Here is a 125,160-nt window from a genome sequence, read left to right as displayed (position 1 = left end):
GTTTTGGGAAAAGCTCTCTCGCAAGGTTTTGTTTTGATGTTTAGTTTTGTCTTTAAAGGATGTGAAAGACAAAAGTAGTGCAAATAAAGAAAACATTCATGAGATGTTCCACTCCAAGAATGAATTCATGAGAACAGATGGAAAAACTGAAGCAAAAAGCAGTGCCTGAAACCAGTTCAGCTGAGTATTGCCCAACAGCATGAGAGATCAAGTGGGGTAACTTCCATGCTTTGTTGCATTTGATTTTCGAGCATGCACACTTCAGATCTCATGGGGAGGGCAGGGTTGTGACACGAGAGGAAATATAGAACATCATCATTGTGCTAAGTGTGATTGTGGGAGGCAAAGTGAGCAGCTGTGAAAACTGATACAAACGGGTGGGTTTCATGGCTTGCAATGTAACGCTTTGACACCACTGGCTATCAGAGGGACTTCTGTATTTGCTTGCTCACAGTTTTGCTCTAGTTCTTAATTTTGCTAACAACAGTAATAATATAAGGCGTCTGTGGAGGCCATACAGCAGAGTCAAGCTGTAAGATCTGTCATGTTATCTTTTTCTCAGGGCAAAACCCAAAGCTGCCTGAGTTCTGGTTTACATTGTCAGCTTGCTGTGGAACACCAAGAGCAGGACTAACTCCAGCCAGGGCACTGTGTGCTTTGGGCTTGCAGAAGATATTCATGCTGCTGTGTTCTTATTAATTACAGCTCTCTGCAAACATAAGGCATGGGATGGAGGAAAATGAAACAAACAGGCTTATTTAGGTCAATTACAGAAGTACAGGCTAATTGCAAACAAAGTGGCAAAACAGGAGCAGTGGAAGCTCACAGGAAAACAATATGAACAGTGACCTACATACTCTTGGGGAGTGGGGGGAGGTTAGACAGCAGGCCACTGGGAGCACCAGCTCAGCAGAGAGGGGGTTGCAAGCAGCTCTCCTTTCAGGTCCCTGGGCCAGGGCCAGCCTCTGTGCTGAGTGCCATCCGTGCAGTCTGTGCAGAGCTGGCTAAACACATAAGAACATTCATGGAGACATCAGCCAAGTGATGCAGTGGCATTGTTCCTGTCTGATGTTTAGCCCCATGGAAAGCTGCAAGGCCTCTTCTGTGAGGAGAGAACCTGGGAAAAAACAGCTCCCTGCTTTCCACAGAGAACAGTCTGGCAGTGAAAATAGTTAGTTTGTATGCTCTCACTTATGTTGCCAGAGGGAGGACAAGTGAAGGACAATCATGCTTGTTTAGACACATGCTGTAAAACCTATCTTGTGATCCCTTTCTGTGACTGTAACAGTAAGGAGCTCTCTCTAACCTAACCTGGCCCAAACAACACAGTCCAACCCAACCTTTCTGCAGTGACCTGGCTTCTGGGTGATCTTAGAGCAGTCAAGCAGCAGCTTTCAGCCTCTGCTCAGTGAGCCCTTGCAAGTACTCTTAAGACATTTGTGGAAAGTAGCTCTTCTTGACTACCTTTCACAAACACCTTAAGCCCACTGCCAGCAAGATGAACTGTGTACATGTCTTCGCTCTCTCCAAAAGGTTTATGGGCCCAAACTGGGATAGGTATAAAGTGATTGCTCTAAGGGAGGCCTTTATCATTCCTCACAGAGTTCAACGGTAATTTCATCCTGTGGCACACATTTCCAGAGAGCAGTAATTAGGGAGAACAATGGAACACAAATAACTCCTACAAAAGGGAACAAGGATTTGACATCCCTTATTTAAATACCAGCTCAGTCAAATGCTTTCCTATCATGTGGTTTTCAGCTCTGGACTCCCCTTGCAAGTAGGAGTATCCAACATGCGATCTCTGTGTGCCTGCCAGCCCTGGCACCTGTCCAGTCAATGGGAGACAGCCTTTTCCTATCTGCATGGCACTGCTCTTGTCTCTACTCACATCTAAGGTCCCAGATAACTACGCTCTAAAAGTGACAGAGCTCATGCAACACTGCAGTCCCACCGAGGACTTTTGAGACTGTCAGACCATTTGGTCCTGTGTGTAAATGGGGCCAGACTCTGTTAGATCTAAGCTTGATCTTAGCCTGGGTACCATGTCTGACCAGCCAAAGCTATGATGGTGGCGAGTTCACCAGCCCCAGGCAGTGTCCAGGCTGAGTTTTGCCTCAGTACTTGATGTTTATCCTCCCTCATAACTCCATGCAGCCAGTAGGAAGCACAACACGTTTACATTCAGCAGCTATCGCACAGCATTCTCCTCCCCTGCCACTGAAAAATGGACAACAAAGACAGGTTCTGCTTCTGGTGGAAATGTAATAGGGTTGTAACATCATTTATCTCCCTCCACAAGCTGGCTAATGCACAGATATGTGGGCCAGGCCACAGCTAGTGGGGATAGCTGTTCACACTAGTGAACAGTTCCAGTGGAGAGGCTAGAACAGAAGTAGAGGGGGCTGTGGCCTCGCTCTTAGGGAGCCACTGGCCCCTGCAGCACTCAGGTGCTGGGGAGTCTCTCCCGAGGACCCTTCACCACACGTGCTGCCCAAGGTGGCTGTGGGAAGTCCAGCAGCCATTCCTCCAGGCTTCAGTCAGCTGTCACAGATATGTTTTTATCAATCACATCTGCCACACCACAGCAGGCTTGGAAGAACACCTCACTGCACACCGGATGCACATGTGCCTCAGGCACCAGATGAGTCAGAACAAGGCCTTGCCTGACAGCTGAATGGACACTTGTGTGCACTTTGCTAATTATGTTAAAAATAGTTTTAATTGAATGGGGTTTAATAATGGGTTTTGTTGATCCCTTGAAATATAGGAGTGAGACATAATAGCAGAGTCAAAATTGAAACGGATTCGTAATTTTTTCCTTTAGTTTAGGGGATATACTTTCAATTTAGAAAAAAATGAGTGTAGCTGTGCCTGGGATTTCCAAGTGCATCTCTGCACATTTTGTCTTATTACAGAAACTATCAGTCCTCAATGGATATAAGCCTTTTCTATGCAGTAACTTTTTATCTTCAGCTGGATTTTCTATGCTACACATTTTGTTTGTACTCCCCATGGTTTCTCTTTATCAGCACAATTTCCTGGCAACCAGCTAAATGGCATTCATGCATGTATATTTTTCTGTTTTTTTAAAGCACAGCTGGGATCTACGATATAAGCATATTCTCCCTGGATGCATTATGAACCGTAGATGTCTACATGACTTTTCTATGGGAACACATGAAGAAAAGATCCTGTGTAACTGCTGGCTGGATTCAAGTCAGGTATCAGGAGCCTGGTAAAAAGACCTAAGCCATGGCTGGAAACAATTTCTGAAAACTCATTCTGCTTATCCCTTGTAGCTGTGGCAATAAATGAGAAAGACGAAGGGACAAAGCTCAATGCCAGAAAACAAGTCAACAAAAGCAACTAACTCTGGGTTTCATCACCTGACATACTGTACATGGAGCTTTGGAGGCCTCTGTGTGTCCAGAAAAGAATTCTTAGTACCTTTTGCCAGGACAAATTCATATCTAATTAAGAGGTTAATAATGAAATTATTATTAAGTTCGCGGTCATTTTCATAGTTGGAGAAAAGTTAAACATTAAATGCCCTCTGTATACTGCCTGGTAGCTGCTTTTCTACTCTTACCCTCTACCTGCCTAGTTTCTCATACAGTTGTTTTTATTCTGGACTATCTGTTTATCTTTCCTCCTCCACCCTCTCTTCACATCTGAGTGCCTGCTGTTCACCGCTCTAACAAGAAGTCAACAGAAGGAAAAAGGCATAATGACCCTGCTGAATCAACATCCTGTGAGGTTGAAATGACGGTCATTATCCTAACTGGAAAGCAGCACTATGGTTCTTTGGAGGTTGGAGGGTTGGCAGCTCTTACAGAAGAGGACCAAATGCTCTTCTTACACTGAGTTTAAAGCCTGTGGGAAAAAGCTCTTCACTTGGCCTGAAAGCTGCTCAGGAACATAGCAGTGGGGGTGTTGAGCAAAATGTCCCCACTTTTTCTGCAGGCACATGTGAAGGTGGCCAACCCACCCTCTAAGCTGTGTGGGAGCTATGAATCCACATGAGTGTGACACTGGTCCCTGACTAACTCACCTGGTCGCTGAGCTGGCTTCAATTGCTCATGCTGTCTGCCACAGCTTCCAGTGTGGAACTCCCTCTAGTACCAGAGGGCAGGTCAGCTCCAGCACATCGGTGTCTGAAAAAATGAAATCCTTTCTCAGATCTGTTTCTCTGACTAAGAAAACAAATTTAAAATGGCAAAACCCCAAGTTGATCAAGCTACCACCCAGGGGCTTGGCTGCAAAATGATATCAGCACATAAGGGTTTCAGAGGCACAGAGCACCTTGCAGCCCCATCACACAGAGAGTTTGGAAAGCACTTAGTGTATCCAGTCATGGGACTACACCTGCCTTCAGCATGTCAGCATGGCTGTCTGGGGACTCATCCCATGCTCCATCCCTGGCCACAGGTAGTGAGAAGAGCTTTGTAAGGAGAACAAGTTCAAGGAAAGGTTTAATGTCACACTGAGAGGGCTCATGTAACACTTCTGCTCTGTTGCTTTGTGTCTTCTTTTATGTGCTCTTTTTTTCATCACCGTATTCTTAACTAGGAAAATAACTTTTTGTTTTAAATCACTTTCAAAATGTTCCTTTTGCTTAGAGCCCTACAGGATTACAGAACTATCGCAAAGTGCTACTTCTTAGCAAAGCACAGAGGATTTCTGCAACAGAGAAAAACATCTTCAGATGCTTCATTACCTAGTGCTTAAAAAGATGGCATTTAATTTGTTGAGGCATCTGTTCTTTCATTATTTAAGGCATCCCTCAGAAGACTTCCTTAAGAACACATAATTCAAGACCAAATGCTGGAAACGTTAAAGATAAATGACATAATTTATTCATGGCACATTATCCTTTCTGTCAAGGAAGAATTCATGACTCTAGAGTGAAGCTGAAAGTCCTGTTGCTTTCGGTTATCATTAACTGATCTCAGTTAAGGCCTGACAGAACATACGGTAAAAATACAAGCCTTGTTCAGAAATAAAGGTAAACTCGGCAATAGTGAAGAGGCAATAAGGGCACAACAAAATAAACAGCAGCATGTGCTGGGGTGAGGGAGCACAGAGGGAAGCACTTGCCACACACGCCCCTTTAATGACCTTTGACACAATGACTGGCCAGCAGATTACCAGGCTGACTGCTGCCATGGGAGAGCTTATTTTGGACACCACGAGCAAGAGCAACATCAGGAAGCTTGTCATGGAGCAGCAGGTTTACCAATTGCTTGTAGTCATGGCACTGGATGAAAAGCAGTTTCTCCATTTCCAGCAATTTGTTTTTTCTTGGAGGATAGGGCTGGGAGAACAGAAGCCATGCAGGACAGCATCATCTGCTGTGGTTTCACTCCAGCTAAAGCTCAAGTGGTTGTAGAATCAGTGCAAGGGTTTTACACTAACCTTTCATAAATTAGATATTACAACTGGAAAATTGTGCACCTCTAACAATGAAACAGGTGTGTGGTAAGACTTGTATTGCAATACCTAGAGGAAACTGGTGTTTCCTGCCTGTTTCCCTTTTGTATTATCGAGATCAAAGGAAAAAAGAGCAAGTGTTTTCATTAATGAAACTATAGAGAAAGTTTCTTTGAAAACCACTGGCAAGATCTTCCTCTTTAGGACAAACTGAAGAAACTGTGACATTTCATGCTGCTTCAAAAGTAACTACAAAGGTAGTATGCTTTAGTATAAAAATCAGAATCCATTACATTCCATTCCCTGTCCCAGTTCCTTTTCAGTGAATTTAGAAGTCCAGTGATATTTCAGAGTTAGCCTATCTCTTCAGTCGCTTCACAGACACAAAGAATTGTAATCACAAATCACATTATGCTGTGCTCAGCTTCCAACAAAAGAGGAACAGCATCTCCCAAGCATACAGCTCAGCTGTCCCTTGTTTTCAAAGACATCCCTCAGTTCTTTCCCAAATGTATGCATGTTTCTCTCAAATGTGATGACTCTGATGTTTTAGTGTTGAACAATAGAAATTTAAGAACCATTGACTGCACTTTTTTTAACTGTGCAGTGACAGGTCCCAGTCCTGTATAGAGACCTGCACATTTCAAACTCCATATCCACTGTGAGTAATTCCACTCACTAGAATTGATAGCCTGGATAAAACTAAGCATATGTATAAATCTTCACAGAAAGGGATTTTATTTTTGCAGCAGCAGCAGGTCTGGTTTCCTTCATGAGTTTCTCCTCACCCTTAGCATAAAGACACTATTACTGAGCAATAGGACAAGAGGTTTGATAGGAATGCACAAAATTTTCTAAAAGAATCCTTTTCTAATGTGCCACATCTTGGGTCACAGACCACGTCTGGGGCTGAGAGCTAAGACACTCATATGCTTCCATGATTCTATAGATTCACTCTTAGCTCCATGGACTTCAATTACTTCTATTTTAAGAATAATTGCAATGTTCCCAACTCTTGCAATTTTATTGTAAATCCCACAAAATTTGATATTTTTCAAAAAGCCATAGTTCCCAGAACCTTATCACATTTTGATGCAGCAACAAGCCTGGATTTGTCTCTGGCAAGTGAATCAAAACAAAAGCTATCAAAGGTTAGACACTGACATTTTAAATTCACTTCCTGCAAGTTACTGATAGAGATTAGAAGCATATCCTATTATGCCTCTGGGTGTTTTCATCAATTTATGCAGGTTTCTGACCAGATAAACTTTAAGATCCTAGTCCTGCAAGCCTTTGTGCCTGCTCAGAATCCCACCTGGAATGCAAACAAACTTTTCCTGAAATTCCGGTGGTGCAGGTTCACACAGTCATGAGCTGTGATGGTGGCAGTTGCTGGCCTCTGTGGGGAAGACCATAATCCATGTGGATCATTTGTCATGATAAATCTCCATCTGAACTTCAGCAAATTTACATGGCTTGTATTCTTGGAAGGATCATCTCCCATTGTTATGAATACTTTGGGTTTGAATTAGTCACTGAAGACAGGAAAGGGAGCAGGTCACCCACAGGGAGCCAGAAAAATACTCCAAGGACATAGAACAAATTGCAATCAATGGCAGGGCATGTTAAGGAAGAGGGAGCTAGCAGGACTTTTCTGGGCTATGAAAGGCTGGTTTCCTTTCCTGCTTTTTGGGTGTGGTGTGACCAGTGTTCATACACACAATCTCTTTGGGCTGAGACAGAGAGCTACATCCTAAATGTATGCCCTCTGACAGCGATTCAGGTTTGCTGGCTTGTGAAATCTGCCTCCCCACCTCCTCTCATGTGGTTAGTAGCTGCCATGGCATGGTAGGGAAGCTGTCTCTCTTCCCACTTGGGAAGCATGGGAATTAGCATAGTGGCTTCTGAACTGTTCACGGGTAACAGGTATCAGAGAGCACCAGGACAAAACCCTCTTGCTGGCCTGGTGTATCTTTTCTTCTAGGCTCTCACCTGCTAGGAGCCGGCCCACAAGTGGCCGAATTTCTGATTCCATGGGCGTCTCGATGTGCTAGTGGGCTGCCAGACTCCTAACAAAAACTTCGAGGAGCTGAGGGGAGAAGGAGCTCCAGGACTTCATCATAGGTGGGAACCTATGCAGTGGGGCCCTACCATGCCATTGTGTGGTTGTGGACTCCCTTGGTCATCCAGGAATTTCCAGCTCAGCTGCTTACGGTTTTGTCTTTGCCGGCAGCCTCCACACGACCTCTGTGAACATTGTAGTCCCAGTAAAAGATCCACACACCAGATGTGAAGTGTCAGCTGTCCCAAACTGTGGCGGCACAAGGTTACATCCTTCATTTGTAAATGACACCCAAGATTTGTAAATGACACCCAAGATTTGTAAATGACTAAAGTCAGAGGTCCACAAACAGTGTACTTGAATTGTAGACACACTAATTTGCACTAACAATGCCACCCTTTTGAGAGACCAAGATGGTTGAATGACATCTCCAGTTGTCCTACCTCTTGTATTATGTATGGGCATTTTTCCAGATTTCTGGTGTCACTGTCCAAGGGATGCTCCATATTTGCTTAGCTGTTGGTGGTGGCGCCAGGGCAAATGTAGTTTCATAATTTTTGGGAACTACTATACAAAGTCTGGATGTTAAGCCAACCTGCATTCCATCTCTCCAGAGACCCTACAGTAGCAGGTTCAACCGGGGAGAAGACGGACAGGGTGACAGGGCTCGGTGGAGGCGGGGGGACCCAACCGTGGGTCCTGAGGGGCGGCGGGTACGGCAGAACGGGCCGCAACGTGCCTTTGACCTTCCCTGGGTCCCACTTGGCCTACACAGCCGGGCACGGGCCCCACGCACAGCCCGGTACGGGCCTCACGCACAGCCGGGCACGGACCCACACAGCCGGGCACGGGCTCTACACGGCCGGGCACGGGCCCCACGCACAGCCGGGCACGGGCCCCACACGGCCGGGCACGGGCCCCACGCACAGCCCGGCACGGGCCCCACGCACAGCCCGGTACGGGCCGAACGCACAGCCAGGCACGGCCGCCGTGCCGCGATCCCTCCGCCAGCGCCGCGCGTCTCCCTCCGCCGCCCCCGGCGGTTTGGCCCGCGCGGGCCGCCGTAGCGCTGCCGGGCGGCCGGGCTGAGCCCGGGGCCGGAGCGCGGCGGGACGGGCGGGCGCGTCCCTGCGCTCCCGGGCTCGGCGGGCGGGTCCCGGCCTGGCCCCAGCGCCTGGCCCGCACCTGGCACTGCGGAGCCGCCCCCTCGCTGCCGCCCCCTCCTTGCCGCCGCCGCCGCCCAGGGTACGGCCCCCGCCCCGCCCGCGGGGGCGGCCCGCGCCGCGGCCCCTCCTCGGGGCAGGCCGGCTGCATGGGCAGGCGCTGCGGGGCACCGTGGGCGCCGGGATCGCCGCTCCTGGGCGCCAGGTAGGAGAGGTTCAACGCGGCGGGGCGGGCTGGGGAGGGGGCAGGAGGCGCGGCCCCTCACCCGCAGTGCTGCCGCCGCAGGGAGGAGGCTGCCGGCTGGGCTGGCTTGGACGTTTCTCTCCTCTCTTCTCTCTCCCCTTCTCTCTGTCTCTCTCTTTCTTCCTCCCGCCCCCATTTTGCACAGAAGCCGGGAGGATAATTCACTGCAGGCTCTGACTGCATCCCTCTTCCTCCCGGCCACCCCCGGCTCTTCGGGAAAGGTGAAGGTGTTGGCCGGGGTCTGTAATCCTTGGCAGCAGCTGTAGTGCCTCCTTGATTCACTTTATAAATAGGGCTGGGGGGACGCGGAACCATCAAATGCCTTTTTTATCTGGTATTGCACACTATGTAATTGTGTGGACTTAAAACAGAGATAGATTTGTGAGAGTTAAAAACTCCCTCGTGTGTATTCTCGGGGTTTTTCAGCGACTCTGTTTAATAGTCAAGTACAGCATTGTGCTTTCCAGGCTCTGAAGTGTAAGATGAAATGGATGTGTACGGAGCTAAAGCAAGGGGTGGGAATTTTTGTCTTTGTCATAAGATGATACTGAAGTGCAAACTCTAAATTTTGGATTTGGGAATTGGTGTGGATGTGTTAATTGATATTTGCATTTATATTTCTTGCAAAGAATGAGGCTGAAATTGAATTTATTGTGAACGTTGTATTGACTCATGGTACATCTTTCAGTTTAGATTGCTGCTGATTTGATCCTCTAGAATCTGCAAAAGGAAAGTCTGCCAGCCTCTGTGAATAGCTTTGCAGTGTAACAGGAGTGGAGTTCCCGAGCAGAATCGCTGAGAGATATGTGAATGTGTGGGAGCAAAGCTCAGCCCATTGGTGTTTCTGCCTCAAACCTGGGCTTGTTCCCCAGGCACAGTCTGTGTGTGGGGTGAATACCTCTGTGCACCTGGAGATGATGTCAGTCGAAGGGTCTACGATAACAAGTCGGATCAAAAATCTACTTCGCTCCCCTTCCATTAAGCTGAGGAGAAGCAAGCCTGGGAACAAGAGAGAAGATATAGGCAGCAAGGTGAGTGCTGTGTGGTGCAGCCAGCATGCTTTAACTTTGTTGTCTAAGTTTCCATCTGTGCTGATAATGGTCTTTGGGAGACCTGGTGTAACTGCAGAGTGATGCGGAGGAACTGATCCATGGCTGGTCTGTCTTTTAGTTGGGATCTTTGCTCTGCTGCAGATCCTTCTTGAAGCTTGTGTTCCTTTTTTGAAGCATTATTTTTGTGTGATATAAACCCAGTCTGTATCAGAAAGCTTTTGGGATTTCCCACACTGTGATGTGTGGAGTTGTTACAGATGACTGACAGGAGAAATGCAGTGCTGCCTCTTCCTCCATGTTACCAGCTGCTAACCTGCATTACTGGGACCTGAGGATACAGAAACACCTGTTGTGTGTGAGCAAGTGCTCTCGCCCTCCAAAGGAAAGTTCTGTGAAGGGAAGGATGATCTAAAAGATGTGAAACGTGTCTTGGAGGTGTCTGTTCATATAGCTCTGTCTTCCACAGGTTGGGGTGTGCTTTCCTCTGTGTGCCTCAGACCACCTTTCCTTGGGGTTATCTTCTGTTGGTATAACTGGTTCTTAAAATCCATAATTTTTCTTGGTGTTTTGGAGAATTCGTGACAAACACTCACTCACTGGGAATTGATGGGTGTCATGAGGAGAGGATGACTTAAGCCTGGCTTCAGGGCCACAAGAACTGGGTGGCATTGCCTTGTGCTGACAGCAGGTGCCTCTGAGTCAGGGCACCTTGTTCTGTCCCTACCACTGATTCACCTGTAACCCTGGGCAAATCACTCAGCCTTTGTGTAACTCTGTCTCCATAAATAGAAAACTTAATCCCTTCCCTTTTGTAAAGACTTGCTAATAAATAAGAAATGCTTGTAATACATGTCTGAAAAGTGTATTCATTGGTCTCTTCAAAATCTCTCTCTTGAAGTCAAGAGTGTACATAAAACTTCAGGGGAAGTAAATGGCACTGTACCTTTCCGCAGCATGACATCTTGTTCTCAGAACTCTGATTCAGGTCAGAGTTTCCCTTAGATGGCTCTTTAATACCAAGGAACACAGTATTCTTCTCTTGCCAAGCAAGAGAAAAACATGCATGGCTTCCTCAAAGTTGTCTAGGGGAAAGTCCTTGGTGCTTGTGCTTGACCTCAATGTGTGCATGTGCATGTAAGTGCATTTCATGCAGCCTGTGGACTGCCAGTGAAGCGTGCTGTTTGGTGTTGCTGAGGAGCAGTTTGTTGGTCTGTATTCTGCAGAGACTTCTGCTGGAAGAGACAAAAGCCACTTGTACTCCCACGTGGTGGGCACTTGATTTTGGCTCTGTAGTCTGTGCACTCCTTTTTGGGGCTGGGACCTGCTGCTACATACCCCGGGTATTCTGTGGCACACGTTTCATTTTGCTTTCCTTACACGTGCCTTTTGGGAGAGCTGCATTTTATCCTTTTTGCTGTCTCCCAGTGTGCAGCCAGCGCTGTCTGAGCCCTGGGGAGTGGTATCATGGATTCATTCTGCACCATCAAACTAGGGTTTCAGGGTTGGATTTTGTCCATCTTATTAGTAAGAGCTGTTAATCAGTGAGGTGCAAAGGAACTAGTAGAGAGTTGGCTGGCAGAATCAGTTTGGCATTATGAGGAGTTAGGTGCAGGTGTTGGTTTCCTGAAGTGATCTGCTCTGAATTAGCTCAAATGAGTTAGGGTCTGCCATCGAGTGGGCCAGCTGGAGGGATCAAAATGGAAAGGGTGGGCCCTTTATCAAAGATCTGACAGATGTTTGGTATGTGTGGAGACATGCTCTCTGCTGCATGTGTGCTCCTCTGATTTCCAAGGTGAGAAGCAGCTCTGTTTTTCTAAAATAGCAGAAACAGGTTTCAGTCTGCTATTTGGTGTGTGCATAAAAACCTCTGGGACTAACACTGGCCACCATACACATCACTCCTCAAGGATCTTTTCTGACCTGCAGGAAGGAATCTTTGAGGCATCTTTGTCTCTTGGACTTTTTGAGAAATAACTGTTCCAAGAGCTCTATGAAACTGGTGAGGTGGAAGCATGGAAGGACCAGTGAAGTTAGTCATCTTAGACATCAGATGTGCAGATGTAGGTGAAGACCCAGCCTTCAACAGCCCTCTGAGTCCCTCAACTTTTTATTGCAACCAGGTGCTCTATTTAAGCACAAACACCCTCAGTGGCAATTGCTTAAACTTCCATGAACTGTGGTGGTTTGTTTTTTTTCCCCCTCCAGTGGGAAGTGTCCTGGCTGTTTCCTAAGGAACCCTTTGGGCTTGTGAGGCTTGCCAGGCTGTCTCAGTGGTTAGGGACACACTCCTTGGACAGTTTGCCTTGCTGAAGAGAAGGCCTGTGAAATTGCCTCCTTTCAGTGAAGCAGCCATGTAATGCTGGGCTGGCCGTGGGCAGTCTGTGGGAGGCTGGCTCTGCAGAGACCTGTTTGTGCATTGCTGTGGAAGGGGGAGTGTGGGTAAATAGAGGTATTTTGCATGATGGCAGTGCAGGACATGCAGTGTGCTGGGATCTGTACAAGAGAGAACTTGTTTTGTGACTTCCACTAGGACTTACTTCTTGCTGTAATTAATGTATGGTTTTACTGTAGAGCTCCAGAGATCTCTACAGAAGTAAAACTAAAGAGTCAATAGGTAATCACGGACATTTAAGAAAAGGAAAAGGGGGGTGGGGAAGAAATGGGATCTCTAAGTAAATCTTGTTGACAAATTAGATGTAGTGTTTGGTTTTGTTACTGCGTTTTGAAAACAGCTTTTGACTAGTTCTGTGTTTAGACTTCTCTTTTTTTTGTGTGTCTTCTGATGTCCATGGCTTGAATCCACTTTTGCTGTGCTCTCCAGATCTCCGTTCTTTTGTGTTGAACCAATATAGACCTAGAGTACCGTGGCTTAAGTCTAAGGCTTGTTGACGGTTGGAATTTGTAATGTATTGGTGTGGCGGTTGGAAGCTAAAATTTCCTCAGATAAGTTGATTGGCCTGCATTCAATTTCTAGAGGATTACCAGCCCTGCCAGAAATCCAGCCGTGCATCTGGTCACCGTACTTGTGATTCCAGTAGGGACACAGGGTTAAAAACTGGGCACTAAGTGCCTTTGAATCACCCTGCAGAGCAGCACTATCAGGACAGAGGGGAAGCTGAGGCCTGACCCATCTCCTGTCCTTAAAATGTCCTGGCTGCTGTAGTACCCTGCTCACAGAAGTAATGTACCTAAGCAAGAACAGTTCCTGAAGGGTTTGTTTGTATTGTTGAGCTCTATATTTGTAAATATAAACCTCTTTTTAACTGGCGTAGCTGTATCTGTTTTGTGGGGGGATGGTGTGTGCGGGTATCCTTAGTCAAATCAGATTGTGAATGTCAATGTGGAAACAAATTGCTACAAAACCTGCTACAGGCTTTCCCTGAAACAGGAAGCCAGCGAATCAAAGAAACAATTTGGAATTTGATGCTGGTTTCTTTGATCTCTCCTGTTTTTTCTAAGCCAGAAATATTTCAAGTTGCCTGTTTAAAAGAGTGCTTTGACTAAAACTTGAATTCCTCAGCAGGAAGTCATTCAGCAGGGAGCTGTTGTGTTGTGGTCTCTCCCCTCTCCGAGTGGCATGCAAACATATGCAACTGGAGTGCCTGTTCCCTGCCCCACGATGCTGGGTTGGACTAGGTGGCTCTGCAAAACCTTCTTGAGAGCTTTTGTTCTGAAAATGAGCCCTGACTAAGTTGCTCCTAGTGGGACAGGGTTTCCTGTCCTCCTTTGGTGATGCATGGTCTGTTCTTGCTGCCAGCCAGTAGAAACAAGTGTACCTCTGTGCCAGTGAGCCTGCACAGATTTAAGAGGAAAGCAGATCCATGGAAGCTTCAGACCCCTCATGTCTTGTCATTCCTAACGAAGTTCTCCAGCTTCTTAATCCCCTGAGAAGCTGGAGGGCTCAGCTAGGACCACAGGCTGACCTGGACACAGGAGAATGGAGTAATGTTTCTGGCCTGACCTGTAGCTTCCTGCCTTCAGCACAGAGTCGTTTTTGTTTGAAAATATTGTAGCTTCCAACATGAATCGGTGTCAGACCACTGCCAGTCTTAACTGAATCAGCTGAAAATTGCTGAACTTGAACTGGAACAGAACCAAAAACCACACAAGTTTGTTTCACTGATAAAAATGCATTGAAAATCATCACCTCTTATTAAACTTCAGATGCAGCCAAGGCTTGTTGTAGAGTGGGATTCTTTGTAAGTCTTTGGAAACAACTTGGTCCTGCAGCAGCAGAACCTGATGGGCTCCCAGGGGAGCTGGATGTGGGGCTGAGCTACCTGACTGTGTGGGTGAGTTAGGGAGCAGCCTGACTGATGCTGACATGAGCTTTTCTTTGGGCAGGATTTGGAAGGGTCTTCTACAAAATGATGGTGCTTTTGAGAAGCTATTCAGTGCAGTATTGCCCCATTCACCCTTTTCGTTCCACTGTAGTCCTACTTAGCAGTGCTCAGCCTACCATTGCTGGGACCGGTGCAGCCAGGGCGTGGATGAGGGAATGCCTCTAACCCTGGTCTGGATGTCTGCTACTGTGCCTGTTCTGCTTCAGCATCCACGAATATTGCTTGACCCCCGTTGATAGCTAGGAATCTCTCTCACAGCTCTGCACTGCTCAGTCTAAACACCCCCAATTGCTTCTACAGCTTAGGGCCTGCTGTCCAGAGATAGAAGGGATTTCATGTCTGTCTCTGGTCAGGCTTATAACAGTGTCTGTTAAAGCACAAGACAAGGGCTGGTTGAGTTCTCCATAGCCAGATCTGCATTTCAGTGGTGTGTCTGTATCTGTAGATACAGAGTCAGTGGAACAACTGAGAGTGTCATAGCTCAGGGGTTGAATGCTTCCCTGCTTGGGTTGCTCTGGTCCCCCTCTATTCCTTCCTTGGCTATGTGGTGCTCAGGATGATTCTTTGTGTGTTAATAGTTTCATACACAGCATTTTCTTATTCCATTCTTCACTCTGTGAATGATATGCCTTGTCATGAAAATACAGGGTGATCTGGCTAGCTCCCTTGGTCTAAACATCGGTGTTAAATGTGACTGACATTCACAGAGCATATCAAAGCCAGAGTTTTTCTACTGGTGAGCTGCAGTGCCAGTTGACTTTGGTTCTTGGAGTATAGTGGATATAAAAGAATATAACAATTCAACGTATTTAGTCTTGTAGCCTGCAGTTATAGCCATAAAACACTGTGATACTTCTTGCCAACCTTGAGGCAAGGTTCCTGGTAAGATCCATCCTTCTAGCAACCCCTAAATCATGTGCTGTCTTTACTGTGAAAGACAGCAGGAAGGCATCACCGTGGCAGGGGGAACATGATGGATGTTGTGCTGGGGTGAAGTCAGCATAAATAACACAAACTAGGTCATTTGCCTTGTAGGTTTTAGTGGTTCTTGCTTCCTGTGGATGGTCATACACTGCTTACGTGGATAGCCTTTCAGAGCTGCTGTGGTCCTGCCTTGAATGTTGTTCTTCAGATGAGCTGGCACCCTCTGAGAGGGCTTGTGGGACTTGGCTAACCTGGCTGGAGAGGTTCATAAGCAGGTTTTACACTGCTGTCCCTGCTGTGCTGGGTGAGCTGTGCACAGAATCCCCCCTTTTGTCCATGGCCTGTGAAGCGTGTAGTGTTTGCCAAGGACCTGGCTGGGATAGTAAGATAGCAGGTCAGAACTGCTCAGAGGTGTTGCAGGTGGTACATTTGCTGCTTGCTAGTCAGAGCTGTTGTTCACTGTGGTGAGGGGGCTGGTGGAGAAAGGCATCCTCAGACACAGTGGAAAGAGACCTCCTTCAGAGTGTACCATCTGTTTCACTAGCTGCATGCTTGGCCCTTCCTGTGGTGTATCACCTCATGTGTTTCAGAAGGGCAGAACAATTGAAGTGTTGGTTGGGAGTCAGGCCAGGCTGGCCCAATATCTGATTTTCCATCATCAGGGATCTATAAGTACCTGTAAAATGACTTGTATATTATTTTACTGTCCTCTGTGTGTAGTGGAAAGTAACTTCAGGGCACCACCTCAATTTCTGGCTGAGAAAGTGGTGGTCAGCATTTTGATGGCCTAGAAAATGGAAGTAGATATTTTGTTTCCTGTTGATCAGGTCATGGCTTGATTAGCCGTGGTACAATTTTTTACTGTGAGTGTGAAAGCAAACATACACTAGCTACTCTTTGGCTTTTTTCAAAGGTTTTGGTGTTTGGTGCCAGGAGTGGTGCTTACATGGCACTCAAACAGTGCTTAGCCCTGACATTAATGCTGAGTGATCCCAGCTAAGGACTGAATAATTAACTATCACCAAGCGCAGTTTCAGTTACTTCAGGCTTGTGTTTGTGCCTGCTGTACCTGCCTCCGCATAGCTGGAAGTTTCTGAGGGCTCTGGTATGTGCGCAGCAGGGTTGCGGCACGCTCACTGCTCTGGTTCCCAGCTCCAGATGTGGGCTGGTCCCTGTGCCTGAAACCCTGCAGGCTTTGCTGAGGCTATACCCACCAAAGGGTGGCTACTGCAATTCAAAAAACCCTCCTACTATTTCCTTTCACCACAGGGCTGCTTATCCTTGCCCTGAGCATGTTCATGTGTTGTGAAAGGAAAATGCAACTGAGGCCTGCAGCTGTTGTAATCAGCTGTGCTGTGTGATCTGTATTCAAAAACATCAATGCAAAGATGACTTGTTGCTAGTATTTGTATGACCATAGACTGCAGGAGCATCCCATTTCTCTATCTTGCTTTTGTGAGCATTGGACAGATGGGATAAAGTAGACCCAACCCAGAGGAGCTTCAGGCTTAAAAAGCTAAAGGGATGGAGGGAATGGAACATGCTTTTTCTGTACAGACATGGTTCCAAACTCTCACGGGAAGTCTGAGACTAGAAATTGAATCTTGATCCTCTAAGGCCAAGTCCTAGCCTTAGTCACAAAGCCCAACCTCTTGTAGATTACCAGGGATGTTTCTCACCTCTGCCATGTGGTGACTTCTGTTCATTTGTTTGCTTGAAAGTCTGCAAGCGGTGCTGTTGTAAATGCTGATTTGGTCCCATTGTCACTAATGATTTCAGTAGCTCTGGTGATGATGACTTTCCAACAAGCTCAAGCAGATTAAGCACCATAAGAATTAGAGCTGTGGAAACCCCAGTAAGCCTTGTAAATTTGCTAGTGTCCCAGGAGACCAGTACTGTTGTTAGTTACTGTGAGGAAACTGATTGAAAATAGTACTGTAGAAGACTATGAACTGCTGGTGTATTCAGAGTTTCCGAGTCAATAGCAATAAAATTCAGGCCTGTTTGTTCTCCCAAATACAGTATTGAAATTCACAGCTGGTCAAGATAGCTAATCTGATATAACAATTAATATGAGATTTCTTTTCCGATAAAATTTTAGGAATGGTACTCCTTCCTTACAGTGATGCTCCTTTAATATCTGCATCTCCCTGACACTTTGCACAGTTAGCCTGAAATTTCCCCCATCGATCCAGGGAGACTCTTTTCTCTGAAACAAGGTAGGTTATCAAAAGTTGCATCATAGCAGAGTGTCATAACATCAACAAATGTCTTGAGAGCAGGCAGATGGAGGAGTTTCTGAAAGGAGAAGGCAATTTTATGGCAGTGCCCACGGATTCAAGGATCTAGAGTTGTAAAGCTTTCCTCCCAAGTAGGCACTGTGAAAAACAGTGCTGCCTCTTCAGAAACCCTTCCATATTGATAGACAGGCTCAGCACAGGATAGCTGTTTGAAGTGCCAGTATTGAAGTGTTAGCTACCTCTCCTGTGCTCAACAGTGGTAGCCTTTGAGGTCTCCCAAGGACTTTGAAATTGGCTGCTAACCTTTGAGTAGCACATAAGGGGCTGCTTGCCTTTGAAGTCTTGTTTGTACTAGGGATGGTTTCATTAGCAATAAAAAAAGCACCATTGCTCAGGCCAAGCTTTGCACCAAAGGAGTTTGAGTTCATTGCACAGTCTCTAATACAATCTAGGTGCTGGAGATGCTGAAACATTGAATAAGACTGAGGGTGAAAGGAGTGTCTGCAAGACCTGCCTCCTTATTTGGTGGCACCTCCTTATTTGGTGGCAGGTCTTGGTGTTCAGAACTCTCTCTGTGCTTTGGCCGTGGCCATGGTTTGACTGGAACCATGAGGGGATAGGGATGGTGTCAGAGGTACCCTGAGAAGACATCAGTGTCAGGTGTACTTGCCTAAGCACTTGTCTGTGCTAGAAAGAATTAGCAAACTGAGATCCAAAAACGAGCTATCTTAATGGTAACACAGTATCATAAGAGTCTATTGAATGATCCTGTCCCTGAGAGAAACGGGCTATACCAGGGAAAGGACTTCTTTCTGCCAGTTCTATTTCATCAATATTAGTCTTTTCTGCAAGAGCTTTGTGAGGGTTAAGAGTGATGTTTTTCATGCTCTTAAGCAGTGCTTCTATGCTGCTGAACTGTATAAAGGTAGAGTAAACCTTGAAATAGAGCTGTGTAATTTTCTGTTAAAATGTAGTTAAAGTTTTTAGGTTATGTACTGTGCTTTTCAGACTGTCTCTGAGCCTCTTTTTTTTCCCCTCAGTGTAAAACAGACAGGATACTTTTCCACTTTCTACAAAGCGTCCCAGCATCCAGGGCTTTAAAACAGCTGCATAATTCTTTGTGTTTGGCTTATCTCCCAGTTTTGAACTAGATATAGTGATTCTGAGCACAGTTGTTTCAAACCTGCTTTGGGGGTGTCATCCTTCTTGAGCAGCTGGGTCCAAAAGCATTTCTGACTGTGAAATGGTACTGACAAATTTGGGATCTGCTTTTTTTGCTTAAGCCCATCTTGTGCCAACTCATCTAGTTTTCCTGGACTGAACTGTGGCCAGATAGGCTTTAGATATGGTTCTGTGTACCTTTCCAAACTGTGAGGGCTGTGTTTGCCCAGTGTGTACCCCAAACCCTGCTATGGGAGTGGTGGTTGGGTGGAATGGATACAAGATGACATAAAGTACTCTCAGGGAAATGCATGAACAAATATTTCTGATGAGTTTCTGGTAGGCATGAATGTAGCTGTTTCTAGAAGCCTGAGCAGCTTTTGAGGCTGGAATTGGAATTCTACTGTCCTCTGCACTGGGAGGATAATCTTCCTCCCTGATAATCCGTGGTTTGTGCTGCCTGTCTCTGCAGGCTTCCCAAGCTAAGCTGTTGAGATGTATTAGCACGCAATCAGCAGCGTGAATAACTGCTGCTGGGGGAGGATGAGGGTGAGGTGCTCTGGGAGAGAGGCAGCTTTCTTCAGCTTCCTTGCCACTGCCTGCTTTGGCTGTAACTTCTGAAAGAGCAGGTCTCCTGCATCACTGTCGTGCTGAGTGGCCTATGGACACTTGCTTTGTGAAGTTCTTGGCCCACTTTCTGTAGCAGGGCTGTAAATAAGCTTTTTGATGTCCAAGACCTGCAAAAAATGCTTTTTTGATGGAACCATCAGTTCCACCAAAATGAATATGGTGCTGGGGGAGAAGATGTGGTGCCTGGACTATCTCTGCTGTGTGTCGAAGCTTCTCCAGGCCCTTGGAATGAATGTCTCTGCCCAGGAGTGTCAGTGTGTAAACATGGCTGTTAATAAAATGGTCAGGGGGCTGATTAATGACTTTCTACATGGCCAGGGTGAGAGCCAATGAGCCACACAGCATCCAGGCCACAATTGCATGGCCTGGCCTGCCTGCTTGCTGGCAACTTCATGGCTTCTGCCCTGGCTTCTTCCAGAAGCTGCAGCCTCCTGTGGCCATGGACATGCTGTGGTGTGCTTGGGAAGGAGCGCTGTGATCGTGCCTCTGGCTCTGTGGGTATCCAGTGGCTGGGGATGGCCCTCCACTGCCTGTGGCCCTTGGTAACCCTGAGAAGCTTAGTTTAAACACACATTTGGGAAAAGGAGACAATCAAGCTCCCAGTCTATAATACAATATCCCTCTATAATATGCTCAGAGCCTGTCTTGTTCCAGACAATGCTTGGACCTTCGTGGTAGATCTCTGGTGGCCAAAGTTCCTGGCTGACCAGCTAGGCTGGGAAAGACCACCAGGTTGCCTTGAGTAGTAATGTTGCCCTCCATGTTAGGAGATATGATGCACTGGGCAGCTTCTGGCTTTGCATTTCTGCCAAGGAAACTGAATTGTCTCATTAGTTTGGAAAAATCTGCCTCTTCAGTGAAAGAGAAGTGTTTTACGGGGCACCTGGGGATCTCTGAGGTTACCAGGGGTTGAGAAATACTGCTTGCTGTGGACAGTCATGTGATGTTCCCCTGAGAAGAGTGCTTGTTGCAATAAGGCATTTAGTTTTGCTGTCAGTATTTTCCAGGGGTTTAAAACAATTGGGAACACTCATCACCTACTGCCTAAAGGTTTGCTGGCAAGCAAAGTAATCTCTTTATTTCTGCTCCTAGTTTTTTCTGTCACTTAGGGCCTGTTGTACCGGGAAGAGCAACCTGGCCCTCCTTAGCTGCCGGCCCTGGCTGAGGAGGAGGCTGTGTAAAAAGTACTATAACTGTCCAGACAGAAACGAGCTGGTGTTCCTGCCCTGGGTTGTGGGGAAGGGAGTTGGGGGCCTGAAACATATTTATGTAGCATTTGGGATTAGTTGAGTTGAGGATCTCTCATGCTGAGGAGATGGCAGAACTATAAATCATTACTGATCTCTGTAGCTGCAGAAGCAGTTAGAACAGAAAGAAGGTCTTAGAAACAAAACCCATAATAAAATGTCAAAGTGGGTGGTTTCCCTTGCTGGGGAGAGAGTCTTGTCTCTGGGCAGCAGAGGGAATGCTGCCTATGCATTGCAGCCATCTCTCTGGAAGAGAAATTTGCTTCTAAGTCTGCTGCCTGTGTTTTGTCCTATGTCCTGCTCTCCCACTCTCTACTGTGATTTCATTTGGATGCTTTTCTCAGATCCCCAGAAAGGAAAGTACTGTAAAGAGCTGCCAAGCAGCGTTTTGCCTTGTAGAGCGTACTTAAATGCTGAGGCTTGGTTGGATGATTGCATGATTATGTTTCTATTTTTCTGTGTGTGTGTTTAATACGAAGCACATACTCTGGTTTGGTTGAGTGTGACTTTTCTTAGTGTGCCTGTTAGTACAGTAACTTACAGCCTGCTCTTTTCCCATGCTCACAAATTGACAGTGGTATTATGTTACAGCTGTAATGTACACAATCTTATGCAACTCTTTGTAGCATTTTTAGAGTCGTGATGACCTTGAAAGGTTTAAAGGAAAACTGAATGCAAACTCTGGCACCATTCCTGTGGGTGCTTCAGCATGTGCTTAATTTTATGTGGTGAGGTAGTATGAGTGTGAGTGGTTCATTTCACCCAAAGGATGTAAAGATAAGTGTCTCTGTGGCTGATTGCAGGATCAGAGTCTGTGTGTGATTCATTTAATGCACATAACTGTATCTGTTTGAATGCCTTATATGTATATCATGTGGTTGTCTTTGTCATGTTGTTTTGACCAGCTCAACTGCACTTTGTCCAATAATCTATATTTCCTGCACATGTTGCTAACCAGTCCTGTGAAACCTGGAACAGAGGCTGTTTCTCTTTCCCTGTTTCACATCCCCCAAATAAGCAGTTGATCAGAGAAATTTCCATTTTTGTTTTGTACCACTGTCATCACCCCTGAAATTGTTTTCCCCTTTTCTCCCCATCTAGAAGCTCTCTGACAGAGTGACAGAGCCTCCTCTGATCCAAGCAAGATGCTGGCCTGGCATGTTCAGGAAGGGCAGTTCCATCCCTGAAGCTACAAACAGGTTTATGCAGGAAAAAGCTGGGTTATTTATACCCCAGGAGAAGAGACGCCTGTCTCTTCTGAGGCCTGAGATGGTGGTTATTAACTTTTCCACTTCCCATAACCAAAGGTGCCGTGCCTTTTTAGATACTTCTGAAGTGTTGATTATGCTTTCCTCCTCTTTAAAGTTCAATCCCATTGGGTTAAGGCAAAAGAAAGGCAAGCTTTTTTAAAAAACGTGTTAATCACATCTCTGTGCCCCCCCATCCACCCTCCTGGTATTTAGCTATTGCAGAGAAAAATGTGATGAAAGGTTGTTTTTATGTGTATTGGGAAGACTGTCAGGGCTGTGTTTGAAGTCTGTGAGAGGGACAGTCTGGTGAAAGGCATGGTAATTATCACCTCTTGCTTTTCTACATGTGGGCTGCTGTTTGCAGCTTGGCTCACCTGAGGTTATGTTAAAGCCTAGGCTCAGCCCTGGCATCAGTAACCTGTGAGGTTTCTAGCAAGTGTCTTCCCCATCTACGTGTCACTGTGGCCCCTGCAACCAGTGCTGAGGTACAAACTCTCTGTGTGCTGGGCCAGGACTCCTGCCCCTTGGCATTCCTGTTTCTTTTCAGTGTGTGAGCTTATGGGTACTGGGTTCAAGTCAGACTCATTATAATATGGTAACAATGCTGATATTTTCAGTACAGGGTTTGCAAATAGAGCTGTGCACGTCTATCTTCTGCTTGTCCACGCTTAAGTTTACGAAATGCAAGTGGATACTGGCAGATGCTCTGTGTATTGCATGCCTGCCCTTATGCTGGCCCACACCCTGGTCACCTCCATGTGGTGTCTTGGCAGTCAGACACTGTATCTTGATGTGACAAGAGCTGGCTGTTAACTTACAGCTATAAATCTGTTGGGGCTGCAGTGGAAGTCTGTCAGTGCTGTGCAGGTGGCAACTGGCTTATTTAGCTTCTGAGTGGATAACTTTTTTTTTCCTATCATGGCTTGTGTTTCTGCAGTTGTAGAGCCTGTTCTGGTTACAGTGGAGCAGCAGTTAACAGAGTTTATGGGACATTGTTTCCAATTGCTGTGGTTTAAACATATGTACACCAGCATTGAGTTACTTCTGCCTGGAAATAAGCCACAGAGCTATATATAAAATATGTTTGAACTGGTGCAGTAATGTTGTTGGTATAAATAGAAGAAAGTGGTAGACCCAGGGCTTCCCTTCTTTACAGCTGATTCAAGAAGACTTCCCAGATACTCTATCTTCAGTGGAAAAGGCTGTGGAAGGTGGCTGAAAGCAACAGCAAAATGCCATATGGCATGCTTTCAGAGAAGAGTGTAAGTGTTGGGGTCTGGAGCACTGGCTTCCTGCTTGAAGATTGCTCAGCTCTTTTCTCTAATGGTGAAACATCTGTCAGAAATCCCATGGGATTCAGTTTGCAGCAACCTGGTGGCCCAACACCACAGAGTTTGGTCTGTGACAATCTTAGTTTTTTGTGACTTGCTGAGTTTGCTTGAACCGTCAGCTGTTTTCCTCCTCAAACTGTTAGACAGGTAGTCTGGGTACTTGTGGAGCTGCCTTGATCATCATGGTGTCACATTGTAGGGAGAAGTGATGTGGCATCATCTGTGGTTTCACACATTATCGAGATGCTGCTATCATCTTTTGAACCATGGGGAGTGTGCATAGGGCTTCTCCCAAGCAGTGCTTGTGACCATAACTCTTGCAATTTAGAATTAGTTTTCTGGTTCTTTGTTGAGATTGTTTAGTGCAAGTATTTGCTTGGTCAACTTGGCTGCCGTAGCAGATTGTGCCAATTTCTGTGTTCCTTTCTGTCACTAACAGATTTGTATCTCACCTAGAGGAAATGTAGGAAATTACCTCCATAGAAATAGCAGAAAGTACTGATAAGCACTGAGCAGCCTATTTTAGTATTTGCTCATGGATGATGTTAACTCCGTCTTTCAGCTCTAAGTACTTCTTTTTTCTTTGGCTAATTTTTAAACAGATCCTTCCACAGTATTGTCTAAGTGCTCTCTTGCAGGTATTAACCTGGAAGTATTGTCTTTCCTTAGACTGATGCAATTAGGAGAAGAGAGACAAGACTGTGTACATGTGGGACTGTGTACATTTTTGGGTTTCAGTGCTGCACAAACAATTCTACAGTCATTTCTTTCTGCATTTTTGTTTAAGAGTCCAAATCATCAGCTGTGTTCATTCAACTCTGGCAGCCCATCAGCTCTGTTTCATCCAACACCTCTTCTCCGGTCAGTGATGGGAATTGCAGCCTGGCTTCATGCAGGAGCTAGTTTTAGTGCAGGGGTGACAGTAAAACTTGTATCCAACAGTTGCCCACTCCCTCTCTGCCAGTGTACTGCAGCAGGGAGTGGACATGAGCTGCATAGAAGCTTTACAGTTCTCTTTTTAATGGAGAAAAATACAGTTTGACCAGGGTTAGCATGATGGCTCTGCACAAATGTCAGTCAACAGGGATGTTCTGTCGTGTGTTGCTTTGCTCTTTAAGTATTTGCCTGGTTATTATCTCCCTTGTTTGAACTGCAGAAACATACTTAATTCAGGTATTTCTGAGCTACATGTGTCACTCAAAGTTATTTCTTATCCAGACAGATTCTGCTAAATGCTTCTAAGTAGGTGAATGTGTCTAAAGCTGTTTACCAGGAAATTGGAAGGGTTGCCTCTCTGCTGAATACTGGAGTTCCATAATCTACTTTTGCATTCTGCTTTTTACAGCAATTTTTGCTAAGAACTAAAAATGTAAAGGCAGCAGTGCTTTGTGAAATGTCAAAGCAACAACAGTTGTATGCCTGGTTCTGGGACTTTCTGAATTTCTGAACAAGAGCAGTGAAAAAATAGTGGTTATTGCAAAGGTTTGCTTTCTTGAAATATGAGAGAAACCGCATGGTAACAAAACCAATGGTTTTAACAGTCTGTGGATAAAAATTGTTTCCTCTGAGTATGCTTTTACTTCCTCAGTTCTCACATTTGGTAATTCTACCAGTTACCCATACTCCTGAACCTAAATGCAAGCTAGAGAAGTCTTCTTTTACCAGAGCTACTCCCTCTTTTAGGGTTTTAAGGGACTTAGATGGCAGCATACTCCCTTTTTTTTTTCTGTTAAGTCACTTTAACAGCTACACAAATATGTCATCTTATGTTGGACTTCTATGCCCCTCGTTTACAGACTTTGTTTCCTTCAAAAAAATAAACTGAAAAGATGCTTGGGAAAAATCACAGGAAGAAGTGATTTAACAACAGAGTAAGTGAAGAATGAAAGCAAGTTGAATGAATGACTTAATGAATTTGTTAGGATTGCTTTATAGTTACCTTTATAACCTTTTGTCTCTGTGGTTTATTGTCTGATGGTGGTTTCCTCTGTGTTTGTGTGTGTGTGTGCACAGAAATGAGAGGATTGATGGTGTTTCTTGCTGCTGACTTACAGGAAGAGTATTCAGGTCTTTGGGATGCTGGGCCTAAACTGAATTTGGCATCTGCTGTGACTGTTGAATGATGATTGCTTCTCCCGGAACACCATTTAGCATCTTTGCAGCAGAAAGATGGCTCAATGGTGTGTACCTGAGTGAGCACACGTGGGTTTGCTGGAATTGTCTGTGCTGGTGGCTGAGCAGCAGGGGCAGTGATGGGGACACTGTGTTACAGGTGAAAAGCTTTCCCCTGTGCTGGAACAGGAGAGGAAGAGGCAGCAGGGTTGTTGAGAAGATTATGGAAGTCAGTGCTTGTGCTGTTCTCCAGTTTGCTTTCTCAGTCTTTGGCCCATGTTGCTATGTATCATTCCCCTGGGAGATGTGGTCTCCCTTCTGGCGGACAGGACAAATCTCTTGGGTCTCAATATGCATGTTCATAGACAGATGTGAAGAGCTTCTTAATTCCAAGATGCTGATAAAGACTATTCTGTAAGAAGCTTATTCTTTGGAGTAGAGGGCAGGGAAGAGTGCAGGAAGGGATTGCCTAGAGCTGGGCAGTGAGTGTTGGCAGGGGGCAGGCAGGAAGCTTGAATGTCTCCTTCTGTATATACTGGTTGGCTTGGGCAAAACAAAGAAATCTCTCATGCTTTCTTTTGATTAGTTTTCAACCATTCTTTAAAAATACTGTCCTTGGCCTCAAGTAGGAGTGAGGTATGGCAGTGGTGCAGCATGGTTTATGCAGTAGATAGCTGCTGAAATTTGGGAAGAAGTAAGATTATTCCCTGTTCTGTTGCTAATTTGTTGCATGTTCGAGACATTTAACCTCAGTGTTTGTGTGGTATTGCCACCTAGTCCTCTTGGTTGTAGATTGTATATTGCCAGCTGTGTGAGAGTTCATGTTGCTGCCTGCTGTAAGTACAGCAGGGCTTCGTGTTTGTTGGGACTTCTTGCAAGTATTGTGAAATAAATAATAAATAGTCAGACAATGTTTATGGAGAGATGGAACACTAATCTCTTTACCTCTTGCCTCTTCCATAGGGATAGTGTCTGTGTGATTAATGCTTTGCACTTGCTCCATCCTTCCTGTTGTATTTATTCCCATCTTAGCATCTTTTAAATCACTGATATGTAATTTTTAAACGTCATTTAAATCAGCTTACAACAAAACCATTTCCTCATTCCTGAGGATGCAAGTGTATACTTCCCCCCATAACATCACTGAAGTCTTAGGGACATGCATACATGGGAGGCCAAGGTGTCTTGTCCTGTTCATTCATTCAGGTGTTACAGTCAAGATCCTTCAGGTGACAGGAGGGGTGAACTCTCAGACCTCCTATGGCAGGACAGATACCTGCTCTGTGTAAGCAATCTGGGCATGAAAAGGTGGGGCTTTTACACAGAGAGAATCTCTTTAAGACACTACTTACAGTCTCTTTAAGACTTCCAACAACTGTGCCCTTCTCTAGAAGGAGTAGTTGCCTTCATGGCAATGTGAGGTGGGTAGGTAGGGATGAGATCTGGCAGTCAAAGACTTTTAGGGCAGAATGGCTGTGTAAATCACTGGTGAAGGATAAGAATTAATTGATTTGGCATGGGGTCATGGGTGAATAAAGAAATCACAAATGAATTATGTGCATTGCCTCAGGCAGGCTGATCAAAAGGCTTTTCTTCGTCCTGCATAGCTCTGTATGTTTCTACTCTTGGACTCAAGATGAACCACTAAGTTCCCCTCCAAGCCTTGTCAAACAGTTCACAGATCCGTTTATACCAAAAATAAGCCCCAGAGAAGAAATTAAGGGGAAGGAGATTGTAACATGATGCTTTTCTTGAAGTGCTGAGATGTGGCTTTCCTTCTGTGGTTCCCCTCAGCAGGGTTGCCTGTGGGGAAGGCTTTCTGCTCCCTCTCTTTCAGTCTGTCTTCCCTGTGTCCAAGTTTAGTTTGAGTGTATGCGTTGTTTATAGAGTTCAGCAGGAGGTGATTTAGGAGAGAACTCCTTGCCATGACGGTATCAGTGTTAGAAGTGCTGTGTTATGGCCCCTGTGTTTGCTTCAGAGTCAAAAATTATGTGGTGCTGCCACAGTTTCCTTGGAGTGTATTCCTGAGAAGCTGTGGACTTTTAACTATTGCCTGTTTGTATTTAGGAGCAGGCTCAGCTCAGGGTTGGGACCAAGAGGAGGGACTTCAGCAGAGCCACAGAGGGAGCAACCTTGCCAGCCATGCCCACATTCCTGTTTGGCTCTTTTCCTTTTTCTTGTCTCTTGCCTTTCGTGAGTGCTAAAGCCTGGGCAAAACAGAGGGGAAGGAGCCTTTCCTATCTGGGAAGTGATGATTAATGATGATGAACACTGACCCTTATGCTGAGAGAACCGTTTGTTCCTGCTTGATTTCAAACCCTTATATGAGTAACTGAAACTCTGCCCAAGGGAGCTATATTAGCCTTTTAATTTTTTTTTTCTTTTTTTGCTATTTCTTCTCACTGAAGCACTCTCTTTGCCTATATTCAGGCCCCTGTGCATGGATTTGGAGGAGACCAATATGTAAGACTGCCAGAAAGCCAGAAGTTGTGTCCACTGATCTCCACGGTTGGGACAGATTAGGGAAATGTTGCAAATTTGCATTTGTACCTAGAACTTGTATAGGTAGTTCTTGATGCAGGGAAAGGTGAATTGGCCTAATTTTCTACTACAAAGGAAAAAATCACTGGACACATTGCCTATGTGGGAGGGCAAAAGCATACCATGCTCACTTTCCTTATGAAAAAGTAATGCATACTTGCAAGTGGAAAAATCTGGTTCTTGTGAAGAAGTGATCCTGCAGAATCCCAGGTCCCAAGAGCTCAAGGAAGGACTTCTTTGAAGCCTGCCCACAGAGAGGTGTCTCTATTGTGTTCCATGGAGCTTAACTGCCTGTGAAGCTGGTCCAATAGACTCCATGTGCAGATGCTTAGTCTGGAGCAAGTCAGGATTGACTCTTTATGTACAGGAATACCTGTAACCTGTTTGATGTAATTTTTTCTTTTTACATTCATTTCATGCATTCATCACACAGTCTTCACAAACTTTGCTTACATTAACAAAAAGGAATTTCCCACATCAAAGTCAAAATGGCATCATGACAGCACTGACAACAGTGGACAATTTACACACACTTTTCCCCTGTCCCTTCACCATGATTTTTATCTCTGAAGCTCACATTTTCTGAATGTTTTGTGAAATCTCATGACAGTCTGAGTGGGTGTTGCTTTTACCGTGAGAATGGTGACTGAATGGTAGAAGGAGAAACTGCTATTTGTCATGGCTTTAGCCAGAGTTGGTAAGGGTACATGGACGTCTTCTCATCCCTGCAGTATTTAGGAAGAAATTGAACTTAGTGTGAGGGTGGGGAAGAGAAAACTGGTGATCCAGGCTGGTGTTAAATGAAGAAACAGAAGGTTATTGAATGATAGCTAGGTTGTGCTGTAGGAACTGGTAGGGAATTAACTTTCCACGTGTCCTGTTTGCAGGCTGCAAGAACACTTGCAGGTGTGTTCTGCTGCCAGTTCTAAGTTCCCTCACTATGGTTGCTGGTAGAGGCACTTTTAATAGCCTCCCACCCACTCCCTGGGGCTGTGCAATGGTATTTATGGCCTGCCTGGGACTGCCTTTCTTCAGGTGCATGAAGAAGAAGGCAGAGTGCAGATTCAGCACGTAGCCCCTGACAGCTGGGGCTGATGGGTCAGGAATGCAGCCCTGACAGCTGGAATTGGACTGGAAGCAGCCAGCACGGTGGGGAGGCCAGGAGGGGAGAGCAGGCAAGAGAGGCTCTGTGCAGAGATGGACAAATGCACGCACAGTGTGGGGGGACCTGGGTTGCTTGTGTTCTGTTTCTCCCACCTTCATCCCCGATTTGTTCTGTTTTTCCAACTCTCTGAATTATTTTTAATAAATGTGTGCATACCCCTGTTGCAACCCCTGTGCAACATGCCTGGCGGAGCCATTAGAGCTCAGGATCAACACTTCCATTGGAATACCTCCCCATCCCACCTCTGCATTTATGCAGTTTTACAAATATAATGGAATGCTTCCCATAACTCAGTGATTCAAAACCTTCCAACAAGTCAGTTTCTGCTCTTGCCACTCTTGTGCCAAGGAGTGCCATTCATAACTTATGTTGTGGGAGATTGTTTCCTGATGTTCTTAAAGTGGTTATCTTGAAATCAAATTGCATAGAGTTGGCAACTGCTTGTGTCATTCTATGATGTTCTGGTCAAGTATTTTTCTGTTTTGTTTTGCTTTGTGGGTTTTTTTTTTTCTCTTCCACTTTATTTATTTTAATTGGTTAATTGTGAGGGCTTGCTTCATTTTTCCAATGAATACTGCTTTAAAGTGGGCATTGGCTGGAAACGCCTTCAATGTCAGAGCACATCTGTGTAGTGGATTGCATGAGACCAGTTTCATGGTCTTGCAGTAGTTCCTGGAGGTTCAGTTGGGCAGTGGGTGTGAGTGTGCAATGGTAGCTGTGGGCAGGGCTTAGGAGGCTTACAGTGAAGAGAAATGGAGACTGCTCTGTCAGCCAGAGACCTCCTGAATGGGTCATGTGTTGGAGTTGGCTTGATCCTGTTGCCTTTTGCAGGTGGAATATTTTCGGTCTCCAGGCTTGTCAAGACATTACTCTTTCCTACGGCTGGTTGCTAAGGGAAGGAAGACTGGCTGGAGAAGATGGAGAGGATAGGAAAAACTCTTTAAAAACATATAAAATACATATATGTAAAAGAAATTTGAAAGTGCATATTCTATATGCATATACAAAAGTAAGGGAACACATTGGGTAGGTGAGGGGCAGAAACCAACTATGGACCTAAGTGGTTTTGTTGTTTGTGTGCTTTTGTAAGGCAAACACCTCCTGCAGTTAATTCCACTCACCCATCTTCAGCCCTTCCCCTGCCAGACCAACAATAAAAACCTGAACTGCCCCCCTCCCCCCGAAAAAAAAAATCAGACGGGGAACCTGGTCCAAAGCCAGACCTTTGCATGTTAAGCTGAAGTGCAAAATGAATATTTCACAGCTGTGTTATAAAGCCCTGAAATGAAGGCTTTGCAGTGGAAATGCTGACAGCCCCTTAAGTAGAACAGTATACTGTAATTAGTGCTCTGTGTTTTATGTGCCAAACAAAGCTCAGCAGAACTAAATGTAAAACTTCAAGCCTTTGTTTTTCTGCAGCAGTAACAGGACATCAGACAGTGTGTTCAGACGATGGATTAGTGCCTACAACGTGTGCACTGCTCCCAGGAGGTTGGACGTGCTTTTTCGTGGTGGGGCTCGGGGGCAGCAGCAGAGACGTACAAACAGGGCCAGCTGTGAGATTTGGCGCTCTGTATCAAATTTCACTTATGTAAGATAGACAGCTATTTCTTAAATGCTGACGCTGACAATGTACAGCAACATTTTCAGCATTTTCACGTATCGGATGCCAGAGTGCATTGATATGACTTTGCTGTATGCAGCATGGAAAACATGTTGGAGTGCATGCAGAGGTGCTGAAAACTCTGGGAGGAGTGTAGAGAGACAGACGTGCAAACCATGGTGCTGTTCTGGAGCTCAGGCCTGATGCTGGAGCTTCCTGTGTCAGTGTATTGGACCTAAGAGCGTCAGGGTCTCAAGTCTACCAGTAAAGGCTTTTTTTTTTTTTTTTTTTTTTTTTTTAAGGCAAAAGAATAGATGATTATACAGCCACTTCCCCTTGCAAGATTGTTACTTAGTTACAAATGATTACTTGATGTGCTAGGGAAGGCGTTTCAAAGTAACCCACATGGGTTCTGTATCTCAGGGATTTCTGCCTCCTTTGCTTTTTCAGGATCACGTGCCTTTGCACATACATTATTAATATGCCTACTTACAAGCAGGAGAGAGGGATGAGGGCAGGCACATTGTGCAGCGGACGGTAGATGAACTCTGATGGATGTCATGCTGACTCGATGCTGCTACTTAATTAAATGGATTCGAATGTTAACTGTGTTATACATGGGCCCATGGGAAGGCTTTTAGAATTGAACTTGTCTGCTTATGGACATTTACTGAAGTAGCCACTCTGGAGTGGACTGGAGTAGCTGTGCTGCAAGAGCTCTCTCTGAGGATGCTCTTGATCATAAATGCTCACAACAGCATGGAAAGAAAGGGGCATGTTGAAATTAAACTATTAATTCAAGAATAGGATTTCCCATTCCTTGGGGAGCAGACAGCACAGAATGAGGGGTAAGTTTCCAAATGCAAAGCAGCAGTAGTTCTTGTCTGTGACTTTGTTGAGCAGGGTGATCTCTTTGTTGCTCTCTGTAAATGATCTTAAATGTCAGAAAGGCAGACTGAGAGTAAGGTATTAATGGGGGAAAAATGGAAAACAAAACAAACCATATTATCCTGCTCTGTAAACACACACTGTGGACATGCCTGGAAAACTGCATGTGGTCTTGGTGTTTCCCCTCAGGAAGAACGTAGGGGATGTGGAAGGGGCTTCACAGAAGAACTGGTAAAGGATATGAAATGACTTTCAGGAGAGCCATAAAGTGACTTCAAGAAGACTCTTGTACGTGAAACACAGATGACTTGGGGTGATAGTATAGCTCCTTATGAAATCATGAACCACCTAAAGGGTGGATAGGGACTGACTGTTCACTGTCTGTTCCCATACAAAGATTGAGGTGCATCAAATAAAACTATTAGAAGTGAGGTTTAAAACAAATAATGAAAGATGGTTCATCTTGCGATATAGCAGATTGATGGAGCTACTTGCCAAAAGTATGTGGTGAATGCTAAGCTTTTGTACACAGAGGGGATAGGCTCATGGTAGAGAATTCTACTGAAATAAGTTAAAAATGGAGACTATCTATTTTGAGACTGGAAGACTGACAGGAGATGAGAAAGAATCAAATTTGTTTTCCTTGATCCTAAACTTTATCCATACATTTCTTTATACTCTTCTTTCTGACTTTCCTCCTTTGCTTTTGGCTGCAAATAGAAAAAGAAACTAGAGTTAGGTGTTGGTCTGTGATCCAAGGTGGCCAATCTTGTGAAGTCTGGAACAGACATATCTGCTTGCTGGACACAGTTTTCTCAGGCTGTAGCCTCCTGCCTAATGCTGTAGGTGCTGGGGTGTGTAGGCAACCCTGTACAGTAACATCAGTTTTCTCCCCTTTGTTGTAGTTTTGAGCACTGGAGAGTAGCACAGATCTTCTCAAATTCCTTGCTTTTTTATTTCTGTGCTTAAATAAATTGTACTTGTAGTGAACGATGAGATTTTGGGCCCAAAAGCGAATGAAGACAGCATAAGAAGGTAGGAGGTGAGATAATCAAGTCAGAAAACTCTGATTTCTTTAGCATATGAATATGGGGATGAGGAGCTGAAATACTGTTGAGCTTCTACTTAGTCTTTTGCTGGCCTGGGGAGAATGGTGAGGTGAGTGGCAGCAGGCTGTTATTCAGCCTATAGTCAAAACTCTTTGAGGGATGCCTGGTACCTAAAGCGTAAAGCTGGCTTTCTCTTGAAAACCTTTGTTTTGTTCTTTCTTTTAAGATGAAGGCAGACCACAGAAATCTGCTGGTGTGCAAAGAGGCACAGATACAGGAGCTCCTACCCTGCAGCAGGGGTTCAGCAGTGAAACAGTGCAGGTCAGGCAGGACTGTCAGTGTGATGAGATTGTCCCTTTTGGCACCCGTTCTGGTGGAAATTATTGCTGTGCTGGGTGTGTTTACTACTGCTTTCTAACAGAGTCCTGGCTCCATGTGCAGACCACACTGTTTGTCTCCTGTGCTGTGGCTTTGCAAGTGTAGATGGTCCCAAAAGAATGCAAATGATAGGAGAGAGGAAAGTTTTTGCAGGGGGATGAAGTTGGGCTGTTCCTTCAAGGATTTCTGTGTTGTCTTTATAGCATATGGAAGCAGTTGTTTGTGATAACTTCCTCAAAACAACAGAAAGAACTCACGCAAGTACAAAACTCACTCTGAGACCTGGGTGCAGCTGGTCAGACATCGAGTTTTCTGAAAAGCCAAACGAGGCTGGCTGGGATTGTTTGGCTTGTCTTCCTGAAAGGATTATGTGCACCTCAACAGGAAGGCAGAGATGGCACAGCTTCTTCCCCCAAGCACAGCTTTCCCCATGTGCTGTGTGGGACTGTGCCTGATGGAAGCAAGGGCTGCTCTCAGATATGCCCAGCTGCTGTGAATACCTGTTGGTACCTTGAGTCCTGCAATTCAGGACTCTGCTGGTTTGGTCCTACCTATCTGATGGTGTTGGGATTTGATGTGGAAGGAACAGGGTAAGGGATCTGCTTAGGCACAACAATTTCTTTACGTGCATTTGTGCAGTTACAAGTTACCAGATTTAAATTTAGGCCTGTAAAATGGTGGAATATCGTATTTTGCAAGACAGGTGTTAGCTGCACAAGTTTTGATGTCTAAGAGTGTATGTGGAGCCTCGAAATTTGAGTAAAAGTTGACCTTAAAGGAGTGGAGATGGCATGGTTTCAGATAGCAAAGTGGCAGTGCAAAATGAGCTGCAGAAGTGTTTTGTGTGTGGATCAGTTCAATAACTCTCACAAGTCGCACAGAGAACCTTGACTGAAAGTGCCAAATGCTATTAATAGAAGCCTCAAGATGAAGTAACAAATGCAACTTGTCAGCCTCCTCTCCTGCCTCTAATTTAGGTACAAATGACAGGTTTAATCTTGCAGTTGTTTCCAGGTTTGGATGAGGGTGTTGAGGTGACCCATTAGTTGCCTGTGAAGGCCTGAGCAAGCAGTGGCATGCCTGACAACTGTAGGATGCAAATTGGGCAAACACAGGAGCTATTGGTAATGAGCAGTGTCTCAGATCTGCAGGGGAACTCTCCAGGTCCTGTGGTTAGTTCAGATCAGACTTGGGGAGGTGTGCAAAATAATGTATTTCTGACTAAGATGTACTGACATACTACTTGGGAGAGTTGTATGAATGGCAGTGTTTATGGCTGTGTAGGACTGGGAGACTGCCCTTACCACAGGAGGAAGTGATAACTCCAGAAGTGGGATAATGGCAAACCTGTATCGAGCAATCAACCCTTTGCTGACAAATCTTAATTACAGATTAGCAAGTTAATGTGATTTTTCCCTAATCAACTATATTAAGAATTCCCTTGTTTAGCTGGCAAATTGAGAAAAATCCAGTTCATATTGTGTTGTTACCTACTGTTTTTTCTCTCTGAAATGTTTTTCATTCTCAAATTTTATGACAAAGGGAGTATCTCTTGCCCCTATGTCATTTAGTCTGGAAGCTGGTCAAGGGGAAAAAAAATTGTGGTGTATTATTGGCAAGTTGGTGGAAGTGGAGATCACAAGTCCCATAAGATCACATTTTAAATTTATATGCACTCCTTTTTGATGCAAGTTGGTTTTAATACTTGAGTATTATCAAGGGGAGGTGCTGCCTTTGGATAGGCTTTGTGGGGTTGCCCTTCAAGCTATTTATACTAGAAAGTTTTTGAAGTTAAGACTGGGAGCAAAAACGGGGAAGCCGTTTTTGGAAAGTTAGTCATGAATCTTTAGTCTAGAGACTGGTGTCTGTTTCTGTGGCACTTGGTCTGTCAATATAAGAGGTATGGCCTTGACAGTTGCCTTTTTCTAAAGGAACAAATGGTCTGTTGGAGACCAGAAGATACTCACTGGCAATAAAATAATTAGACTGGAAGACTGAGCTACTCCTTTTATGTCAAGCTATATGCTGACCATAGGAGAAAGACTTTTCACATCTTAGCATTGCCACAAAAAATCTCTTGGTGGAGCAGCAGGGGACCTCCACTGACTTTAGAGAGAGGGGAGGCTGGCATAAGAATGATTTTGGTATTGGTGAGGTGGGAGTGTCAAGATAAATCAGGTAATGCTCCTGTTTGGTTTATCTTCTTTTTAAAGACTTGGAGGGGTCAGACTGGGCTTTGGATGTGCAGCTAGATTGATCTAGTTGCCAGGGAAAGATGTTTTTGGTTTTGTTTTTTTCCCCTGAATTTTGTCTTCCTGTGGTTTTCCTCAGGCTGGCAAACAAAACAAACAGAAAGTAAAAAGTACAGCATGGTTTTCTGTTTTGGCCTTGAACAGGTACTTGCCATGCCAGGGCTGTCTGGAGGGAGGGAAATGGTGGGGAATGTCAGTGGACTAAGTAGGATGAGGGAGGAAGAAACTGTCCCCTCCAAGACAGGCTGCTGTAAAATCAGCTCAGGTGTGATATAAGACTGCACACTGAGAGGCTCAATAAATGTCCTTGCAGAGCAAAAACATACCTGTTGGTGAAAGTAGGTTACTGAATTGCTGCTGACCTTACATAGCCAAGGTCAAGCAGTGCCTTTTTGGATAGTGACAATTACAGCCAGACTGAGTTAAAGCCTGCACCAAGCAGTGTAATCACAGCATTGCTAAATTGATGTTTGCTGACAGCATCAAGTAATTGGTGCCTTATCTAGATGGAACTACTTGAATGGCACATGTCTCTTCCACTTCCTCCTTTGCTGTGAAGAATGCATTTTCTGTAGGAATTTAAACCTCTCCTAGTTTGGGAACTGCTGATATTAGCCAGAATCTCAGCAGCAGAAGCATTGAGTTCTTTCTGTGTATTTTTGAACTGCTTTAAAAACACATGTGTTTTGAAGAATTGTTAACTAGTCTGGAAGAGCAGATATCCTCCTGGCCTTCCCCACTCCTCTCCCCAACCCCTGCATTTTTGTTCCAATATTAAGTTGAAACAAAACTAGTTCCTTTTTTTTTATTAGTGGATTTATAAGTGCATTTTTAATTGCATGTTCTTACTTAACAAAAATTCGGTGGAGTTTTGTAAAAGCTGCGTTTTCAGAGATTCTCAATTTGCAAGGGAAGGGGACAATTTGGTGGTTTCTCATAATGTCTTTAAGTACCTGGGGTATATTATTAATAAGAGGGAAAAAAAGACCCAAGTTGTTCCAGAGATTGGAGTATGAAATCTTCCACTTTCCATGTCACTGTTTGAATGCAGGCCAGATTTGAACCCACTGAAAGCGTGGATGGCTCGTGTTAAGTGGCGGCACCTCAGCCCTGCTTTACCTGCTGTATGTGTGGGGTTACTTCTGGCCCCTTACCTAGCAGCCTGAGCCATGAGCTCGGTTTGTCCTTGTGTCTCACCCTGCAGCCAAACTCCTCGGGTCTGGTAAGGTGTGTGGCCAGGGCGGCGTGGGAAACCTGCCCCGCCCCTGCCTTTTGTGCTCCACTCCGTGTAAATGCAAGATGTTCGTCTTCAGGGCAGCTATTAAAGTCAGTAGTAATTATTACAATAGTAACTTCTTATGCTGTGTCCATGCCCCTAAGGCTTTAACCAAATATAACTTAGATGATGATAATTAAAAACAGAAGACTGTGACCCAGTAAAATCCTTGAGTTTGGCACAGACAGCAATGCTGAGGAAGAATGTATGCATTAAATATATAATAAATAAAATGAAGCTATGCAAATGTAAGGAAAAGAGAATAATTTTGTGTCGGTCAAAATAGCCCCAGGGCTGAGAACTGGTTTGTGCTCAGAGTCCTTTCATGCCACAAACCAGATTTTGTGCAGTGTAATCCCACTGCAGCATTTTGCTTTGGGGTAATCGCTGAATTCTGATGCTTTCTCTGCCAGGAAGTGTTCCCCAAAACATTGTGTCATCTTCATTTGTCACCCATCCTTCCCATTTTGTTTATTTTTTTTGCTTTTGTCAGCTTCTTACTACAGAGGCCTTTGTATCTTCCAAGTAGCTCTTCCCAGTTACATTTCTTTTATTTTCCTAAAAATAGTGGAGGTCTTTTCCTGAGGGGAGTGTGGGGACATTCAGATAACCATCTCTTTCAAGGATCACTGGTGTGCAGAAGGCTTGTGTACGTTTATGGTATTCTGTCTCACAACTCCTGGTAAGAGGTGCCCTTGACCACTAGTTGTGATTTCCTACTCAAGCACTGTAGGAAAACTGACTATTCAGTTCCTAGGAATACAAGGCTGGGACCAGGCTGAACCACCTGCTACTGGATGGAGGCAACAAAAAGAGTGGATCAACCTGAAAACAATTTTCAGGAAAGAGCCGAGCTCTAGGGTGTATTGTTCTTACTGGGAGGATGGGAATTGGTGGTCAGTGAATGTGCATCCCAGCTTTTCATCAGTACTATCTGCTGCTTGCAATCCCCTGTTTGAAATGCTCTGTCATAGAGAAAGTAATAAGTGGGTCAATAACTCTTTCTCTGGACCCCAGCAGTATTTTCCTATGCCTGTATTGAAAGTTGAATGGGGTTACTTTTGTACGTGGTGCTTCTCAATGGATTTCTAGGAACCAGGGAACCAGTGTGAACCAGATGATCAGCATCTTTGTTATGGGTCTATTTGAACTGCACTCAGATTTCATGGTATTTCCTGTTTTCTTTCTTTTCTTGTATGCTCTAGGTGATTTTGGAGAAGGTGTTGGGCATAACCGTGTCAGGAGGCAGAGGATTAGCCTGCGACCCCAGAACTGGCCTCGTTGCTTATCCAGCAGGGTGAGTCACTGACCACATTCCTCAAAGCTAAAATAAACCATGGCTGATGCGTTAACATAAAGATTCAGAGTATTTCCACTATCATCTTCTATAGGAAACCTATTTACTGCTCTTTAAACACCAGAGAATGATGAGACTAAGCACTGTTAATGTAATTGGCAAGGGAGAGGGGTTGCATTATCAAATTTTAATGAGATTGCTTTTAATGGAACTACTCTCATTTCTCTTGCTCTAAGCTGGGAGTTAAATACATTTTGTGGACTTTCCACTGTGTTCTGCAGTGTGATGAACATAAGCATAACTCAGTACGATTCTCAATCCAATAAATACCTAATGGAGTAAATGATGCTTTCAATTAATTGACAGAAGCCTTCTTGTAGATGCCCTGCAATTTATGACTTACCATGTTCCTCAGCCAAACGTGAGGAAGGATTTCAGGCTTACAGCTTGAATCTGCTTATATGTGGGTTCTTTGGAGTGAAACATATCTGTCAATTGTAGTCTAAGTTCAAATAGAGGTATCCAGAAGGAGACTAATGGAAAGCAAAAGAGCTACCTATAGTGGCATGGGTGAAGGCTGGAGAGGTCTGCTGTGCTGCAGGAATCAGTATGAGTTTGGCTCTCCTTTGAGCTTGTTCTCCTGGTCAGCAAGCTAAAAGAGCATACAGAGGGCTCTATCTCTAAGTTATATTCCATGGACGTACTCTTACGACATGGAAGCTGGAATTAGAAGACAAGAACTTCCACATTGATTCTAGATGATGTTTTCAAGGGTACAGTAAGTGTGCTAGCAGCATTTAAAGATTCTGTGTTTGTGGCTAAAATGAGAGATGGAGTCAGTGAAACTGGCTACAAATTTTTGCCTGTCCTGGTGATGTCCTAATTCACCAAATCACAGCATTGCTGTGGTTGCGGGAGCCTCTTGATGTCCTCTAGTCCAACCCTTGTGCTCAAGCAGGGTCGCCTCTAGCAGGTTGCCCAGGACTACGGCCAGACAGCTTTTGAATATCTCCAGAGACAGAAATGCCACCATACCTGGGCACCATGTTCCAGTGTTTGACTACTCTCACATTAATACAAACAAAATAAAAACATGAAAATAAAGTTTTTTAAATTTTTTTTTCCTTTGTGTTCAAATGGAATTTAATATGTTTTAATTTCTGCTTACTGCCTTTTTTCCTATCAGTGGACAGTCTGTTAATTGGCAGACAATTTGAGGTCCACATCAGTGTTCAACAGCATCTGTTATGCTTGAACTCTTTGGAGCCAGGCAAATATATTCTGATGTGTTTCTTCCTGTGTATCTTTTCTGATACTGTGTGTGTTCACATTTGAAGTTGACAAGGAAAGAGAGAAGAAAATGAGTGCAGTAAACAGGTATTTTGGGCTCTTGCATAGCTGAAGATAGGTTAGTTTTGTTAATAGCTATGTCCTTTGATGAGCATGCCTGACATTGATTTAATCAAGTGTGAGTACACCTGAGGTTTCTTTTGGCTAATTAAAAGGTTATGTGGTTCCTTAGGGCTTTACAGGGGAATTCCTGTCCTTACTTGTTGGTGGCAACATTTCATGGCCTGGGCAGGAATATACTAGATGTGTGTCCTAAAAGTTTAAAGGCTTTTATGACTTGCTGCTTTTGTGCCATGGCTGGCCTGTTTAGTGATACTGCTGTCATTTGCTGCAGTCAAGACAGTCTTGCGTTAACAATCTAATCATCTTGTTCAGTTTGCATTTCATTGGTTTTTGTGGGGTTTTTTAGTTTGGTTTTGTTGGTTTGTTCGTTTTCCATTCTGATTTCCAGTGAATGTCTATTGATTTGGAAGAATCCTGGCCTTTCTGTTAATTTTGTTTATTTTTGCTTCTATTTAAATTACACAGACCCGCAGAATAGGTAGGGCTGGAAGGGACCACACTGGGTCATTCAGTGCAAATTCCCTGCTCAAGCAGGGTCATCCTAGTGCACATGGCATGGGATTGCATTCAGATGGTTCTTGAATATCTCCAGTGAGGGAGACTCCACAGCCCCTCTGGGCAACCTGTTCTCTAAAGAACTGAACTGTCACCTGCACAGTAATGAAGCTTTTCCTCATATTCTGGTGGAACTTCCTGCACATCAGTTTCTGCCCTTTGCCTCTTGTCCTGTTGCTTGGCACCACTGAGCAGATACTGTTCAGTGGCTTCATCCTCTGACACCCTCCCTTCAGAGACTGATAGACATTGATGAGGTCCCCTCTCTGTCATCTCTTCTCGAGGCTGAACAGGCCCAGTTCCCTCAGCCTTTCCTCATAAGGGATGCTCCAGCTGCCCATTCATCCTCCTTGCCCTCCACTGGACTCACTCCAGAATCTCCATGACTCTCCTGTACTGAGGAGCCCAGAACTGAGCACAGTACTCCAGATATGCCCTCACCAGGGCTGAGCAGAGGGACAGGATCACCTCCCTGGACCTGCTGGCAGTGCTTTTCCTGGACACCCCAGGACACCCTTGGCCTTCTTGGTCACAAGGGCACTGCTGGCTCAGGGACACCTTGTTGTCCTCCAGAACCCCCAGGTCCCTCCTGGCAGAGCTGCTCTCCAGCAGGTCACCCCCAGCCTGTGCTGGTGCCTGAGGTTATTCCTGCCTTTCCAGAACCTTGCATTTGCCTTTGTTGGATTTCAAACAATTCTCCCCTGCCCATCTCTCCAACCTGCTGAGGTCCTTCTGAAGGGCTGCACAGCCCTCTGGGGTATCAGCCACTCCCAGCTTTGTGCCATCAGTGAGCTTGCTGAGGAGGGATCTGCTCCTTCATCCAAGTCACTGATGAACAAGTTAACACTGGGGCTGGTACTGAACCTTGGGGGACACTGCTGGTGACAGTGGTCTGACCAGACCCTGTGACAGTGATTATCACCATCAGGGTTCCATTGCTCTGCCAGAACTGTGCATTTACTGGACAGCAAACCACTTATGTGAGTCTGATGTAGCAGCCTGGGTGTGGCTCATGCAGTTGTTTTGTGACCTGTCCATGCAACTTGGTCATCCTCAATTGTACTCCAGTGCTTTCCCCCATCCCACTGCTTGTGTACAGAGGTTTTGCAATGCTGGCATGCAGATGCTGTGCTCCTCCAGTCCTACCCCTAAAAGCTGAATTTACGTAACAACACCATATTTTCCTAAGAACACTTTCAACATACCTAGATTGATTTGGTTGAGATCAAAACAGTTGCCCCAGGCATTGTGACTTCATCCACATCAGGTACACAAGCAGCTATGTGAATGAGGACTTGAGCAGCAGCAGCTCTGGCATTCTTTGAGCATGGTCGTTATTTGGGTCTCTGGTTTGCCTAAAATATATATATAATTTTTTTTTAATTATTGGTTTTTCTGAATTTTCTCTTTCTGGGAGTTTCTGAGTCTCTTGGGAAGTTTCTTAAACTGATGAAAGAAGTAATTCCCAATGCAACAAAATTCATTCCAACTCCACTATGCTGCCAAAGAGCTGAGTGCTACATTGTTTTTTCTTTTTCTTCCCAATGTCTTTTGCACATATTATCCTTTCTCTGCTTTGACCCTAATGAGGCTCCCTCTCTGGCAGTGTGAGACAGCAGCTGTGCTGATCCTGGTATGTTTTGGTGGAATGCTTGTGTTACAGGAGATCTTTTCTTCATGTCAGTGGTAAAGGGCTAAAGGCACTGAGTGCTGCAGGTATTCCAGTCTACCACTGATGTGAAGCTGTTGTCTTGGGAGGTAAGACAATATAAGAGAGAAAATTGTATCCTCTGCAAAGGTCTTGCATCTGCTGCCTGCATTCACCTGGTTTTACATTGTTGAGGGAAACAAACCCAAAGCTGCTTAATCTTGGATCTCTGTTTGGGTTTTGCAGTAACAAAATTGTTCTTGTGAGAGGAGTAAGAGGGGGTACAGAAATCTACAAAATGTTTTACCTCTTATGGTAGGACCAATGCTCTGATCTTCTTTTGTTTTAATTCCCCTGCTTTGTATTTTCCCTGCTCTTCTCAGTTTATTCTCTTCTGAGGTTTTTTGGTTTTTTTGTTGTGAGTTTGGGTTTTTTTGGGTTTTTTTTTCCCCAGTAGCTAGTTGGGGCTCTGTTTCCTAGAAACAAGAAGAGAAACAAAACGAAGAAAATCCTCTGAGGATGACTAACATTAAAAAAGGGAAAAAGGCTGTGTGAAATGTCTATCATTTAAATTCTAGACCAGCTGCTATAGCTTTAGTCAGCTTATCTGGTTTTGGTGTTTTGCTTACTGTTGTTTTTTAAGCCTTGTGGGTTGGTGTGACTGGTTGATTGATTTTACTTCTCATTGTTCTTCTGTTCTTGGCTCTCAGCTGATCTGATAGTTGGTTGAGAACCTGATCTTCAGGTGAGGCACTTGCTGCTTGAGGAAGCATCCTGTGCTTTTTCTTCTGAGGAGCAGGAAGGTAGCACTTTGTGCCTTTAGTGTGCAATGCCTTTTAAACACTATGCTGTTATGCTCTGGTCAGCTTAAGCACCCCTCTAGTTCTGCTCATCAATTTGGAGCCACTCTGATAGATTTAAGGTATTTCTTATATTAGTGTTCCTTGCTGGGAAGGCTTGTATTTGATATATAGCACATGTGCTGAGTTGTTCAATCTCAACCTACGTATTCTTTTCTCATTTCAGCTCTTGCATAATTCTTTATGTACAGCAGCTCCTACTAAAGGCAGATACGGGTTTAATATAGTGAATGCTCTCTGACACACAGTGAAATGAGTTTCTCTGGCTTTATCTCAGAAATTGCTGTAGACAGTAGAGGCACAGGCCCCTGGCTAGCTCTGTGTGTGTGCAGTACATTTGCTGAACACATGATTTGGATGCCCCTGTATTCTGTCCCATTTCAGAATGGATCATCCTTATTTGTAGATAGGAAGGGAGGGACAATAGAAGATGGATGATCCAAGTTAAAATGAAGATACTGAGTCTTTCTTCCTGCTACTTTTTGCTCCATGATCTGATTGAAGAGTTACTTGTTCCTTCTTCAGCTTTATCACCTTGGGGTTTTTGTATGTTTGTTTTGTTTTGGCAATAGGACAAGTAATATTCCAAAGTAAATGTGAGTATGAATGTTCAAATCAGAAAACTGCACAATTGTCTCAGTCAAATTTTATTTTACTGCAGTTGTGCTGTGCATGCTGCATGTCAGTTCAGCAACCTCATGTGCCTGCACTGCAGCAACATCCAGCCCCAGTCTCAGCTCTTTTCACTGTGTCTTTCCCTGTTGCACCCCTCATCCTCTGATTTGCAGTATGGAGTGGAAGCCACTTAACTCTGTCAGCCCTTCTGAGTCATATCCCTCCTGGCTGTCAGGTCCTGCACTGACAGGCAGTGATGATGGTCTCTACCACAGCAAAGGGAGGAAGGGGATGAACAGGAAATGAGTGAATTGGTTTTAATCCAGGGGCCTGCTTAACACATGTGTGGCTGTCTCACATAGCTGAGTGGTAAATCCCTGTGGAAGCTGAAAGAATGAAGATTTTTCTTTTCTAGAAGTGTTTGTTGGTTTGCTCTCAAATACCTCTTTCCAGTTCCAGTAGATAGGCTGTAAGGTTGAGTGGTTTCCAGCCCATACACATGTGGAGTCTCCTGGAAAGTTTTAGTCATAATTTTCCATCATTATACAGATAGATTACTGCACAGGGTTATAAATTATTAGCTTAGAATGATTCCCCTTTACTTTAACCTGTATATAACTCACAATGGAAGAGTAACATTTAGGATAAACATTGCATAACTTGACCAGGTATGATGTTGCCTCACTCCTTTTTTCTTCCTTGAAGTGGAGGGTTTTGGTCGGTTAGGTACAGTAACAAACTGTGAGAGGCAAATCTAACAGGTGACTGATGGTGAATGAGGCAAAATTCTATTCTCAGCTGGGATCTTTCCAAGACTTATGACCATTTTGTCCAGGGTAGAATTAGTGGCGACATGGACAATGAAAGCCTAATTTTTAAGATTACAAATATTCCCGCTTTATTTCAGTGCCTGTTTTTATTAACTAATTGATCTCATTCCTTGGGTGCCACAATGGTAGCTGAGTTTAGAAAACTCTAGGTGCGCAGAAGGAATCCTTTATTCCTTGTAGAGCCAGTACAGGGTACATGAGCAGTTTGAACAAAGTTCTACTGCTCTGTGCAGGTACAGTTCTTCACTGATTTTTGCTTAGCATAAACACTAATGCCATTGGGCTGTATCCCAAATGCAGCCTGAATTGGTACAGGGATTTTGAAATACTTGAGCTGCTGGGGTTGCTAGTAGACAAATCCACTTCTGCTGGTGCTGCCTCCTTCAAGTTTACTTACCAAAAGCTCTGAAGGAGAAGCTATGCACTTTCTTTTTATGTCCTTTTGTAAAGGAGAATCCTGTGGCATTGTAAAGATGTAGAAACCTATCATAAAATGAAGAAAAATTCTTGTGTCTGGTTTAAAGCAAATATCAGTATCTTGGGTCACATCAGAGGCAGCTTGCTTTGTCGTCTTTGAAACAGGACAGTTGTGTTTCAAGAGTTAGACCTCTTTCCCCTCCTCATCTCCCAGGAATCTGGAGTGTTGTTAATACATTTCTTCTGTGAGGCTACTGTGCTTAACATGCCATCTGGGAAGATTTTCCAGCTGGCACAATTGTGGTGATGGGCTCAGAGATGAAGATAAGAAAATCCCCTTAAGTGAGATCATTAAATATAATTAGAATCTGTACTGCAGATTGGTTTGAGTTGGGCCATTACAACCAAACCAAACAAAATTTTCTGTCAAAAGTGAACTAGGCTGGGTTTCAAAAAGATGTGTCCAAAAAGATGATGAAAAATAACTAAACCCTTCCTTCCCTTCCCCAGCAGTAGCAGATTTCTCAGAAAGAAGCAGGGATACTTTGTCAAGTCTCCCTGTCTTAAATACCCACTGAAGAGAAAGGAATATATCTGTACTGAGGCCTGAAGACTTGAGGTGTAAAATATTTCATTCATTACTTCCCTTTATTAATGTAGATGATGAGGAAGGAAGGGTATAGCTGAAGAAGTAGCTGACAAGAAGAAGGGTGGGCTGAAGAAGGCTGATGAAGTCTTAGTTTCTGGCAAGAGAGCGAAGTCTGCACTTGGGACAAAAGAATCCTTTGCAACAGTGCTTTATTTTCAGGCCAAATAATGGTAACTGGTGTTTTAATTATCAGAGATGGATTTAAGGGGGCTATGGCCTCTCCTCTGCTCTCTTGCAGTTGACCCATGACATTCACAATTAACAGTCATGCAGTCTGGAGCAATTGCCCTCTTCAAATGTAGGTAGCAGCTGGATCCAGTTCTGAATCCCCATCATTGCACTTGAGATAGAAAAGGTCCTACCTGCTGGAGTAGGGGCAGTCTTTTCTGTGTGAGCTGCTTCCACAGGAAACAGGAATTTCTACATTGGTTTTTTTCTTGGTCTCCCTTTTTGTGAGTACTGGAGATTCTTCCACGTTGAATCCATGTCTTTAATAAAACTGCACCTAAAAAGTAGAATTGTTTGCTCAACAGTTGTGTATAGATCAATTCAGCTGTAACCTTGTTTGGTTTGGCAGAAGAGAAGACAAATAAGCAAAAGAAACAGTACTAGCAATCACCTGGATCTGTAGGCAAACTCTCCTGGTGTAAGTTTTTACCAGAATTGGAGTCAAAGCTGTTAAATTGATTTTCAGGCAATTTTCATCAGCCAGTCCCCCAGTGTGTGTGTGGAGCAGCTTTTCATCTCTTGTGTAATTAATTAAAGTTCTTTACCTTTGACAACCAGTAGAGGACATAACATTTGGTAGATTCTTAAATAATGAGGTAGCTGTGGAGCTTCAGACCTACAGCAAGCCTGTTGCCCAGCAGAGAAGGGAGAAAAATAGGACAAAACTTCAAAATAACTGGGCAGAAAGACTTCTTACTAAACAGGAGGGAGACTGTCAAGAAGTCAAAAGATGTGCCAAAAGTACTGCAGCATTCATTAAAGATCGCAGCACTGGGGTGCTGTCAGACAGCTGGGGGATGTGTTGGGAGCTGAGCTGCTGAGTCTGAGAGTTCAACTGCTGGGTGGGGAGTTGGTTAATGCCATCTTTGCCAGCTGTGGAGTAGCTCTTGTGGTGTACGGTGGGAATCCTGTGGAATGCTTGGCTTCAGACCTTGTGTGACTTCTATGTTGTGTCACTCTTGGTATTGAAACACGAGTCAGGGCAGTGCTGATGTTTGGTGTTGCCAGGTCCCTTTGAGGCAAGCTAGTGTTGTGCTGTACACAGAGTGCTGTTTTCCTGCACACAGAGCTTCTGGGTACTTGTCCCAAGTGCCATTTGCTAATCCAGCCTTCAGGTTACAAGGAGGTGAGTCGCTGTTCTGTAGCCAGCCTCTACAGCTTGGGACAAATAGAGGTGTAACGTGATGCTTTATTCTGCAGTTACTATTTGAGGATCTGGCATCAGCAATAGGTCTGATATGGCATCATCCTTCAAGCCTCCAGGTACCAACGTATCTGTTTATTCCCCATCTTTCAAGAGAAACCATGTCATATGAGCCCTTTCTCCCAAAAAATTCTTTGTGACCCCACTCTGTCTGGGATCAGCCTGTGCTCATCCATGCTTTTGAAATTCCTCCTTTCTGTCAGGCACCTAGAAAAGGCTGGACTTTGCAGCTGAGCTCAGTGTAGGAGCATGTTGCTGCATCCCCATCTGGCTACAGAGCCTCCTATCCCAGAAGGAACACAATCTGTGCCTCCTCTTGCAACCTTTCCAGTGACTGCACTCAGGGGTGAATCAAAGTTGAAGTCTGGTGACCCTTGGTAGAAGTTTGCTGCTGTTTATAAAAAAAACCAACGCAAGCCAGAAAACCTCAACCAAAAGCCACAAGAAGTTGTGTCTTGCTTAGACTGCCAGATGGTTTTTGATATCTAGATTGAATTGAGAATTTTTCAAGGGAATGGTCCAACTGAAATGAAACATTTTGGAATGTGTTTCACAAATTTGTTCACAAGAAAACTGTATAGAAAGGGAATATTTAAGAGGAGGCAAATGCTTTTACCCAGAAGGAACAGCCTGAGGATCTCCTTAGGATGTGGGAACCCTGCTTCGAGTTGAGCAGAAAACAGTTCAGTTCAGAAGTGAGCTGATAACTCTATTCTTCCTTCCCATTCTCACCTTCAAATTTGCAGGGTTGGGTCCAAGAAAGTCATAGTATTGGGTTGGAAAGGAACCTTTAGAGGCCATCTAGTCTAACCCACCCTGCAGTGAACAGGGACATCTTCAATTCAACTAGTTTGTTCATCTGTCACTCCTCTGGACAACTTGTTCCAGTGCTTCACCACATTACTTTTTTTAAACAATTTCTAATTTGAATCCATTCTCTTTTAACTTAAAGTCATCCCCTCCATTTAGTACTACAACAGTAGTAGGTTGCTAAAAAGTTTGTCCCCATCTTTCTTGTAAGTCACTGTTAAGTATTGAAAAGCCACAGTAAGGTCTTCTGGAGCCTTTTCTTCTCCAGGCTCAGCTCTCAACTTGCCCTCATATGAGAGGTGTTCCAGTCCTCTGGTCATTTTTGTGGTTCTTCTCTGGACCTGCCCTGACAGGTCCATGTCTTTCCTGTCGTGAGGATTCCATAACTGGATGCAGTACATCAGGTGGCGTCTCAGCAGAAGTGTGTTGTTCTGTATTCTTTATGTTGCTCTATATTTGGAATGATACTGAGGATTTATCCAAAGGACAGGAAGACTTCTCTGAAAAAAGCCAGCAATAGGGAAGAGCCAGTGTATTGTAGGGCATGGGGAACAGACTTTTCTCTATATTTTTAGTCTATCATAGGACTGGCTGGTAGAGAAAATCGCTTTGTTTCTCTCAGCTTGCACCCTTCCCTAAAAATAAAAGCAATTCTTTTCTTTTTTTTTTTTTTGCCTTACAGATAATAGGAGTTGGGTATTAAATAATGACTATACTAAAAAAAGGAAGAAAAAAGAAGGGGTAATGTGAAAGATGCTGTGTTGTACATCAGTCCTTACCTGTGCTAGTTTGGACAGTCTTCTCCCTAGATGGGGCATGAGCTCAGCTGACACTGCGGTACATGTGCACACAGAAAGTTAAGGACATGATTACATGATTATGGCAAAAACCACCAGATGCTACTGACTCCACTTCTTCTGTGTCTTTGTTTTCACCTGTTCAAAGTGCTGAGTAAGCTTGGTTCTTAGAGAGAGGAGAGCAAAATGGGCCAGTGGTTTGTAGAAGGTTTGTAGAAGGAAATGGGATGGAGTTCATGTAAGCATTTTTTCAGTGGTGTATTTTACATTTTCCTTCTTTTTTTTTTTTTTTTGGAACATCAGAATGCTTTTAAATGCAAATTCTTTGATTACTGATTACCGTTGGACTCTGACCCTTCAGTACCACAGAATGACACACAATTGTGTTAACCATAAGCAACTTTTGGGCTTAACTGATGGTGAGGTTGGGGATGGTTTTTCGTGTAAAAATGAGTTGCAGGACCCTTATTATGGGCTAAAGAAGGCTCCTTGTTTGCACTGTCTGTGTAGGCAGTGTGCATGTGCTCTTCCCACCAGTGATGAAAAGCCTTGGACAGGGATTTGGTTCTGTATGTGATGCTGCAGTAGTGTGGAGTTGGGTACTGTGGGGAGGGCAAGTAGTTAGGTAGCTTCTGTCTCACACAGCTGGTGTGGCAGGTCCAGGCACTGCCTGTGCAATGTTTCTTGGGGGCCAAAAGTATTAGCTGGATCCTCAAGGTGATTTATGTTAGTGTGGATTCTTGCTGTTGCCAAAAAGGTTAGTGATGAAGAAAGTGAGAGCAGGGAAGTGGAAATGCTTTTATCTTTGCAAGGCTGCAATGAAAATTCTTGTGTACAGCAAAAACAATTAACTGCCCTTGAAATCTCCCTGTGCTGGATTCCCAAGGCTGTGAACGGGGAAAGGTAGCGCTTTTTGGAGGAGTCCAAGCCTGCTGCTGTTTGGGTTGCCTGACAAACTGTATTAAGGAAAACTACATAGTACATGCTTCTTATTGCTGCCAACCTAGTTCCAGGACAAATATTCCAGTTCCCTCAACAGGAAAGTGTCATCATGCCTGTCACAATAGCTACAGCAGTTGCTGTTTTAATGATTGTATTGGACATAGCTGATTTTACCTGCCTTAAGAGAAACCCTGACTGTTCTCAATCCTTGAGTGTGTCAATTGGATTTTTAAATTGGGAGGCAAGCTGGTAATAATCCCATGTAGATGGCTGATTTGTTACTTTGTGCTTTGATCTCATTAACCAGCATGTGAACTAAAGGGAAGTTATTATTTAAAAGAAAAATAGGGTGGGGGAGGAGGAGGCAGGGGAAGCAGTCCCACGGTGAGTGTCATAAACTTGCAGTTTATGTGCAAAGAAATGGAAGCAAGAGAATAAGCATGACTGCTTTATTTAATAACGGAGCTAAACACTGAGGTAGAACTCTGCAAGTGGGAAGCTTTCACAGGTGTGGGAAGCTATTGCTTGCTAGTGAATAGAGGAGTATTGCAAAGTTCTCAATACCTTAGCTATTTTGGAACATGTAGGCCTTTACTCAGCTTGAAGCTCTGCAGCCTGCTGGGGTTTGCCCATTAGCTGAGAAAGGAAAGGGGTGGCAGAGAGACCAGTGCCTGTGTACCTGCAGGTAGCAGCCTGCTCTCTGCTCTACCTGCTCTGGATCTCTCCAGTTACACATCCTAGCAACCAGTGCCTTGGTGCAGCAACACCACTGGCCTGTGAGCCAAGTCCTGAGCTTGCATAAGAGCAAGGAGGGGGGGTAGTGGGGACTGAATAGCAAAGTCTGGGATGAAAATGAGATACCAGCCGCCTCAACCGGGCTCCACCCTTTCTAAGAATCTCAAAACAGGCACTGTGTCTCCTGGCAACCTTGAGACAAATCACAGAGTTTAACTTAAAAGAAGTACATGCAGTCCAAAGGACATACCCCCTCACCAGGTGTGAACAACACTCATTTTCCTCTTTCTGGAAGACCTGGCACTGTAGATGGTCTTGGGTTTCACTCAGTGTCAGAAGGCAATGAGTTAAAGGTGAAAGAGCATCGTGTTAGGATGTTAGCTAAGAAGTGCCAAGAAATATGGTGTATTTTGTTTATTGTAAGCATGCCCTGACTATTGCTTAGGAACCAGTTGTAGGACTTGGCTCCCTCCCTGCTGCAGTGGAAGATGTGCCCTGCAATGCATGCACACAACAGTGGCCTGTTGTGCACCTGAAAGTGGTTCTTTCAGCTGGCAACCAAAGACAGAGCTGATACTTTCTTGCCTTTGGACTCAGTTGTTATACTTCCTAATACTTTTTAGGAAGTACTCTTACATTGGACTCTATCCTGACAACATTTCTCTTAGACAGGAGATGTAGATATACAAGAAAGCAAAACTGAGTTCTTTCATGATTGCTTCTCCTTCCAGGAAAGCTGTCTTTTCAGATCTCCTGACAAGTGATGCTCATTAACTACTCTGAAAAAAAATTTCAGTGCATTTAAAATGCTATGTATTATGTTGAAATAGAGGTAAAGCAGAAGTAAATGTTCATCTTTTGTTAAAGGCAAAGCTGTCACAAGGCTTCTAAAAAGATAACGTGGGCAGAATTGAACTTTGCCAATCTGGCAATGTCTGAGCTGTTCCATCTGTGAGAAGTGGCAAGGCTGGGAGAGGGAACTGGCATGAGCTGTGGATGTTTGGGCCTGGGAGCTGCAGCAGGCTTCCTGTGTATTGTGGTGTGGACAGTTGCAGGCCCCCCCTGCCCCTTCTTTCAGCATCTGCCAGCCTGACCTTGTAGGGTGCTGAGTAGGCAAGGCTGGCAGAAGGCTTTAGTGTCTTTTTGTGGATCTGGCAGCCTGCTGCCTAAGCCAACGGTGAGCTTTGCCCATGCCTAGAGGAGCAGAAAACAACTGGCTATTTGAACGAGTAATTCTTTAACTTCATGCTTTCCAAGAAGCATTTCTTTTTCTGTGTGTGTGTGCGTTTGGTGTGACGGCTTTTTTTGTTTGTTGTGGTGGGTTTTTGTTTGTTTGAGTGGTATTTTTTTTTTTGTTTGACACTCTTGCAGAGATATGGCCTGGATTATGCTTATTGAAGCATTCAAGGGGAAAAGCTGCTCCAGTTTCTTTGCCGCAGTGGGGGCTTTTGCTGCCTGCTCTGGAATGCAGGAGAGATCAATAAAGGGTCAATGGACCTTGGAGGGATCTGCCCACTACCTTACCCCACCTGTGACTATCCAGGAGATGGTGGTGGGGAGGGGGCTGGCAGAGAGGGTTAAATTTCATTGCTTTTTTTTGTTTTGCTCCTTTGAATGATGCCATTTTAATATTGATACACTTTGAGCTCATCGTAAAACAATTAAAGCCCTGAGGCATCAGCCATGAGCTGTCATGTTGGTCTGCCCCAGATGATTACAGTAATTTCACGACCATAAGGCGCACCGGACTATAAGGCGCACCCCCCGGGAGCCGGCACATTTTGCAACTTTGTAGATCAGATAAGGCACACCGGTCTATAAGGCGCACCGGGTTTTTTTTTGCAGCGAGGCTCCGCCCCCAGCTCCTCCCGCACGCTTGCTGGCCGAGGCCCCGCCTCAATCCGGCAGCCATTGGCTCCCGGGCCTGCCTGTACCCGGCAGGGCCGGGCTATGCCCACCGCCGCTCCGTGCAGCATCCCCAGGGCCCCGCTGTTCCGGGAGTTCCCTGGCGCTCCGGGTGACCCAATGCCGGCAGGCTTGCCCCGTGCCGCCGCTGCCCCGATTCCAGCTGCTTGCCCCCTCCCCGCGTGGCAGCCGCTCCGATTCTGGTGGTTTTCCCCCTCTCCGCATGGCGGCCGCCGTGCTTCTGGGGGTTTTCGCCCCCCCCGCGCGGCGGCCGCCGTGATTCCGGGGGCTTTCGCCCCCCCCGCGCAGCGGCCGCCGTGCTTCTGGGGGTTTTCGCCCCACCCGCGCGGCGACCGCCGTGATTCCGGGGGCTTTCACCCCCCCCCGCGCGGCGGCCGCCGTGTTTCCGGGGGCTTTCGCCCACCCCGCGCGGCGGCCGCCGTGATTCCGGGGGCTTTCGCCCCGCCCGCGCGGCGGCCGCCGTGATTCCGGGGGCTTTCGCCCCGCCCGCGCGGCGGCCGCCGTGATTCCGGGGGCTTTCGCCCCCCCCCGCGCGGCGGCCGCCGTGATTCCGGGGGCTTTCGCCCCCCCCGCGCGGCGACCGCCGTGATTCCGGGGGCTTTCGCCCCCCCCGCGCAGCGGCCGCCGTGCTTCTGGGGGTTTTCGCCCCACCCGCGCGGCGACCGCCGTGTTTCCGGGGGCTTTCGCCCACCCCGCGCGGCGACCGCCGTGTTTCCGGGGGCTTTCGCCCACCCCGCGCGGCGACCGCCGTGTTTCCGGGGGCTTTCGCCCCGCCCGCGCAGCAGCCGATCCGATCCCTGCGGCTTTCGCCCCCCCCGCGCAGCAGCCGATCCGATCCCTGCGGCTTTCGCCCCCCCCGCGCAGCAGCCGATCCGATTCCTGCGGCTTTAACACCCCCCGCAAGGGAGCCGTCCCAATGTCGGCGGGCCGGCCCCGCGCGGGGGTGGCCCCGAAGCCGGCGGGGAGGCCCCGATATCGGCGGGTCCGCCCCGCGCGGGGGCGGCCCCGAAGCCGGCGGGGAGGCCCCGATACCGGCGGGTCCGCCCCGCGCAGGGGCGGCCCCGAAGCCGGCGGGTCCGCCCCGCGCGGGGGCGGCCCCGAAGCCGGCGGGGAGGCCCCGATACTGGCGGGTCCGCCCCGCGCGGGGGCGGCCCCGATGCCGGCGGGGGCGGCCCCGATACCGGCGGGTCCGCCCCGCGCGGGGGCGGCCCCGATGCCGGCGGGGGCGGCCCCGATACCGGCGGGTCCGCCCCGCGCGGGGGCGGCCCCGATACCGGCGGGTCCGCCCCGCGCGGGGGCGGCCCCGAAGCCGGCGGGGAGGCCCCAATACCGGCGGGTCCGCCCCGCGCGGGGGCGGCCCCGAAGCCGGCGGGGAGGCCCCGATACCGGCGGGTCCGCCCCGCGCGGGCGCGGCCCCGATACCGGCGGGTCCGCCCCGCGTGGGGGCGGCCCCGATGCCGGCGGGGGCGGCCCCGATACCGGCGGGTCCGCCCCGCGCGGGGGCGGCCCCGATGCCGGCGGGGGCGGCCCCGATACCGGCGGGTCCGCCCCGCGCGGGGGCGGCCCCGATACCGGCGGGTCCGCCCCGCGCGGGGGCGGCCCCGATGCCGGCGGGACGGCCCGCGCGGGGGCGGCCCCGAAGCCGGCGCGTCCGCCCCGCGCGGGGGCGGCCCCGATGCCGACGGGCTCTCACTTCCGGGGTGGCAAATGTTGCAACTTTGTAGATCAGATAAGGCGCACCGGACTATAAGGCGCACTTCCGCTTTTGGGGGGAGATTTTAGTCAAAAGGGTGCGCCTTATAGTCGTGAAATTACTGTAGTTTGATATATGGATCTTTCTCCCTGCTCTTGAGCTGCTCAGGCACAATGAGGGCTATGCATGCTGCTGGAAACAGAGGTATTGGCCAATTGCTTGAAAGCAGGTTATATTTTCCTTTGGGTCTTGGTTTTAAAGGAAGACACATATTCAGCTTTTGAAGCTTCATGGCATGTTGTTAATTGCTCTTGCAGAGAAGTTGGTGCAAACCTGAAGTGTAGAGCCAGATTTCTCTGAAATCCCAGCTGGGTCTGCAAATCTCTGCAAGGAGCTGCTTGATCCCCAGGAGGGTACCTTCAGAGAGCTCCCATCTTCTCTTGTTATACCATTGGGCTGGAAAGCTGAATTTGCTCAGCACTTGATGGCAGATTCAATTATTCTGCAGTAATTTTATTGTAAACTTTGCTTCTCTTCATCTTTTTCTTGCCTTTTCCTCTAAACTGCTCTTTGCTTGATTTTAAAATTTTATTTTTTTTTCCTTGAACTTGTCTTTCATTGCTTTCTCTTCCCCTATATGTGTGTCTTTTCTCTGAGGTGTCTTTTCCCTTGAGCTTTGTTGTTCACAGGCAAAGAGGAAGCACCCTTTATACATGGGCTGTGTATGTGCATAAATAAAAAAGTCAGGAACTTATTGTTGGTATAACTGAATTTGTAACATTCTAATTCAAGAATCATTTTTACTTTACCATTAATTATGACAAAAAAGAAGGACTAATAATCCATTACGGTAATTCTGTATAAAAATGTCTCAATAATTATAAGAATGCAGTTGAAACTGGAATACATTTCTTTGTTTCTGCTTGGTTTTCCTGGTGTTATGCTCACCCTTATGCTGTTCCTCTGGATCTTAAAGTCAGTTGTTGAGGGTAAATCTTCAGCTTTGTAGCCCTTCTCTGGGAAGAGTATGATGTGGGTTTTACTGGTTTCTTCCTTACTCCAGGGTTCACCTGGGCACTTTTTTGTATGTTTGCTAATACACTTGCACAACTTGCACTTGTACAACTCCACAGTACTTCTGGAATTCACTGTATGTGGTGTCTTTAATGCATTTTGGATAATTTTTATTTGTTTTATTTGCTACCCCTAAAATCTTGGTTTTTTCAGCTCCAGGTCTGTATTTTTTTAACAGACAGTGGGTGAATTGTTTGCAGCAGTTTGGTCTCCAGTGGCAAGCATGTGCCTCCTCTCTTATCATCCCATTCCTGTACTCCTCTGCACTGCATCCTGCTTCTCCACTTCTCAAGGCCTCTGCTCTCATACCATGCCTGCAGTTTTCTCCACTATGCAGTCATTAGTTGTAAATATCTCAGTCTACATAAAATAGCTGTTGGTTAACGTTGTTTATATAAAACTATGTTGTACTCCACAAAAGATAAACAGAACTAAAACAAATCATCTATAGACACCTGGTCAGTTAGAGAAATTCTTGTCACAGTTCAACCAAGTAAAACAGAGCTACAAGCAGGTCAAGAAAAGTTCAGAGCATGCAAACCCAGGAATACCAAGGCCTTTGAGATTCAGTAAAAAGCTTGTAGACTGTTGCTGAAAATGGCTGAAAATGCTGGGGCTGTCAGCCAGATACTGACTGAAGAGGGACTGGATCTTGAGAGCCTGTGGAGGGGTGGAGCACAACTGGGGAGCAAGAGATCCCCAAAGCAGGTGTCTTGGCTGGTCTGTCAGGACATATAGTTAGTTATTCTTTTCTCTTTGTTGATGTGCCTGGGACAGCTGTAACTTTGGGAGATCTCAACATATGGAAACAGGTCCTTTCCTAAGAATTAACACAGTATGCTGTGATTCCGTAGTGTTCATCCTGGAAAAAGTTGCATTCTCTGTCTTGCATGCAAAGGTCTTCAGGTTTTGAGCCATGTTCTGGCTGTTTGCTTCATCTCTCTCGGTCACACCTGGAACCAGCCAGATGCTGCTCAAGGCTCCATTTCCTAGTGCTTCTCAGTCTTTCTTGTCTGTCTGATCAGCACATTTTCTGGTCATTAACTATCTCAGTGATCCTTTTGTTCCTCCAGTTTACCTATCATCAGTTGCCCATTGCTCTAACCCCTGGGGCTGCTGCTCATCTGCAGTATTCAGTGGGTGTTTGGCAAGAGTGCTGAAATAAAATGCAGCTCTGCAACTCCTAGCCTAGTTGATTTGATACTTTATGTAGGTGTATTGTTGGCATTGCTTCCCTGCCCCTAGGGAAGTGAGTGGTTTTGGAGAGAGGGAGGGAGAAATATGCATTCTTTATGTGTAAATGTTACAGTCAGCTGTGAGCCATATGTATGCATGTGTCTATGTATATACCTGCATATATGTCTGTGTGTGTGTCTGTACAGGCATTTGTCATCAGTGCCCTGTCTCTTTTGAAGCTTCTCAGATGTGCAGACTGTTAGGCATTTCACCTACCTTTGCTGCAGGCTGGAAGGCATGTGGAGTATTCTGCAATGCAGCAGAGATGGTCTGCAGGACAGGGTTTTATTCCTGGTTTCTCATTCATGACGGGCTTTTTTCCCTCTCCTGGCTTTGACGTGTTGAAAGGAACAGGGTTGTTTTGAAGGTGAAGTTCCTGCTGAATCACTGATGACTAGGTAGCTGTGAGCCATAACAATTAACTGGAAACATTTTCATCTTCCTTGCAACTGTAATGATTCCCAGTTAGTAAGCTGGTTTAAATTTCATCGTTTTCCTCTGAGGCCTTTTTTCCCCCTCTGCTTTCCCTACATGCATTTCTTGCCCAAGTCTTTCACAATCTATGTCTGGCTTAGCTCTTTGCCTCCCAGAAAAGGTGCCTCCTTGTTGTGCAGCTCTGTAAAAAGCCATCACTCTCCTGAGGGCACTACTGCCATGTCTCTGGCTCCAGTGTGGCTCCACTAGAGTTGTGTACAACTTATCCAGTGGGAGACAGGACCCAGGCTGTCTTTCCTCTCTGCATCCATTTCGTGCAAAGTGTTTTCCTGAGTCATCACCCTGCCTTATATTTGCCCAGTGTCAGAAGGGTTGCCAATTTTAAAAATCCTCCTCCTCTTCTTCTGCTCTGCCTCCTTAAAAATAGACTTTGAAATAGCATGAAAACCTCAGATGGTAGGTTTAGGATTTTCCATATGCAGTAGTTGCAGGAGGATGAGGACATGTTGCAGTGAGATCAGCTGGACCTGCTAGAAGTCACTATAGCCAGCCCATGTGGACAGGCAGCGCCTTCACTCTAGGAGGAGGCAGGAAGGAAAACTTCTGCAGTTTCTCATCTGTGGTCCTGGTAAAGCTGAAACTTCAGTGGTGTGTCTTGTGTATGTAAAAAGAGAGGCTGGGTTGGTTGATGTTACAGTCAGAATCTCTGCTCATTATTGAATCTTTTTATCTGTTTGTGAGTTGAGTTTTTTTTAACTATTTTTAAAGTGTTTTGGGTGCTGCTTCAGATCTGTGCATCTGTTCTCTGCCATCTGCAGCTTGAGGTTAGAGACACAGCTGGTTGTTTAAAGATATAGTCTGGCAGGTGTAAATGGGCTACTGAGAGCAGCCAGTGGAAGCTGTCAGCTGTGCATGGCAGGAAAAGCTTTCTGGGCTTTTCCTCTTCACCAAAAAGTAATTATTGCAAACCCAGCATATTGGCACTCAGCCCTGTCCCCTCATCTGCAGCAGGGCCTGTTCAGGTAGGCAGGCACAAACCACATTGGCAGCAGAAGGTCATGAGGATGTTAGTGTCCTTGCCAGACGACAGGGAGAGAAAGTTGCCTGTTTTTCTGGATGTCATCAGATCACGTAGGTATTGGTGGGAGTTTTGCAGGGCCCTCTGCTTTGAGGCTCAGTTAGTGTAGTGGACAAGATGAATTCAGTAGGCTGAAATGGTGGTGAGAACAGAGGCTACCCTTGTCTTTTTGGGGATTATCCTTATAAATCCTTGTCAGTTCAGCTCTGCTGCAATTTCCTCTGCTGCTCTCTTTCCTCTAGATGTGGGTGCACACTGTTGTAAGATATCTCTGAAATTCAAATTTCTGGAGGCTGAGAGAAGAGTCTGGACAAATATCTTAAAATATGCCCTGTTCTTCTCTAGGACTGGGCTATTGGAGGCAAGAAATTGGACTTTAGTTTGTTCACAGTTCTTCCTGTGGTTTTTGGAGCAGTGCCTATTGTGCGATATGCTTGAGCTCCCACTCCTGAAGATTTGGGATGCTATGCAGCCTTTTAAATAGAGCAAGTGTATCCCTGCTTGGCAACCAGAAATTTCTACACTGTTAGTTTAGTGACACTAAATGTATCACCAACTTTCTTTTTCACAGTGGGTTTCTTGTTTGGTGTTTGTGGCTTTTCATTAGCCTGTGTTGGTTTCTGAAGCGTGAATTTAGCTGCATCTCTCAGGCTTCCACCTTTTTAGTCCTCTCTATCACAGATTGGTACAGGCAGCTCTGGAGGCTCTTTTGCTCAGGCAGTGACACACAGCTCTTAACCTCTCGACAGATAGATCTTTCTTCTCAGCATGCATGTAATTAATACAGTTTGCATGAAAATACCTATTCAGTTACATAGTCAGTGTGCACATCCTCTCATCACTGTTAACCCACTCCCAGTACTGGCTGTGAATTAAAGAAGTCTTTTGGCAGGAAGAATTGCCACATAGAAAATTAACACCAGCTTCTGTAGACACTGCTTTGCTCTGATCAAGCTTCCCATGGCAACCAGTGCAGTGTAAAAAAAGATTTTGTTCTTATCAAAGTCTTTTTTTTCTCCATGCATTTAGTGCATAGGAAGCTATTGCACTCTCATTTGAATAGCTTCGGGTGGGGGGAAGAGAGCAAAGTATGAGCCAGAAATTGAGAAATGGACCAATTTTGAAGGGATAGGAATGTTTGCTCTTCTCATTTATTCTTGCAGTAGCATGAAAGGAATATATTGGGGGGGGGGGGGGGGGAAGAAAACTAATGTTTGTTTTGATGTCTTAATGGATTTTTCTGTCCTCTGTACAGCATCCTCTTTATAGCATAGGCTCAATGCATTTGGGAGAGGAGGACTTGACACATGAACTTTGCCTGCAGTCATGTGTCCCATGAGATAGGGAAATGCTGAGTTGGTTGGTAGCTTGGAAAGGAATGCTACTGCAGCCTTTTAATTTTCCCCAAACCCCTTGTAAGGGGAAGCTGTAGAGGAAGGAAAAGGGAAAACAGATTTCTGCAGAAATTTGTTTTTTGGCAGTTTGCTGAGGAAGGAGATGGCTGGGATAAGGCGGCTGATAATAGAGGGATGTTCTGGGAAGCTAGAGGACAATAAGAAGAATAAAATACCCAGAAACTATGCTTTGGTAAGTGCAGAAGTGAAACCAGTAGGAGAAAAGTCAGAAGTAAAGGTGGGGGGAGCTGCATAGAGTGACCCACTGCCACTGACTTAGTGAGTCAGATAAATGTGTAAATGTGTGTAAATTTGTGTAAATGTGATACTGAAGTCTAATTCTTCTCTACTCCTTATATAATATTAAGCCTAGGAAAGTTGGGTTTTTTTAATACTTTGTGGTCTTTTTGCTTTTGCTGGAGCCAATGAAAACTACTGTGACATTCTGTGCCTACCTCCTCCTTTCCTCTCCCTCTCCCCCCTCCCTCCCTGTTTTTCATCTGCATATATGATGCGCAGTTGTGAACACAAAAGATAGTGCCTTTATGGAGGCTTGGAAAGCTCTGCGAGGAACCTTTCTTGTTGGCTGATACAAATGGGCTCCCTGATGTACAATGCTCATGTTGTCAGTAAAATCCTTTGACACTGCTGTGAGAGCTATTTCTGTCCTGCCCTTGTATTACCTGGATGTCCCACAAGAAAGAGGCATACTGGGAAAGATTGCCCAGCCAAGCTGTTTATAAAAGCTGCTTGCATCAGGAAGGTGTGCTTAATGGTTGTGAGATGGCACCATAATACCTTTCAATATGTGTGCTATTGCCAGCAACCTCTGCAGGAACCAGCATGCAAACAAACAGGACACTTGATCTCAGCTGGCTGATACTTGGTTTGTACAGCAGTAATCCATACAGCAGCAAATAGTTTCTATAAATGTCTTGGAAATCAGAACATACTTTTGGATTAAAAAGGTGCTGTGATTATCAAGCCTTGTCTGCAGCTGCAGAGGAGCTAGGGTTTGTGCTGACAAAGAATGCTAACAATGTCAATGTTCTCAACAGCTAATGTGTGCCAGGCTCTGTAGGTCTCATGTGAGATGTTTCTGGAGCTAGCTTTAGTTTGCATGTTGGCATTAGCATTCAAAAATATCTCTTCAGACAAAGGTGTCTTGAACATATGAATTTGTTGTGAAAACTTCAGTTTGGGAAAGGGGTGGAGTCTGTGGAACAGGTGATGTGACCAGTGTGGAACTTTGGGTTTGAAGCACTTTGCTTTGTCTGCATGCACAGTTGGAATCTGTGAATAAAAAAAATCAGTGCTCTTTCACCATGCATCCTTTCCTATCCCCCTGGCTGTAAAATACTGAAGGCAGCCTTATAAAAAAGCAGAAAAGGTGGAGGATGGTTAGATGGGTGTATGCTCTTTGATGTGACTAATTTTCCATGATAGTTATTTTTATTATTTTAACTACTGTAAGATTAAAGCAAGCATAAATGGAAAGGAGCAGATACTTTGGCCCTCTCGAGGGCTTGATAGCCTTACTGGACTAGGAGGCTGTGTGGAGTAGGTGGGTCAGCAACCTGGTCATCCAATGTCTCCATTCCATTTATTTTGCTGGACTGATTTCCTTTGCTAAAATGGAGCATGCCCAGGGTATTAATGGGCTCTGAATTACCTTATTTAGGAAGCTGCTGCAGGTTCTGCAGGACCAAGCTGAGCTGTGAGTGTCTGAGCAGGCCATGGAGGCTACCCTGTGTCACTGAACTATTTGGGCTGTAAAACAACCTGATATTGTGGACCATTAACCTAACACAGCCAAGTCATCACTAGACCATGCCTGTGTGCCACATCTCCTCATCTTTTAAATACCTCTGGGGGTGGCAATTCAACTGCTTCTTTGGGCAGCCTGTTCCAGTGCTTGACAAGCTTTTCTGTGAAAAAATATTTCCTAACATCCAATCTAAACCTTCCTGATGCAACTTGAGTCTGTTTTTGAACACTCTGAAGAGATTAAAGAACTAGAAACAGATTTTGCCTGTTGTGGGAATGTCCTCTTTATGAGGGAATCGACTAGAAACCTTCTCAAGCATTTTGAGAGGGAACTGGTTTACAAACATGGGTATTCCTGACTCCCAGAACAGGATCTGTGCCCCACTCTATGATTGATGGTTTGTGGTTTGCCATCTGGCTGAATAGAGTGTCCTTGGAGTTGGCTGAAGTCTTCATTGCCCTTGAGTGTGGCAGAGAGGAGAATGGTGGAAAATCAGCATGGGACAGCATTCCATTAGGGTAGCTTTTGTTGGCTAGCAGTTAATTTAAGAAAGCAAGTTCAGAAGACTAATTAATCCTGGCTAAATAGCTTTGTTGGCAAGAAGGTCATAGCTAATTACTAAGTTATTTTAATTATTAACTGACAAATCAAAATATCTTCTTTTGCTGAGCTTATGAGTTAAAATTGCTATTTCATGCTATGAATCAGCTTGCTCACCAGTAAGGAGATACTATGATTTTTCCCCCTGACCCTCCAGTTAGTGTTTGTTAATTATGGGTCCAACTCAGTGAATCAAGCATAGAGTTGTCTTAAGACAAAGTTAAAATATCCACATTTGTGATGACTGCTCTGGCACTAGGAGCTGCGTGGCTCTTGGAGTGGTTTGTTGATTTGCCTCGGTGTGTGAGCTGGATGGTGACTCTTACCTCCCTGTGGGCTCTGGATTTGGCCAAGGTCTTGAGAGGGAGAGGAAGCCTGCTGGCACACAGTGTTCTGGGGTGCCATTGAGTTAAAATTTGTCATTGTAAGTGGCCAAAAGTTCTGTGCTGTAAGTTAATAATGGCAAAACCCTGGACCTTTGTGGCTCACCACACTATTCTAGGAAGTGGTTTGTTTGCTTGCCTGGTTTGAAGAGTGTGGTTTATATTTTGTATCTTTCCTGTGTTTTTAAAACTGTGTTCACTTCTCTGAAGTCCTGTTTCGCTGCTGAGTTCCTTACAATAAAACAGAAACTTAAATTAAAGAGCTGCATAGGAAAGTCTTTGCCAAGATTTCATGTCTTCCTTTTATTCTTTCTGGTTTCTTGAAGTTTATTTTAAGCATAATTCATCCTTGTTTTAACTCTGCAGGATTTTGGTCCATTAACCCTATCCAACTCCACATAATGGGGTTTTGCTTTGCTTTTCTGATTAGCTGGAGGCTCAAGATTAGATAGGTTTTCACATCTGGTAGCTTCCTATTTCATATCTTGTGATTTGCAAGGCTTAACCTTCCCTGACGTGCTAATGGATCACAAACCACCTGCTTCTTTGCACTAATCCCTCAGAAATATGTAGCATAGCTTTGACTTAAAACTCTCCAGTTTGGTTCCCCAGGGCAAAAGGTGCAAAAGGATCAGATCTGGTCTGAACAAACTACTTACCTACACTTTCTCTGCTCTTCCACAAGGTTACATCTCCAACCATGGCTATCTGCCTTTTAACTGTCAAGAAAGTTTGGTGTCTTCATTACTTTGGCCTTCAGGGATAGGGGTGTGTGAAATGGCATGGCTGGAGATTGAGTAGTCTAAAGGAGGGGAGGGCATATCCTGTGCATTCTTGGTGTTTGGATGCTGGCTTTGAGCTAGCAATGTTAATGGAATGTGGCAGGTTCAGCCGAGGAGTCTCAGCTCAAGGTATTGGTGTGTCACTCCTCTTTTTTGCCCTCTTCTCCATTTCAAAATTGACGCTCCTGGCAGTGTAGCCTGGTCACACCAAGGGAAAGGTCAGCTGCCGGGGCTAGGTGAGGAGATGCCAGAGACATTGCAGGATCCTGTCAGCCCTGAGTTATGCCTGTAGCACTCCCGGCCCTGCCTGCTGCTGGGGATGTGGAGAGGGGCCTGGAAGGATGCGCTCTTGTTCTAGGCAGTGTGGTGCCAAGCTGTGCTTGGTCCTGTGCATGAGTGCACGCCACCTGTCTTGAAATGTTGTTGGGGTCTGTAGGTGAGGTTCTGCAGTGGTTTGCTGTGATGCCTCAGCTTTTTGCCTTTCTGCTTGGCTGTTTCAGGCCAACTGCTCTACTCCTGTACTCCAGGCCAACTCCTCTACTTCTCCTGTGCATCCTTGATGTCTGTAGCCAGGCATGTGTTGCAAGCAAGCCCCAGCACGATGGTGATGTGAGTGAAATCCTCAGTGCAGCAAAGGCTGCTGGCAGCAGAGCAGGGACGTTCTGCAGTGCTCCCCCAACGCTGCAGCAAAGGAGGAGCTGGGACTCTCCAAACTCCAGCAGTGTATTCTTGAAGAGGGAAAAGCAAAACCCACAGTTTCTATTTTAGAGGTGAAGTGAAAAATAGGGCATCAGGTCATCAAAGCAATTGTTACTCTATCTTTTTATTCTCTTAACAGCATGTTCTGTTACTGGTTGTTACTGTGCTCTGCTGCAAGACAAATGCTGTTACATGAAGATTTAAAAATAGTGTATAGGGTGTTAGTGAGAGTGGGGAAGGGTGCAGTACCTGTGACTCCTGTCGGTCTAGTTGTGGTGGTCTGAGGCACGGAGGCAATGTGCTGTGTACGAGAATAGTGGGAATGGGATCTCTTCTCCTTCCTTACCCCCCCCCACCCCCAGTCAGCAACAGAGGTGTTTTGCTCCCAGTGGAGGTGATTATATTGCTTACCAGGTGCTTAATATTGCTTGCTTTAGCAGTTCATCTTGCTGAGAGATATCTGTAGGGCCCCTGTGCAAGTTGTTTATGCAGATAGACTTCTTAGGTCAGTAGTTTTTTGGCATCGTGTCTCGCTTCTCAACCAGTTAATCACTTCTTGTGCTATACTCAGTAGTTTCTGTCCTGTCTATTGTTAAGGTCAGACACAGAAATTTAGTGCCTCTAATTCCCCTTCATCCCCCATGAAATCTTTTCCAGAAGAGCCCCTCTTTCCTTCTTCCTTACCTTCTTACTCTTACACCAGACACACTGGTTTAGTGCCTGGTATACAGGGTCACTTTTATGGCAGGGAACACAACCCATTAGGACTTCACACAAGCTTTCATGGCCAGCCTTTCTGACCAGCTTGTACAATTTGGTTCAGGGTTCCTGGAGTGTGGAAAGGTAATTATTTATGGCACTAGCAAATGGTATTCCTCAACATAGGAGAGACTTACGATTTTCCTCTGGACTGCTCCTTTGCTTTGTGTTTTCTCAGTTAACCTCAGTCTGAGATTAGGGGATAAAACAGCTTTTTGGGACTACTTTGCTGCCTTTTTTTTTCCCCTTTTTTTTTTGGTTTCAGCAGGGATAGCTCTTTGGTTGTCTTTATGCATGTGGTGATGTAATCTCTTTTTCTGTTTCCTCCATCTAGATGTGTTGTTGTGCTCTTCAACCCTAGAAAAAATAAGCAGCACCATATTCTAAACAGCTCCAGGTGAGTAAAACTTTAAGCTGGACTTGCTTTCAGTAAGGTGAATTGAAGACTTTTATGGCTTGACTGAAGTGCAGGAGCTGCTGCTGCTCCAGGCTAAATCCCCTGGTTAGAGTTGCCTTGGGGACAGGTTGCCTGCTTTAACTCCAGCTCCTTCTCAGATGAGGTGCTATTGCTGACAAAGTACCACCTCGTAAACATTGTGATCTCAAGAGAAACTGCTAATGGTCATGACATGGAGGGGATCTCACTACAGCTCCATGGTATCTGACTTTTTTTTTTCTCCACCTAAAACGATGACCTCATTATTGAAGCCAGCAGTGTGACATGATCCTGCACCTGGGGTAAAGGTGCAGTGATGAACTTTTCTGCTTCTGTTTGAGAGTTGGGCAGCAAGGAATCCCCATGGCAAAGCAAAACCATTATGTCATGCTATTATGAGTGACTTCAGCATTTTTTCAGCTCGTCCCAACCTATTCCCCAGTCATGATGTATTGAAATGAAGTCACATGTTAGAAAAGTTTCTCAGTGTTATTTTCTCTGTTTTAGGAAAACAATTACAGCACTTGCTTTCTCTCCAGATGGAAAATATTTGGTTACAGGAGAGGTAAGTGTGAGAGGAGAGAGGGTGCACCTTATCCATCGCATTTTGAAGCAGGGAAGAGTGGCTTAAAAGAAACAGGCTGTTTTCACACAGAGAAGTGAGTTTCAGTGTTGCCTCACTGTGCAGTGGATCTGCTGTCTTATGGGTGGCACTTGTTGCTCCTGCTGGGAGTTTTTCAACACATCAGCTTAGGGGATGGGTCTTCTGGGGTGGCATCTGTGGGCTGAAGGTAGAGTGAAAATAAGCAAAAGGACACACAGCATCATTCTACTGTAGCATAAATGAAGAGTACTTGGATTGTCCTGAATCTTGGCCTGAGTTTAGCATTGTCTCTTTAGGATTTCAGGAAGTAACGCAAGCCAGAAACAGTGTTGTGGGAAAAATGAGAAGTGCACCTGGAGTGGAGTTTTAGGAATAGTTACAGAAGATGCTGGTGCCTTTGGTTTGGCATTGTTTGTTTGGCTGGGGGCAACAATTGCTTCCTCTTTCCCAGCATGCCCAAAGGGAAATAAGGATGAGTATACTGTGTGCCTGTTCTGCATTAGAAGTTCAAGACATGGGGTGTGTCATGAGGCTGGAATTGCTGGATGTTAAAAATCCACAGAAATGCTGATCTCTGTATGGTTGGGCTCAGTTTGCTCTTGTGTGTGGTTAATGGCAGTTTTCCACTAGTCCTTGTGCCTCTGTAAGAGATGGGGAGGGAGCGTGTATGAGACAGGTCTCCTGAGCCTCAGCCACAGGGAGGAGAAGTGTGTCACTGATCTGTGCTGGAGCTGTCAAGGTGGAGACTTTTCACTCCAGAGGTCTGTGGTGTGGTCACCATGATGGCAGCTGTTATGTCCCCAGGTGGCTCCAAAGCTGGGCCTCTATGGATCAGAATGAGGGTAAAAACAAAAGTGGGTTTTTTTGGATGGAAGCTACCACAACACAAAGAAAGTTAACATTAATTTTCCTTTATTAGATGTTGTCATTAGTTTTTTAGTGAAAACAAAAGGCTTTGTGGCTGTAATATGTATTAATACCTCCCTGCCTTCTAGAAATCTCAGTTAAATAAAACTCCTTTATATTAAAATTCTAATACAGGTAGCATATATATTTTCTCCATAGTGTTCAGTTCTGATGATTCTGGTATGTTTATTTTCCTTTTATTTTTTTTTAATTCTGGTGCTTGGCTCTTTTCATGTGGGGAGAGAAAAATGGTGAAAAATGAAGTGGGTACTTTTCTTACTAACAAACTTTTGTGTTTGAAGATTCATTGGGGTAAATAGCAAATTAAAATGATTAAAAAAAAAAAAGCTGTTCCAGTTATACTTGAGCTTTGTAGGGGTTTTGTTGTTGTTCTTGCTTGGGGGTTTTTGGGGATTTTTTGTGTTGGTTTTTTTTCTTGTTTTTTTCCCCCCTTGTTGCAAAACATGTCTTCTCTTGCTCTGTTGTAAAACCATTTCTTTTTTTCAGTATCCTCCCACGTGTCTGACATTTGAATTATTGCTTAGTGTAGCAGTGTCCCCTGCTGGTGTCAGCAGTCGTGTCTTAGTTCAACCCCTGCCCCACAGAGAAATGCTTTCTAAGTTCACTTTGTCAAGCTCCCTTGCAGCTGCATTATGCTAATTCTGCCAAATAACACCTTAGTTTTCTGCATGGCTGGCTTTTCAGGGAAGAGAGCATGGAGGTTAGTCCTTGGCTGCCATACATATTAAATGTCTTTTACATATTTCAAATTCATAAGAAAACTATTTTTTTTTCTTTTTTAATTATTATTTTTTATTTCTCCCCATGGAGGTGTAGAGCCCTTGTTCATGGCGGTCACACAGAGCTGCCTTTTGGTGAGCATTTCTTAAAAGATGAAATGCAAATTCAGTTTGATAAGGTCCTGGGGTGTATGCTAAGTTAATGGGAAATATTTATATGTATGTATTTGTTTAAGTATAGCAATTGTTTTGAAGAGCAGCTGATTGAGCTTGCTGTAACATCTTACCAACCACCTTGAGACCCGAGTTCTGTGTTGCAGGAGGGAGAACTGTACCAACTGCAGTTAAATCTGACCATGGCATTTTTCCAGGCCACAAGCAGTTACTTAGCAGAGCTTTTGAGCAAGGCAATTAAAACATGCACAATTTTAAGCTTTGACTTTTACTTGTGATGAGACTTGCCTCTCCCACGCAATCAAATGACTAACTTAAAACCAATCAAAAAGGTACCATTCTGCCATGTTGCCATGGATATGTTATCTTACAAGCTACTGTTTTGACAGACTTCAATGTGAAATCATGAGCAGTTACTTGAGTAAGATTTGCCCATCAAGCACATTTTTTGACCAGCGTTTCAGCTCATCTTGTGCGCCTTGTTTTAATTTGGCTTAATAACAAACAATTAAACAAAAGAGTAGATTTGTCTGGCAGAAAGTGCTGAATTGACATTTCTGTTTCTCTGGAGAGCAAACGTTAAACCAGAGGCTCTGTTCCAGCCATGTCTTTTACTTTAACATTACCCTGCCCACACTCTTTTGGGCAGAATGCATCCGTGTGTTACCTTGTGACAGAAATGTTGCTGCAAGTCCTTCAGAAGCTTCCCTCAGATGGTGTGTGAGAGTTCCCATAATAGCCATGTAATGTTTGTGTATGGCATGACCTGACTTGGTATCCCAGATGTATGTGTTGTGTTAGCAGCAGAGGATGTAAGGGCTTTTTGTTCACTGAGTCTAAGATAGCAATCTATCATAATCCTTTTCACAAGCAGGCTTTAAGTTCCTGTTACAAAGACCTGGGATATGCATCAGAAATATTGTTCTAGTTCCTGGCTAGAATAAGGACTAGCATTTTGTGAGTAGCATAAGAAGAGGTTTATGGCAGGGGAGGTGGTACTAATTTGCACAGCTGTTGAAATGCATATACTTCTTAGGTTGTTGGTCTCAACCTGGGCTTTAAAGAATCAAAGGTGCTGCTAAACCTATTGTGAATGCACCATCTAGACATCTTTTTCCAAGCTCCTGCACATTTATATACTCGAATCTGTTAGAACTGATTTCAGGATTACACCTCCTGTTCTGTGTCTGTTCTTGTACTTTCCAGAGTGGACACATGCCAGCAGTTCGGGTGTGGGATGTGGCTGAGCGAACCCAGGTGGCAGAGCTCCAGGAGCACAAGTACGGTGTGGCCTGTGTGGCCTTCTCCCCCAGCTCCAAGTACATTGTGTCAGTGGGGTACCAGCATGACATGATTGTCAACGTGTGGTCATGGAAGGTAAGATTTCAAGGAGGTTGGGTGGACTGCATGGTGTTACTAAATCAAAAAGAGCTTCCAGTCTATTTCAGTTCCATCTTGATTTCTGGTTTTTTTGTTTGTTTGTTTATTTGCTTGTTTTTAAATTCTGTGGTTATTTTTTGGTTGTACATTTGTGCAGACAGACAAACAAATTTGGACAAGAGAGAAAGCTATGGTTCCTCAGGGATGATCTAAGCCATTTCCATGAAGGGATATTCTTTATGCTTGGAGATGTGTTACATTTTACTGTCCAGCCAGAAAAGCCTGGACTTTGAAATCTTGCCAAACCATTGTGCTTTTTTAGAGGCTTATTAAAAACTAATTTATGAGGTTAAGGAAGGAAGCTCTCATCAGCCAGAGTTTTCTTTTGTATTGTGGTGGATGCTCTTGGCTTGTTTTGATTTTTTTTAATGTCAGAGTTTGTGATACTCTGATCCCATGCTTGATGGGTGAGAAGGGGAACATAGGGAATTCATAATGGGTAAAAGCTGATGGAAGTCACTCTGCCTGTCACTGTATTGAGGTAACACTTGGTAGAAACAAAGCCTGTGTCTTATCCTCTAGTAAACATTTAAGCATTTGTTTTTTTAGATAAGAAAATAAACATAAAATAAGCTAATCCTGGTTTTTCTGTTCACTGTATAATTGTGGACATGAGAACTTCTGAGGTAAAGACTGTCTGACTCTTCCTTTCTGAAGAACACACACTCTAAGTTTATGCTCCTGACTTTGATGGGAGGTCTAACTGACCTTTACTTTGCAGGCTGGACACCAAAACTAGAGATACTTTACCTGAATAAAGTCAATAAAGACTGAGAATACAAATCTCCTGAAGCATTTTCCTGCACTTTTAACCACAACCCTTCTGTGCTCTGTGCTGCTGCTTTGAATTTCCCATTTTTCCTGACTGCTAGACCTAGTCATTTGACTGTGATGGAAAAGAAAATCCATGTTGTCTGTAGGATTCCCTTCCTTCCATAAAGCACCACAACAATGATCCAGAAGTCTGTAAGGGTCCTAAGCTTTTCTCTGTGCACTGTCATGGAAGAAGTTGTGATAATTGCTGTCCCACTTGCCTTTCCTTCATTCTGGATTGGAGGATCCTCCATGGTGATGGTGCAGCAGTAGAGACTCCCCTTGTGCTGCTTTCTTCAGTTCTATACCAGCACACAGTCCAGTGGGGCCCTCAGAGTGTAGTGGTTTGTGTGCTGAGGGCATTGTGTCTGGAAGACTGGGAGCAGCTGAATCCCTGAAAGGAAGGGTAAAGGAAACACAGCAAGAATGACAAGGGGTGCACTGTTGTCAGCCATGTGCTGCATGCTTGAAAACCCACAACAGACAAAGCAGAATTTTTTTATTCTCACTTCTAACTGGGGAAAGGCAGGGAGATGAAAACTGAGCAATGATGCTGTGAACAGGGACCTCCTCCTGCTATCTGACCATTCTGCTTGAGCAGTGTCCATCCTGTTTTCTGTCTCTGCATCTTCTTCCCCTTTTCCCAAACTTTGACATTGTGAGGTGTACATTTGAGGTATAACAGATTTTGCTTTTTCTCTTCCAGTACAAGGATGATCTTTGTGTATTTTGAGTCTTTTGATAATGTATTTAAGGAGAAGGAATAATCTGTGGAAGAACCAGTACGGTTTTCTCAGTGAAAAATACCTGTTCCCTATCTTGCGTGCAATGCCCTCATTGCTGCCTGGGGGCAGGGAGAGTTATTCCCTGTGCTGACCTACATCTGTATTTGCTGTTTAGGAAGGGAAATGGTTTTGCTCTGAGCTCCTGATGATTGTGCAACCAACATGTTTGTCATGGCTCAGACACCAAGTTCCTGCAGGCACTAGTGCCTGCTGATTTGTTCCTGATCATAGTTAATGGGGAAGAGGAATTTAATATAAATGTGAATTATACTGTCTGCCAAATCAATGTTCCCAGCTAATGCTGGGGAAGTTGTGTACGGAGGTGAATGGGGAATAGTTTGGGCTTCATCTTTTCCCTGCTGCACTACTTGTACTGGATATGTGCCTGTAATTGAAATTAGTTTCCTTTGCTTCTGAGCAAAGAAATTAAGCAAACTAAACAATTATGTTTCCAGAAAAACATCGTAGTGGCAGCCAACAAAGTCTCAAGTAAAGTGACAGCGGTGTCATTCTCGGAGGACTGCAGTTACTTTGTCACTGCTGGAAATCGACATATCAAGTTCTGGTACCTGGATGACAGCAAAACCTCCAAGGTGAGAGAAAGTGCATCAAGGCCAACCTGTAAGCAAGCATTTCTGTCTCAGAGCAGGGTGGATTTTGCCCCAATGAGCTGTGCAAAGTGGGAACTTTTTTATTTTCTGAGATGCAAGGATAACCTTCCACCCCTGGCTCTCAAGTCTCATGGGCAGAGAGCACCAAAAGCTTGTCTTGTGCTGAGGTAGGGACATTGCTCCTGGAGTTGCATAGCAGCATACTTGTTCTTTAGTAGTCACATATACTGAAGGACAAATAAACTAGAAAAGAGCTGCAATCATTTAACTCGTTGAAGCCCAGGGGTGAGAAGAGCTATTTGACATTAGTATGAGCATCTCAAAAGGTTGTGACTGTAATTTTGAAGCATCAACCAAAGTGTTTAAACTTCTAGTTGTTTTATTATTCTCTGGGAGGTAGAATCCACCTATAGTGATTTTTCTGTGTGTTCATGAACAGCAGTAAACATGAACAGCAAGTAAAACCTCTCCTTGTAGGTTGTTGGCAGTTCTTACTTTGAATCACCTTGGTACTCAGGGGTTGCTGTTCTGAAAAATCAGTCTGCCTGAAGTGCCTTGCTGTATTTGTAGCAAGCTGTTTTCTGTTTATAGGTCAATGCCACAGTCCCCTTGCTGGGTCGCTCAGGATTGCTTGGAGAACTGAGGAACAACTTCTTTGCGGACGTGGCTTGTGGAAGGGGCAAAAAAGCTGACAGCACTTTCTGTATCACATCCTCAGGCCTGCTCTGTGAATTCAATGAAAAAAGGCTGCTAGACAAATGGGTGGAGCTGAGGGTAAGTTTACATCCTCCTATTCTGCTCAAGCAGAGCAGGAACAACAAGTAATAAGGGCAGTCAGAGGTACAAGTTGACCACCAGCAGTGAAAATAATTGTGCCTCTGCAACCCTGTGATTTACTCTAGAAGGCTGGGCAAAAATAGCATTGTTTCTTGGCAAAGGGATTTTATTGATCATTGAGGCTCTTTCATTCTCACGCCTCAGCATTACAGTGACTGCTCTACTGGCAAAGCAATGTCCTTGTGGCAGCTCCTGTATAGCCCCTCCTGGCTTGGCTGGGGCAAGTAGGAGTTTTAGAAGGATTCTGGCTTCTGCAGTGTTTTACTTGGCTTGTGCATCTCAAATGCAGGTTCCCAAGGTGCTAGTTGATTTGGCTATTCTAAACCCCCAGGCTGGCCCATAGTTAAGAATTTGATCACATTTGTTTTCCTTTCAATTGAATGTAACATGCCCACCTGAAAGGATCCAGTGTGTTAAAATCAAGGTAAAAAGTCAGTCCACGTTTTCACTCAAGTGAAATTCCTCTTTTCTTTCCTTTCCTTTCCTCTCTAAAATCTGCCTTTCACTCTTGCTCAGAATACAGACAGCTTCACAGTAAGTTGAAAAAACTTTTTGCGTTGAACTCATCCCCTTTTCACCACACTTCATTTTGTACCATTTTCTGCCACTTGTACAGATCCCAAAGGGAGGGGAAGAAAATCCATTTTGTTTTGTTTCTTATCCCCTCCTGACAGGTAATGTGTTGTTGTGCTAATACAGGGTAAGGTTCTGCTTGCCTGCCAGGGTTGTTGAATGTCACAGAAATAAAAGCAATGTTCGGAGTAGAGCTCAGCTGGAGCAAATGTGTAGTTCTGCTGACCTCCCATCATAGCGGGTGGCAGAGAAGCTGAGCTTTTTTCTAACTGCTTGGGATCTGCAGTGGACCTTGGCTGGGAAGTTCTTCAGAAATGAAAAATGGCTTTTCCTTGCTCCCAGGGCTCGACTTCACTATAGCTCTTCTGACCATGACTCCTTTGTCTGTCAATTCGCTGTTCTCCCTGTCATGTGTCTGGTGACCTTTGATGTGAGAGGACATTTCTCATTTGCTGTCTCATGTGCTGTGTCCTCCTCAGACCACTGTGGCAAACTGCATCTCTGTGAATCATGACTACATCTTCTGTGGCTGCGCTGACGGCACTGTGCGGATTTTTAATCCTCTGAACCTTCACTTTGTCACGACTCTGCCCAAGCCCCACTTCCTGGGAACTGACATCGCAAGTGTGACTGAGGCCAGGTACTGTGGAGAAGGTGGAGGGGAGCAAGGGAGGCTTGGGGGTCTGTTCCCCAGACCTTTGCCATCTGGAGTGTGCTCTTTTTATGGATTAAAATTGGCAACCTGTTGCAGATCTCTCTAATGTGTTGCAGGCTTGTCCCGTAGGACTGGATTACAGTTGGATGGCAAGGAGAAAGACTTTTGCTGTGGGACTTTCAGGCTTCTTGTGGGACTCCAGTTGTCCAAGAGACAGGTCTTCCTGGCCAACTACTCTCTCTACCTGTAGATGCCACAGTACATTGTTCATCTCAACAGCATCCCATGGAGCATCTGAGCTGTCCTGTTCGAGCATTGCCCCAGCTCCTAGAGAACATTAGTTAACCAGACTGTTGTTCTCTGTTTTGCAGCCGTCTTTTCTCTGGTGTGGCTGATGCAAAGTATCCAGACACAATTGCCTTGACCTTTGACCCCACCAACCAGTGGCTTTCCTGTGTATACAATGACCACAGCCTGTATGTGTGGGATGTCAAAGATCCGAAGAAAGTGGGCAAGGTGTACTCTGCTTTGTATCACTCTTCCTGTGTGTGGAACATTGAGGTATGTTGTCTGCAGACACAGGTGTTGGATTGTGAGTTGCAGCTGAAAAAGACATCAGATGAGCTGCCAAATTTGAATGCAAATGCTTACTGTAGAGGGAAAGAGGTTTTCACTTGTGGTTAGTGTGCTACTGGACCTGGGAACAGGTCTTTGGCTGCACTGCAGTGGCTGACCAAATGTGTGGTGCTACTGGGAAAAAAATCTCACCCTTAAAAGGTGAGAGGTGGGAGAAGGTGCATAATTGAACACAGCTGAATACAGAACATCCTCTAGAAAACACACAAGAGTTTATTGCTGATGTCAAAAAAATTGAGATGCGTGGTAAGCAAGTGCTTCAAAGTGAAAACCATGAAATAAGTGATATAATCTGAACTCTGGTCCTTCTTAACATATTCACCTGAAGATGTGAAAATAGCCTCTCAAGTGTCTGTCATCTTGCCATCTGTCTAGTTGGCTTCCCTCAGAGGGACAGACAGAAGGAAAGGAAGTATGGGAAACAATGGTGTTATTAATATGTTGAAATATGTCTAACAGTGGTAAGGAGAGGGGAAACTGGAAAGAAAGTGGAAAAAGGTTGCGAACTCTGCTATTATTTATTAATTGCATTGCACCCTTTCCTTTTGAATTATAAACAGACAGTAGTAGATGAATGTTGCAAACAGTGCAAGGTGGTTATTGCATGGTCATTGTGTGGGATTTGAGGTGCTCTCTTTGAACTGTTAGAAACAAAGGATGCTGGTTTGCGTCATGCTTCTTAAGGAGGTTTTCTGTGATGAGGGAAGCTCAGTGAACATTTGTTTGAAGTCAGTACGAAGCTCTGGTCTGCAAGTAGTTTTTTTGCCAGCAGTGTCTGGCTCCCACCTTTAGAAGACAGAGAGGACACCATTTTTGTCTCATTTTGTTTTGAAACTTGCTGCCAGTGTCCAGGGTGCCAGATGATATTATTCAGGGGTTGATTTTACTTGCCCTTAGATGTATCCAGAGGTGAAGGACAACAATCAGCCCTGCCTCCCCCCTGGTTCTTTCATCACCTGCTCTTCTGACAACACCATTCGTCTGTGGAACACTGAAAGCTCCAACATCCACGGCACAGCCCTGCACCGCAACATCCTCAGCAATGTAAGATCCTAGGTTTGGATCGCCTCCTTGTCCTTGGGGTTGCTCTTCACACACAGATTGCCAAGTTAAGGCCCAAATTTCTTTGGATCTCCTAGTCAACACAGATTTCTGTAAACTGAGCACAAATCTGGTTAAATGTATGAACCTGAAGAAATGCAAAAGGAGTACTGGGTGAAAGAACAGGTTGTCTGAAATGGTCCTGGGGACTATTGCTGTTTTCATAAACTACCCAAAGATTCATCAAGCTTAGTCTCTTCCATAAGGGCCATTTGTTTCAGGAAAGTTGGTTCTCTTTAACTGCATCCCTCTGATGTGTAACCACTTTTAAGATTTGTTTGGAAAAGGTGCATTAAATGAAGCAGAAGTTTGGGAAATTAAATGAAAAATTTGCACCTCATCTATATAAGAGGGAAGCTATTCATACAGAACAGTGATGACATATGGACATTTGTTTCTGTTCTCATATAAGTTTGAAGATCTCTGGACACAGCAGCCCTGACCTCAGGAATCAGGTGGAAAAAATTCTTGCTTTTTTGTCAGTACTCAGAAGGCTGACTTAGATGATCTGTAGAAGTCTTTCATATTCCTGCTGTGTGCCCCAATATGTTGTAATTCCTAATCCCAGATCTTGTCAGTAGTGCAGGAGATGATGTTAGTTTCTAGCTTGAATCTTTTGGAAGGGGTGCTTGTGAAACACAGCTGTGAAACTTCATCCTACAATCTGAAGGGGCTTAGTGCTTGCTCCTAACTAAAAGGTCCTACCAATTACAGCATTGTTGCCAATAAAATGTTTATATTGGCCAGGAGCTCAGTTTCTAAAGAAGATTCTTTGCTTTAAGATTTTGTAACCAGTAAATATTTCTGGGTGTATTGTGTCCCCAGGACTTGATGAAAATCATCTATGTAGATGACAACACTCAGGTACTTCTGGACACTGATTACAACTCAGCAGGAAGTGCAGAGAAAGCTGATGCACAAGTGCTGGATACGAAGGTGGGGATACGCACTGTCTGTGTGAGTCCCAGTGGGGAGCACCTGGCCTCGGGGGACAGGATAGGCACTCTCAGGTAATCCTATAAAGCTTCTTATGCAGATTGCAGTCTGATCAGGCATGAGAAAATAACCAGGTCTTGCTAATTTTATTAAACATACTGAAATAAGCCATGTTATGTCCTAGAATATATGAGTTGCAGTCTCTGAAGGAAATGCTGAAGGTGGAAGCCCATGACTCTGAGATCCTATGTCTGGAATACTCCAAACCTGACACAGGTAAATGCAATTGAGCTACTTCCTCTTTGCCTATGCATGTAATGGTGAGCAAGTCAGAATATCCAACTGTATGTTAGAATTGTCATGCTGAGCTACTCCTGGATTTCAGAGCAGACTTCTAGTGTTGGGCCAGTAGAGCTAGGCTTTGAAAAAGTCTTCTTTCTCTTACTTTTTATTGGAATATTCTATGTTGAGATTGAAACTTGTTCTGTTAATTATTATAATGCAAATTCAGGTATTTTACTCTGTGTCCATCTATGCAGTTAACTACAGTATGATGTTTTGTCCCTAAGAAGACTTGGGAAGCTGTTTTGAAAATTACTTTTTAAGTCATGATCTTGCAGCCTTTTTCACTTTCTGGCAGGTTTAAAGCTCTTAGCCTCAGCCAGTCGGGATAGATTGATTCATGTCTTGGATGCTGGGAAGGACTATAGCCTGCAGCAAACCCTGGATGAACATTCTTCTTCCATCACTGCAGTGAAGTTTGCAGGTAGCAAATCATGCCATCCCTCCAAAGCTGGATTTGAGCACTGCTGTTGTTCCCTTGTGGCTGTAATTTTATCTACTCAAATACTGGACTAGGTCAATTTGAATTTGCAGCTGGGTGTTTGGTCATCTTTTTCAGTTGCAGTCTTAACAGAAGGTGATATTTGTCTTCTTTTCTTGTTTTACTTTCATTTCCTCTACTTCCTCCCTCCTAAGAAAACCTCTTCTGATTGAAGTCCTCAGCATTACTTCGGAAAACTGTTTTCTGTAATTATTTACTCCCTCTAACTAATTTCAGAGAGAAATAATTTAGGAGAACTCTGACCAGTCATTGTCCAAAAAAATCCCAAAACATACACAAAAATGTTTTGGGAAAAGTAAATTTGTGATTGTAAACCACTGTAAGGCTTTGCATTCCTGGTAATGTTTTGTCCCCAGCACTCAATTGCTACCTGTGGTCAGACACCAGTTGGGAATAGCAAGAGCTGGCTGCTCTGTCAAGGAAAGCCAGTAGCCAAGAGTGACAGGAAGGCAGGCAATGGTAGTGGCCTTTTCCACTGGCCATGGGAAAGTACCACAGGACATGAACAGGAGCAGATCAAGTCTGGATACAGCCAGTAGTCCAGGTCACCAGACAAATCCATAGTGATAAGACTATGGATTCAAGCAATTCAAGGTCTTGATCAGTCTGGAATGGTCAGGGTCAGCTACAGTTCAGTGCCTGCCAAGCAAGTCCATACTAGCAAGGCAAGATGGAGTTTGGATCAGGAAGGTGAGTCCATGGGTTAGGTCAGGATTTGGATCAGTGGGGTATGTGTCCAGGCACAGGTGTGGCTGCAATGCTGCTGCAGTGTAGCTCAGTTGGGGTTCAAGGATGAGAACCTCAGCTTGAAAACTGCTCCCAAGGGAAGGGGTTCACGGAAGCTTCATAGCAGGGGCTCCCCAAAGCAACTGTGTGGTTTGTCAAGTTTTTTTTTCATGGAATAGCTCCAAGGCCAGCAAAAGTTTCTCTGACAGATCTGTCGTATCAGTGAACTGGTCTTGAATGCAGCCAGCTGAACTTCTGGGAGATGAGGGAAGTGATTTCAAGGCCTGACAGCCTGGCTTTGTGCTGGTCTATCAACCAGTACTGGCAATGCTCTAAGTGGGTGCAGTTCAAGGGCCCATGTGATGTTGGATGCATTGTCATTACTTGGAGTTTTATCAGGTGTTGGTTTGCTGAAGGAGTTGCTTGGTTACAGAAGAATCCTCAGAGAAGAAGGGAAGCCTGACCCTGCAGTAAGAAAGGGCAGCAAAAACATGTGTTCAACTCTAAGCTCTGAAAACTGCCTATTGCCTGTTTTCAGCTTCTGCTGAGTGTGCGTGTGCCATGTTGTCACAGAGTGCTGTGGCACACAGAGATATGAGCATATTGGTAAGGGAGAAGACAGAACTACGTCCTGATCCGTTCTGAAAAGCCTGTGTTTAAAGCCTCCTGCACTCTGAGCATGAAAAACAAATACTGCCCCTGAGAAGGGGCTTCTGTTTTGCTGCTTGGGGAGGAGTCAGTCTTAGCTAATCAGAACTGGAATAAATGAGCAGTGGTATAAATTGCAACACTTCCTCCACCTTGTACATGTGTTTATCTTTTGTCTCCTGCCTTCTTATTCCAGCCAACGATGGGAAAGTGAGAATGATAAGCTGTGGGGCAGACAAGAGCATCTATTTCCGCACTGCACAGAAGGTAGCCTTATCACAACTTTTTGTACACTTCTAATTTATAATCTCTTCACAAAGGAGTTACTTCAAAGAATGATATCAGTGTTTCTGTACGAGCTTGTTGCTATTTCAGCCTCAGTGCTTCCCACTGACTCGATAGAAGAGATTACATTCAGAGAACTAGTTCTGTGAAGCATGCAGCTACTCCCAGCCTGACCTCTCACAGCAAGATGTGAAATAGAGAACTGTTAGGATATCTGATTTTTTTTCACTGCCAGAGCTATTGTGAGGACTCATGAAAGAGCATGGGCTGGAAGGAAGAGTTTCTTGTGCTTCCAGTCCCATCTGTTTCCAGCAGCTCCCTGGGAAGGATTGTATTGTGTTGGCTGTGTGAGAAGACTTGTCTGTATTTACTTGTTTTTAGTAAGGGATTAACTACTTGATTTTGACACAATTTTTACTCATCTATTTAGACAGGAGAAGGGGTCCAGTTTACCCGAACACATCACATTGTTAGGAAGACCACTCTTTATGACATGGATGTGGACCCCAGCTGGAAATACGCAGCTATTGGATGCCAGGATCGTAACATCAGGTTAGTTTCCTTCTCATCTTGAAAATATTTTTGCAGTCATAAACAAGGCAGCCCTATCTCTGTCATTATTCTTCTAAGTTCTTTGATACAAGTTCTTCTAAGTTCTTTGTTTTCAGACAAATCTGAGGCACTGTGAGGTTGAACTCTGCCTTTCCCCTCATTGATAAAAAGCTGTGAAAATATGTACAGTAATTTCACGAATACAAGCCGCACCAATTTGACCAAAATTTTGGTGGAAACCCGGAAGTGCGGCTAATATTCCGGGGCGGCTAATCTATTAACAAAATTCTAAAAGCTGCCAACACGGAAGTGAGAGCCCGCGGCAGCCCCAAGCCAAGCTGGAGCCCGGCCGGCCCCGGCAGAGGTGGGAAAGCCTGGCAGAGGCGGGGCCAGCAGTGTCGGGGGCGGGCGGCAGAGCCTGAGCCAGCAGGGCGGGGGAGCCCGGGAGAACTGGGGCTAGCAGTGCAGGGGGAGCATGGCAGAAGCAGGAAGGCCGGCGGGTGGGGCTGCCTGGCAGCGGGGGAAGCCCAGCATAATCGGGGCCAGCAGCATGGGGGAGCCCGGCGGTGCGGGGGCCTGCAGTGCCGGCCAGGGCGAGGAAACGCGGCGGCGGTGCAGACGGGAGGGGGCGGCCGGCGAGCCTGGTGGCGGCGGCGGCAGCCCTGCCGGCGGGGCGAGCGAAAGCGGCGCTCACGAAAGCGCCACCCGGCGAGCGAAGGCGCCGCCGCTCGCGAAAGCGCCGCCGCTCACCGCGAAAGCGCCGCCGCGAGCCGCTAAGGCGCCGCCGCTCACCGCGAAAGCGCCGCCGCGAGCCGCTAAGGCGCCGCCGCGAGCCGCGAAGGCGCCGCCGCGAGCCGCGAAAGCGCCGCCGCGAGCCGCTAAGGCGCCGCCGCGAGCCGCGAAGGCGCCGCCGCGAGCCGCTAAAGCGCCGCCGCGAGCCGCTAAAGCGCCGCGGGGCGGGCGCGGCGCTCGCGAGGCGCGGCGCGGGGCGAGCGAAAGCGGCAGCGGGGCGGACGGCGAGCCCGGCGGCGGCAGCCCTGCCAGCCGGGCGAGCGAACGCGGCAGCGGGGCGGTGCTGACGGGAGAGGGGGGCCAGCGAGCCCGGCGGCGGCGGCAGCACCACCCGGCCAGCCCCGCCGAGCCGTGGCGCTGAGCTGGGCCACCCGGCCCCGTCGGCAACCATGAGCGGGCCGAGCCTGCCTGGCCCCGCCCCGAGCCAGTAAAGCCCGCTATGCCGCGATCCTCTTACTAATTGGCCAATTTGTGAAAGCTGCGCACGGATTCTCGCGACGAACGAAAGTGCGGCTAATATTCGGGGTGCGGCTTATCTATTGACAAAGACAGCAACATTGTCGAGGCACCGGGGGTGCGGCTTATAATCCGTGCGGCTTGTATTCGTGAAACTACTGTAATTCCCATGGGACTCTTGGTTTCTTCAGAGCAAAGGCTTTCTACTGGGGGAGCAAGTGTGCCTTCCTTGCCCCGTCATTGAACTGTGGGGCAAGAACTTCTGCAGTGTGGTAAATTTAGTGAGGTCCTCTGGAATACCTGGGACTGTGGGAACCTAAAACTGAACTAGATGTGACTATCATTGAAGTGGAATCCATTCTCTGCTCCCATTTTATCCATTTCTCTAATCTGTCTGCTTGAAAGCAAAGGAGTATCTCTGTAGCTGTATGTCTCCTATTGTAGCTGTGTGAGATGTTAAGAGTTTTGGTCATATTTAAATATCACTACTGGTTGTAATTTGGTTTCATATTCTAACATAAAGTGTCTTACTCTCTTAATTCTTTGCTCTATTATGAAGGAGTCCACATATTTTTACAGAAGTGAGGACTGAATGATTATTGGCTTGAAAATAAAGCCTCAATATAATTAACATAATCTGCATCTGCATTATTTTTGAGGTTGTTTCTTTCTTGAACCATTTTACTGACTGGTGATAATATTTCATGGAGATAATTTCTCCACTTCCTGTGGCTTGGCCCTGTTTCCTGTATTTTATATGGAATGAGGAACAGGGAGAGAGAGAAAAGGATCCTGGTGACAACAGCCCCAGAGTAGTACTTGGGCACAATGAGCCATGTAATCTTATGTCATCCCCTCAGGGTTTTCAACATAAGCAGTGGGAAGCAGAAGAAGCTTTACAAGGGATCCCAAGGTGAAGATGGCACCCTTATCAAAGTAAGCTGTTTTCCTTCCTTTTTCAATTTTTATTTTAGCTTTTCTGAATGCAGCTCAGGGGCAAGAAAATGAAATACAAATCTGTATACAGTATTTTTTTTTTTACTTGCTCCATACTCTGTCCTTTGTCCTGCTGCTGCTTCCTCCTACTTCTACCCTTAAGGGGTGGTAATGTATTTGGCTAATACATTAGGCTAAAACAGGAAGAGTCAATGAATGCTGAAGCAGATCCATGATTTTTCTGTCTGTCCTATTTCTGAAGTGAGTCACAGGACCATGCTATAAACAAGTAAAACTACACCAGTATCTGTCAGGAGATGATTTAATCAATTTAATTTAATCCTGTAACTTTCTACTCCACAGAGCTCATTCTGGCTTTTTGGACTGGTTTTGTTTGGTTTTTTAAAGTGGAAATGCCTGTTGATCAATGTTTATGAAGTGGGTTTCAGAGGGCAAGTTTGAAGGGAAACTTTTTGAGTTGATAAAATTAAATAGCATTGGATTTGAAGAGCCTAGGTCTTGGAGTTCTGGACAAGCCTGGTACTGCTTAGAGAGAGTCTGTTTAAATTTTCTACCTGCTGACTGCATCCAGACCTTGGGCCAGGGTAGCATGCCTGCTTCTGCCACTATTCAGGGCTTACCTTGGTAAATAAGGTGTGTTCAAGATTCACAGTTGAGTGAAGAACTGCATTCTTGTCTGTAAAGGGAAAGCCAGTTGACAAAATCAAAATGTCTCTGAAGTTGCCAAACGAGCTTCTTCATTGTATTTTTTTTCACTGATAATTTTCTGCTGCTGCACAGGTCAGCAGTATTATTATTAGGGACTGGAAGGAATGTCCTATGAGGAGCAGCTGAGGATTTAGGGCTTATCTGGTTTGGAGAGGAAGAGGCTGAAGGGTGACTGCATTGCTCTCTACAGCTTCCTGGGGAAGGCACAGAGGGGGAGGTGCTGAGCGATTTGCACTGGGATCCGGTGACAGGATACATGAGACTGGTTCAAAGCTGCAACGGGGACATTAGCAAGTATTTCTTTGCTGAGAGTTTGGTCAAACACTGGAACAAGAGTCCTGGAGAGGTGGTCAATGCCCCAAGCCTGACAGTGTTGAAAATGCATTTGATCAATACATTTAATAGCAACCTTTAATCTGGTCAACTCTGAGTTGGTCAGGCAGGAAGAGATGATACTTGCAATTCTCTTCTAGCTGAAACTATTGATGGGTGTAAATAACTGGGTAAAAAAAGAGGGGAAAACAAACAGTTTTGTTCAGTGTGAGGTCTTTTGTTTTACGGAGATAACTTCTTTCTCTTTGCCTATTGTAATTCCTACAAGTATTTTGTAAACCAGAGTAAAGAAAATGAAAAATTGAAGCTACACTTTAAATTGCAAATAAACTTGCATGTTCAATTAGATTTTTTCTCAGACAAAAAGCCATGTAATGTTCTGAGAGCTGGATTTCTTGATTTTAATATCCTTTATGGGTTTTTTGTGTGTTTTTTTTTAAATGTGTATCTCAAGTGGGGAATCTCAAGTACTTTTACTGTTACTTTGCTCATTTTTAAGACAATTATGTAACCAAGGGTTTATGGTTGTCTCTGGAATTTAAACTTTCTTGGCATGTTATTCTGAAATCATAATACTCATCGCAGTTTAATGAGTAGAACCCAAACAGTGACACTGGAAGCAAACATCAATAAAATAAACATAACCAAAAGAATTACCATTATTTAAATACCATATCTCCCCTGAAAAACACAGTTTACCCTCTCAGTTCCTTAAAATTCTGTAAAGGACAGAGCAGGACATTTGATGACAATAACTGTATTTGCTGTGTAGTGCTGCTTTAAACCTGGTGAGGCATTTGCAGGGGATTTTGTATTTGATCCAAGATAAAGCAAAAAATGGGTGCATATGAAGAAACAAGCAATATAAATATAGATGAAAAATGGGAGTTGCAAATGCTGGAGATGTGACAGCATCATTATTAAAGACCAGTTTCTTGGCAGTGTTGAGTTCTTTTTTGCTTTCACTCCTGAAGACTTGAATCCTTTAATATTTCACTTAACTCTGTCAGCTCTGATTTTTTTCCCTTTTTTTATGGTGTGTGTGTTTTGGGGTGGGGGTTTCTTGATTTGTTTTGATTTTAACATAGAAGAAAGTAAGACCCTAATGGTTAAAATAAAGTAGGAGAGAGGTAGGAGTCTGTCCATTGGTAGCAATGCCTTCACAGTCATGAAGGCATTTAATTTAAGTACCTTCAGTCTCTGATTAGGTTGGAGACAGTCTTAAAAGTCTAGTCAGGTTGGAGGTTTGTCCTGGGATACTGGATAGGTTGGTACTCAACTGGACTCTTGTGGGGGCTACTTGCATTTCCTTCTGACCATCTTGAGCATTCTGGACTATTTTTATGTAGTTTGAAGGTAGTTTCTCACCAGATCTTTGCATTCCTCTGGTCTCCTAAACCAGGTGCAAACAGATCCTTCTGGTCTTTATATTGCAACCAGTTGTTCTGACAAGAACCTCTCCATCTTTGATTTCTATTCTGGCGAGTGTGTTGCAACCATGTATGGACACTCAGGTAAGGCTTATAAACTACTGGAAATTCATTTTTTTCTGCTGATGACTATATAGTAGGGTCTGATACTAGTCAAAGCTTTCTGAAGATTCCTCCCCACTGAAGTTTGCCTAATTGGTATCTTTGAATAGATTGTAGTTGGATGAAGTTGTGATAGCTTATTTTATTGCAAGTTCAGTTTTTGCATTGTGCGAACAAGTGCACACACACACACACACACTGTGAAGCAATGTATTTATTTACACTTTTTCTAATAGTCTATAAAGTAGTCTGTTGGTTTTTCAGTGTATATTAAGTTTCATTATGATATACCCTCAGCTTCTACCATGCAGGATCTATTCCATTATAGGCAAAAAGAGAAATCAGTCTTCATGTATATTTTGACATGGATATTTAGCTGTATATTTTGCCTTTCCATGTCAAACTTAGGCTCTTGGTTAAATAGTTATGGTAATTGGGGCATGTTGGTCTGTGAAGTGTGAAGAGTGCAGACATGCTATTTGACTAATGATCTCTTCTGTCCATTTGAATAATCCAGGGACTATTTGTTTTTTTGTGCTTTATTTCTCACAGAGATTGTAACTGGGATGAAATTCAGTAATGACTGCAAACATCTGATCTCTGTTTCTGGTGACAGGTAAGAGGTTTTGCTAGTTTGTGATACTGGCACATGCCATCTCATTCTGGATGTAACATGTCCTTAGGAAAGGTAGAATTTTTGGTGTTTTTTTAGGGACGTTTTATGAATTCTAAATAAATCTCGGAGCTTTCTGGATCCTAAATGTGTGCTCTTGGCAAAGGTCACAGAGCTTATGTTATCATTCCACAGAATGAGACCCATGTGAAATATTTCCCTTTTCTGAGACTAAATAATAATCTGTGCTGGAAAGGAGACAGGCATGTGACCTGTTTCCTGACCAGCCTTCAGGGCTGTAATATAAAGCATCTTGTGCTGTTTTTGCTAGTAGTGCCAAAACTTTTTCATGTATTACCCCTGTTGGTGAGTTTTCACCAGGTGAAAGGGTCTGTTTAGCAGCAAAAGGGACAGACCTGTCCTCACTTCTTGCTCCTGTCTGTATGGTCCTCTTCCTACTCCCCTGAGTCGGCAGTGGTGCAGCTGATTCAGGTCACTACATCAGTACTCCCCTGAGATGAGTTTTCTGCACATTTAGTGAACTGAATCAGTTCACTAAAAGCTTAAGTAGTCACCAGACTGATTCCAAGGGAAGAAGGAGAATATATGTGTAATATGATGATTGTACAGGTGAGTGGAGCCACTATTTCTGGAATCAGTGAATGCTTAAATCAATTGAACTGAATAAAATTTTTCCTTTGAGAAAGATCGTTCCTGGAGTGCTATTGCAAGTTCAGAGCAACCCAGATTCTCTCTCCCTCTTTCTTCTTTAATTAATAAAACACAATTGAATTGGAAAGAGGGTTTTAGGGTTTATTTTTAAAAAATACAATGTATCACCTTAAATCTCATCAGTTGGTTGTTTCTGTCAGTAATAAATAAATAATTTAGTTTTCCTCTTTCTTTACCTTTCATGTATTTAAATAGATTAGGGACAAAAGTTGCAGGAGAGAGAGTCCTCCTGTTGTGAACTTCTGACAAATTCCAGAAACATGGAAGGTTTGAAGTCCCTTGTGATTTAGTGCAACATTCTTTTGTTGACATTTCCATGAGCAAAAGGGTCATTTTCTTTACTAAGGATATGCAGGAGGTGGATGAGAAGTGAGGAAAGGATTCCTGAAGAAGTTTTCTGTAAGGAGATGAGAAAGCATCTTTTTCAAAGGAGAACAGGGAACATAGTGGGTTCACACACAGCAGCATGTGCAAAGAGTAGAGCTGAGAATAGAAAGGAAACCAGGGATGAGAAAGGGCACAAGGACTGTGAGATTCATGTGAGGAAAGTCATGCAAGGTAAGAAAAAATAAAACAAAATCCCCTCCCCAACCCCAGCAAAAGGGCTGGGTGGGTGCTTGCTTCTGCAGAGTTTGTGTTGGATGCTAATATGTTCACAGGCTTGGGTTGTTTGCTGCTTGTCTCTGGGTTTGATAACTGTGGGGGCAGAATAAATGAACAAGCCAGATTTGCTTTCAGAATTTTGTTTCCTCCATTTCAGTATTTTTTTAGCAGCAGATTATGGTTGCTGTTACTTGAGGGGAAACAGCTGGCTGCTCTGAGTTGCCATAATTCCCAGACACAGTGCCTCACCCCTTTCTCCTGGTTGAAAAGCTCCAGTGGGAGGATGAGAGTGTGTTCAGAGGCAATGGGAAGTGTCTGCATGTGATTTCAGTAGCTGGGAGTGATGCTCCTGAGCATGGCACAGGGGACAAGAAGGGAATTTTTAGTTTTACCTTAAAATCTCCACAGAACACAAAGAGGGTTTTATGGGCTTTTTTTTTGTGTGTATGTGTGTGTGATATGGAAATTAAAACCTTTTAAATTGTTTCCTGATGAAAGAGAAAAAATGAAGATGATTCAGGTATTCAGGATCCTGGCACTTTTGACATTTGCCTCAGGTCAGAGACCAAAGTTCATGGTCATTGTTCAAAATGGCAAAGCAGATTAATATTTACATGCTATCAAGAAAGAAGGAAAAGTTAGTAATTGAAGAATCTTCTGTGTATTGGAGTACCCATGAGCATACTGGCACTGATGGGTCTTGAAGAACTGGATTAAATCGTCTTTGGATTCCAAAGTAGGGTGCAAGATTTTGAGTGATATCCAAAGCACTATCTCTGTTTTTACATCGGTATAAGTATACCCAGCTAGACAGGAAATATGACTGAGATGAAAGGAATTAGTTAGCACTGAGGTTAAATTTCAAAGACAGTGATGGTCATTTTACTTTCTAGTAGCTGAAGATGAGATACAGTATTCTTTAGTGTGATGAGGAATATATTTTTTAAGCTGAATTTCTGGAGAAATTAATGAAAAGAGGCTCCACTGTTAGTTTCCTTCTCAAATTCTTTTGAGTCCATTGACCAAATTCAGTCAAATATTTCACAGAATATTCTGAACTGGAAGGAGTCCAGAAGGATCATCAAATCCACCTCTGAAGTGATTGGCTTGAACCCTCGGTGTTATTAGCACTGTGCTCTGAGCTCTGTGCCAGCTGAGCTAATGGCTGTGTAAATTCTCTGCAAGTGTCCTGTAGGGAGTCCCAAGTAAAATATTAAAAGCACCCTGACTGCAAAAAGTATTTCCACATGAGCTTAACTGTTATTACAGCACAGAGATTCCATGGGATGGTGAGCATTAGGAAGGCCTTGCCTTTGGGGCACTGACAGTCAGAGACTGCAGCTTAGCCACTGTTAGAGGATGCAAGAGACATCTGTAGACTGCACTTATCCTGCTCATCTCAGAGGGACTTGTTACGGCTTTTCCTTTAGCAACTGGTCAGATAGTCAAAAAAGGTGTAGGATCAGAGATAAGTCTGTGTAAACATCTCTGCAGTTGCTCTTACTCACAGGGAGTCTTTGACAGGCAGGTTTAACCCCTTCATCATGAGGCTTGTGAAGGGATTGAGTTTCTGTGAAGCTGTTTCTGCGTGTGTCTCTCTGCCACGGACCGAAGGGGCTCCTGTTTGTCTCTGCAGTGGTAATTAGCATCAATAAACTGAACTGAGACTTGATCCCAGCCTCACCTTTCTGTCTTCCAGCTGCATCTTCATCTGGCGTCTGAGCTCAGAGATGACCATCAACATGCGGCAGCGACTGTCGGACATGAAACAGAGAGGGAAGCAGGCAGAGAAGTCTCCTCCTCACAAGGCAGCTGGACTTATGAGGTGAGCAGAGCAGACTGAGAACAGGTGGCTGGCTGTGTAGGGTGGAATGTGAAAGTGTGGCACTGGGATTCAACTGTAAGGTTTTTGCTGTCCTCACTGATAGTGTTCTTCCAAACACCTCTTCACTTATTCTTCTCTTGAATTTGGTTTTGTGCCCCTCCTCTTTGGATGTAGAAACCAGACTGGGATCTTCCTGACAGACTTAGTGTGCTCCACTGATTGCAATATGTATGCAATGCCTCTTGTGTCTTAATTTAGTTTAATGATGTGGTCAGAAACTTTAATAAGCAGTTCACCTGGGAATACTGAGTATGGTACACAGAATTCCACCAGGGAAGCTGTGATCCTTCATGAGTAAAGTTCTCTAGATCTAAGCTGAATGCAACTTAAAGGCTGTTTTCTGTGGCATCAGTACTGAAGTACACCTGTGAGCTCTGTGGGTTGGCTATGTTGATTATAATTCTGAAAGAGTTCTTACAATTTTGTTGTTTCTTTGTTAACTATTTTTCTGGAGGCTTTGAAAAAACTCAGCTAAAATAATTATGATAAGAATAGTAAATACAAAATTAATTTAAATGGGAAAAGCTCTTGCTAGCTAAATAATATTATTTTTTGCTTGGTAAACAGCGTATCTAAAAGCAAATTACTGCAGCCTACAAGCTGAATAGATCTAAATTTATCTGATGACCTTTCTTTAAAAAGTTGTGCTTCTGTTTTTAAACAGAGCAAGAGTGACAGGGTATTTTTGATTATTAGTCTATAATGTGTTCGGTTTCTCTGTAGTTTGTAAGTGAGTGAGACTAGTTGAACTGTAAGAAGTGCAGGGGAGAGTCCTGACCAAGCTGTTGTGAGATCACAGTGGGGGAAAAAAGGATAAATACAGACTTTTTTGTTCCTTTGTCCCAAATGACTACAAATGGAGTTCTGGATGTAGAAGTACCAAAGCATTGGAGGATTTACCACACTGTTTGTTGAGTATCACAAGGACTTTCCCACTCCCTTTGGGAGCAAACAATGTTGTAACAAGTCTGTCTGCATAGTTTTGTTTTGGAAAGTCTTGATCTGCTCATTCTTGAAACGAGTCTTGTCTAGTGAGTGCTTTTGGTAACGATGCTGGAAAAACTCAGGAAGTCTTTTTTCTAACCAAAGTTCTGGATCTGTCAAGCAATGTGCTTTTTATAGCAGTCTCTATTATTCCAGCAGCTGCAGCCTTACCCTACCAAGGCTCAGCCTGTGACAGATAATCCCAGTCCTGTTCCACGTGAGGCAATACTTGTTTCCATCACAGACGCTTGCTGAAGGGCGGTGCTAGTGCCACGCCAAGCCCAGAACTTTATTAAACTTGTTTGGTAGCCTCTTTGCAAGCCTGGAATCTACTTGTCAGCTTTGAAAGCTTGTTTTCAGTTTTGATCATCTACTCTGGTCACTGGAGATCAGCAAAGACATAATTCCCAGAGCATTTTGGATTGGTACTGACAATGGAAGATGAGCCTATTGGACCAGCATTACAGAGGTGGGAGAAGAAAAGCTAATGAATTTGAGTGAGATTTGTTTTCTAGGTGCCCTGTACCTGTTCTGTTTGTTTCCAAAGCCTGTCTGTGTAGGTTGCAGTACAGAGTTTAGTTGCAACTTGTGGTGTAAAATTGTTGTCTCAAAAGACTGATAGTAGTATCAGAAAGTTCCCTGCCTTGTGGTAAGTTATTTGTGCTACTAGATGTTCTTTAGAACAATATTGCTAGAATTTGGTGGGTGAAGTAACACTTTCTGCTAGTTCCCTGGTATGAGTGTATTACAGGATGAATAATTAAAATAATGCTGGGGTAAGAAAAATTGATCTGAGGAGGTGATGGGAGATGAAGATTTTCAATTCAGGACAGTGCTGTCTGTTCAGTTGCAACTGTCAGGGCAGGAATTGACTCAGGTAAGTAACATCAGCAGTGTAAACACACAGAAGATGCCTTTTTGGGTCAAACCAGCATTCCACAAAGCCCAGTATTCTGCCTGTGACCATGGCAATGGAAGATGCTATTTAGTGGGACACTCTGTGACCTTGCCATATGAACCTTTGTGGTCTATTTGCCTCATGTTTCATTGTTACATCAGGGATGTTAGAAGGTACATCTCTACCTTTTTCCTTCACTATCTGGACATGAACCAGTTATCCACTAAGTCTGTATAAATTCTTTTTGAACTTCATAATGTTGTTTGCCTCTGCAGCCTCCTTTAGTGACAAGTTTCTGGAGTTCACTGCTCTCTGTGGAAAGAAGGACTTTTTTGTCTGTTAAAGCACATTCCTATTAGTTTTGTAGAAAGTCCTCTGCTTCTGAATATTGTATGCTCTGGTGATCTTTTGTTCTGCAGCCAGCTATCAGTACTGCCCATGGTTTTGTTAACCTTTTTTATAACCTCTCTTTGTCCAACTTGTTCTCTGAAGAGTCCCAGCAGTTTCAGTCCCTCCAAAAATTTTTAGACTAAAGTTTCTCCTCGGAATGATTTCTCTGACTCACTTTTATGGAACATTGTATTACCTTGGAACTGCTCTGACCTGTATGATCCACAGTTCTCTATAGTGTGCCTGAGAGCCTTTGAGTTCTACCTCTGGTTGTGGTAATTGCAGATGTGTGCTTTTTTCTGAACATGAGGACCATTGATAGTTCAGGATAATAGAATCTGTACTCAGCTGAGATTGCTGGTTCATTTTTGTTTTAAAGCTTTTATATTTTCAGTGAAGGAATCATGTAAAGGCCATTTAGTAGGGTTTTGGTTTTGATCCAATGGTGCATTTATAGTTTAGAAAAGCTTGTCTCAAGTTTTAAGCTGATTTTACTGTGGAATGTTTGGAGGCCTTATAGTCGTTTTAAAAATCACTACATCTGTGGTTTTCCTTGACTCTTAAGTATAAATAGCAGGAGAAAAAAAAACTATCCAGATTAAATTGTCTAAAAGTTATATATGTATACTGAAGAAGTACTGTGTGTGCTGTCAGACATATTTGGAAAGAAGAACTCCTTATCAAATTCTCAGTGGGTCTTGTTCAGTCCAGGAAAGCTGTGTTGTTTCCAGGGCTTAGAATGGGGCAGGCTTTTGATGCCTTATCAGAAGTGGTGCCTCAGTCTGTGATGAACTACTGCAATTACAACACTAGGGAAACTCTGAAGTCAGTGCACTGTGATCTTTCTGTGGGGAAATGCAGAGTAACTTTCCTTTTAAAATACTTCAACGTGTGAGGGGGAAGCAGAAGGATATAATTTGCCAGTGATACCTGCCACACAGGATGTTACAGTTTCATAAATACGTCCCTAAAGCTGAGGGTTTAAGTCGAACAAGATCAAAGTGGGAATGATGACAACATACCTCTTTAAATGGATAGTTGCCATTCTTGTCTGCTTTGTTTTGTTTTGAGAAAGCAAAACAGAGTTGGGTTCAGGTCATACAAAAGAATACGGAGTACCTATTATCAGGTGTCTGAATACTAGAACTCCATAATGACATGTGGCACTTTTAAGCCTATACCATGTCCTGAAGACTTTATAATTTAAGGTCCTTCCCTTCCATTCACCCTATACTGTCTGACCCTTCGAAAACTGGGAGCTGAAGAACAACTGACACTGCTGCCTGGTATAGAACAAGATTTAGGTTGTAGTGAGCTGAGAGTTTGCCTCTTCTCCCAGGCAACTAACAATAGAATGAGGGAAAATGACCTCAAGTTGTGCCAAGGAAAGTTCATGCTGTACATTAGGAAAAGTTTCTTCACTGAAAGAGTGGTTAAGCTTTGGAACAGGGTCCCAAGGGAAAACTGGTGAGTCACTATCCCTGGAAGAGTTAACAAACGAATAGACATGACACTCCATTATATAGTTTAGTGGGCATAGTGATATTCAGTCAAAAGTTGGACTTGATGATTTTTGAGGTCTTTTCCAACCTTAATGATTTTGTGATTCTATGATACTAGAATGGAATAGTTCCTCAGCAGAGAAGATGAACACTTACAATTAAAACACTTGCTCTGAGTCACATTCATCGTAAGCATTGGACATGTGTGTACATGCTATTCTGGAATAACTACTCTGAAACATTCATTCTAGTATAATGATGCTTTGGGGTTTGGCTCTCAGGAGGAATTCAGCAAACCCCAGAAGTCTTACTCCTTAATTTTCAAAATGCTCTCATGTTGTGCTTATTTGGAAACAGCTTCTGTGCTTGAAAGCTCACTGTACATTACGCTGACTCCCACCTAGGTATGAAAAAGAACTGAAGAAGAGTATTGAGGGGATGTGTGCAACAGGAGACTTAGGAGAAAATCGGAAGCACATGGGGGAAGGCAGGGAAAGAAAGGAGAAATAGTGAAGTTTGAATAGAAGGCTTTACTTGGACAACACCAACAGTTAAAACACTCAAGAACCTTTTCAGGAGTATCTCAGTTTCAAGTCGGTAGGCCTAGGATCATTCTGGAAATATCATTCATTCATCTATCTCCAAGTTACAAAACTGAATTTAAAAAGCACACTTGAGTTGTAAAAAGAAGGATGTGGAAGAGGGGTGTGAATTTTTGCTGGGCTTATGCAAGATAACCTTATGTCTGTATCAAATACGTTACTTCATAACTTGTTGATCACTTCTTGTGAAGTAGGAAAAAACCCATCTGACTTCCAAAATATGTTTTGCATTCTCTTACTCTGCTACTTTAAGGATACTGGAACATACTTTTCCCCCCCCTCACTAGTTTTTTTGGTTACCATCTGATGGACAGGGACCATCTTTCTATTTGTAACATAAAACATGGATAGCAATCCTCTCTTCTCTGTTTACACCAATGGCAGTGTACATAGGAGCTTGGCAAACACATAATCTTGCCTTGCCATATCACCTCATCATTGTGAGGTATTGAACCAGCTAGAGGTTTAAAAGTCTAGTAATCCAACCCTTCCGTCTCAAACTCCTCAAATAACCATGATGAACACAAGCAGAAGGATACTATCAAAGTTCCTGATACAAAGTTAATATTGCCTACCATTAATAAATGTAATTAATATGTTATAGGATGAAACATGGCATAACCTCAAACATACTGTAGTGCTTGGGCTTTGTTAGGATTCTCCTACTTAGACTCAAGAACCTGAGAGTGACAAGATGTGCCTGTGAGGAGATAGTAGAAAAGATGGAGACTGACAAACTTAAGTGTCCAAAGTAGGTGTGGATGACCAAAATTAAACTTTTTCACAGAGAGAACTCTGCAGGCGACAGTCAGTTTCACTTTTTTTTTGCCAGAACACTTCAAGGCTCATCTGAAATGGCCGAGTAGCTATTACTCCTAATGAAATGGAAATTAATGTTCTGCCATTACCGAGGAAAAGATTAGAATACCTTAACTGCTTCTTACCATGTTTCAATATTGCCTGTGATCTGTCAGCTGCAGAAGAGGTTGGTGCCTCGCCAGACTGATCTGTATTTGGTGGATGAGCTATTTTTATTTCATGAATAATGCTTGGCACTCAACACCCACCAGTGATATCCTATAAATGTCACTTATGAGTTTGGCACTCTAGCTCAAGGCCATGGAGTGTATTTGCTGGGGATTCTTCTTTCTCTAATTATTGTCCAAAGGTTTATTTGTTCATTTGATTCTGTGGACTGAAGGAGGCAGTGGAGGAAAGGGAAGAGGAGAAGATGTTGATGAACATCCTTGTTTGGTGGTGGGCAATTCTATGCTGGGAGTGCCTCTGAGGTGTGTGTGGTAAAACTTGCCTTGATCTACTTTAATAGAAGATCTGCACAAGATATGCTTTACGTGATCCTCGTGCTTGAAAGTTAAAATGGTGCTCTTATGGTGTGTGGGCTGTGCCTTCAGGTTCTGCCTGGAGCAATCCATGAAATGAACCTGTCTCTTATGGCATAATTTGCCATAAACTCAATTACTTTCACAGAGAGACTATATCTGACGTTTTTGATGTGTAAATCAGCTCCAGAGAAGAAATGCTTAAGGGTGGGAAAAATATTTGCCTTTCAAATATAATCTACCATCTTGACCTTATCAATTGACAGAGTCTGAAATGGACTTTGAAATTTGACTTTCTCAGAGTTGTTTACTTCTGATTTCCATCAACCTTCCATTTGTATGAGAACACTGTTGTGGCAGGGTCTGCACATCTTTGTGCAGGGTTTAACTTGCCCTGTTTCTCAGAGGTGGACTGTGCTAGAGCAAGGGCTGGTTGGGAGAGTTGAGGCAGCCTCATGAATATGGATGGAGATAAGGTGGAGAACTGGTCTAAGGATTGAAATGGTGGGCAGTTCGTGTATAAACCATAATAACTACTCCTAATTCCTGCCTTCCAGACATGAGTCCATCTCTGCCCTGTCCTCTGTGCCTGCACTCTCATCAGACAGCGATAAGGATGGTGAAGATGAAGGGAATGATGAAGATGAGTTACGAGGCCTGCAGTCTTTCCATATTCAGTCCAACTGCAACACTGAGAGAGACTCAGGTATAAATGGGAGAAGGACATGAGCAGAGCTGGAGGAAAATGGCATGGATGTGAAGGGAGGAGGAGATGAGAGACACTGGTTTAGGGATAACAAGGTATGGGCAGAAAGAGAGAGACCAAAACAGAAGCAGATGGATAGATAGCAATGGATAATGTGGAACTGAAGATGGGTGCATTTCAGAGTCCTCTGTCTAGAAATACAGCTGTTAAATTGGCAAGTTTCTTGCTAGTTCCAAATGGCTAAAGAAATTTTGATTTAGTTTCATGGGCTGGGATATACAAGCTATTAAAAGTCTGGAGAAGCCAAAAGGTAAAACTTATAGTAGAGATTGCTGTTATTAATTTGATGTATTTTTACCACAGATGGTATATTGGAGATTTTTTCCCCAAGCCTTTGGGAGGGCACTACACTGTGGCAAGTGTTCTGCAGTGGTCTGCTTATTCAATGAAAATCTTACATAAAATTCTATGTCTCCATTAAAATTTTGATACAATTATTTGAGTAGTCAGTGGGAAAGCATGTATTGACAGTGGTTCAAAAGGTGTAGGAATACTGCCTTTGTTGAAAGAGGAGGTAAGAGGTTGTTCAACAGGTGGACTGCTGGCCAGGATGTCAACTAGGTGCATATCTCTTTACCTTTTGCAGATCCAGACCTTACCCTTTCAAGAAGCCTTTCCCACTGGGAAATGAGAAGGGTGAGTTACTAAACCTTCAGATTGTATTTCTTGTTATAGGGAAACTGAAGAAGAAATTCCCAGAGAGATTAAATACTTCATTTGCACGTGTGGGAAAGGTGCAGCTGTGGTGGGAAACCATTGAGAAGCCTCTCTCTGAAGAGTAATTTCGAGATGGCAAAATAGAGCCTAGTTTAAGAGACTAGGATGTTTAAAGTCTAGAGCTGCACTGGGGTTTTTTGCATCATCTTTTTCCATCGTATGTTATGTTTTGATCTTTTAATTTTTGATTGGAATCTCGTGTGGTGCCGAAGCTGTTCATATACTTGGATTCTGAGCAAGACATTTAATTGTTCAGTTATGCAAGAAGCAGCAACAAAAGTATCATTTTTACTTAATGCTTTATGGGTAAAGGTGCCCTTTCAAGCTGTCTCTCAAACAATTTCGAGGCTTTTATTGAGATAGACATCATTATGTTTTTCTGAGGGTCTTGTGGTTTTTCTCCTGTTTTTCCATCAGCAAAACTCAGTGTCTAAGATAAGTCTGTATTTTTATTTCCTTCAGGCCAAAGAGATAGCAGCAATCCAGCGCTCAGAGGCACCAATGAGCAAGATGCCCCGGCAGCGTGGTCGCTGGTCCCAGCCAACCAGCAGCATAGAGATGACTGTGAAATCCATGCTTGACCTGCGTCAGCTCGAGTCCTTCTCTGTTTCCCGTTCTCCAAGCCGAGATTCGCTGTCCCAAAACAGCAATGGGGATGAAGAGCACAATGATCTTCCTGTGCACACCAACAAAGTAAGGGCAGTACTATGAGCAGGAGGTGAACCCACTCTGAGTGCATCTATTTGTTGGTACCTACATTTATTACTACCTGATGCCATTCTTTTTATTGTTAAAGGTTTTCTAAATTACTTCCGAGGAACTTTATTAGATAACTCTATTGTAATTAATACTCCTGCAATGTGTGATTCTGCTGTCTTATAGCAGAGACCATAGGGAGTCAAGGTTTCGCTTCAATGACAGGAAGACCTCATGTTTTCTTTTAGCTCTTTGGGTATTTATGTCAAAAACAAGCTAAGAAGTTGAGCTTGGAATTTCAGGTTGTAGAAAACTGGTAACCTGTTAGCTCACTCTGCTGGGAGGCAGTTTGACTCCAGTAGCCACTGGAATGTAGCTCACATGAAGTCCTTAGTTGTTGGCTGTGCTACATTAGTAAATTCTCTTTGATCTTTGTATTGATTGGTCACAGCAAATAATGTGTGCTCAGCCTCAGAAAGCTAGTGCCTATTTTCCAGTAGCAGTCTGTCCAAGGGCCTAGCTTCTTTAGAAATTTTCCCCGCCCTATAACTGTGTGTCTGAGAAGAGGATTCAGACAGTGCAGTAATTGTGTGCAGTAATTCAGATTTTCAGCTGAAATGGCCCTGTTTTGTGAATTGTCCGATCAGACCATAGAAGCCGTGTGTGATCAAAGAGTAACCAAAGAACTTCAGGGAACTGCAAACAGGGAACAAACCAGGAAAGTACGGCAGTAGTCTGACAAGTATAATAAATAAAAAACAGAGAAGACATAGGATTGCTGTGTTTTCTGATCTCAGATTGCTAATCATATTCTGTTCTGAAATGCAGACTTTCTAGCCCTGCGCACCACTTGCTGGTGTAAGGTAAAACACTGGTAATATATAGTTTTTTTTCTGTTTTTAATTAAACCAGGTTGGCAGCTCAATACCTCCCCAAGATAACGGGTCTTGTGTGCGACCCCAAGTGATTCGGCTTGTGTCTTGTGAAGAGGGGATTTTCTCTCAGGAACTGGAACCTTCTGAGAGTGAGGAATGTGTAATCTACCCTGAGCAAGATGAAATCCATCCAACAGACTCTAGCAGGTTAAAAATAAGCTCTCTGCTGTGCGTGGCTCAGATGTTTCTGTTCTGGTTTTCTTGCAGCTTGTGTGGTAACTTTGATGACTTAACTTACTGCCTGATTGATGTCTGGCATGTTTAGTTGAGAGTTCTATGTCAGATGGATGCTAGAGGAATATGAAACTAAGAAGGAACCATTAAAATAATATTCCTCTGAGGAAACTGCACATTAGTAGTCTCCTCCAAGGTTTTTTTTTGGTTGAGTAAACAACTTGTGACCAGCCTTTTCGCTTTCTCCCTTATCTGGGTTGAAAATAGCAAGGGAAAACTTGGAAGCTGGAAAACTCACTGACAGTGACACATATGCAGCAGTGAAATGCCTACCCAGGAGAAGTGACAGGATACTTATTTATGAAAACTGGGCAAGAATTTAGCAAATGTAGTGTGTGATTACTCTTTTATGGGAAGTAGGATGACTTGCATGATACAGATGGAATTGAAAAGGACAGTGGAGACCTTTTTTATTCCTCCGCTGTTTCCTCTGTTTTAATTTTACATAATTTAATTTTTCTGTGCTCCCTTTTATTTTCCTTCCCTGAATTTTGTTTCTTCCTTCCCCTCTTAACCTGATACTAGTAGCTGTTTAATTTCCTTTGTCTTCTGTCATATTACAGAGAGTGGGGCTGATTGCTTTAGGCAGACTTTTATGCAAGAGTGCATGCCAAGACTTTGCTGTTGAGGCTGCTAGGTTATGCCTAGTTTATTTTTCACATTTTTAATTTTGTGATGATAACATTTGGACAGAGTAGACCCATGTACTGCTCCATCATGTAAGAAAGGGAGGCCCTCCAGTGATGTAGGATACAAACTGGACACATGGCAATGTTTACACAGTGTGGGAGCTGCCAGAGGTAGTTGCCATTCAGTTCTGTTGATTGACTTCTGCATCCTACCTTGCCTTGGAGTACATTTGAAACCAAAGTATTGCGAAAAGTAGAAATCTGAAGTCCTTAGGCATCAGGCAAAAGAACAGTGCTGGTGACATTTGACAAAATAAGATCCATGAAATCATAACAGAAATCAGTAACCCTGTCATATAAAAGTCTATTTTTATATGAAGTTCTTCAGTAAATTAGTCTTTCTCAAAGCCAGAATCTTTTTGCATCACAGAATTTTCCCAAAGAAGCAGGTCATGAAATGGGAAAAAAAGATGCATTAGAGCTTAAATCTATGGCAAACTAGAGTTTCTCTCCTGCAGGTGTAGGCCTGGTTTTAGTCCCTTTTTATGATGTAAACTTGCTGGAAATCAAGCCAGAGCGGTGTGCTGCTGGTGCCTGGTAATCATGGGAACTGACAATGCCCAGAAAATCAGACAGTCCCCTTAGGACTTCCATGTCCAAGCTTAATGAAATGCAAAAAATATACTGTATTGTGATGAGAGAAATCAACTTCTTTTTCTCTTTAAAGCCTTACATTTGTAATAAAAGGTATTACTAACACAGGTAAGGCCTTACTAAAGTTAAAATGTGCTTCTTTATATAAAAAAAATATCTCTTCTAGTGCTGTATCTTCCTGTCTCTCTTGTAGTGAGTTCCAGGTAAAAGCACTGCCCCATGGGAAGCTCTGTAGAGGTTATCACAGTAATGGATGTCCAGACAAACACAGTCCAGACAGTGCCTGCTCTGTAGATTACAGCAGCAGTCGTCTGTCCAGCCCAGACCATCCCAATGAAGGTAAGATGCAAAGACATTACAAATGTATTTATATGTGAGCTCTTAGTGAGTTGGCCAGAGGTCACAGTCCTATTAGTCCCACTGGTCCTGCTGTACAGATCCAGGAACATTTGAACTGCAACAAAGCCACTGTAGAAGCAGGAATTGGTGCACTTTCCTTCTTTCCTTGTGCACCTTTGGCTTTTTCTTAACCTTGCTACCCAAGGAGGCAGGTTTAGTACTGATTATGCCCTAGGTTGTGCTGTTTGTGCGATATGGTAGATTAGAGAATGACTGACTTCAACATTCTAGGTTCAAAATCTAGCATCTTTGTTGATTATTTTTTTTAAACTTGGTTATTGTTACTCTGATTATGTTTTTACAGCACTGAGGGTTTTTTGCCTTTTCCCCAGATTCTGAAGGCACTGAACCTCTTAGTGTAGATGGTGTCTCAGACCTGGAGGGAGAAGAAGGAGAAGAGGATGTGGGTACTAGCATGCCTGAGGGAGAAATTCCTCAGATACCTGATCAGGAAAAGTTTCTCAAGGAGCATTTTGGGACCCTGAGCAACACTGATGGAAAAGGTACATCTCTGTTTTGAGTGGGGAGACTTTGTAAGGTCACTCCTGATTTTTTTCCCCTATTTAAACCAAAGCAGGCTACAAGTTCTGCTAGGCTTTCGCAGCTGTGCATCTATGGGGAGAGGGGAAAAATGGAAAACAGCGTAAGAGGACTAAAGAAGAGTGACATCTGTTAACTTCATCGGTCTGAATATGAATTTGTGTGGATGACATTGAGCTCTATGTCAGTTTGTGTTAAGTATTGTCCCTGGAATCCTAAAGAGCTGTTACCTCGCTCCCCGACTGTTTGTCCTGTTGTAAAGGAAGGTATTGACTGCGCGTTCACCCCCCGAAGGTGGCACGCAGTGGCCTCTAGTGGTGCATCAAGGCATCGCCAATGTCACAAAAGAAAAGGCTGAAATGCTGGGTGGAGAGAGAGAATAAGAGGAGACATCAGAGTGGCAAAGGAGCTGGTTTGTCTTTATCGACCAACTCCAGAACAAAGCATATCTTTTTAAAATTGATAATGGTTGCAGGCAGCAATATCTATGTGAGTTTTTCGGGTTCTTTTCTTTTCTTTTTCCTTTTTTTCCCCCTCTTTGATGGGTTTGTTTTCTGCTTCGTGCCAGTGCCTCACAGTCCTACAGGCACGATAGTACACAAAGGGAAGCAAAAAAGGAGGAGGCGTACCCTTAGGGAGGGTAGCAGCTTAAGGCAGAGTAATCTAAGTAGAACACTAAAGGCAAAGAAAATATAATTATTTAATTCTCTGTGGCTTTAGCTTAAAAAAGTCCCCTTGGATATCAGGGAAGACTTGATATCTCTATGATAAGAAAATGTATATATGATAATGCTCTGTAAATGAACTGCTCATCTTTCTTTCTCCTTTAACCAAAATTTTTAGGTGGCTCATGTAGGAATCTGGAAAGAACTGAAACCCTCAGCATTTCCTCTCGCTTTCTTTCCCAGTCCCCGGCTCTCAGGTATGGCTCTGCTTGTTTTGAGTGTTTCTGTCTGTGTATTTATACTAACATAAGTAGATCTCATGCTAGGTCCTGGGTGAAAATAGTTTAACAAAGTTCTGGCCTTGGTGTGCCTAGGCACAGCAAAGTGTTAGCACAGCATCTGGCAGGCTGTTTGCAGACTCTTTTGATTTGGACAGGTTTTCCTGGATCGCTTTAGCTGTTCTATTTATTCTAATGCAACACTATTGTTTGTTCTTTTTCTTCTTTCAACAACGTGCTTAATTGTTTCATGATTAATGCCTTGGTTGATTCAGTTGGAGGAATCATTAATAATCTAATTTACTCTTCACTGTTTATGCTCTGTTTATTCTTTTGCATTTCATTCAGCTTGGACAATGAAAGTAGATTTTTCAACTTTTCCTTTGTTTTACAGTCCTTTCTTATTCAGCTTTGTTTCTTGGTCCCATGCCTTCACAGGGTGTTCTGGTGTCTCACACAAAGCCCCGTGGGGGTATTATTCTTCCAAAAAACCCCTCAACCCTAAAGAACTCCAAAAGGCCTCTGCAAGCTGTTTTCCTTGTTATTAAAATAAAATCCCAACAAAACAAATGAATTTAAAAAAATTAAAAATTAGGTCAATACTTTTGTTGATTTGCATTCATAAACGTTTAAAACAAACAAATACTCCTGTATTCCTCTAAAATGACAACCTAAAATCTCAGCTCAAAGGAATTTCATTATATAGGACTAAGCAGATTTGAATACATCTTCTAAGATTCACCAGCTGTGTCCAGATTCAGCATGGTAGGGAAATTTGTTTGTTATTGCTGTATTCAGCTGCTGTTGCTGCTGTCAGGAGTGCCTCTTAGTCTGCCTCATGTTGAGACTGTATGTTTGGGAAGGAAGCCAGTGGTTAGCTATTGTGTAAGCTTCTGGAGAGTTGCAGTGATGAGTGAAGGAAGTCACTGGTGCTCTAGAAATGCAACAGGGGAGGTAGTTTTTGATTATGAAAACCTCTGGGCTTTTAATCTGTTCAGCTGTTTAAACGTGCCAGATTGGAAGTTGCCTCCTTTCTGAAGTAAGCCCACTGTGTTTGCCTGAAGTGGCGAGGAAGAGGAAATTTGGCTTTCCTCTTGAAGATACTGACCAGCTTTCCTAATATTAGGAAAGCATATTTACTTCTTCTTAGGGTTATCTTAGAATTGAAAAGATTTAAATTTCAGTAAGGTGAGCTGAGAGAAAAGACCTGACCTGATTTTGCCCAGTCTTTCCTATGCCTGGAATTTTCCCTTCTCTTTTGTCTTCACTTGTTTATGGTGTCCTCCCTGGAAACAGCAACCCAGTGCTATCTGTGATTGCAAAGCCTATAGTCAAATGCTTGAAGACCAGAGCTTGTGGGGTTGAGTAGAATTAAGTAGTAACAGCTTAGGGCATTTTTGACTTGAAAGAATCCAGAGGAGGGAGGGGCTCTTTATTCCAGAGAAACTTAATGCATGCTCCTGTCTATCCAGGAGGAACATACTTGTTTTAACTGGGATTCCTTTATTGTGTTCTTTAGAAGATTGTCACTTTCTTCATCAAATCTGACACTGGATTCAAAGCCCATCGAGCCACCATCCCAGACCAGTCAGTTTACACCAAACCTGTTGAAAACTGACAGCAACCATTCTAATGAAGCATCGGAGAGCAGCCAGCTCCTAGAGAATGTAAATTCAAATCGAGCTGTTTATGTGCAGAAAAAGCGCAGATCAGCTCTGGAGACCAGCAGAGTTGGTATGGCTCCTGGACGGGTCATTGCCTCCTTTCCAGAAGGCCCTGTGAATGCAGTCATGAGAAAGGCACAGTCAGTGCATGACCTCGTGCATGAGGGTAAGGACACACATGGGAATGATGGTATGAACCTGAGAATGAAATGGGGATGTCTGAGTGGAGGATTTAAATTAAGCTTGTCTTTCTGCATTCTGAGGTACAGGCTTTACATGTCTTCTAACTCCTAACCTGTCAAGGGAAAATATTTTTAATCTTATTAATTAAAATATGATTTAATATTTTAAATTTGTAATGCAGATGCTGGTCCTCTAATTAATTCTTCTCTGATATTTGTTTGGCATCTGTGGGAGGAGCACTGGCAAGGGTGAAATGAAGTATTTGCAAAAATATTCTCTCTCACTGTGGGTGGTTGCTCCAAGCTAAGATTAAAGATCCCCAGAATGGGGAGGAGAGAAAGCAGAAAGAGAGAGTAACAGAGAGCTTACTGTATCCAGGCCCACTGTGCAAAATGCCTCTATTTTTGAAACAAATAAAAGAACCCCCACCTGATAACCAAAACAGCATATATAAGTTTTTGCCTGCTTCCTCTGGCCTTTCTCTTAAGAGTCACAGTGGTCCAAGGTCTTCTGACCATACACTTTAAGAACAAATCTCTCTCAGGAGGAAAGCAGCAGTGTGTGAGTAGAATGAGGGATGGGACGAAAAGAAAGCTGTTGAGGTTTGGTGATACTAACCTGAACTAGTGTATTTGTACACATCTCACAGAGGCTGAGCTAAGCCACATTAAATTCCAATTTAGGAATTCACTGCAGGCTCTTGTCTATTTTTGGAATGTTTGTCTGTTTAATTTTCACAGATAAGGGTCCTGGAGTGATATCCTCTGCCAAGCAGCGTCCTCAGACTCTTTTGGTGGTTGAGAAGGATCCCAGACCTAACAATTGCAGGGTGTTATCAGCCAGTATGTTGAAGATGGATGGATCTGGTGCTCTGCTGGCCAAAGATGTCAGGGTTGCAAAGCCAAAATCCTACATGAACCCCACAACCAGCTTCCGCGCTAAGATGTCAAGGAGCATATCTGTAGGGGAAAATCTGTACCTTGGTTGCTCCACTGAAATGTTGACTGATGGGAGGACTAGTCCTCCAATGACAGAGAAGACACAATTTAGTTCCACACTAGATGCTGAGAAGATTAAGCTGCCAGTGAAAGAAAATGTTCCAGTGAAACCTGCACTCCAGCCAGTTGTAAACTGCTCATCTCCCAAGTCCTTCCACAGCAAGTTGACATCATCAAACCGAGCACATCTGATTCTTGACATTCCCAAGCCATTGCCTGATAGACCCACACTGGCCTCCTTCTCACCCACTACCAAAACAAAAACCCTGCTTGAGCCACAGTCTCCACAGTCAGCTGGGGCCTCTAAAAAGAAACCCTCTTTTCCTGAGGTCCGAGCCTCCAAGAGGGAGAATCACACTGCTGGGTCTCTAGTTCCTGATAGAGAGGTCCCAACAGGGCTTGCTAAGGAGAGCCCAGTGGATTGCCCAGTCTCAAGGACAGACTGCCAGGATGAGCCAGGGGTCACTAGTCTGAAACTGAGGGAGGTGTCAGAGGGCCAACACCTAAGGTCTCCTGAGAGCACACTGCCCAGGGGCAGGGAGCGGATCACCGGCATCGCCTGTGTACTAGACAGCCAACCTGGACTTTGCCCACTAGACCCCATCAGGCCGAGGTCTACATCTGTTACTGCCTCGGCACAGGTCTCAGGTGTGCATGGATACCCATCTCTTATCTTCCCCCTTCTGTCTCCTGTCTTTGTGAACCGCCTCACGATCCCATCACATTTCTTTACGTCCAGCTTCTGGCCTGTCTCGTCCTGTCTGCACCTGTCTCGTTCCATAAACCATCCCCTCAATGGTGAGACACTTCTTCAATCTAACATCTTTTTCTCAGTCTTTAGTTTCCATTTCCTCTGGGTCTTATGTCTGACAGTCCTTCGTAGCTGAATGTTTTGTAGACCTCAGAACTGTCATGATTTTAGTGATTTAGCTGTACAATTACCTCAAACTTCTTTGTGGTCTATGCTAAAAGCTGATATGCTGGGAATCCCCTGGAGCGTGTGGGTCATATCCCCCCGCATCCATCATCCTTGGAGCATGTTTGGCCAGCAAATAAAGGTGCAGGCCAACATGTACTAACAGAACCAATCAAGCACAGATAATACTGACAGTGAAATTATGCCAGGCAGCTCAAACTTTCCTTTGTTAATATGCAAGTGTGCAGGGTCCAGAAGGGTTTGCATACAATCTTCTCGCATGAGATAAAGCTCATAAAGGTGAGCTTCTTGCTGTAGCTACCTGTGAGAGCAAGCAGGTCTTTGTGCTGTTATCACTTTGCTTTGAGGATGTCTGCAAACTGAATATGCAGTGCATGTGCAGAGTTTGAACATAAAAAAAGTGAATTATTTTTTGAATCATCTCTAGTTTGGAGGAAAAAAGTACAAGAGGAAAAACTTCCACCTGCTGAAAGCAGCTCTAAGATCTATTACAGGCCTCAGTTTAAGGTAATCGATCAAATGAAAACTAGCATATAAGTTAAAATTGACACAGAAATCCTGCCCTCCAAGGCAGGAAAACCTCCCGTGGCACAGTATGTGGCACTGTTTAGTTCCACATCATCTTTCAAGTTTTTCTTTTGTGTCACAACCTAAAAGGACTTTTATGAGTTGTGTATTAGAAAGCTGGATGTTAACTGCTGCCCTGATAGCTTGTACCTTAAGGGGCTATGCAGTTTTTTTATCCCTTTTGTTATGTTGTTCTTACTCATATCTGAGAAGGGATAGCTCTGTAATCCGGTGATCAATTACTTTCTGTGGTGCCAGGCTGTTGCACCATTCATCTAGTTGGTTAATCACAATATTTCTGCACCAAAACATTGCAGAAGGTTTAATTTGGTTTTGATACACTGTTATTTTTCTTTTTGCATTTCCAGAGAACTCAAACACCGTAAGATTGAAGCACTATTATGTAAAACAGGAAATGTGATGTTTTGTCTAAGGAGCCTGCAGTTATACTGTAGCTGCTCTGAAGAACAGTGAGTGCACCTGAAATTTTCAGACCCTACCCCTACAGGGGTGAGGTTTCTTCCAGCACCAGATGCAGCCTGAAGCTGTGGAATCATGTTCTACAGCAGAATTGTAGTTGTCTGTGCTCTTTTGGCTGAGTTTTGTCTTCTAGATTTGCTACAAAGCAAAAGGTTTTTGGTCAGTTTGCAGAATTAATACAGGTACCACAGAGAAAGAGCAAGGGTTTTTTTTCAGTAATTTTCCTAACAACTCCCAAGACATAGCACACACTGACAGAATATTTAACAGCATCCTTTAGTGAGTTAGAATGTTATAGCTGTGGATCCCAATGCCTTTTTTTTTCTCGGTAGGCAGTTGTCAGCCTTAAGCTTCTTGCAGACCACATTTCCCAAATTGTTAGTGGTAGGTGCTGGAAAAGCTGTTTAGATCCAAGTTGTCTATCACTGTGAGCAACTTACTGTGGCTTCTGGGAATCACAGTGTGGCAGTTTAAATTAAAACTGTAGGGTTGGTAGAGACTTGTTCTGCTTCTGACTCGCACTGTTACTTTGGGTTTCCACTTAATTTTTCTGCCCTTCCATTTCCTGCTTGTATAACAGCTGCAAATAAAGAGGCTTAATTGTTCTTGTTTAAAGCATTTTGTCATCTACAGTTAAAATACTGTAGATGTGCTTAACACTGTTGCTGTGTTTAATATTCTCTGCTGGTTTCTGAAGAGCATTGCATGCTGTATATCCAAGAGGCAGAAAGTGCCTGTTACTTAGGCACTTATATTAGGTTTTGTGACCTTTCTCATGACTGGCACCTCCCAGAGCTGGAGACCAGCATAAAAACAATGATCAGAAGAGAAATCCAGGAACAATCATGAGAAGAAACACCTGGGTTTCGAACTTAAAGAGGGAAGGAGGGGGACAGAAAGCAAGAATCTTGGATTGCACTGAAGCCCGCTGTGCTCAGACTCCACGGGTGATTTAGGATCAAAGAGTGCAGATGGAAGGATTTGTTCATGCCCCTTTGTTCTTTGTGGATGTTTTTGTTTGTGTAAAAGTAGATGTTTTTCTAGCTGTATTTGTTTATGCATCATCTAGATGTATTCATAAAATTAGCTGAGATCATCTTCAGTCTATTCAAACATGGTGTTCTTAAAACTGCAGGAATTACAGTGCTAATGTGACAAAGTTTTGGGTTTGGGTAACTAAAGAAAGTTGAATGTCCTTTGTCCAGACCTTTGCAAATTGAAGATTGTGTCTGTGTGTCTATGTCTTTGTTCATGTGGAATCATGAAAGTGTTTATTGTATAAAGATTGCAGGTCTTCAACTAATGTTTTGGAGATAATATCTTGTGGGGACAGGCAGAAGATGCTTTCCTTCAGTTGCTTGCTTTCGTTTTTCAGTTTTGCATTATGGTGTACCAGCAATGTATGTCATGGGTTGCTCAGCAGTGCAATTCTGTTGTGATTGAGTTTGCTTGTCACAACTCCTCTGGACCTCAGTCCTCTCTAGAGAACCCTGCAATAATTCAGAATAATCCATCATCCTCTGTGCTTTAGTAATACACTCTGCAGAAGGATGTGTGAGGGGGAGCTTGCAGATTTCTAACTAGGGGGAAGTTAAATTAGAGGACTTCTTGTATCTGTCCCCCTTGCTACTGGAAGCCCTCATACAAACATGGCTTTAATTGTAATTGGAAATCACATGGGTAATCTGTGACTATCTATGACTAAAAAAAAAATGTGCAATCTGAGGAAAAACGTTGCTGACTTTGGAGAGTCTAAAGACTGGAAAAATAGGGATGTTTGAAGCAAGCAGCATGTCTAGTTAGTATGAAGGAAAGCTCATGCAGAATGTGCCTATTCAATAATTTGCTCAAACCAGCCCTAAAATTTGAATGGCAAGTTGTGTGTGCATGGTCTTTCAGATATGCATTGAAAAAACCTGTTTTCTTACCAAACTGTGAGGTTGTGGATGGTGGAGTGTCTGTGCCTTCACTTGTGCTTTTATGTTTTCCTCCCTCCAGAATCGGGCATCAGCATAGAGCAGTGTGAGCACGTGGTGTCCGAGCTCCAGGACAGCATGCGCAGAGCCCTTCACCTTTACCGCAGGGTGAGTGACTGAGTGACCTCACCCACAGCTCTGGTTCAGTAGCTGGGCTTTACAGCCCACAGGCACCTTACACACAATCTAGGTGCTTGCTGCCTCAAGGCATTCTCTTGGCCCTGTGACACAAGCTGCCTTGCTGTCCACTTGACTGCACCTTCAGCTTGAACCAGGGATGCAGGAGCTTCTGATTTCCAGCTCTTGGATTTTCTAATGCTTTGCTATGGTACTCTGAGCAAATCAATTAAGTTTTCAGTGTGTTTAGCCTATCTGTAAACTGAAGATAACAGTGTGCTCTTTTTCAAAGGAGTATTAGGGAATTAAGTAAAGGTTATGCAGTGTTTCAGGGATATGAAATATTATAGGAGCTTTGAGTTTTATTATCCTCATCTGTCCTTTGTCTTTGATGCCTGGGAAAAGGATTAGCAAATGTGGGATACCATGGGAATCCAGCTGTGAGAAGAACATGCAGCTGTTCACCTGTCCCTCTCACCACCAGACCAGAGTTGCATGGAGAGCAATATAACAGCTCTTTGTTTCTTTGCTTAGCACTGATCTGTCAAGTCTCCTGCAGTGAATGAGAGACTTTGATGGTGCAGCTCTGGCCACAGCATTTGCATTAGGTCTCTGACCTTGCTGTGTTCCTGGGACCCACTGCAGCTGCCCCCAGGAGGGACAGGAGACTATTGGCCTGTGCTGCAGCTGGGAAACAACTCCTTAATCCCACTATGAAGGGAACACTACCCAAAAATGTGCTTCCCATCTCTGTCCTATTGGAGTAATGCCTCTGGATTTTGTGCAGCTAGGGAGTATTGGATGCATGTCCTGCTGTATGCCTAAATGGGCAGTCTCAAATATTCAAGAAAAGTAAACTTGATTGGTCTAAAAATCTTTATGGTTTCCTTCCCTAAAGGGCTAAAATTGCTTGCTTGGTGCTCTACCTAAACTCCAATGCATTCTGGTTTTTCCCCTCTTTGTTTTCAGGTACTAAATGATACGGAATCTTCTACTGACAAAGATAGAATAGCAGGCCTCCTGACAGAAACATTCTCCTCAATGAAGAAAGAATTGGACTCTCTGAAGGATGCAGAAGAGCTTCCAAAAGATAAGGAGGCACTGGTGAAGCCACAGGATAACACTAGCCCAGTGAATGAGGGATGTGGTGCCAATCTACCGAGTCCCAAGGGTTTGGGAGATGAGCAAACACTAGCTTTGTTGGAACAGTACTCAGAGCTATTGCTGCAAGCTGTGGAACGACGCATGGACAAAAAGCTCTAAGGAGGATGGCTTTCAGGTGTTTGTGAACACATGGAAATAATCACAAGAAGAGGACCACAGAGAGAGCTTCAGACCAATGTTACCATCAGCTGGTCTAGGGCTGGTGGGGATACCTTTATAAATTGTTTTCCTCAGGCTCTAACAACTGTCTTGTTCCAATTCTTAGCAATGTGCTGGCCACAGTTTTAATATTTGTTTCCCAACTGTCTCTAAACAAAGTCTTGAAAGAGGAGTTTGGAGAAATTGCCTTGAAATTTCTTCATAGCCAGGGGGTCAGGATGTTTGACACCTAAAAATACAAAGAAAATCCAGTTTATCCAAGAAATTCTGAATTGCTGACTAAAAGCAACGGAGTCCATGTGAAGCCAATCCCTTCCTCTCTGAGACTTAATGAGAATCAAGAATCAGACTTTTTATGGGTTTATTTATTAATTTATTTCTCTTGACTGTTGCTCTATGCCACATTTGTGGCTGTTATCTTTGTCCTTTAAAAAAAACTGTCAATCCCTTTGCCATATCCCAGCGAGAAACAATCTCTGTATTATAAATCCCGAACAGGGAGACAGGCTGGAGTGTCTGTGCAATTAATGAACTGTTCTCTGCTTAGATCTTGTCTTGCTGTTCTTGCTTTTCCTGCCTTAGTTTTGTTCCCTGCAGTAATCCTGCTGTTGTTATGACAACCCAGTCTGCTTTCCTATTGTGTCAAGACAGTCCCCACACTGTATTTTATCTGCATTCACCTCCAGGGAAAGACTCTGTATCCCTTGGGCCATGCTTTGGAGATTACTTTATGAATTCATAAGTGATATTTTTAATCTAAAATTTGATGTTATATTGATACTTCAACCAGGTTTTCTGCAGATATTTTAAAAATTGGATTTAGATACAAAAGTTTGATTAGGAATTGGATATTGACTTTGATGTTATGATTTATTTGTGAAGTGACACTGAAAAGCTGGTTTCCATCTCTTAGAGTGTAACTCTGGATTTGAGAGATCTTCAGTGCCATGGCTCATCTGTGTCATTCATTCATTTCACTGTGATAGGAAAATGTTTTCTCTTTGCCTTTATGTGAAAACGGAATATTTACATTCCAACAAAGCTGGTATTCTCTTACCTTTTGTAAAGCTATTTCAAATCCCCTCAGAAAATTATTTCCTAAGAACTTCAAAAGGGGTATTTTGGGGTGTGATTGCCACCGTTTCCCCTGCCTATAGCCTCTCTGCTTTTAATGAATTTCTGGTCTGAGAAACAGAATCTTCTCTTTTTGCATTTGTATGTGCAATATTCTTCTTGCCCTGTGGAGCTTCTCTAAACCCATGCTGACTTGTGTCTCTTGTGGCTTAAAATTGTTAGTTTCAAAAAACATCCAGTGATGTTTTTTTAGGTCAATAATATAAGCTATGAAAAAAAAAGAAATTAAACCAATGAAATTCTTCAGCACCTTCCCCCTTACTCCCACTCCTTTCAACAGCAGGGGCAAATACACAAAGTGTTTTATTCCATCTCCAGTCTGTCTTGCATTTATTTTTAGGCAGAGCAGTGTAATCCCAGTTCATAAAACTAATGCAAGCAACAAGAATTTGGTGGAAGACAGACTGCTAGTATCTGTGGAAGTCAGTCAGAGGCAGCCAGACTGCATCACTTGGTTACAGAGGTTACAGGGTAGAAGCAATTTTCTTTCATTTTACTGTCCTGTCTGCTGTCTCTCTGAAACCCTGTGGCACTTGGAAATGTGGTCTGTTGACTTCTCTGCCTTTCTGTGACTGCAGATCTGCAGCGCAGCCTTTTTTCTGCTGATCTGGCCAGACTGGCATAGGACAACCTGAGTAACTCTAGGGCTGAATAATCTGCAGTTCTGTCTCTCCCCTTACAGGTTTGCTGCCTGATCACTGTCAAGTGCTTCAGGACATGGCAGTTTGAGGAACACTTGGAGAGCTTTCCAGATCTGCCTGTAATTGAAATCTGTCTAATCATGTTTCACATGTCCTTGCTAACCTTTCCTTCAATGGGCTTGTACCGAAACTTTAAAGGGGTTATTTTCTAGTCCTGTCTCTGCACTGTATTGTGCTGAATCAGCTGGTGTGCTTGGTCCCATGGGCAGCTTCTCTTGCACAGACAGGTTTTGCAAAGGAAGGCAAGTTGGAAACCAGAGAGGAAATTTCTGGCAGTTTCTCTGAGTGAAAAGGTGAGCTGGAGATGCCGTGAGTGGAATGTGTGATAACAGTCATGTTGGGTCTGTGATGGGAGTTAGCGTGGGTCAAGCTTGCTTTTGAGGTGACCGGTTCCTCCACTTTCAGACTGTGAACATATGTCCTAGTATACAGGAAATTTCTTCTTTACTGGGGCCACAAAACACTCAGGAAAAATAGCAGTCCCTTGAACCCAGGTATATTTTGGTACTGTTGATAAAGGTTTGAGGGTCCTTTATATTACTTCCTTGTGCAATTTTTTACCATTTTATTATTTAAACATTGTGAGGTAGTGACTAAAAGGTCAGAGATGATAACAGAAAAGCCAAGTAGTGAGAGCAGAATTACCATGAAGGGCAACAACCAGCAAAGCTGGCATAGAGATATGAAGCAAAGCTCCTTGGAAATAAACTGTGTGAAGCAAAGCTGAGTTTTAAGCTGGACAGAGTGGGTTTTGTTTCCGGAATGGATTTTACTTGGGGTAATGGCTGTATACAGAAAACTAGAGGTAAAATCTGATCAGAATGGTGGTGAGAAAAGTGTTAGGCAAGTAGATCAGTTGGAGAATGGTTGCGTAGTTTAAAATAAATTTAGAATAGTATATGTAGGAGACTCAGGAAAACAGAGTAGAAGTAGAGATCGTCTTGGTCTGGAGAACACCATTTGGCCAATACCTGTGAATGATAGAATACCAAAAGGCTTCAGGAAAGTAGATATAGGAATTGGAGATGGTGATCTGTAATTGAAGGATGAATTAGAAGGAGTTTGTTTTTAATATATTCTATTGAGCCTCTTGCTTCTTCTCTTGCTGTTCTCTAAGCAACTATTTTTTTCCTTAAATGGCAAAGTCATGGGCTACTTGTTCAAGGCTTTAATGTTTTGAATTTATTAAAGCCCAGTAACGGAGATGCTGGTACCACAAGTTTGTTGCTGAGAGGGGTGAGGAGATAGTGTTGCTCTTTATAATTTAAGACTGATCCAACTAATTCTTCCCTGCTAACTTCCTATTGCTGGCAGTAGGAAGTATTCCTAAAATCTGTTGTTTACAGAACAAAAAGAGCATAAATGCATTGCATTTGCACCTTGTGAACATGTTTCACTGCAGGCTGTCCATTGGGCCAGGTAGAGAAATAATGAATGGTAACTGCCTGGGAAGTGAAGAGACTTGTCAGAGGAGGTAATAAATTTGAGTCTATCCCTCTTAATGATTTGTGATCCGTCTTACTGGTTTGTGTGGATGTTAGCATAGGCACAGCAAGATACCTGTATTAAGTTATTTGTTTAACATAAAGCCTGAAAAATAATTTGGACCTACCTATCCTCTTTACGTCTATTTTCCCCCGTTCAATCTAACATTCCTGGTCAAAATGAGAAATTTTAGGTTTCTTTTCCATCTTGTAAATAGTATTGCTTTGCCTGTGGAACCCCTCAGTTTGTTTAAGGGCTCTCTTGAACTGGGATAGTAGGAAGGGCTGCAACCTGAAAAAGCAGCAAACTGTTGTATTCCTGCAGACAGGTAACACCTTCCTCCTCCCCATCCCTCAGCAACACCCAGGAGCTGTGTGTATGCAAGTCTGCCTTTCTTCCACCTCCTCTCTCAGGTTGTCCTCTCCTTTCCATGAGACCTCCCAGGTGATGACTGGGGCATGGCCTTACAGCAGCCCTCTCCCCAGCCTCCCCGTTTTGCAGACTTCATCATGACTCAGAGGAATTGGGACGTTTCTTTCTGGGAGTAGAAACATGCCAACTTAATTTTTTAAAAAGAACGAATATGTATATAATTATATATAAGGAAAAAAAAAACAAAAAGCAGGTATTTAAACACCCTTGGTAAATTCATGCATGTATACAGTGTCTTCCCCCCGCAGCCCGCTGGATGTGTAGCATCCAGGACACTAAATGACAAAAACCTCGTTGAAATGGTAGACAGGTCTTCTAGCAGCACCCGGGAGAGCAGGTGGTTCCTTCTGTGGGAGGTCGGGCGTGTCCCGTGTTTCGGATGTGCGTGTGACGGACACAGCGCTGCGTTCGTGTCACTGCGGGCAGGCACCTACCCCCTGCTCCCCTTCCTGCACTGCCCTTCTCCCTCACTCCTTCCGAACGCGAACAAACCCCTTCCTGCTTTATTTATAAACGCGTGTTTTTATACTTTTGGCTTTAGCTAAAATAATACTTTGTCTTTTTTTTTAATTATTATTTGGGGAAAGAATTTAAAATTCCGTTTGTCGGCGGTTTTTTTTTTCTTTTTTCTTTGAGGGGGGGCGTTTGGTGGTTTTTTTTTTGTTTTTTTTTTTTTTTTTTTTTTTTTGCACTGTGAGGCTCCCCAGGGAGCTGTTTTTAACTCTGTATCCATTTGTACTTCGTGTCTTAAACTGTTTCAATAAAAACGTGACCGTTTGTTACCGAGCTGGCCCGCGGTTGGTGTTCCGGGGGAGGGGCTGGGCGGGGATAGGGGCGGGAAGCGCGGCGGGGCCGGGCGGGCCGCGCATGGCGGAGGGCGCGGCGCTGCGGGCCGTGAGGGGCTGCCTGGCCGCCTTCCCGCGGGAGGCCCGCGGTGAGCGCGGGGCGGAGCGGGGCGGGGGAGGCCGCGGTGACCCCGCCCGGGCCGGGCAGTGGGGCTGGGCCGGGCAGTAGGGCTGGGCCCGCCGGCGGCAGCGGCGCGGGGCCATCAGCGGCGCCCGCTGTGCTGCCGGCATCGGGGTTCCGAGGTCACGGCGAAACAGAGAGGCCGCCGCAAAAATGAAGCGAAACTCGGGAAATCGGTCTTTTAATGGTTGTTTTTCTGTGTATAAAGTAGCAAAACAAAGCACTATTCCAGCTTCCAAAAAATCTTCCTGTAGTATCCTCTGCATGGGAACTGCATTTCCTGTAGCACAGGCCCCGTATCCCTTTATCCTCAGGCGCTGGCCTGAGGTTTCCATCTGTCTCTGAAAAGCCCCAAACACTGTCTGGGTTTTAACAGAGGGACTCGGGATGTGGGGGGGCGCTGCTCGGTGTCAGCGTGGTGAGGCAGGTGAAGCCTGTGTGCTGGCAGGGGTGCTTGTCTCGGGGTGCTGAATAACGCTGCTTGTTGTTTGCCTGGACAGAGCTGGGCTGGCCGGAGTCCATACCCTATCTGGATAGGCCTCCGTCCCCACTGGAGTTTTATCGAGAGTGGGTGAGTCCGAATAAACCCTGCATCATTCGCAACGCCATCAGCCACTGGCCGGCTCTGAAGAAATGGACCTCAGCGTATCTCAGGTATGAGCGAGCTGTGGAGCAGGACTGGTGTTCAATTTCGGGTGACCTCACTAAAACCCCCTTGGCTAATCTTTGCTTTTATGTGTATGATTGGCTCAGTTCTTCCTGGTTCTGTATGAAGGCATTCAGTCTCCCCAAGATCAGGTGCCCTCCCAGTTCTGATGCAGCCAGGAGGGTGGGTTTTTTTGGCTGTGTGCATCCAACAGACTCAGGCTATTAAAACCCACCCAGCTGGAGCAGGGCTGTAGCACTGTAAGAACAGACTGACTTGTTTGTGACTGAGCACACCTCAAAAAAACTAAATGATGAGCATTTAAACAATAATTGAAATTTTAAAGAAAAGTCCTTCTTTAAGAGAGGATTTATGGTTAGACTGAAAATCTGTGGGTCAGATCTAATTCTGTGGGGTTTAAAGCTAAATATCTTATGGAACTAAGGACTGTTAGCCTCATGGGGTGTGTATCTATCAGTTTGTGCCCACCCCTTCTCACTGCTCAGTTGCTTTTGGATATGTGAAACCTTGGATTTGGCTGAGTTGAATGGCCATGATAATATTAAGCTCTGCCATGCTTGGTGAAAAAAGGTGGCTGAAGAGGACCCTCTGTCTGCTTGGAGGAAAAGAGTTCCATTGTGAACTGTCCTGTCAGGAGAGAATTCAGACAGGGAAAAGAAGCTGGATTTGCCTTGAGTGCAGGGAGCAATTGGAGCAGAATGCCAGAGTCCTTACCAGACAGCAGAATGTCTAACCTAGAGACACCCATCCATGGAAAGACAGGCATTTTATTTTTGCTGCCCTTGAAACTTACTTTAAAAATAACCAGTATGTAATATAAGAGCTAATTGCAGGCCTGGATATAACTTTTGGTTTGTCTTGCAGGGAGGTGGTAGGTCCCAAGGTGGTGAGTGTGGCAGTGACACCAAATGGTTATGCAGATGCAGTGTTTCAGGACCGTTTTGTCATGCCAGAGGAGCGCCAAATGCCTTTCATGGACTTTTTGGACATTGTGGAGAAGAAAGTGACCTCTCCCAACGTATTCTATGTGCAGAAGCAGTGTTCAAACCTCACTGAGGAGTTTCCTGAACTTATCTGTGATGTGCAGCCTGACATACCGTGGATGAGTGAGGCACTGGGTAAACCCTCTGTTTCTCTCATATTCAGTAAATATTTTGCACGGAGCTTTAAAACAGTCACACTAGGTACTACTTGGTGAATACTTCTCTTTCTGAATGCCACAACTCAGTTTGGTTTCATTGTTTCAGAAAGCAGAAGTGGTAAAATACCTAATGGAGTAATCCAAGTTTTGGAGCTAGATCACTCTGGAATCAGTATCTCTGTTGTGTATTGGGAGCCTCACAACTGAAAAAAATGTCATACAACTCTTCTTTACATTGAGTGGCTTTTCTCTGATCTAGACTAGTGTTTTGACTCAGTGTTTGCAGTGTAGAAGGAGATTACTGTTGTTCACAGAGTGCTATTTGCAATGAAATCTGTCATAGTTATGAAGGAAGGGATAAGGCAGAAATTGGCAGAAAATTATTTAACATGCTTTTAAAAATGACAATTTTGTGTTGTTGTTGTCAACATCTCTTTTCCCTAACCATACAGGGAAGAAGCCTGATGCTGTGAATTTCTGGCTTGGGGAGGCAGCTGCTGTGACATCTTGTACGTATCCTGTATCACTGTAAATCTTCTGGTGATTTCAGCACAAGTTTAAGCTGGCTTGTTTTGAGTCAGTGGCTCAGAAGAATGGTGCACTTTTTCTGACATGGCAGTTCTGTTTTAACATGCTTTTTTTGCATTCTTTATTCTGCCTTTCTGCAGCCTCCTGCTGCTGTGTCTCTGGGTGCATCTACCTGGCATTGTGTCAGGCAAGGCACTGATAATTTGCTTCATTGAATGAATTTGCTACAGCATGATATTGTGACTTTCCCACTGCAAGAGGAAAAAGCAGCCTGATAATAACAAGGAAAGCTGATACTTTCAGTTTACTGTAGTTTTTGCTGCAGAGAAGGAAATAGCTATGATTTTCTGTCTTTCTCCACGTTTCTCTTTTTTTTTTTTCCCTCAATCCTAGTACATAAAGACCATTATGAGAACTTGTACTGTGTGATATCTGGAGAGAAACATTTTCTACTGCATCCACCAAGTGACCGTCCCTTCATCCCATATGGTACATCATTTTGCTGTGCAATGTGTCTGAAGGTTGGAAGGAGGACAGCCTAAAACACTGAAAGATGTGAAAAAAAGGAAGCAGTGGTAACATTTTGATCTTTATGCAGTGTTACACATTCCAGTGTGAACAGAAATTTCTTCTATTTCATGCTGCAGGTAGTTTGTAATATAAATTTTATTCTGAGGCCAGGTTTTCCTCAATAATGAGCTCATTGATTCACATCTTGAGTCTTATGTCCAGTTCTGGGCCACTCGATTCCAGTAGGACATTTAGATACTGAAACGAGTTGAAAGGAGAGTTAAAGCTGGTGAAGGTTCCAGAGGGCAATTCCTATGAGGAGCAGCTGAGGGAGCCGGGCTTTTTTAGCCTGGAGAAAAGGAGACTTGGGAGAGAACTTATCACTCTCTAGAACTCCCTGAAAGGAGGTTGTACCCAGATGGGGGTCATGCTCTTCTCCCAGGCAACCAATGACAACGGGAGATGTAATGGTCTCAAGTTGTGCCCAGGGGAGGTTTAGACTGGACACTGGGAAGAATTTCTTCATATAAAGAGTGATTAGATACTGAAATGGACTGCCCAGAGGGATGGTGGAGGCATGTGCCTAGAGGTGATTAAGGAAAGACTGAATGTGGAGTGCCGTGGTTTAGTTGACAAGGTGCTGTTCAATTGTAGCTTGGACTTGATGATCTCGGGTGATCTCAAATCTCATGGCTTGATGTCTTTTTCAACCGAATTGATTCTGTGAAACTCATAGCAGTCTCTTCAACTTTAGAATATTTAAATTATTTAAGTATTTTGTCAGTGTTGTAGCATGTCATCTTTGATGTTTTACAGGCTTGGATTCTGCCTACCTGCTTTTCTCTAGGAAAAAAAAAAAGACAGGAAGCTAAAAAATTAGTTGTATTTTAATGAAATATTCAAACTACTAATTGAATCTCTGAAAACTGAGAGATGATGAAAAAGATTCTCATGGCAGCATTGCTTCACACTGCCTCTTTATGTTGCTTTCCTATGTGCCCAGCAGTAGTTACTTTTGCAGTGTAGTCTAGAAGATGAACAGCTTAACTTTACGCTGAAGACTGAATTTTCCCATTCCTTGCCTTTCAAACCATCAGACTAAGTGGATGCAGAGTGCTATGATGCAAATGTAATTTTGGCTAGATGTATCCTGCTACAATATTTTTTTTACTGTTTTTATTTTGTTTACAACCTTGAAGTCATAGGATCACAGAATGGTTTGGGTTAGAAGGGACCTTGAAGATCATTGAGTCAATGCCCCTGCCATTCAATAGACCAAATTACTTAAAGCTCCATCCAGCCTGACCTTGAACACTTCCAGGGACAAGGCATCCACAGCTTGTCTGGGGAACCTGTTCCAGTGCCTCATTACCCTCATTGTTAAAAAATTCTTCCTTTTATATAATCTAAATCCACCCTGTCTCAGTTTGATACCATTAACCCTTTGTCCTGGCCTTGGTAAAAAGTCCTCCTGTCTTTCTTACACCTCCCTTTTAGGTACTGGAAGGTCACAATAAGGATTTCCCAGCACCTTCTCTTCTCCAGGCTGAACAACCCCATCTCCTCCTTTCTTGGACAGGTGGTGGTGTATGTACGTGAATGTATGAAATACATATGTGCTGTAGGAGTCCTGCTTTGTAAACCAAGTTACTGTTAAAGCATAGAACAGATATAATGCTTACATTTCATAGTGTGTAGTAAAAAGAGAATTCCATCTTTTTGAGCATTAGGTTAATTAATGAAGAGAAATTATCTCAAGGGAGGGCTTAGGAAACCACATGTGCTGAAGCAATGAAAGAAAAGCAACCAGCAGTATCTGAAGCAATCGATGAGCCCTATCAATTAAAATTAGATGTGAGAGACTGGCCACAAGCCACTAATAACTCTTGTGAGTGCTTCTTTGGTAGACTGACCTAAGATGAAACCCCCAGCTATAGAATGATGTGTATGTCAGGTGTGTATTTATGACTTCTGAAAAGGAAAGAAGAAAGTTACTGCAACAAAATAGGACTGGGATACAAATGGGCTTGAAGGAGAATAAGTTTTATTCAGACTGACTGAAAAAAGGTATATTAAGAAAGTGGATAAAATTTTAAATGGAAAAAGGGAAGGATAGTAAGTACAGTAAGTTGAAAATGGTTTTGTATTAATTTTTCTTGGGGAATGTGTGACATGCACTGCCATTAAGTTCTCTGAATTGTGTAATTCAATTCTTTCTCCGGTTCCAGAGCTCTATCAGCCAGCAACCTACCATGTATCAGAAGATGGTTCATTTGAAATTGTGGATGAGAAGACTGCAGAGAAGGTAAAAAGTTTATCAAGAATGCAGTTAATACAGTGTGGAGAGTTTGGGGCATTACTGAGCCTTCAAACTAAGCATATTGATCGATATTTAGAAATCCTTCATTATTGGGAAGAGAATGCCCAAATATTTCACTTGTATTTTACTATTTCCAAAGGATACCTAGCTTCCAGAAAAATCTTTTGCTGCACACTTTAAACTGTTAATATCATAGTGTTGCCTTGTACCAGACTTGAATAGATCCACTAAAGAACTTTTGAATGCATCAACAATAAATGAATTGATTTAATTTTGCCTGAAATAGACCCCTCTACATAAACTTTCTTTTAACCTTCTACTCAGGTCCACAGTAGTATCACCCAGTGCAATAAAACATACCTGTCCAAATGAATAAGTTGCATTTGCTTATACTAACAATATTTATTTGATTGAAACATTTAGATCTGGAGGCACTTTACAAATCTCAGCAGAATATTAATCTCTTGCCTTTTGCCTCTGCAAAGTGTGAGCAATGTACAGAACTTGAACTGGGGCTTGTTCTCTGTTTCCAGAGTAGTGCTCATGGCATCTCATTCATGTAATGCAGCAAGGTTAGAATGCTGAGATTTATAATTCTGTAGGGCAGAGAAAGAATTAATGCAGGCAAGAAGGACTTCCCAGCAATGAGAAGTGTTTTAGCTGCTGGGAGTAAAAATTGCACCAGAGAGCTAAAGAAGAGGAAAGGAGTTTCTAAAAAGAGTGGTGTAGATAAAGGGTTTTAGTACTGAATTTTAGAGGAACAAGCAACTTAGGGGGCTGGAGGTGTTTTGAAAGAATGCCACGAGACTGCAGTTTCGTGGATGACGTTTATTACCTTTTTTCTGATCAGAAATGCGTCACTGAAGGAGGCACATCTTTGCATCCTTGACCTATTCCCAATTGAATGTGGAAAGCTGTGTAGCTGTACATGTTTTGCTAGACAAAGTACATGTTTTGTAACCTAGTGAGTTTGATTTTCAGTTGTTTTTCTGCAAGCTTGCTGAATTTTTTTACCAGAGTCAGTATACATATATATATACATATACACACTCTCTTGCCTTTAGGTGCCCTGGATCCCTCTGGACCCCTTGAACCCAGATCTAGAACTGTATCCAGAGTATGCTCAGGCAAAACCTTTGCAGTGTACAGTGAAAGCTGGCGAGATGTTATATCTACCTTCCCTCTGGTTCCACCATGTTCAGCAATCACATGGCTGTATTGCAGGTAAAACAGACAGTATTTCCAGATACGTTTTTGAACTGTGGTGGGTGTGCAGGTAAATGTTCCACAGCAAAGCATCAGTGGGAGCAAAGGTTCCTTTAAGGTTATCTGGCTTCGTGCAGGTGGGAACAACAATCTTGACAGATCCCATGGGGCTGCCTCCTTGCAGCCTGTTTTGCTTGTAATTCATTGCTTTGTCAACACAACATGGAAGAGAGACTGTTTTCATACGAGCTGAAATTTGCTCTGACCCAGTTTCTTGCCTTGCTAATAAGGTTGTTTTTGCACTTAACAAAAGTCTCGTCATCAGTTTCTTAGCAGGATTTATCATCCTCTCTCTATCTCCTTTTTTACTTCTCTCCCCAGGTGAATTCCAGATTTTTAATCAGTGCTCATTTGATACATAGGGAGGGATGGAGATGGAGCAAAATATTATTGTTATGTTGTGCAAGTTTTTCAAGTTCTGAGAAGAGATTTTTGCTGGAATTTTTACTTGTCCTTTGTCTGGAATAATCCTGATAATGCTGTTCAAGGAAAAAAGTTATTTTGAACAGTGTGACATTAGTGTTTGTGTAACACTGCAAATATTGCAAACCGTTTTTTCAGTTCTTGTGATTCTGTGATAAAAAGGCAATCTAGCAGTAAAGCAGTAATTCTGCTTTGTTTTCCCCAGTGCTGCTGCATCAGTACTTAAAGGATTTTTTTTTAAAAAGTAGGGTTGTTTCCAGCTGCAAGCTCTGGCCACTTTTTTCCCTTCTGTTTTGTGGAAATACCTAGAGTTTGAGTTTATTCGTCCTTTAGTCTGCTAACTGCAGTACAGTCTGTATGCACTTGAAAAATCAATATTGTCTGGGTCTAGTCTGGTGAATGTCAGAAGCTGGAGCATATCCTCCTCCAAGAAGCATTAGTCCAATATTACAGTGCATGGGTTCATTTTCCTAGGAGACATACCACAAAATTAGCAAGAGAAAGAGAATTAAAGCACTGTCTGATTGATGAACACTGTGAAGTAGTGGTGAATTTGCCATCCTTTACGCAGGAAGAGAGGTTCCCATACAGATATTAAACTTTGCAGTTTGGTATTTTTTGTCTAAATAGAAGCATACTGCTCCTAAGCTGTTTTGCCATCTTCTGCTTCAATGAATCTCCGGTATAGAGTCTGAAGTTGGTTTGTGTTAAGACAAAGTTGCATTGGCTCCACTGTTGAAGAACTCAGCTGTTTGCTTACATTGTTTTTGTCTGTAGTCAAGGCTTTGCTCATTTCAAAGTTCAGTCAGTAATAAGGAAAAGCCTGTACTAACTGGACCGTGCAAAACAGTCTATGAACACATTTGTAAATCATTACATTCTAACCTTAAAATGTTTTTCCCTTTTCTTGTCTCCTCAGTGAATTATTGGTATGACATGGAATATGACATTAAATACAGCTATTATCAACTACTAGATTGCCTCACAAAAACTGTGAAAATGCTATAGCAAAGGTGGGAGGCTCGAGCTTGTGATGTCTGTTTCTGATATGATACAATCATCAGCATCTGTGACTGGAGTACAAACATGATTCCCCCAAAAAGAACTGAACTTTAAATTATGGTCAACAATGTCTGCTGAACACATCGTGGCTATTTTACTTGGTTTCAGAATCCATATCAATTGGTCAGATTTTTTGGCTTGTGAGTAGAACTTTGGTAATAGGACTTTTAGTCCTTTGCATGTTACCTCGGGTGAGCAAAATAAAATGTGAAGGGAGACAATCCAGGTTTTGAAAATCCCAAAATGGAAGCCCTGTTTCTTCAGATCTACAGATTGTTTTTGTAACAACCCAAGCAGACAATGATCAGGCTGCAACAGTCTAATGTATGCATTCTGCTTAAGACAAAGGTCTGTTGTAATTCTCTAAGTTCAGTGGCTGTGGTGTTTTGATGGTGAGAATCTACAACTTCTGCAATAAATAGGTCAGTTTAAAGCTTATTTCTGTACTATTTAATTTTTTTTCCCCCAAAGTAGATAATGGCTGAAGGACATCTAGGAGTATATGCAAAAGTCAATGTTGGCTATTTTCCAATAAAAGCAACACATTTTTATTGCTGTTTGTTTCTTTTCACGGTTGTATTTTAACATAACTGCATTTCTTGCACCCTGAGGGATGGTTTTAGAGTCGCCCTGCCAGATCTGAAATCAGTCTGGATATCTATGGTCTCACGGCATGAGGTGTGATTCTGCAGCTTGTAAACTCATTGATTCTTTCATCCCTTTACCGTTAATTGCTGCACAGTGCATGGTCATGCAAGCTGTTTGAAGCAGGAGCCCGGTTCAAACAGCCATGATTCCTATCTGTATTTCCACAGAATGGAATGAGACTACTCACACGTCTGAAACCCCCAGGGTAGGACTAGCAGGCTGTTAAATTCACAGACATTGCAAAAATGTAGTACTGTTGTTTATGAAAACCTAAAGCTGGTGTTCATTGTCAAATCTTCACAGTTCATTAGAAACATTGTCAATATGGGGGAAATGAATAATTGGGAAGAAAAGTATAGTAATTGTTTTACTTTGTCTGTTCTTTTGTTTTTCTAAACAAACATAGTTATAACATGAAGTTTCATTTTGACTCGTGGTGGTTACCCTACATTGCAGAAAGCTTGAGAGGGATCAAGAGCAGGCTTTGTTTCGTGCCTAGATTAAGGTGTCACGCTCCTTAGGCTTTCCGGCTTGTTCGTGTTTACTGTGCCCTGGCAAAGGTTCCCAAGCCAGTTCCGCAGTCAAATATGGAATTTCCCGCAGCTGTGGGGCGCGGCAATTTGGATATTTCTTTTTGCTGCTTTGGGGTTTTAAATTTAGTCTCTCTCTGTAATCCGAAGTAACAGCAGTCGCCAAGAACACGTGGCAGCTTGCGCCCGGGCAAGTGGCCGATGCCACCCGAGCCGGGAGCTGCAGGGCGGCGCGCTCTGGACTACGTGTCCCAGCAGCCCTGCCGGCCGCCTGCAGGAAGCGGTCACGATGATCGCTCCTGGACTTTGAGCAGAGCTTTGATCCCGAGCAGGGACAGTTTGCCGGGACTCGTGTCTCCCGCAGGTGCCCGGTCTGGCCCCAGAGAAGGGCAGCATCTCTCCGTGCGGCCGGGCCGGGATGGCTGCGCGGGTGTCCGTGCTGCCCTCCCTCCGGTGCCTGTTCGATGACCCTGTGCAGATCCGTGTGGCCGGTCTGCAGCCGCAGCAGGCGGTCACGCTCCGAGCCAGCCTGCTGGACGAGAGCGGCGAGCTTTTCCAAGCACACGCTCTCTACAGGGCTGGGAACAGCGGGGAGCTGGACCTCAGCCGCTCCCCGGCCCTGGGGGGCAGCTATTTGGGAGTGGAGCCGATGGGGCTGCTCTGGGCTCTGCAGTCCAAAACGCCCTATAAGCGGCTGGCAAAGAGGAACGTCCTGACCCCTTTCAATGTGGACTTGGAAGTGTATGAGGGCCATGGGGACATGAGCCGCTTGCTGGGAAAATGCACCAATGAACGATGGTTTTTAGGAGAGGGGGTGAAGAGGATTTCGGTCAGAGAAGGTCGTCTCAGAGCAACCCTCTTCCTCCCTCCCGGTGAGTTTTGATTCCATTCTGGTTTTCCAAGTATGACTGACACCCCGTGGTCCCTGAATGCACTCGGCAACCCACAGCAAAGCCTCAGCCAACACTTCCCTCAGCCTGTGCCTGCTCCAGGTACCTGGATCTTCACAGCAGAGCAAAGAGGAGCAGGTCTTGCCCAGGCGGGGCAAGGACCAAAGCAGGGGAATGGTGGTGCAGGGAGGGCAGCAGTGGTAACACAAGGTGTCTCCTGGTTGTTCTAGTTGAGTGCCTTGACCTCTCCTGCAATGAGAGCTTTGTCAAAAAGTATGTTTATTTCTTAGCTTTTGTGTTTAGCTGACAGGACAAAAAGGCCCCTGGTCCTTGGCAGAGCTGTGGTGCGTGACAGCTCTGGCTGTGGAGTGAAGAATGGCAAGGTATGGTGGGAACACTGGACTCAGGCTGCAGCAAGCCTAAGCTGAATATCCATGCCCTCAGCAGCTGCTACACATCTTCCTGCAGGTTCTGGACCTGTCTCTCTGTGTCTCTCTTTCGCTAAGGAAAAGCCAAGGAAAGAAGTCTCTTCTTGAATGAGCTGCTGGACTGCATGGGATACTTAGGGAGATGGGAGACAAATGGGAAAAGCAAGTTCTTTAATTAAACAGCTGCTGTATTTTACAACTCTGTACACAGACAGTGCTGAGAATGGATCCTCTGCAAAGCTGTTTTAAGCCTGAAATGTTTCTGTTCCTTGAATGGCACTTAAACATTGCTATCTTGCTCTATAATTAACAGTCCGTCCTTTGTAGCTGAAGCAGCACCACATCTTGTAAGGGAAATCTGGCTATGAGAATGGGCAGACCAACATCAGGAAAGGAAGGTCCTATTGCTGCAGGAGAGCTAAGGAGCTCAGGGATAGTTATTCAGATCTTATTGAAGTCTGAATTGGCACAGGTCAGTTCTGGCATTTGTATCTTTAATAACCCAAGTATCCCCTCCATGGCATAGCTGCTAGCATAGTTCATAAGGAAGAGCAATTCCTGCAGTAGCATTATTTCTTCATTGATCATCAGTGGCCTGAGGACTTGTAGGCCAATGCCAGCTGAAATTCAGGGTGAGAGAAGGATGTCCAACGTGTGAACTTCACACAATGAGTTCCTAAGAGAGAAAAGGAATGTGCAAATTCATGTCCTTAGAGTAATTTTGTGCATTCCTAAGAAAGATACCCACCATGAAAAGCTTCAGAGGATGATTTTCTTCCGCTATCTACTGTCCTGATGTGTGCTGAGGGGGCACCACCAAAGGACACCCATAGAAACTTTTCTTTTGGTTATGTATAGCCTTCTTTCATTGCAGGACCTGGCCCATTCCCTGGACTTATTGATTTGTATGGATCTGGAGGAGGTCTTATTGAATACAGAGCAAGTCTCCTGGCTAGCAGAGGCTTTGTGACTCTGGCTCTTGCTTACATGTCCTTTGAAGATATCCCTGCTATGCCACAGATTCTTGAACTGAGCTATTTTGAGGAGGCTGTCAACTTTTTGCGGAAGCAGCAGCAGGTAAGAGACGTATTCTGGTGCTCTTCCTGAAACTGTTTTCCAGTTTGCTAATTGGTTCCTAGACTAGAAGTACAAAATTGCTTAAGCAGGAAATAGTTTTTTACTAGTTTTACTAGTCTTTAAAGATTTTAGAAGGGAAAAAATCCACTGGCTTTTTTACTGTTTCTGAGATATTGCAGGCTTTTGATTCTGAGTAAGTTTTGCAGGACAATAATAAAACACTCTAACAACAGAATCCTTTACAGTTGTAGCACTGGAGGTGTGGCATCTTAAGAAGTTGAGACTGTATTTGAACAAGTGTGTGGGACAAGAAGGACATTTTATAGCAGTGTATCATCATACTTAACCCAAAAGTGACCAAGAGAAACCAAGTAGCATTTAAAATGTTAATGCAATGCTACTTAATCTGTATTTGTTTTGAAAAGTTATTTACTTTCTATCACATGGACACTGGTATTGTAGACACTGTGAGATCAGAATTCAGTCTTGCTTGTTTGTCTTGTTCCTCAGAGAGCTCTGAAACATCTAGAATTAAATGTGAAGGGCGTTCACTAAAAATAAGTTGATTTAAACAGCTATTGGGTTCACTTAGCCTTAGGTATAATGAAGATTATGTCTTCCAAGACAAAACAGAAGACAACAGCTGTAGGAGAGTATAGAAGAAACTGCTATGAAGAAATCCAATGCAAGGAAACCCAGGAAAAAGTGGCTTGGAGAGAGGAGCAGTAGGAGACACTGTACTGAGAGCAGGCTGACCTGGGATGTGGAGGGAGCAAGGATGCTTTGTCTATACAGGTCACCAGGAGGCAAATGTGTTACAGGAGGGGAAATGTTGAGGAGCTGTAGCGTTCATAGTCACTCTTTTGGAGGCTCAGCAGAGGGATAGATGAGGGAGTAACATAACCTGAACAGAGAGAGGAAAGGGTAAAATATGAGTGCTCATAGTTGGATGAGTGAGAAAGCAGAACTGGAGAGGTTATGTCAGCTCAGGAACTAGAGAGTAGTTAATAATACTGTTTTACTCATTTTGTTTCAGGTGAAAGATACTGGGATTGGTGTTTTGGGCTTGTCTAAAGGAGGTGATCTAGCCCTTTCCATGGCCACATTTCTACCTGGCATCAAGGCAGCTGTCAGCATATCTGGAAGTTGCTTTAACTCCTTCATTCCCCTGAAAGGGAATGGTTTCACTCTTCCTGTTCACCCATATGACTTGGGGAGGATGAAGATCAGTGATGAGTCTGGACTAGTAGATTTTTCAGATGTCTTAGACGATCATATGGACCCAGCAACTTGGGATTGTCGCATTCCTGTGGAGAAGTCCTTAGCCAAGTTCCTCTTCTTGTCTGGCCTGGATGACATGAACTGGAAGAGTGACCTCTATTGCCGGGATGCTGTTCAGCGCCTTCAGCAGCACGGCCGGCAAGTGGAGTTTTACTCCTATCCTGGAGCAGGGCACCTCCTGGAGCCACCATACTTGCCTCTGTGCAAAGTTTCCATCCACAGGGTGCTTGGGATGTTTGTGCATTGGGGAGGGCAGTGGAGAGAGCATGCTAGAGCACAAGAAGATGCATGGCGCAGGATACAGGCCTTTTTCTGGCAACATTTGATGGACTCAGACATCCCTATGAGTAAGCTGTAGTGGAAACTGTCGTAGATGCTAGCTAGGGATGATATTTCAGCACTCACTGGATCTTGGAAACTCACCAGAAGTTTCCTGGACTGCCTTCCTCTAAATCCCACTGTTGCATAGTTGTTTATTCTCATTCCCCAAATAATTTCCCATTTTTAGTTGAATTTCAGTTGACTTCTGGCCCCACCTTCACAGTAGACTGGCACCATCTGTAGTCTAAAAACAACCCAGCATCCCATCATCTAAATTACGTTTGTGCTGAGATATCTTTATCCTCAATATGCAACCATCTCCTTTCATAAGAGGAAATACTCTCACAGGAGGAGTTTTCCATTGAATGGTTTAGCGTTGCACCTTTAAGTAACCTAGATATAAACAGCACTTTTGTTGGACAACACACTTTTGTTGTAGCACACTCATCTTTCCTCCTGGTATATTGTTTTCTCCCATTTTTAGTAAAAAGGTTGCAGTAGTTCTGATCTCAGCTAAGGGAAGAGACATTCTTCTGGCTTAATCTGAAGTGCAGTGGTAACATTTTTTTTCCCTAGTATCTCAAAATCCAGGAGTGAATCTTACCCAGGTTACCTGGGTTGTGTCGCCTGCTGACTCTATAGAAGTTCCGTATTAGGGTAAAATTTTCACTGCACTACTCTGTGAGTGCAATGTGCTGTGTGTCTGTGTGTGCACAGTTTGCTTGAGATTATCTGAAGGAAGCCTTCAACCATCTGTGCACCTGTCAATACATTAAGGAACAATCCTAGTGT

The 125,160-nt window shown here is 44.1% G+C and overlaps 3 protein-coding genes across 8 annotated transcripts; all 3 read left to right on the top strand.

Moving 5' to 3' along the window:
- The first annotated feature begins 8,777 nt into the window (after positions 1-8,777).
- On the top strand, positions 8,778-110,453 carry MAPKBP1 (mitogen-activated protein kinase binding protein 1). Of its 5 annotated transcripts, none has more exons than XM_033062141.1 (32): positions 8,778-8,863; positions 9,591-9,933; positions 37,550-37,641; positions 63,506-63,568; positions 64,115-64,172; positions 67,238-67,408; positions 69,525-69,662; positions 70,272-70,454; positions 71,034-71,051; positions 71,570-71,730; positions 72,117-72,306; positions 73,279-73,425; positions 74,308-74,492; positions 74,603-74,694; positions 75,059-75,184; positions 76,833-76,903; positions 77,352-77,473; positions 79,582-79,657; positions 82,122-82,233; positions 82,804-82,867; positions 85,899-86,024; positions 92,358-92,506; positions 93,153-93,202; positions 93,746-93,976; positions 94,892-95,061; positions 96,625-96,770; positions 97,163-97,333; positions 98,214-98,292; positions 99,833-100,143; positions 100,901-101,806; positions 105,141-105,226; positions 106,205-110,453. In XM_033062141.1, exons 2-32 carry the CDS (start codon positions 9,817-9,819, stop codon positions 106,496-106,498), a joined length of 4,905 nt encoding a protein of 1,634 aa, XP_032918032.1. In that variant the 5' UTR covers positions 8,778-8,863; positions 9,591-9,816; the 3' UTR covers positions 106,499-110,453. The 5 variants fall into 5 exon arrangements, with proteins under 5 accessions (XP_032918032.1, XP_032918029.1, XP_032918031.1 ...); XM_033062138.1 differs by having other exon boundaries at positions 100,901-101,956; XM_033062139.1 differs by having other exon boundaries at positions 8,782-8,863; positions 9,596-9,933; positions 100,901-101,956.
- A 714-nt stretch (positions 110,454-111,167) lies between these two features.
- Positions 111,168-119,744, top strand: JMJD7 (jumonji domain containing 7). 2 transcript variants are annotated; one of them, XM_033062470.1, is made up of 8 exons: positions 111,168-111,244; positions 111,777-111,930; positions 112,808-113,061; positions 113,537-113,593; positions 114,006-114,101; positions 116,351-116,427; positions 117,507-117,666; positions 119,051-119,744. In XM_033062470.1, the coding sequence occupies exons 1-8, from the start codon at positions 111,178-111,180 to the stop codon at positions 119,137-119,139; spliced, it is 954 nt and encodes a 317-aa protein (XP_032918361.1). In that variant the 5' UTR covers positions 111,168-111,177; the 3' UTR covers positions 119,140-119,744. The 2 variants fall into 2 exon arrangements, with proteins under 2 accessions (XP_032918361.1, XP_032918362.1); XM_033062471.1 differs by lacking the exon at positions 111,168-111,244 and adding an exon at positions 111,342-111,463.
- Positions 119,745-120,664: 920 nt separating this feature from the next.
- On the top strand, positions 120,665-124,788 carry LOC116997561 (acyl-coenzyme A thioesterase 1-like). Its single transcript, XM_033062468.1, has 3 exons — positions 120,665-121,243; positions 122,564-122,766; positions 123,803-124,788. The coding sequence occupies exons 1-3, from the start codon at positions 120,790-120,792 to the stop codon at positions 124,403-124,405; spliced, it is 1,260 nt and encodes a 419-aa protein (XP_032918359.1). The 5' UTR covers positions 120,665-120,789; the 3' UTR covers positions 124,406-124,788.
- The last annotated feature ends 372 nt before the right edge of the window (positions 124,789-125,160 follow it).

This window comes from Catharus ustulatus, chromosome 6, assembly GCF_009819885.2.
Source record: "Catharus ustulatus isolate bCatUst1 chromosome 6, bCatUst1.pri.v2, whole genome shotgun sequence".
In the NCBI taxonomy this organism is placed as follows: Eukaryota; Metazoa; Chordata; class Aves; order Passeriformes; family Turdidae; genus Catharus; species Catharus ustulatus.
The sequence above is the reverse complement of the archived record's forward strand: the minus strand, read 5'-3'. Positions and strand labels throughout refer to the sequence as shown.

What these genes read in the sequence shown, in the direction of transcription:
- LOC116997561 (XM_033062468.1), top strand. Translation starts at nt 120,790, where the DNA reads ATGGCTGCGCGGGTGTCCGTGCTGCCCTCCCTCCGGTGCCTGTTCGAT. An exon ending in AACCCTCTTCCTCCCTCCCG is followed by an intron (nt 121,244 to 122,563) that starts GTGAGTTTTGAT and finishes CTTTCATTGCAG; the next exon opens with GACCTGGCCCATTCCCTGGA. An exon ending in TTTTGCGGAAGCAGCAGCAG is followed by an intron (nt 122,767 to 123,802) that starts GTAAGAGACGTA and finishes ATTTTGTTTCAG; the next exon opens with GTGAAAGATACTGGGATTGG.
- MAPKBP1 (XM_033062138.1), top strand. Translation starts at nt 9,817, where the DNA reads ATGATGTCAGTCGAAGGGTCTACGATAACAAGTCGGATCAAAAATCTA. An exon ending in ACCGCAACATCCTCAGCAAT is followed by an intron (nt 73,426 to 74,307) that starts GTAAGATCCTAG and finishes TTGTGTCCCCAG; the next exon opens with GACTTGATGAAAATCATCTA. An exon ending in GAGCAACACTGATGGAAAAG is followed by an intron (nt 97,334 to 98,213) that starts GTACATCTCTGT and finishes CAAAATTTTTAG; the next exon opens with GTGGCTCATGTAGGAATCTG.
- JMJD7 (XM_033062470.1), top strand. Translation starts at nt 111,178, where the DNA reads ATGGCGGAGGGCGCGGCGCTGCGGGCCGTGAGGGGCTGCCTGGCCGCC. An exon ending in GGCAGCTGCTGTGACATCTT is followed by an intron (nt 113,594 to 114,005) that starts GTACGTATCCTG and finishes CCTCAATCCTAG; the next exon opens with TACATAAAGACCATTATGAG. An exon ending in ATCACATGGCTGTATTGCAG is followed by an intron (nt 117,667 to 119,050) that starts GTAAAACAGACA and finishes TTGTCTCCTCAG; the next exon opens with TGAATTATTGGTATGACATG.